Here is a 144,179-nt window from a genome sequence, read left to right as displayed (position 1 = left end):
GATCTCGTGGCCAATGCCCAGTACAAAAAAGACTGAGCATTTGCTCCAGGTAGCCATCAAACTCACATTGTCCTGCAAGTCGCCTTAGCTCGGCGACGTAGCTCGCCACTTCCTGACCTCAGATTGCTGGCACGTGGAGAACCGATACCTCGCCATCAGCACGCTCTCCCTCGGGTTAAGATGCTCCCGAACCAGTGTACACAGCTCCTCATACGACTTATCTGTGGGTTTCACCGAAGCCAGAAGATTCTTCATGAGACTGTAGGTCGGTGCCCCGCAGACTGTGAGGAGGACCGCTCTCCTTTTTGCAGTGCTTCCTTCTCCGTCCAGCTCGTTGGCTACAAAGTACTGGTCTAGCCGTTCGACATAGGCTTCCCAGTCCTCACACTCCGAGAACTTCTCCAGGATGCCCACAGTTTGCTGCATCTTTGCGTTGGATGCGTATTCTCATTGCCAGTTATTGTGTTCCTAACACAGATGAGGCTGCACACAGGGAGGTTAAAGTAACAGTGACCTCAGTCTTTAATAAGACACTCCAGAATGAGGAACAGACCTTAGGGGCCGGCTTATATACAGTGCTCCCAAGAAATGCTGGGATCCCTTGGGACTTCAGGGGATGAGCTCCCTGGTGGCGGAACATGGGAGTGCATGCTTTACAGATACACAACACTTCAGACCTGGCAGACTTCAAGATCCGCACACCAGTTTTCGTTAACCTGGTTCTACCGAACATCAACCAAGACAGCATCGCAAACGACCAGGACACCAAGCACACCGCGGCAGCAAGAGGCTCACGAAACAACCACCAAGATATTGCCAGCAACCAAATTGGTAATACTGAGCCACCACGACCAACGATTTCCAAACCGAAGTCAACTCGATGAAAACCCGAAGATTCGCAAGCTATTTCCACTCGACAAGCTATCCCTGAGCTACCAACAGGTAAAACATTACCTAAAAGATCTTTAAAACCTACTGCTGAAGGAAGAAAGTAGGTAATTACCCCATAAATCCAATACACACCCTGCCGCATCAGCAGACACCACCCAACTGAGGAATATGCAGCAAGAAGTCCTCTCCTACATTCGGGGTACGGCAAGCAGAATCGACAAAATCCAACGCACCCCGAAACCGTGACCCATTACCGACTGTCAAGGAAGGATTGGTGAGCATAGTCCCTGAAGCCCCAGGGCCTAACCTCGTCAGATAGGGGGAATTGGGATGTGGGAGGTGTTGTATTGCTGTGTAAAGGATTCCCCATTAGAGTGATACATTTTCTCTCATCTAAAGTGATAAGTTTTCTCAGTTTTAATAAAAGGTGTATTCATTCTTCTTGAATAAAAAACATACATTTCTTTGTACAAAACAGTTGTTTGCTGTACTTTATCACATCCTGATTAATAAATCCAGACTCGAGAACCAGGGAGTGGGAGCGACTCGCAACCACTCTGGGTCAGGGAAGGCCTGTTTTAGTTTTCCCTCAGAGTGGAAATATCCTCTCTGTATCCACCTTGTCCAGCCCCCTCATTATCTTATATGTTTCAATAAGATCACCTGTCATTCTTCTGAATTCCAATGTGTATAGGCCCAACCTTCTCAACCTATCCTCATAATTCAACCCCCTCATCTCTGGAATCAGCCTAGTGAACCTTCTCTGAACAGCTTCCAATACAAGTATATCCTTCCTTAAATACGGAGACCAAAATTATACACAGTACTCCAGGTGTGGCCTCACCAATACCCTGTATAGTTTGTAGCAGGACTTCTCTGCTTTTATACTCTATCCCCCTTGCAATAAAGGTTAACATTCCATTTGCCTTCCTAATTACTTGCTGTACCTGCATACTAACTTTTTGTGTTTCATGTACAAGGACCTCCAGATGTCTCCGTCCTGCAGTACTTTGCAATTTTTCTCAATTTAAATTATAATTTGCTTTTCTATTATTTCTGCCAAAGTGGATAACCTCACATTTTCCCACATTATTCTCCATTTGTCAAATTTTTGCCCACTCACTTAGCCTTCTATATCCCTTTACAAATTTGTGTGTCCTTCTCACAATTAGCTTTCCCACCTATAGGGTGGGAAAGTGGAATTGAGGTAGAAGATCAGCTATAATCTTATTGAATGGCGGAGCAGGTTCGAGGGGTCATGTGTCCTACTCCTCCTCCTCTTTCTTAAATTCATTGGTGTAGCACAATCTCTATTTTTTAGAAAGCATACTGGATTATTCCTTTAAAGCACAATGCATATGTGTAATAAAGCTCCCATTTCATAAGCTTGTTTAAAGATTGCCTGACTTTGAGTAGGTAACTTTTCTATCCTGAAAAGGATGTCTTTATCCTTTTTGAGAAGTTCATTTCGGAACAGCCAGGACTAATCTGCTCCAATAAATTTCCATATTGTGACTGAAGGGAAAGTGACATCTGATGCAGCATAAACTACCAGCATATAATTGTATACATTACAGCCTTCCTGATCTGTCAAGGAAGATCATGGATACCTCTGCTGTGACTCCCGATGTTTATGGCAAACTTCCTGACTGCACTGCTGCATTGTCCACTTTAGGCGGTTTTCCCACAACATTGGGAGTTGGCAGCAGGCATAGATGATGTGCAATCTTTCTGATGGGCTTGTAACATATAGAATAACTTTACAGGGGTAATTTTATCAGTTTCTTTTGTAAAATAGATATGTTTGATAATCACATCATCACATTACCAATAGTGTCACTACACATCTCATTGTTACAAATCTGTAATCATTTCACTGCCTGTTTACATGGTATCATAAAATCATCTACAATATTTCAAGGAGTTGAAAATGTAACCTCTGATATTTACAATAATTATGTTCAGTTCTGTTTAAGGCGCTTAACTTGTATGAGGGCTATTTGTATCCAATTTTCCACTGGAGTAGATGCAAAGCAAGCAAGCAGCACACAGAATGACACTTTGTTACATTTGTGCCCCAAAAAGTCCCTCACATTTTTACACACATTGGAGCCGACATTCAGCACTGCCAGAAACCTGGTGCACCTACCTTTTTCAAAGTGTTTTTACCGCTGTTTCAGATGAGGTCGCCGCTTTCCAAAATTCAGTTCTTTGTCTTTTTTTGGAAGCGGCCAGGAAGTTGGTCATAATGGGAGTGGAAGTGCGGCAGTAAGTGCTGTTGAGGGGTGGAAATGGAAGCGGGATTCTCCGCCGCTGTCAGTCAGCAGCGGAGCGGTGACGAACATCATTGCCCGTCGGCGTCACCACGTGTCTTCCCTTAACTTAAAGGGGAGAGAATCGGCGAATATTTAGGATCGGCCACCGGGCCACCAAGGAGGGCTTTGGCCGGGCCAGCGGCCTGGCACCCAGGAGGGGTGCCAGGCTGCCTGCTGGCAGCCTGGCCGAACCCGGGGGCATAATAGTCCGGCCAACATGGAAGTCAGCCGGCAAAAAAAATTAAATGGCGGCCACAGCAGTGGGCCTTTGCCATGGCTCTCAGACAGAATGCAAGGTGCATTGACAGAAAAAGTGTCGGGGGCACCGCTCAGCGGGCATTAGATTTTTGGGCCTGAATTTTGTTGGAGATGGGCATTCCCTGCGGTGCGCAAATTGATGACGCACTTAAAGTCGCTTGGCAGTGGTGGGGCGGAAGTGGGGACTGCCAGAATAACCCCCGTGCTGAATTTTGCTGGCAACGGCCATTTGACCACAAATCGGCGGCCATTCGATTCTACCGCCTGGCCGCCACATTCCGGCGGTAACAGGCCTTATTAAAGAGCTGAATTTCAGCCCCAGTGGGTTCCCACTCTATTTGATGCAAAAACATTTTTACTTATATTCAGATCTAACATCATACCTTGTAGAACTGAGTTATTATTTCAAGCTCTTCACTTAGCGACATGGTGGTTCCAGGAAAAGGATTTTAGCTATCAATTCCTAGTTCTCCAGTTTAAATCAGACTTTAATTCATATGTAAATATCTCAGAGGGAGACTTTCAACAGCTCTTGGCCAGGCTGCTGGAGAAAGCACTTTGTAGTTGCAGAATGCTCAGTGTCAGGGGAAAAACAACAAGCTGGGTGGACCAGTCTTACCAAACAGAAGGGCATGTCTAATCCATCAGTCATGGAACTATGTAAATGTTGTCTGCAGAGCCTTCCATCACACAAATAGTCCTGTCTGACCTGCAAGAGGAGGAAGCATGAATGTAAATAGCATTGAGAGCCATGCAGATCCAAAGGGAAAATGAGAATATATAAATATTTTTTTTAAATATTTCTTTAAATGTCCAATTAAACACAGACCATAGACAATCCATGTTGGCAATGTTGTAAAGTGGTTCCTTGTACCCCGTGGGATATCTGCTGTAGCCTTCAGTGCCAGCTGCCAGCACAGCTGGGTAACCTACTGTTCAGGAGGAGTGGCAGCCAATGTCACTGATTACAGCTGTCGCTACATCTCTGCACCCTACTGATTTGACTGATCCCTTGATATCTCAAGGTTGTGAGTCAAACTAAATTTGAATATAAAGGGTACAACACCAGCTCAGACAATGAATCACAGCTCAGATAGATGTTTAAATTAATGGTTCATATACAATTTTTGAAAAAAGGGCATTTTAAAAATTAAAGGGTAGCAATGTATTATACATGAGTCTGTGATAATCAAAACTGCAGTTTTCCTTTGATTTGTTTTGTTCCAGCATTTGTTTTTCTTTTTATTCTTATTATTTGATTGGCTGCCACTTGTATTTAGAAATGCACTTTAAGGGCTAGAATTTCCACATTTAAGAATAGCACCGATTTTTGGCGTTATTTGCAATTAACAGACATTTTTTTATGCCGAAGTAACACCAAAAAAAGGCTTAAATTTCGCTATGCGAACCGTTAAAATACCACCGTTTTTTAAGGATGGAGATACATTTTTTCCAGTTAAAAATAGCGCCTGTTTTGCGCATGGACAATAAAAGAAAAAAAAATGTTTTTCATGTGATGGTGAGCCCGTGCATGCGCAATACACTTCCTGGTCTGGATGAGCCATTTTTAAAGACCATTGAGTTTCAGAAGATTTGTGAGTACTTCCACACAGGAGCGGCAAAACAAAAAATGGAGTGTGATTTGGAAAGGAAAAGGGCCAGGAAGTTTAACCAAGATACCAATGAGGCACTAGATTGACAAGAAGGATCCTGGTAAACTTAAAGCAGCAGCAATAGCTCAAGCTTGGCAATGCGTTGCAGAACAGGTTTCCTCAGTGGGGTCCATCGAGAGGACCGGCCAGCAATGCCAGAAGAAGTTGCAGGACCTTAGCCAAGTAGTTCGAGTAAGTAATATTTTTATGTACTAGAATTACTTGAACTGTAAATGTGACTATCATTGTGTGCCATGACAGTAGAAGGCCCCTCTCTTAAAAATTTATATTGCCATCTTTGCAGAAGAAGTTCTCCGACAACCGCCGAGAGCAGCCGAAAACTGGTGGAGGTCCGACAAAACTGCGCCCACTAACAGCCTTGGAAATGAGGGTCGCAGGTATTATTGGTGAGTCCCAAAGATCAACCACCCATGCAGATGCTGGGTCCAGGTTGCAGAGAGAGGGTAAGTCCTGAAAAATCCTCTCTGGGTTGGTACAAGTGGGCTACGCTTTGGTTTATGCGATGTACTATCATTCATCGTGGTCCTTCAAATGAGCCTGCACTATGTGAGCCTACTCATCGCACCCTGCCCCCTCCCCTGCTGTTAACCATTTGTCTGTTCTTTTATATTTTTCAGATGTTTCACAGACATCCAATAATGAATGAGAAGACCCCACCACCTTGCCACAAGCAGAAGTGGATGAACCCGACGACCTCGGCCATACTGAACAAGTTCCACAGGGCGACCAGGAGGAGGATGAGGAGGAGAATGAGGAGGAGCAGGAGGCCGACAAAGTTTTCATGAGGAGGGGGAGAGGAGAAGGATGATCAGACGGTGCTATTGCAATTGAAGGAGGTGCAGGTCACGGATGTACCAAGTTTTTTCAACACTCTACACACAAGGGGCCAGTTCTGGGTTGTCCACCCTACGAGGTTGCAGGTTCCAGTGGGTTGCAGGAAAGCACACCCAGGACAGCAGCAGGCCTGTCTGTACTGAGGAGAAGACGACCTGAACAGCGCTCTCCTGAAATGCAGGCTCTACGGGAGGTGGTAGAGCTCATGGGAGTGTTCAGCTTACAAAATCACTTCTTGAGGCCATTGGTGGGATCAAGGGAGAAATAGTATCACTATCTGGTGACATTAGGGAGGGCATGTCGGGAGGAATAGTAGCACGATCGACAGGCATGTTAGTTGCTACAATGTGGGAACACACCCAGGCTGTTATTGCCCAGCAGCAAGTGATGCCACTCCCACTCCAATCCCCAGACCAACCTTAACAATCAGCGTGCAGGTTGATCCACGGGCTGAAGAGTCCGAAGCCGGGCGTTCCGCAGCCAGAGGTTTTCAAGGGCTTCCATTGCTGTCACCTGGATCTGTCCCCCAACAAGCGGGGCGCCTTACCCGAGACACTAACAAAAACCTTGGGCTCACCGGGAAATAGCCTAAGGCTAAGGAAATGGCCAAGGCTAGTAGCAAGTCCAAGAAGGGCACGCGGCGTGGCGGTTTTTAAATAAGGGGGGGGTGGGGGGAGGGGGGGAGCGATGGCTGCAGCTGAAGTTTGATAGCTGTGGTTGTTCTGTTATTCAAGTGATGTTAATTTAAAAATTTAAAGTTTAATATAAAATGTTTTATTAAAGTTAAGTACAAATGTACAAATGTTTAATAAACTGCAAATTATTTTTTCAACTAAGCCAAACTTATGTAGTGTCTCATTCGCAGAACAAGTGGAAATAGTCAACACGGTGGGATACAATGATGAAACGTGCCATTCAGCCTTCATGCAAAGCGGTGAAGTTTCAGCTGCTGACGCAAGGCTCTTGCAATGACGTAACGTCCATGAGGCCTCCTCCCCTGTCATCCTGTGGGTTATAGTGGATTAGGCTGGATAGCTCTTTTTCGGCTGGCACAGACACAATAGGCCGAATGGCCTCTTTCTGTGCTATAAATTTCTATCATTCTATGATTTTCAGCCCTGATATGACCAATTCAGATGAAACATTAATGTATCTTTACTTTTTGGATACTGGTGAATATGATTCTGCATAAAACCATGCAAAATGTGATTAGGCCATTAAAGATGATAACATTTCACATATAACTCTCACAAACTAGCAGTTTTTGTTCTTATCCCGAAACATTTTTGCGGGTTTGGGTTGAACAATTAACGAGCGGTGTCCCACATTGTGTAACAATCAATGCCACACATCACTGAGTTAACTTTAGCATATAATACTATACTTTCAATCTACATGAACTCCACAGACTGAAAATATCAAAATGGTCTCACTATGCTAAAACAATTGTTATATCTTCAAAACAGTTAGTACAAACAGCCAATCCTGTTGTCAGCAACATTTAATAACAACTTTCTTTCTCTATTAGTCACCGCGAATCACATTTGGATTTGGAGTGAGTGTATTCCCACTTACACTGAACCTGCGCTTGATCTGAAAGATTAATTTCACAATAAAATAATTTCATCAGCTCACTGTCAGTGCCTATTGAGAATTATCGGTGCTTCCTGATGTCTTGTGTGTAGATATTTGGTGAGGACAGGATGAACCATAGTTGTGATAGCCCTGCAGTCAACTGACTAGTTGACACTCAATGTGCCGATGATTTCAGGAGGGGAGGGCAAAAAATTAGAGAACCAAAAAGCTATTTAGCAAAGTAGAGATTGGCGCCAAAATTAGACCACATCGCAACCATTTCTTGGGCACAGAACAGAGGCAAAAAGAACCAATATTGCAAGGTTATGTCCAATGCCGGAAAGTAATTTGAAAGATGTCTGACACCATATTGGCTCAGGCTGTCACAAACAGGCATTAGCCTCATTGTTAATAAGTGATAGAGAATTCAAACAGGCTGCATTCAGACAGGCTGTGAAAATTCACAGACCCCAAGTCAAAGCTGCTACGTGCAACTCAGCATGTTGCATTAAGTCATCAATCAACTTGACATTTTAGGACCTTGGGTAGCGAGCCAATTAAAGGTTAACAGACTATCAAATGAGCCAATAAGGTCAAAGAAGGCGAGTTCTTTTCTGTAAATTGAACCAGGTATATAAGTACAGCCATTTTGGCCATGTGGTCTCAGAAGGACAAAGGCCTGGCTGAAAGCCAGAAGCTTGTTGCTGCTGCCAGAATAAAGTTACATTAAAACTACAACCGGAGTTCGTATTTCATTGGGAATTAAGAGATCTAACAATTTTGGCGTCGCAAACAGGATCGCTGAGGAAAGAAACTGAATTTTGGACATCGGACCTACATACTGAGGTAAGGACTCCTCTTTATAAAAGTCCTCGGTCAAAAGTCTAAATTCGCCTCTCCTTCTACACGATTCCGAAAGCCTCCGGTTTGCGAACCCTCCGGTTGGTATCGGCTCGAGGTACCATAGATGTCTAACTTCGGCGGTGTGTTAGTTAATTAATCACCGACCCACTGATCGGCTGGAAAGCCTACGACTCGAGACCCCAGTAAAGAAATCAGTATTATGGCAGCAGGAGATAAGAGCAAATAATTGCCTACAAATGTAAAAGTTGGGCAGGCACCACCTGAGGTTTCAATAGATGAAATCCTCCAACAGTTGAAAGAATACATAGAGCAACAATTCGACTTATCTAAAACCTGTATTAAGATCAAACAAAAGTACGGAACCTCCAAAGGTCAATGGTCCTTGGACGAGATTAAAAGGGTCTGGGGAAAAACTACCTGTATGAAAAATAAAGAGCGAACTAGATGGTCCCTAGCCATTATGGGACTGATCCGAAAGTGGAATGAAATTATAATGCGTTCCCAACATGATCGAGAACTGACCAGTACAAAGGACCAATTGCAAGCTGTTTGTGCACAACTGCGACAGAAAAGATTTGAACTTGAAAAGTCGGAAGCTGAAGTTAAAGATCTTAAAGGTGAAATGAAAGAATGGAAAAAATCATTAGGTCAAGAGACAGTAATGGGAAAAGGAAAATGTATCGGTCAATTCCCCGGGTACCCATGTTTGGATAAATTAAAAGCGCAAACCCGAAGACACGACTAAGGAATAGATACGGATTCTGAATCCTCTGACGATACAGGGTCGGAGGATGAAGAATTAGGGGTGCGCTTTGCCCCGTTTAAAAAAGATGAGTTGTAGTCAAATCAGAAGAGACTGCGGATGAGGGCGGAACCAAAAAAACGAGGAAAGGGTGTATGCAGAATACTTAGTTCATGATTCGGCAGACCCAGAGAAAATTGATAATCCAAAGAAAGGGGGAGTAAAAACGTGGGACCAATTGGACTGCTTAAGAAATATATATCAACTTCATCCCTGGGACGGAATGCAAATTTTGACCATAATGGTGTCAAAAACACAAGAAAATTGCACGACAAGGTAGAAGAAGCTTTGGGGCAGGATGAGCAAGAATTAAACACAGGATGGGAGGCGATTAAACACTGGCTGCAAGCCTTCAGTCCAGCTAAGACAGTCTTGGGAAAAATTGCAGCCTGCCAACAGAAGGGAACAGAGGAGGTCCTGGAGTATGACGAGCGGTTTAGATGCACGTGGCTAGAACATTCGGGTATGAATAATACGGATGAGGAAATGGATGAACAAGTGTTTGGACCCCTGAAAGCAGCTTTCGTGGCAGGTCTAAAGCCAGAACTGTCCAAAATGCTTAAGATAGTGTTACCGGACTGGGAAGGGAGAGGAACTACCTTTGCAGCATTGGTGGATCGATGTAACCAATTAGATCGGGATATGGGAGCTAAAGTCTGAGCCCTGCAGGCTGTCAGATGGAAATCCCAGGATTCTGATAAACAATTAGGAAAATTACCCGGAAAATGTCATGATTGTGGGAAAGAAGGTCACTGGGCCAAGACGTGCAGGGCAAAACAGCAAGGTCGTGGCCGGGGAAGAGGACGCAGCCAGGGATACAATTCAGCCAACAAACCAGGCTTGTCACAAGATACTGACCTCATAGAAGCATTTAAGCGACTGACAATACAACAACAGAAGGAGTTACTTGGGATAGCAAAAAACGATGAGAGCCCACCCTGGTCCACCTCCTCGCACTAATACAACAGAGGGAAGATGGACTATATATAACTGTGAGGGTGGGTGATAAGGATATGGATTGTCTTTTAGACACAGGGGCAGAATTAACATGCTTACCCCTACAATATGGAGACTTTTTGCCATTGGATGGTAGGGCACGTACAGCCTATGGAGTTGTGGGTCATAAAATGGAAATTAAAAGGACAACACCGGTACTTATAGGGCTGGGTCCACATGAACTAACCACGCCGGTCTGGATAGGCCCAGTGGATCAACCCCTTTTGGGAATGGACGTTCTAATCCAAGTAGATTCATCGTTGCATTTCGAGGATGGTTGGGTGACATGGTCAATTAGAACTTTGAAGAAAGAAGAATTGAAAGAACACCCGATATGGGCTAAAGATAAGAATGATTGTGGCCTACTCCAGATGGAGCCTGCGTCATTTACCGGGACCAAGCCTCCATGCACTAAACAGTATCCCATCAGTCCAATTGCCATCGCGGGAATCTTACCGGTTATTCAGCAATTGGAGAAACAAGGGGTGCTTATTAAAACGCATAGCTCCTCCAATAGCCCCGTGTGGCCGGTACAGAAATCTAATGAGACTTGGTGTTTGACTGTCGATTATAGGAAAGCTAACCAGTGTATTGATCAAAAAGCTCCTTTGGTCGCAGATCCCTCCACCATTTTTAATGCCCTCAAATCGGAACATAAATATTTCTCGGTTATAGATATGGCCAACGGATTTTGGTCGGTGCCTCTGGCACCGGAGGTTCGACAGTGGTTTGCTTTCACTGTCTAAGGACAACAGTATACTTGGACCCGGTCACCACAACAGCCCTACGGTATTCCACATGGCTTTACAAAGCCATTTGCGAGAATTACCTCCCCTGTCATCCACAGTCATCCAATATGTAGACGATATCCTGCGAGCTTCAAACATGGAAGAACAGCATGAACAAGATTTACGAGCTTTGCTGGACCACCTTTGGCTGAAAGGACATAAAGCCAGCATCGACAAAGCACAAGTATCTCAAGAAGAGGTTGTATACCTGGGACAAAAGATTTCACAAGGAAAGAGAGAACTTACCCAGGATAGAACTGCAGCCATTCGGGCTGCTAAAAAACCCACTACTATTCAGGAACTAAGGTCTTTTTTGGGATTGCGTAACTTTAACAGAAATTGGATTGACTCCTTCACACAGCTTGCTCAGCTATTGAATGATATCTTAAAGGGGAAACGAGCCTTTAAAGAAGCCATCACCCTCACTAAGGAACAGCAAGAGGCCTTCCTGAGTTTGAAAAAGGCTTTGTGTTCGGCACCGGCTCTGGGAATCCCCGACAGTGGTAAACCATTTAACCTGTTTGTCCATGAGAAAGAAGGATTCATGACAGCTATACTGACACAAGAACATGGGGATCGACAAAGACCTATTGGCTATTATTCGGCAAAACTGGATGCGGTAGCCCTTGGATGGGGAAGTTGCCTAAGGGCCATGGAAGCTACATGTCAAGCGGTAATGATCACTGCGGGTCTAGTCCTCAACCAAAAGCTGATTGTCAAGTGTCCCCACACCGTACATGCTTTGCTGTCTATGAATAGAATGTCTCAGGTGACGGCAGCTAGATGGACCCGCTGGACAGCAGTTTTGGAAGCTCCTAATCTCCATATCGTCCGGGCCAGCCCGGTTAATCCCGCAACTATGCTCCCGATGTCAGAATCGAGGGAGCAAGAGGGGGGAGAATGTGAAGAGCATGACTGCGTGGAGATTTTAAAAGAAACAGAAGCAGCCGCCTTAGCAGCAGCGGAGCCTCTGCACAACCCAGACCTCATCCTGTTTACAGATGGTTCCTCCTTTGTTGACAATGGTACCAGAAAAGCAGGATGGGCAGTTACAACCTTACATGAGGTAGTGGCAAAAGGATGTTTACCCTCAGGAACGTCAGCACAACAGGCCGAGTTACGGGCCCAGTCAGCAGCATGTCGAATAGCAGAGGACAGACAGTTAATGTCGACACAGATTCGTGTTATGTTTTTGGAGTCGCTCATGACTTTGGTTTGTTATGGCGGAAAAGAGGATTCCTCACTGCTGCTGGTACACCTATCCGAAATGGAAAAGAAGTCCGAGACTTACTGGAGGCCATACAATTACCTCAGGAAGTGTCCATCCTGAAGTGTAAGTCCTATACCAAGGAAAATACCACAGAAGCACAGGGAAATGCCCTAGCCGACCAGGCAGCTAAAGATGCCGCCTCACAGGGCGTTCCCCCAGAAGAACCAACACAGATGTGCAGATTGAAAGCACTCAGGACTCTGACACGAGACCTTCAAACAATGCAAGGCGAGTGCTCCAGAGAGGAAAAATGGACATGGATTGAGGCAGGAATTAAGCTATGTGAAGATGGTGTCTGGAGACAAAGTTACCGACAAGCCAGTCGCGCCACAAGTGCTTATGCCTTTTTTTAGCCCAACAGATCCACTCGTGGGGACATTTGGCCTCACAACAGATGACGGCACGGTTCCAGAAAAGCTGGTGGGGTCGAGGATTTAAAAAACATGCCCAGCTGGTAGCAGACCGCTGTGTGGTCTGGCAGAAAAATAATTCTGGACCCATCACGGTAATGCCCCAACTGAGGCCCCCTGCCCCTGTCGGACCATTCCAGCATCTGCAGGTTGATTATATATCTCTTCCTTCATGCCAAGGATACACTAACATTCTTGTCATGGTCGCCAGATTCTCTAGATGGGTAGAAGCTGTCCCAACTAAAAGAGCCACAGCTAATCACACTGCAAAGGTCTTGTGTAAGGATTACATTCCCCGATGGGGAGTCCCGAGTAGCATTGACTCAGATCAGGGAACACACTTCACAGGTGCTGTCTGCCAAGAAGTCTGTAGGTTACTGAACATTACGTGGGATTTACACTGTCCTTATCATCCACAATCATCAGGACAAGTAGAGCGAATGAATCGAACTCTGAAACAACAGCTTGCCAAATATCACCAAGAAGGAACACCCTGGCCCCAGGCACTACCAATAGTGCTATGTAGCATTAGGGCAACCCCAAACAGAACTACAAGTCTAAGCCCATTTGAAATAATAACAGGAAGACCCATGTCGCTGCCAGGAACTATTGATTTAAGGAAAGCTGATGTTCACTTAATGAGTGACACTTTGTTATCATACTGTCAGAACCTAACCAATGCTATTAGTTCTGTTTCCCGACAGGTATCAGCAGCTTGGGGTAATTCACCCGAAGGAGGACACGACATCATCCCGGGAGCCTGGGTGTATGTGAAAAAGTTGCATAAAGAACCTTTGGGTGCCAAGTGGGAGGGACCTTTTCAAGTGTTATTGACCACCCAGGCAGCTGTTAAAGTCCAAGGAAAGAAAGCCTGGATCCACGCTTCACATGTTAAACGAGCACGCATAACTGAAGCTGAAATCTAATAAGGACAATTACTTTTTGCCAAAATGTATAAATTTACTGTATTACTGATTGTAGGTATTCTAGGCATAGGCCTACTTCTTACTAGCCGATCCTCTGCACCAAAGGGAAATAGTAGAATACCAAGGGAATTACATGTAAATACCTTTTTATATATGTCATACATTTATGCCAAACAAGGTAACATTTCTAGTTGTTGGGTATGTGCGCATATTCCTATTCACTCAAAGGGAGGGATTCTCTTGAAACCAGTTCCCTTGAATATCTCGGAAATGGCTGAGTGGATAATTAATCAAAACAAAACAGGCAATGCGTTTCAGGATACGGAAAACTGGGCACGTAAATGGAAGTCAGCAGGTTACAATCTGACTACCTTTGAAGGGGGATACCAACCGTGCTGCAATAATTCCAAACGGCCCCCATTTTTTATTATCACTAATACAACGGGAATAGGAAGACCGGGGGAAATCGGTCTGTCTGATTAGAAACATCAAAGGAGGCCAAAATATGGGGTATAGTAACTGCTCCCAGAATTATAATATAATCAAGCCACGGAACCGTCCGAACTGGGCCGCTGTGGGAATTTTTAACGAAACGGGGATTCTGAATAAAACAGATGAAAAAGCCTGGACAGGCCCTGGAGTGTTGCTGACAAAGAAACAGCTAACCTTCATTGCCTTTAATGACACCTATTGGGTGTGTGGCCACAAGACCTACCCTTGGCTGCCCCAGAATTGGACGGGATCCTGCTATTTAACCTACATTGTGCCATATATGTATCATATAAAGTCACTGTTGGAACATTTACACCGTCCTAAGAGAGCTATCACAGAAACAGAGAGGTTCTTTTCCATTCTGATCCCCAGGTATGGGACCGCCAGACTGGCAAGGGAATCCATTAACATGGATTCCTTTGTGGAACGGGTAGCCAATGATACCTCAGAGGCACTAGTTAAAATCAATGCAGAAATGGTAGCAATCCGCACAGTAGCCCTACAGAATAGACTGGCCCTTGATTACATCCTGGCTGAAAAGGGAGGTACTTGCGCCCTACTCGGAACTGAGTGTTGCATGTATATCCCAGATAGCTCCGAAGAAATTACCCACTTAGCGGAGCATATTCAAAAGCAGGTAGAAAAACTGAAGCAACCCCCATCATTCACTTTGTGGCGCGGAGCCACTGAATGGCTAGGTTCAATAGGAACTTCATTGGTGGAAGGTTTAATTCTATTCGTTGTAATTGTTTTACTTTTATATTGTTTGTTTATGTTGATTAAATGTTGTTGCAACCAGGCGGCTGTAGCTGCTGTCCCGCATGTGAGACACCTTGCAGGTCCCAGCAGATCGTCTGTACGTGGCACAGGGGTATGTTATGCTTTAGGGAAGGTTGTTTACAGGTTGAATTAAGATATTGATTTGGACTAAATTGGAATAAGGTTAATTAACCTACTAAAACCAGACTTCCATTGTGGCCACGATGGAACTCGGGTTGGTGTAAATTTGTGTGAAAGCTACTAGTTCAGACATGTGGCGACACACATCAACAAATTTTGGAAAGAAACTCTATTAACATGTATGAAATTATTTTGTTGAATGTTTAACCAGTGATACCTGATGTTTTATGATTCAGTTTGTGAAAGAATCAAAGGGGGGATTGATAGAGAATTCAAACAGGCTGCATTCAGACAGGCTGTGAAAATTCACAGACCCCCCAAGTCAAAGCTGCTACGTGCAACTCAGCATGTTGCATTAAGTCATCAATCAACTTGACATTTTAGGACCTTGGCTAGCGAGCCAATTAAAGGTTAACAGACTATCAAATGAGCCAATAAGGTCAAAGAAGGCGAGTTCTTTTCTGTAAAGGTATAAGTACAGCCATTTTGGCCATGTGGTCTCAGAAGGACAAAGGCCTGGCTTAAAGCCAGAAGCTTTCTGCTGCCAGAATAAAGTTACATTAAAACTACAACCGGAGTTTGTATTTCATTAGGAATTAAGAGATCTAACAATAAGGGTCCAAGGAGGAAAAATTGGGTGCATATGCGCCTCCCATTAACACACCCGGGGAGTGGGCGGGGGGGAGGTGGGCTGACATCGACTCCCGCCATATTAGGCAGGAGTTTAGCGGTGGCGCTATGGCATTGCACTCCGATCACCTGCGGTCGGAGATCGTGACGTCATCGCCGTGTGCATTGCCCCATTAGTGCCCCGGACCTAAAATTCATTTTCGCCCATGCAGCAATGCCAGACGGAAACACCAAAAGTTGCAGCAGACGTGAATCAGGCAGCCAGCCGTTACCAGGGTGATGATTAAAGATGAGGTGGCTGAGATAGATAAAAATAAACTTACCTTTGTTGTTGCCATTTTCTTCGAAGGTTCCTTCTCACGATCGTTCAGTCCAGCACTCAAGCGTTTTGCCGCTCCTTTGATGGCCCAGATAGGTACTTTTAAATTGCAGAGCCTCCAGCAATGGCCCTTCCCTTTAAGAGAGAGAAAGGCCCTTTGAATGTGGAAGTGCTGCACGGCCCAGTGTGCAGCGCTACTGGGGTTTCCACTCTGCCTGTGTCATTTTTCGCTGCAAAAAGGAAGTGGACGCTTGATTTAGCACTCCACTTCCTTTCTGGAGCACTAAAGCCAATTTTTTAAAGCTGGGAAACATTAGGGCGCTATGTTTCACAGCTTTCAAAGGTTACCACCCCCAAATGGGCCGATAATGAATTTTGCCCACCCCCCCCTCCTCCACAACAATGTCTGTTTCATGACCCCAATCTGAAATTCGGCAGGACAGAGCAGAGCATGCACTGGGTATGCCCAACTCAGGTTTTCTGGTTCTTCTGTGAATTCTGCCGAACAAATAGGTAAGTTTTTACATTTTTTAAATTTACTTTACTGTGGATCTAGGAGTGCTCATTATGGCTCCACAGTACTATTGTTGGCCACTGCCAGCCTGCGTTCGACACCCTCCCCCACCCAACAACAACCCCCCCCCCCCCCGTTCTCATCCCCCATCCCCATCCCGGATCTACTTGAGGATTGCTGTCAATATCACAACCGGCTCAAATTGATGTGCTCTAAATTGGAAAACTGCATCGGGATGCCTAATTAGCAGCTACAGCTCATTGAAATTATGTTGATGGGGCCCAAGCGCCCATTTCAGATGGACCTTGGGCCTGCAACTTCCGGTGTGTCCTCTGAGCATCCCCAACATTCTGTGTCCGAAAACAGGCTAAAACAAATTTCTCCCCCACTGCTTCTTTTCTCAAAAAAGGTATGAGACTGGACTGCATCATCCAGTCATGTACCAAAATCAGACCAACCACTCGTCACATTTATTGAATACGCAGTGCTGCTTCCTATTATATGTTATTTTTTAAAAACATTTTTTAAAAGCAAAGTTAAGTGTTGGTTCTATAATGAAGAGAATATTGCACAATGTGAAAGAGCCTTATTTATTCAGTTCACCAAATAGGACTGCAACACTTGATGGTCCTTCCCCTGGGGAAATTAAACACAGATTTATATATTATTGATGACTGCTCTTTTCCTTACACGTGTTCATTTAATTGTGTTAATATAGCCATTATTGTCAAATAATTAGAGGATCACAGTTTGGGTAGATTACAAAAATGCCCAGTCAAATCAAATTAAGTCTTTTACAACTATGAGGTGTATAGTATGTAGTTTGAGAGAGTTGCATGTGAAATGTTATCATCTTTAAGGGCTTTAATTACATTTTGCATAGTTTTACTCAAAATCACACCACAAAGCCAACATCATTTACAGCCTGGTCTGTAGGAATAATCTAATTTATTGACTCTCTACTCTTACATCATTCAGGAAGTAGGAAAGACATACTGACATGTGCATACTATAAAAAGTAACAAGACATACAGGTTGATATTTCAAGAAGTATCAATGGGCATTTCAATTGCACATATACAGGGTCACCCTTATACCATATGAAATTGTCATTTTCAGCAACGTTGTGCCAATTTTTAAAATCAGTAAGTGTGCACCATCTCCATGCAAATGAAACAAAGATAGAAACACATTTCACAATCTCAGGGCATTCCAAAGTGCTTTAGAACAAATGGATTACTTTTGAAGTGCAATTACTAATGTTACGTAGTCAAACATGGTAGCCAATTTGTGCTCAGTAAGGTTCAATAAACAAAATGTGAATGAGTAACTAGGTTATCTATTTTTCATGGCGCAGATTGAAAGAGGAATGTTGGCCAGAAATTTAAAGATGGTCATTACATGATGGATGTTACTTCCATTACTGGAATAAAATACATTTTATGGCTCATACCTGCCCATCAAGCCACTGCACATATGCCTGTGTGGTAAGCAGAGGAATTTAAAATCATTGTCTACCATCTCCATCAAGCCCCAACCCACATTTCTCCATAGACATCTTCCCTCCTTTCCTCATGCAGCCTCTGCGCTAAGTCCTCATACTTGGTGATTTCAATCCCAATCTCAGTTCCCCTTGTCCTCCATTCTCATTAAACTTCTTTCTCCATATAACCTCCCTAACTTGTATCTATGGCCACGCTCTCCAACTTGCCATCTTCTGTGGCCTCTCTGGTCCATGGTCTCGATCACCTACAAGGCCATCTCAGACTTTTACTTATATCCCTTTTACCTTACTCCCTTGCAATACCACTTCCTTCTGTGATTGCTCTTGGAAAAACTTCCCAAGTTACTTACAACTGCATTTTTAAACTCATAACTACCTAGACTTTAGTCTTCCATTCACCACAATAGTTTGCATCCATCAATTTGCTCAACAGTCCCTTTCATTCAGAAGTAAACAGTACAAAGAGTTTTCATAGTTAGAAGCATTGAGCTCCTCCTATGTTTACAGACTATCATTGAAAGTTTCAGCTCTTCCAGAACTCTTTTCTCTGTTATATCCCTTTCTGCCTCTGCTACTATGCTTTCTCATCTCAACTGAGAGAATGGTGATCAATTAGTCTGTAGCCATTTTCACAGATCTGTCAGTGGATGAAGTCCACCTCTGTAGCTGCCTACTGATTATCTTTCCTAAGACAGAGAGCTTTGGTATTGAGGTGTGATCCAGCTTAGTTATTGGAACCATGCTACAAAAGTCATGTTCTGAGATTCAAACTAATCAGGCTAGAAATTCTGGGAGTTAGTGTCGGCTAAAAAGGCCCGTTTTGAAGAAAAAAATGCCGGCCAACTCACTTCCACCCACTTGTGGCAGGTCCTGCGATAGCTGCCACTTTGGGAAGGTTGGCAGCGTTACCATTGCCAGCGTTGCTGCAGAAATGGAAATGAGGCTATTTAGAGGGATGATCAACAACTTGCAGCTGACATGGTTTTTCAATTCTATTGGCTCTTTCTACGTTCTGCAACTCTTGGAGCTTTCTAAACTTGATAAAAGTTGCTGAGGTCACAGAAAAGAAAGGCTTGGATTAATATAGCGCCTTTCACAATCACCGGACATGCCAAAGCGCTTTACAGCCAATGAAGTACTTTTGGAGTGTAGTCACTGTTGTATTGTAGGAAATGGAGCAGCTAATTTGCATACACACATTGCTGTTTGTGGGAGCGTGCGTTAATGACAAGATAATCTATTTTCTGTTATGCTGATTGAGGGATAAATATTGGCCAGGACACCAGGGATAACTTTCCTACTCTTCTTTAAAAATAGTACCATGGGATCTTTTACATCCACTTGAGAGGGCAGACAGGGCCTCGGTTTAACATCTCATCCGAAAGACGGCATCTCCGACAGTGCAGCACTCCCTCAGCCTAGATTTTCATGCTCAAGTCCCTGGAGTGGGATTTGAAACCACAACCCTCTGACCCAGAGATGAGAATGAGAGATGGGGATAGTGTACTGACATGGATTGAGAACTGGTTGTCAGACAGGAAGCAAAGAGTAGGAGTAAATGGGTACTTTTCAGAATGGCAGGCAGTGACTAGTAGGGTACCGCAAGGTTCTGTGCTGGGGCCCCAGCTGTTTACACTGTACATTAATGATTTAGATGAGGGGATTAAATGTAGTATCTCCAAATTTGCGGATGACACTAAGTTGGGTGGCAGTGTGAGCTGCAAGGAGGATGCTGTGAGGCTGCAGAGCGACTTGGATAGGTTAGGTGAGTGGGCAAATGCATGGCAGATGAAGTATAATGTGGATAAATGTGAGGTTATCCACTTTGGTGGTAAAAACAGAGAGACAGACTATTATCTGAATGGTGACAGATTAGGAAAAGGGGAGGTGCAAAGAGACCTGGGTGTCATGGTACATCAGTCATTGAAGGTTGGCATGCAGGTGCAGCAGGCGGTTAAGAAAGCAAATGGCATGTTGGCCTTCATAGCAAGGGGATTTGAGTACAGGGGCAGGGAGGTGTTGCTACAGTTGTACAGGGCATTGGTGAGGCCACACCTGGAATATTGTGTACAGTTTTGGTCTCCTAACCTGAGGAAGAACATTCTTGCTATTGAGGGAGTGCAGCGAAGGTTCACCAGACTGATTCCCGGGATGGCGGGACTGACCTATCAAGAAAGACTGGATCAACTGGGCTTGTATTCACTGGAGTTCAGAAGAATGAGAGGGAACCTCATAGAAACATTTAAAATTCTGACGGGGTTAGACAGGTTAGATGCAGGAAGAATGTTCCCAATGTTGGGGAAGTCCAGAACCAGAGGTCACAGTCTAAGGATAAGGGGTAAGCTATTTAGGACCGAGATGCGGAGGAACTTCTTCACCCAGAGAGTGGTGAACCTGTGGAATTCTCTACCACAGAAAGTTGTTGAGGCCAATTCACTAAATATATTCAAAAAGGAGTTAGATGAGGTCCTTACTACTAGGGGGATCAACGGCTATGGCGAGAAAGCAGGAAGGGGGTACTGAAGTTGAATGTTCAGCCATGAACTCATTGAATGGCGGTGCAGGCTAGAAGGGCCGAATGGCCTACTCCTGCACCTATTTTCTATGTTTCTATGTTTCACTCTGAGCCACAGCTGACACAGGGAGTGTTACTGCTAGTGGAGAATGCCTTGCTTTTCATTTAAAGGCTTCTGCTCACACCACTTGCTCACAGTGATGAAGGCTGTACTTGCAATCCTCCTCGCACTCGAATATCATAGAGAGATGGAGTGGAGGCAGCGAAGAAGAGGACAAGATACTCAGAGGGAGGAAGAGGGCCAGGAGGGCTCTCAGCCAGAGGCCTTACCCACCTAGAGTCTTCAGGGAGTACTTCTCCTACCTGCACATAAGCCAGGAGCAATGTATTCGCAGACTCAGCTTCACCGAGGTGGTGGTGACAGAACTCTGCCAGACCTGCAACCTCAGAGCAGGGGGCCAACAGCTCTACCAGTGGCCCTCAAGGTCACCATGGCCCTCAATTTTTTTTTCCAGCAGATGCTTCCCGTCTGGAGCAGGAGACATATCTAACATCTGCCAGTTCACCGTTCACTGCTGTATTCGGGAGCACAGAGGCTGTCTACTTCAGAGAGAAGCAGGACGAGCATACATGTGGCTTTACCAGGATATTGGGCTTCCCCATGATGCAGGGTACAATCGACTGCACACGTGACTTTGCGGCCACCGTATACAAATCCTGAGAGTTTCCATAACTGTAAAGGCTTCCACTCACTTACTGTATAGTTGTGGTACGATCACGCCCAGCACATCATGATCAATGCCCACTATCCTGGCAGCAGTCATGATGCTTCATCCTGCGCCAGTCCGATATGCCAGCAATCTTCCAGCCACCTCGTCACATCCGAGGGTGGCTGCTCGGAGACGAGGGCTATCGGCTCTACACCTGATTGATGATGCCCTTCCGCAACCCCACCACTTGTGGCCAGCACTCATACTGACAGCCATGCTGTCACAAGGAATGTCATCGAGCAGACATCAGGGCACTCAAGCAATAGTTCCACTGCCTTGACTGCTTGGGAGGAGCCCTCCAATACACGCTGGAGCATGGCGGTCTGTTGCATGCTCCACAACCTGGCTATCATGAGGGGGCAGCCCCTGCCACAAGGGTTCTGGGACCATCTCAGGAGGAGGAGGAGGAAGAGGAAGATAGAGGAGGAGGAAGAGGAAGATAAAGAGAAGGAGTAGGAAGGGAGGAGGAAGGCAGCAAATCCCCATTCCGGACAGGCAGTGAGCGCATCTCATCAGACTCCAATTCAACTGAATGATCCCCATTGCTCACCACTTCCCCATTGCTCACCCCTTCCCCCACCCTTACTATCCCTCTGTCATGGAACAGCACTGTAATTATTTGATTCATGGGTTCTTTGCTGAAGAATTCATAGCAACACATTGCTTGAAGAACTAATTGATTTATTAAAGGTTTAACAATCACACTTCACATTAACAGTTCATCCACTAGGCTCACAACTACATACCTCATCGCGGATGGCCTAGATCCAACTCACTGGGGTTTTATTGAGTCTTGTGAACATCACGTGACTGACTAAGCCACTCACAATGCAACAGCTCTACAAACCTGTGAGCAAACTCACGGGTGCATACATTACACAGCTTCCCCTTTTTTTAGAAGCAAGGTATTTATACAATATTTCAAATGATTACTTATGATTACAATTTTTCAAATTCGACTGCTGAGCCTGAGTATTGTGTCGGAAGCTTTTAGCTTCCTCCTGCTCTGACCTCCATTTCTTTGCAATTGGCTGGCTATGCTCATTTTCTATATTCTTATTTGACTCAAGTCTTGGGGAATTTCTGTTTTCAGGGTGTATAACCCAAGATTCCTGACCTCTATTTTCCTGTGTCATTTTCAGTTTCCTTGAAACCCTTACATCAGGCCTAGTGTTAGCATTCTCCCTAAGATCTTGATATTCCCAGTTATCAATATCCTGTCTAATCGGTTTGCGTTGTCTCATTGAACTCCAACTCCACCTCCCCCCTCGGAAGATACAGAGTCTCTGTGAGAAGGTCCCATACCGACAGAACAGCCTTCAGTCGGTTGCATATGGACATTGTGACTGTTGTGTTCGCTGAAGTACTGGGACCTGCCAACTCACTCTGATCATTATCCAAGTCAGACTCAATCATCTACTCATGGTACTGATGATGCATCGCTTGCTAGAAAGGTTTGATCCACACAAACCTTCCTGATGTATTCACCAATTTTGACCACATACTGCTTGGGTGCCACATACTCGAATAATTGTACCAAAGCCCCATTTGTGGGGACAGACTGAGAACTCTGACCTGATCACCCTTCTGAAAGCACCACACTTAAATACCTGAAGAACATAAGAAGAAATAGGAGGAGTAGGCCATTTTGGCCCCTCGATTCTGCTATGCCATTTAATAAGATCATGGCTGATCTGATCATGGACTCAGCTCCACTTTCCTAACCGCTCCCCATAACTCTTTATTCCCTTATCGCTCAAAAATTCTGTCTATCTCCGCCTTAAATATATTCAATGACCCAGCCTCCACAGCCTTGTGGGGCAGAGAATTCCACAGATTTACAACCCTCTGAGAAAAAAAAATCCTCATCAGTTTTAAATGGGCAGCCCCTTATTCTGAGACTATGTCCCCTAGATTAATTTTCCCTGAGTGGAAATATCCTCTCTGTATCCACCTTGTCGAGGCCCCCTCATTATCTTACATGTTTCGATAAAATCACTTCTCATTCTTCTGAACACCAATGAGTATAGGCCCAAACTTACTCAACCTATCTTCATAAGTCAACCCCCTCATCTCCGGAATCAACCTAGTGAACCTCCTCTGAACAGCCTCCAATGCAAGTATCCTTTCTTAAATATGGAGAGCAAAACTGCATGCAGTACTCTAGGTGTGGCTTCACCAATAACATTACAGTTGTAGCAGGACTTCTCTACTTTTATACTCTATCCCCTTTGCAATAAAGGCCAATATTCCATTTGCCTTCCTGATTAATTGCTATACCTGCATATTAACTTTTTGTGTTTCATGCACAAGGACTCCCAGGTCCCTCAGTACTGCAGCACTTTGCAAATTTTCTCCATTTAAATTATAATTTGCTTTTCAATTTTTGCTGCCAAAGAGGATAACCTCACATTTTCCCACATTACACTCCATCTGCAAATTATTGACCACTCACATAGCCTGTCTCTCTCACTTTGCAGAATTGTTGTGTCCTCACAATTTGCTTTCCCACCCATCTTTGTATCATCAGCAAACTTGTCTACATTACACTTGGTCCCTTCATCCAAGTCATTAATATAGATTGTAAATAGTTGAGGCCCCAGCACTGATCTCTGCGGCACCCCAGTAGTTATAGTTTGCCAAACGGAAAATTACCCATTTATCTGACTCTCTGTTTTCTGTCAGTTAGCCAATCTTTTATCCAAGCTAATATATTACCCCCAACCCCGTGAACTTTTATCTTGTGCAGCAACCTTTTATGTGGCACCTTATCAAATGCCTTCTGGAAATCCAAATACACCACATCCACTGGTTCCCCCTTATCCACCCTGCTCGTTATATCCTCAAAGAATTCCAGGAAATTTGTCAAACATTTCCCTTTCATAAAACCATGCTGACTCTGCTCGATTGAATTTTCCAAATGTCCTGCTATTGCTTCCTTAATAATGGACTCCAGCATTTTCCCAATGACAGATGTTAGGCTAACTGGTTTATAGTTTCCTGCTTTTTGTCTGCCTCCTTTAAATAGGGGCGTTACATTTGCAGTTTTCCAATCTGCTCCGACCTCCCCAGAACCCAGGGAATTTTGGTAGGTTACAACCAACATTTACTTTAGCTACTCTTTTCCTTTATATGTACCTGTAGAAACTCTTACTATCTGTTTTTATATTTTGTGCTAGTTTACTTTCACAATCTGTCTTCCTTCTCTTTATTCATTTTTTAGTCATTCTTTGCTGGCTTTTAAAAGTTTCCCAATCCTCTGGTCTCCAACTAATCTTGGCCACATTGTGTGCCCTTGTTTTCAATTTGATACCATCCCTTATTTCCTTAGTTAGCTTTGGATGGTTATCCCTTTTCTTAGTCTTTCCTTCTCATTGGGATATATTTATGTTGCGAGTTATGAAATATCTCCTTAAATGTCTGCCACTGCTCATCAACTGTCCCACACTTTAATCTATTTTCCCAGTCCACATTAGCCAACTCTGCCTTCATACCTTTGTAGTCTCCTTTATTTATGCTTAGGACACTGGTTTGACATCCAACTTTCTCACCCTCCAAAGGAATTTTAAATTCAACCATGTTATGTTCACTCATTTCTAGAGGATCCTTTACAAGGAGATCTGCACCAATTGTAGTTTCTCTACCTTATCAGACAAGTTCGGTTGCAGTAAACTGAGGCACGTCCTCTGCCTACACTTCATCAATAATTCAGCAGGTGTGTACCCTGTTGTAGAATTGGGCATAATTCTGTATTTGAAAAGAATATTCACCAACATATGCTTCATGCTCACAGATGATCCAGTCTGTAAAACTTGTTTCCGCAAATCCTCCTTGACAATCCTGACCAATCTTTCAGCTGCACTATTAGAAGCAGGATGATATGGTGCTACTAATGTGTATTTGATATCGTTGTGTCTGGCAAAATTCGCAAATTGCCTGGACTGAAATTGCAGCCCATTATCTGACACCATTTCTTCAGGCAGGCCATGGCATGCAAAAATATCCCGTAATTCATCCAATGTATGCTCTGTAGTCGTAGTACTTCCAGCCATTTCGAATGGCTATCAATTAGAACCAGAAAATTATCACTGCCCCGCTCGCAAAAATCAATATGTATTCATTAGAGTGGTCTCATTGGCCAAGTCCATGTTTGCAGTGGCATTTTAGCTGGCATGGCCCTGCAGTCTTGACAGATAGTACGCTTACTTACTAATAATTCTCCGTCTTTATCCAACCCAGGCCAATAAACAAAATTTCAGGCCAAGGGTTTCATGCCTACGATGCCAGGATGCTTACTGTGAAGTTTCGGCAAGACTTTGGCCCATAGTGCACTGGGAGTGACTACTTTCAGGCCCATTTTAGAAATCCCTGTTCCCATGATAATTCATGCCGACAATGATACAGGGGCTTTAACTCCTTGTCTAAATGCATCTGATCTTCAGATCAGCATCACGGTGTGCTCATATGCCACATTACAGCTGGCCTCTTTCTGTTCTTTGCTCTGCAATAACAGAAGTGGTGACCGGAAAGTCCTCATAAATGATATTTAGAGTGAAGATTGACTGTTCGCAGCCAATTTCAGAAACTTCATGAGGCAAACTTGAAAGGGCATCCACCACTGCATCCTGCTTAAACTTGCGATACTCGATTTTGTAATCATACTGAGACAATAATATAGCCTATCTTTGCACCCTGGAAGCCGCTTGAGATGGAATTGCCACATTTGGGCCTAGGATAGCTAGTAACAGGTTGTGATCGGTTACTGGCGTGAATTCGCATCCCAAAAGAAACTGGTGAAACTTTTTAATACCAAATATAATTGCCAAAGCCTCTTTCTCAATCTGGGCATAATTTTGCTCACTTTTGTTGAGCATGCATACACGATGCAAAGACAATTGGTTTGTCCTGTCCATCATTCATAACGTGACTGATCACTGCTCCCACAGCATACCCAGATGCATCATATACTAGTCTTAGTTCATGAATCAGATTATAAATGGACGAGAATAGCATGACTGCTCAAGCATCGCTTACATGTGTCGTATGCAATTTGTTGCTCTTTATCCCATATCCAATGCACACCTTTCGTTAATAAATAATGGAGTGCTGCGAGCACTGTTGCTAGTCCAGGAAGGAAATGAGCATCATAATGGACAAGTCCTAAAAAGGATCATGATTCAGTAACACTTAGCGATTCTGGAGCAATCTTGATGGCTTGCAATTGCACCTTAACTGGTTGGAGACCATTTTCATCTACCTGCACTCCTAGATAAACCACGTCACATTGTATGAATGCACATTTATTTCTCTTCGGCTTCAGATTATGGTCACTGAACTGTCTGAATACTTAGTCTCAGATTTTCAAGTTTTCCTTCTCTGTGCCAGTGGCTATCAACACATCATCTTTGTTATATATCCTACAATCCCTTGGGGGCACCTGTACTTAAGGAGGCCTCACAGACTGGAGAGGCACTCTGGAGACCTGCAATAAAACACTAAGGTCACACTTTACTTTGAGCTCACAGTATCTAGTCAGACTCTTTATTCATACATAACTGGTGACGAGATACAGATGATGAACCCATCGATGCAGAGAACAGTGGGCATCCTGAAGAAATTTTAGGAGGGAGATGATTGGGTAACCTTCATGGAGCGACTCGAACAATACTTCATGGCCAACGAGCTGGAAGGAGAAGCAAACGCTGCCAAACGAAGGGCAATTCTCCTCACTGACTCGGGGCGCCCTTGTATGGCCTCATGAAAAATCTGCTTGCTCCACCAAAACCCACAGAGAAATCATATGATAATTTGTGCACTGATCCGGGAGCATCTGAACCCGAAGGAAAGCTTCTGACAGCGAGGTACCGGTTCTACAACTATAAAAAGGTCTATGTCACCGAGCTGAGACGCCTTGTAGGACATTGCGAATTTGAAGGACATTTGGAGCACATGCTCAGGGACTTCTTCCTACTTGGCATTGGCCATGAAGTGATACTTCGCAAACTTTTGACTGTAGAGACCCCAACCTTGAGTAAAGCCATAGCGATAGCCCAGGCGTTAATTGCCACCAGTGACAATACTAAGCAAATCTCTCAGCACATGATTGCTGCTACAAGTACTATGAACAAAGTGATGTTTTCAAATCGCAACATACAGGGCAAGCGCCACATGCCTGCAGCTGCACGTCTCCAGATGTCTCAGAGTCCACCATCAAGGGTGATGAATGCAAGGCCATTAATACCTTGTTGGAGCTGCAGGGATGATGATCATTTCCATTCATGCCACTCAAAGGGTACGATTGCAAGGGCTGTGGAACAATAGGACACCTCCAATGTATGTGCAGGAGAGCTGCAAACACCGCTAATCCTAAAAACCACCATGTTGCAGAGGACAGATCCATGGCGGATCACGATGAACCAGAGCCTCAGACCGAGGAGGCAGAGGTATATGGAGTGCACACATTTTCCACAAAGTGTCCCCCGATAATGCTGAAGGTTGAATTAAATGGACTCCTAGTGTCAATAGAGTTGGACACGGATGCGAGCCAGTCCATTATGAGCCAAAAGACATTCGATAAATTGTGGTGCAGCAAGGCCTCAAGGCCAGTCCTGACCCCCATTCGCACTAAACTGAGAATGTACACAAAAAGGAACTGATTGCCGTAAATCAGCATTGCTAGTGTAAAGGTCTCCTGCGATGGAGCGGTACACAAGCTACCACTCTGGGTGATACCAGGCGATGGTCCCACGCTGCTCGGCAGGAGCTGGCTGGGAAAAGATACGCTGGAACTGGGACGACATCTGAGCGCTCTCGTCCGTTGATGACACTTCGTGTGCCCATGTCTTAAACAAGTTCCCCTCGCTGTTCAAACCAGGCATCGGGAAAGTTCCAAGGAGCAAAAGTGCAGATCCTTCTAATTCCGGAGGCGCGACCCATCCATCAGAAGGCGAGAGCAGTACCATACATGAGAGGGAGGGTGGAAATCAAGCTGAACCGACTGCAACGAGAGGGCATCATTTCGCCGATCGAATTCAATGAGTGGGCCAGTCCGATTGTTCCAGTCCTCAAGGGAGAAGGCATCGTCAGTTACTTTGTAATCACCACAGATTCTATCAATTGTTTTTCCCTGCAGGATCAATACCCACTCACCTTTTTGTGATGCTGGCGGGAGGAAAGAAGTTTACGAAGCTGGACTTGACCTCGACCTACATGACGCAGGAGCTGGAGGAATCATCAAAGGGCCTCACCTGCATCAACATGCACAAAGGTCTCTTCATTTACAACAGATGCCCGTTTGGGATACGATCAGCCATGGCTATATTCTAGAGAAACATGGAAAGCTTACTGAAGTCAGTCCTGCGCACAGTAGTCTTCCAGGATGATACCTTGGTTATAGGTCAGGACACAATCGGACATCTGCAGAACCTGGAAGAGGTTCTTAGTTGACTCAACCGCATGGGGCTCAGGTTAAAATGCTCGAAGTGTGTTTTCCTGGTGTCTGAAGTGGAGTTCCTGGGGAGAAGAATCACGGCAGACGGCATCAGGCCCACCGATTCGAAGTCGGAGGCAATCAAGAATGCACAGAACGTGACGGAGCTGCGGTCGTTTCTAGGACTCCTGTACTACTTCGGTAACTTCTTACCAGGTCTCAGCACACTGTTAGAACCACTGCACGCCTTACTGTGTAAATGAGATGAATGGGTCTGGGGTAAAAGCCACAGAAATGCCTTTGTAAAAGCTAGAAAATTGTTATGCTCAAACAAATTGCTTGTGTTGTATGATCCATGTAAGCGTTTGGTACTAGCATGTGATGCATCGTCGTACGGGGTCGGGTGTGTATTGCAACAAGCTAATCAATCTGGGAAACTGCAACCAGTTGCTTATGCATCCAGAAGTCTGTCTAAGGCTGAGAGCGCCTACAGCATAATTGAAAAAGAAGCGTTAGCATGTGTTTATGGGGTAAAGAAAATGCATCAATATCTGTTTGGGTTCAAATTTGAATTGGAAACTAACCATAAGCCACGGATATCCCTTTTTTCCGAAAGTAAGGGGATAAATACGAATGCATCGGCCCGCATCCAGAGATGGGTGCTCACGTTGTCCGCATACAACTACGCCATCCGCTACAGATCAGGCACAGAAAACTGTGCCGATGCTCTCAGTAGGCTGCCATTGCCCACCACGGGGGTTGAAATGACACAACCTGCAGATTTATTCATGGCAATGGAAGCATTCGAGAGTGAGCAATCACCCGTCACATTAGAACCTGGATGAGCCAGGACCCCTTACTGTCACTAGTAAAAAATTGTGCTCTTCATGGGAGCTGGTCCAGTGTCCCATTGGAAATGCAGGAAGAGATAAAGCCATACCAGCAGTGCAATGAAATGTCTATACAGGCAGACTGCCTTCTGTGGGGTAATCAGACAGTGGTCCCCAAGAAGGGCAGGGACACTTTCATCAGTGATCTCCACAGTACTCACCCAGGCATTGTAATGATGAAAGCGATAGCCAGATCCCACGTATGGTGGCTCGGTATCGATGCAGACTTAAAGTCCTGCGTGCACAAAGGTAACATGCTCGCAGTTAAGCAATGCACTTCGATTCAGGGTAATTTTATAATCCTCAGAGCCATACCATTTTGTCTGCCTTTGGAAGTACAACTAACGGTGGCCCAGTCACTCCTATCAGTCTTCACAAAAACTCAGCTTTTCTCCAACTTATCAAGCTCTTGCTCAAACTGTGATTTTAATGCATATGGCACCAGCCTTGATGTAAAAAAACATAGGTTTGACATCCAACCTAATCCGAATATGTGCATTGCATCCCTTGATGCCCTCGTATGAGTCCTCAAAATGTTACCATATTTCCCCAGCAGAGTATCTAGCTGAGACTTAACCATTTCTGCACTGCAGATGCTGTACCAATCCAAAGGAAGCTCTTAGCCAATCTTTGCCCATAAGTGTCAGTCGATTGAAGTATTTCACTATAATATGTAATCTTGCTTGTGCCCCTAGTATTGTACTATACCCTCCATTTATCCAAGTGTCTGCAGTTTTTCCGCTGGATACATTTTCAGCTTTGCTGAGCTCACCTTTAGAGCTATGTCCCTGAAATTCTTGTAGTACACATTTTGTCATATCAATCCATCAATTATTAATTAGTACTAATGTTCTGAAATCCTGACATGAGGAATGCTCTTCACTGCATATACACCAAAATCTACACTGTTCTGATTGGTTTCCACCCAGTGAAGTCTTTGATTATCATTGGGCCTGTCCTTGAATTTACATGTGGCTGCAATGTGTTCCCTTAATTGATACCAGTAGCATCTTGCCCACTTGAACTGACACTGTGGTGCGGTATGGTTGCCATTATACCTAGAACATCTATTCTTCTTGGTATCTTAACTGTCCCACCAAAGTTCACATTCTTCTGCCTTTCTAAGCCCTGTGGCTATGAACTGCTACTACTGTCTGTAATGGGTGAAATTCCTTAATATTTTTTTCTGCAATTTCCAGGGAGGTGGCTATCTTGCAAGCTCTCTCAAAAGAGAGATCATCCATACCGAAAAATTTTGACTGGATGTGTTCATCCATTAATTCACACACAAATTTATCTCGAAGAGCCCTGTTTCAGAATCCTCCAGGATTGCAATGCAGAGACAATTTTCTTATGGCAACAATGTACTCACTGAAGGTTTCACCAGGCCTTTGATTGTTTATTGCAAATTTATAGCTCTCTGCTATTTCTAAAGGCTGTGGATCAAAATTATTCTCCAATATCAGTAGTAGGTCGGAGAATGGAGCATCCTTAACCTTTCTCGGGGTTAACAAGTTCACAAAGATGCTATATTCTCTGCTCCAATCACGACTGACAAAATAGATTTAATCTTCTCCTGAACTGCTTGATTCCTTAATTGCAAAACTGATACACCTGCTGGGACATCATTGACATCTTTAGCTCTAAAAGAACATTTGCAATCTCTCCCTGTAGGATATAAACAATTTCTTATTCATGTCAAAAGCTCCCAAATTACTGGCATAACTCGTTGTCACATCCATGTTGCCTTCTTAGCTTAATAGCCGTTAATCACGCAATAATCTTAAATTGCTTTTCAGTGACTAAATAGCTTTCCAAAAGCTCTTTTTGTCAGTTCCACACTGTTCACTAAATAAAATGGTACTGCCAGACTCTCATTTGCGAACCATGCTGTCGAACTATGATATCTTCTTGCTGTGCTCTACTTGCATTTGCCTTCAAACAGAAATTCCACCAAAATTTCTTCATGAAGAAACACCCATTCTCATTGCCATTTTGTAATGTATTTGCTTCATGAGTTCTTTGCTTAAGAATTCATAGCAACGCATTGCTATTAAGAACTAATACAAAAACAAAATACTGCAGATGCTGGAATCTGAAATAAAAACAGAAAATGCTGGAAATCTCAGCTGCTATTAAGAATCAGTTGGTTTATTAACAAAGGTTTAACAAAAACACTACACATTACCAGTTTTTCCACTAGGTGCATAACTCATCATGGATGACCTAGACCCAACTGACTGGGGTATTATTGAGTCTTGTGAATATCACATGACTGGCTAAGCCACTCACAATGCAACAGCTCTACAACTATTTTAATTAAGCGATAAAGCCGAGTGCCCCCCTATTAAAGGGGCACTAGAACCCACAAATTAATAATAAAACTTTAAACTTAGCAGATCAAATTAAAATTTGGTTGCCAGCGGTGATGATACACTCCAGTCCCTCCAGTGCCCACCTCTCACGGAAGGCCACAAGCATGCCGGTGGACACCGCATGTTCCATCTCCACGGACATCCTGATGTGAACATGGCCGCGGAAAGGAGGCAATAGTTGGGCTGAACACTCTTCTCGACCGCCTTGCTGCCTGGACCTGTTAATGGCAAACATGGCCAGGCCCAGGAGCAGCCCTACAAGGAGGCCCTCCGACCCGCCTGCTCCCCTCCGCACCGGGTGCCCAAAGATCAGGAGCGTGGGACTGAAGTGCAGCCATAAATCGAGGAACAGCCCCTTCAAATAATGAAAGAGGGGCTGTAACTTCACACATTTTATATAAACATGAAACACACAGACTGCAGAAAATGCAGGCGGCCTGGGTGTCTGTGAACCGACCTAAAAACTTATTGCACGGGATTATCCCTCCAGGACATGTCCCCAACAGATAATGGGAGAACTCCTGCATAGAGAGCCCTCCATTGGGGACCCCCACTTCTTCCAGATGGCAAGATAGTGCACCATGGTGTGCCCGGATGGCAGATGAGCATGGCAAAATGGAAGTTGTGCAAGAGCTGCCCGTACAGGAAACCGCTCCACAAAGGCAACAGCTCTACAAATCTGTGAGCAAACTCACAGGTCCATACATTACAAACATAGTGTTCTCTTGGGCACAAAGCTGAAATGAGTGCCACCACAAACTAAACATTCCAAACAAAATTCATAAATTTATCAAATTCAACTATCAACTATTCACATTTGTGCATTTCCTTAGTATCTGTCTTTCATGTGACTTTTCCTACTCTAATGCTCCTACACAATGCTCCCCCAGTGGCTGCAGCTTAGCTGGTGGAAGGCTGCTGACTTTCTGTGGGGGGACTACAGATGGCCTTGCAAGATGATTTTGAACAGCTCTGAACCTTGCATCTGCTCGGCATGGGCAGCAGCAGTTTGGGCTGACTGACTGATAGGCAGCAACAAGGGCAATGGTCAAGTGGTAATGGTGGGAGTAGGAATGCTGTCACCCTGAGAGAGGACAGCAGATTCTTGCTCCACAGATCCACTGCAACTCCCCCAGGGCAGCGCCTCAGCTTTCTTAGCAATGTGTTTGAGCACAGATTGCTGGACTGTTGGGACACCCTGCAAGCCATTTTCTACACTTGTAAACCCAGCCACGATGGCAGTAGTCTGAGTTTGCTGAACTTCCACTGCAGCATTCAGATGTTGAGTCGCTTCCGCCTGTACTGCAATGGAAGCTGCGAGATTGTCCATCCCACTCAGTATCCATGTGTCCACAAGGTCTCTCCTGGAATTGTCCATCAGTTCCATCCTGGAAATCATGGGCTCCAAGCTCTGCGCAAACCCCGTGCAATGTTGCCACTGAAACTTTCATCTTGAAGCTGAATGTCACTAATGCTCTGCTGATTGGCTTCCCCAGCTCTATCTTACACAAACTCCAACTCTGAAGCCACACCTAATTTCATACAACCTCCAGGTAACTATCACTCATGTTCTCTTTGATCTCCACTATTTCTCTGTCTCCCAGTATACAGATTTTGAAAATCATCATTCTCATCTTCAAATCCCTTTGTTCCACCCTACCTGTGCAATATTTTCCAGCCCTCTGTCTCTGTGCACACTCTTTATTTTCAGTCTATTATTTGTCCCCTTCCTTCCATTTCATTATCAGAGGCAGACCCTTTGGTCATCACACCCTGCACTCCGGAATTCGTTTCATCAATGTTTTCACTAACTGTCCCATCTTCAAAAGCCTCTTCAAACTTATAAATTTGACCCTTTTTTTGGCCACCTCTCTTAATTTCTACTTCCTGCTCAATAACAACTGCTATTCATGTAACGTTTTGTTTTATGAAAGATGTTATATAAATAAGCTGCTTATATAAAGTGCTTATTGGTGACATCGCATGCTAGGAACATTCCGTTCGCTCAGAGGAAATTCAGTTAAAGTCATATATACTCTTAAATTATATTAACACGCAGCCACTGTAATATTTTATCCATTAATATTGATTGTCAAACAATGCTCTCAAATGAAATATATTAGTAGTATATCATAGTTAAAGGCTTTAGATTCTGAAAGAGCTCCCTCTGTATTTGTGTTCACCAATATTATACTGTACTGTGATAATACTCTTTTGCAGGTGGAATTATTTTGATGCTTTGTTCTGTAGCTCTCTAATTTGATCTTTGTTTCTGGGGCAGATGCATCAATTAACTTGTGCTGATTTGAAATGGTATCAAAGTTCAAGGTGTGCATTGGAGAATGATTGTCATATGGCTTGAGGGGAAATAGAACAATCTAGAGGGAGATAGAATTTTATTCTGCTATGTCCTAGGAGATACACACAGATAGAGGAGGCTGAGTAGACAATTCTACATACACTACCATTTCTGACACTGTAATTTACATATCATTAAGAATTCACTGCAGACCTAGAACATAATTTACTTAATGTAATGTATGATAATTAATTCTAATGATATTGAAATGAGCCTCACTTTCTTGCACCATTTCGAACTCACAACTGTAGCTGGAGAATGTAAAAATAACTGACTTTCCCAGTGCTTATTCCATTACAATCAACGAAGTAGTCACAGTGACTCATCTTTAAACCCATTACTACAAAATCTTTATAGAGAGGAAAAGATCGCAATTAATCTATTCCAATATTTAAAAAGAAATGGCTAACTAACATTGTAACCTTTTATGTGATTCTACAGAAGATTAGAGTGCTGAACATACTCCGATTACAATGAAAGTACTCCTTGTGTAGTAAGCCATCTTTTGTGTACACTTTAAAGACATTTTTTAACAAAACATATCTGTTTCTGTATATAGAAAATATTATTTATATATCACCATATTAACACTCCAGCAGTACATTAAAACAAATCCAAAGTGTCAGAAAAAAATAGTCCAAATCACTTAATGAATAGATAATCCTTCAATTTTTAGCTTTTGAAATGTCAGTAAAAAGCAAAAGCCATAAAAATCTATCTGCACTGTTTGACATTGTACATAAATGTTACTTAATGTAGAAATCAATATCGAAAGAAGCAGCAGCAGTTTAAAAAAATGAGCTTTTCCAGTTAGCATCAAGGGTACTCACACATATTTTGAAGACATTTAAATGCATTCTGTGAAGAAAATCAATCCCTGCAAGAAGTGATTGCCAAACACTTTAAAGGTGGAACAGCCTTTTTTCTGTTGACCTACATAGTCTGATTTTAATATTATAAAAGGTACTATATATAGTATCCTCTGTATCCAGTAGCCATCCTGCAGCTATTGAAGCACCTCAGACAATTTAAACCCTGCATGTGACATATCCATAATGAGTTGGAAAAACATTGATATTAATGGGTACTGAACAAAATACTGATAGATAGATAAATTATATTTCCCAATCCCCCAAAATGAACAAACAAAACCATTAGAAACATAGAAAATAGGTGCAGGAGTAGGCCATTCAGCCCTTCTAGCCTGCATCGCCATTCAATGAGTTCATGGCTGAACATGCAACTTCAGTACCCGATTCCTGCTTTCTCGCCATACCCCTTGATCCCCCGAGTAGTAAGGACTTCATCTAACTCCTTTTTGAATATATTTAGTGAATTGGCCTCAACAACTTTCTGTGGTAGAGAATTCCACAGGTTCACCACTCTCTGGGTGAAGAAGTTTCTCCTCATCTCGGTCCTAAATGGCTTACCCCTTATCCTTAGACTGTGTCCCCTGGTTCTGGACTTCCCCAAAATTGGGAACATTCTTCCTGCATCTAACCTGTCTAACCCCGTCAGAATTTTAAATGTTTCTATGAGGTCCCCTCTCATTCTTCTGAACTCCAGTGAATACAAGCCCAGTTGATCCAGTCTTTCTTGATAGGTCAGTCCCGCCATCTCGGGAATCAGTCTGGTGAACCTTCGCTCCACTCCCTCGATAGCAAGAATGTCCTTCCTCAGGTTAGGAGACCAAAACTGGACACAATACTCCAGGTGTGGCCTCACCAAGGCCCTGTACAACTGTAGCAACACCTCCCTGCCCCTGTACTCAAATCCCCTCGCTATGAAGGCCAATATGCCATTTGCTTTCTTAACCGCCTGCTGTACCTGCATGCCAACCTTCAATGACTGATGTACCATGACACCCAAGTCTTGTTGCACCTCCCCTTTTCCTAATCTGTCACCATTCAGATAATAGTCTGTCTCTCTGTTTTTACCACCAAAGTGGATAACCTCACATTTATCCACATTATACTTCACCTGCCATGCATTTGCCCACTCACCTAACCTATCCAAGTCGCTCTGTAGCCTCATAGCATCCTCCTCGCAGCTCACACTGCCACCCAACTTAGTGTCATCCGCAAAGCTGGAGATACTACATTTAATCCCCTCATCTAAATTATTAATGTACAGTGTAAACAGCTGGGGCCCCAGCACAGAACCTTGCGGTACCCCACTAGTCACTGCCTGCCATTCTGAAAAGTCCCCATTTACTCATACTCTTTGCTTCCTGTCTGACAACCAGTTCTCAATCCATGTCAGCACACTACCCCCAATCCCATGTGCTTTAACTTTGCACATTAATCTCTTGTGTGGGACCTTGTCGAAAGCCTTCTGAAAGTCCAAATATACCACATCAGCTGGTTCTCCCTTGTCCACTCTACTGGAAACATCCTCAAAAAATTCCAGAAGATTTGTCAAGCATGATTTCCCTTTCACAAATCCATGCTGACTTGGACCTATCATGTCACCTCTTTCCAAATGCACTGCTATGACATCCTTAATAATTGATTCCATCATTTTACCCACTACTGATGTCAGGCTGACCGGTCTATAATTTCCTGTTTTCTCTCTCCCTCCTTTTTTAAAAAGTGGGGTTACATTGGCTACCCTCCACTCGATAGGAACTGATCCAGAGTCAATGGAATGTTGGAAAATGACTGTCAATGCATCCGCTATTTCCAAGGCCACCTCCTTAAGTACTCTGGGATGCAGTCCATCAGGCCCTGGGGATTTATCGGCCTTCAATCCCATCAATTTCCCCAACACAATTTCCCGACTAATAAGGATTTCCCTCAGTTCCTCCTCCTTACACAGCCACCAATGGTGGAGCGATTAAAATTAGGGGTGCACAAGAGGTCAGAATTGGAAAAGTAAAAGATGGCCATGGCCGAAAGTCTCAGAAACTAGAAATTCTACCAGAGCGTCGAAGTTGTGCTATAGGTGCCTGGGGCAACACATTGCTCAAAGTTGTCCATACGTGAAGGCAGAGTGTTTCTTCTGCAGGAAGACTGGGCATCTTGCGAAGGCATGCCGACTGAAGTGTAAACCAGTTTTTAAAGCTATGAGTCCAGCGTTCAAAGCTATGAGTCGAAATCCAAAGAGACTTCATAGCATGGAAGAACAACAACAGGACGAGGTGATGTTAGAGTTACACGTCATCAGGAGCACGAGGTTAACGGACAGTGTTTCGGAAAGCATCAAAATCCACATAGATGTTGTGGGATACAAGACACCAATGGAAATTGACACGGGTGCCTCCGTGAGTGTAGTACCGGAGTCACTGTACCGTGACAAATTGCGGGATTTCCAACTGGAGAAATCCAACATAGAGCTGCAAGGCTACTCGGGAGAGAAAATTCCTGTAGTCGGCCATATCACCATACCGGTGAAATATAAAGATCAATTTCAGAACTTGCCTCTAATAGTAGTGAAAGGAGACAAGTCTGCCTTACTAGGAAGAAATTGGTTGAGCTCACTAAAGCTGGATTGGAGTAAGATTTTCTCTGTGGAAGCGAGATTTTCATCAATGAAAAGAGTCTGTTCTGTTTAATGATTAACGATACAGTTGCAGTACACAATACGTCCACATCCACAGTGTGGAGCTACAAGCATTACAAGCTTACAGACATTACACTTCTCCCTCCTTTCATGGAGGTCTCTGAATAATTTGGACCTGAATCTAGTTGGTATAACCACTCTTGCAGCCACATGATACAATCTTTATCTATTATAATTCATTCCTACGAATGCAGAATGGATGTGTATCTTTGTCTGTTACCTGGTTTGGCCATCCATTTGCAATATACTCATACACCTTTGACATCACTGGGTCACATTTAGTTGCTCTACCAATCTCTTCAGCTGTGACTGGCAGTTCATCAATGTAAGAAAAATAAAACACTTCTTCCCTATCGGGTGTAACTTGTGACGGGGAAGGCAATCTAGACATTGCATCAGCATTACTGTGATCAGCTGATCACCTGTATTCAATATCATATGTATATGCTGACAAAATCAAAGCCCATCTCTGCATTCGGGCTGCAGCTAATGTTGGAACTGGGGACTTTGGTTGGAGGATTGCTGTTAGGGGCTTATGGTCCGAAATGATGGTAAATTTATGACCATACAAGTATTTGTGAAACTTCTTGACCCCAACAATTAATGCCAAAGCTTCCCTTTCAATTTGAGCATAATTTCTCTCACTGGCACTGAGAGTGCGTGAAGCAAAAGCAATTGGTCTCTCCTCCCCACTACTTAATACATGAGAGATTACTGCCCCAACTCCATATGGAGAGGCATCACATGCTAGTTTAATCTCCTTAGATATGTCATAGTGAACTAACATGGTGCTCTCTACCAATTTGTTTTTACACTCCTTGAATGCTGTTTTGCATTCTTTTGACCACTTCCACTGGACCTGTTTTTTCAAAAGTTCATTCAGTGGATGTAATACTTTCGCCAAATTTGGTAGGAACTTCCCATAATAGTTCAAAAGACCCAAAAATGAACGAAGTTCAGTGACATTCCTGCGAGTGGGTGCATTTCTAATTGCATCCAATTTTTCCATGGTTGGATATAAACCATCTTTGTCTACTCTGTACACTTATGAGCAGACACTCGTACTCTGTGCTTCTCTAGCCATTTGAGGACTTCATTCAAAATGTTATTATGAATTTGCCTATTTGGTGCTGAAATTAGTATGAGATCCAAATAACATACTACCCCTTCAATACCTTGCAAAATCTTGTTCATCACCCCTTGGAATATGGCAGGGGCAGAAGACACTCCAAACGGTAGCCGATTAAATTGATATAGGCCGAGATGAGTATTTATAGTCAAACATGACTTGGACTCCTCATCTAGTTCAAGCTGTAAGTAGGCATTCGTAAGATCCAGTTTTGAGAAGATCTGACCACTTGTCAGTGTTGTGAACAAATCTTCTCTATTCGGCAATGTATTGGGGACATTACTCTCTAGAACCTGGTTTATGGTCACCTTATAATCACCACACAATCTTGGGCTACACCCATTGTTGTTGTACCTAAGTCTGAGTTCGAGTCAAGGATACAAAGAGCCTTAAGTTAGTGAGTGCAAATGAAAATCAAGGAAATTCCATGGAGGAAAATGTTCCTCAGGATGAGCCTCAAATGAGTGTGAAATCAACACCATGTTTGGAAGGTTCTGTTCGAGAGCGAAGGTATCCTCTTCGAAACAGAAAACAAGTGGTAAAGTTAAATTTGTAAATATGTATAAAAATGAAAGTTATTTATGATGTTTGTTATGATGGTTTTTTCATTAAGGAGGTAGAAGTGTAATGTCTGTAAGCTTGTAATGCTTGTAGAGCCACACTGTGGATGTGGACGTATTGTGTACTGAAACTGCATAGTTAATCATTAAACAGAACAGGCTCTTTCCAGAGAGTTCTGAGAGAGCTGCCTGCATGTTAGGAAGCTGTGTGTGCTGTGCTCTGTGAAGATATCGCAGCTGGAGCTGGAGATATTTGCAACATCTCACAGTTTGCCATCCACTGTTGTGTAAGGGAAGTCACTGAGGCTCTCTATTCATTCTCCTTTGTCCGAGACAAACAAGTGGACATGTCTTCACGAGGATTGCAGGCTTCCTTCCCCATGATGCAGGGTGCCACTGACTGCATAGAAACATAGAAAATAGGAGCAGTAGTCCATTCAGCCCTTCGAGCCTGCAGCACCATTCAATATGCTCATGGCTGATCCTCTATTTCAACACCATATTCCGACTTTCTCCTCATAACTCTTAATGCCTTTTGCGTCTAGAAATCTATCTATCTCCTTAAATATATTCAGTGATTTGGCCTCCACAGCCTTCTATGGTTGAGAATTCCACAGGTTCACCACTCTCTGAGTGAAGAAATTTCTCCTCATCTCAATTCTAAATTTCCTACCCCGTATCCTGAGACTGTGACCCCTTGTTCTAGACTTCCCAGCCAGGGGAAATATCCTCCCCACATCCAGTCTGTCGAACTCAATCAGAATGTTATACATTTCAATGAGATCCCATCTCATTCTTCTAAACTCTAGTGAATACAGGTCTAGTCGTCCCAATCTCTCCTCTTGCATATCGTTTTGCAGGCACCGCATGTCAACTCTGCCCTATCCCAGAACTGAAAGGAATTCCACTCCCTCAACTTCCAGTTGGTGTTCGACCAGAAACAGCGAATCATGCAGGTCAATACCCAGTATCCTGGCAGCAGTAATGATGCCTGCAGCAGTCTGCTGTACCAGCTGCATTTCAGCCACCACAGCAAATCCATGGGTGGCTACTCAGCAACAAGGGCTAGCCGTTGGCTTATGATGCCAGTGCACAACCCATGCACATGTGCATGTCATGCATACAATGAAAGCCATGTTGCCACATGAAATGTAATAGAGCAAATCCTTGGCATGCTAAAACAATGTTTCCACTGCCTGGACTGTTCTTGTGGAGCTCTGCAGTTATGGTTATGGTCTGCTGTATGCTCCAGAAGCTCGCCATCATGATGGCACAGCCCTTGCCACCAACTATACGCCGATTATCTGAGGAACATGGGCACGAGAAGGAGGAGAAGGAAGAGGAAGGGAAGAGGTGACCTAAACAGCCCCTTTCTGTTCAGGCTGTCCGTGAAGAACACATCCGAGTGCAATTCTAGTAAACACAACCTGAATTCCCCATTCACCAACGGTCCCACACCTTAACTTCCCTCTGTCACTGACCATCACATCGTCCACTTGGCCACAATGCATAAATAAAAACCATCACAAAATAATCATTCAAAACCAAATTTATAATTGAAATCAAAAGCCCCTTTCTGGCTGGGAATTCCGAGATGGAATCAGCCGCTCGCGGTACCAGTGAACAAAACCCCAATTCCCCATTCAACATTAGCCCCACATCTTGCTTTCCCTCTGTTACTGACCATCACAGCGTCCTCTTGACCACAATGTTGAAATAAAAGCCAGCACAAAGCAAACTTTCCAATCCAACTTTGTATATCTATCAATCCAATATGACATCAAAAAATCACCTCATCGCCCTTGTGCATTCTCTTAGTCACTATCCTGTGTATGCCTTTGCCTCATCATCATAGGCAGTCCCTCGAAATCGAAGAAGACTTGCTTCCGCTCTAAAAATGAGTTCTTAGGTGATTGAACAGTCCAATATAGGAATTACATTCTCTGTCACAGGTGGGACAGACAATCTTTGAAGGAAAGGGTGGGTGGGACTGGTTTGTTGTATTCTCCTTCCGCTGCCTGCGCTTGGTTTCTGCATGCTATCGTTGAAGAGATTCGAGGTGCTCAGCGCCCTCCCGGATGCACTTCCTCCATTTAGGCCGGTCTTTGGCTAGGGACTCCTAGGTGTCAGTGGGGATGTTGTACTTTATCAAGAAGGCTTTGAGGGTGTCCTTGAAACATTTCCTCTGTCCACCTTTGGCTTGTTTGCCATGCAGGAGTTCTGAGTAGAGTGCTTGCTTTAGGAATCTTGTGTCAGGCATGTGAACAATGTGGCCCGCTCAGCGGAGCTGGTTGAGTGTGGTCAGTGCTTCGATGCTGGGGATGTTGGCCTGGTCGAGGACACTAACGCTGGTGCGTCTGTCTTCCCAGGGAATTTGCAGGATCTTGCAGAGACATCATTGGTGGTTTTTCTCCAGCAATTTGAGGTGTCTATTGTATATGGTCCATGTCTCTGAGCCATACAAGAGGGCGGGTATCACTACAGCCCGATAGACCATGAACTTGGTGGCAGATTTGAGGACCTGATCTTTGAACATTCTTTTCCTCAGGTGGCCGAAGGCTGCACTGATGCAATGGAGGTGTTGTTGAATCTTATCGTCGATGTCTGCCCTTGTTGATAATAGACTTCTGAGGCATGGAAAGTGGTCCACGTTGTCCAGGGCCTCGCCGTGGATCTTGATGACTGCGGGGTAGTGCTGTGTGGCGGGGTCAGGCTGGTGGAGGACCTTTGTCTTACGGATGTTTAATGTAAGGCCCATGCTTTCGTACACCTCAGTGAAGATGTTGACTATGACTTGAAGTTCAGACTGAATATGCGCAGACGTATGCGTCGTCCACATACTGTAGTTTGCCTTTGCCTATCCTAGTGATGTCACACAGAGCTACTCCAGTGGCCGCAGCATGGCTGGTGGAATGCTGCTAACTTTCAGTGAGGCAAACTGCAAATGACCTTGCTGGTGGACCTTGAGAAGCTTGTGACTGGGAGTGTCAAATCAATCTTCTTCTTCACACTCCTCTCTGTCTTCTTGGACAACCACTGGCTAGGTCGGCTCCAGTGTGTGAAATGAGAAATGGCACAAGTGTGGAGTTGTGGTGAGGGGCGGGCGGGAAAGCAAGAGGTGCATGAAAGAAGGAGGATAACATGTGAAGATACCAGCATATTTTTTCCTTCAGCCCCGCCGCTAGCCAAGGGCTCAGCCATGCCCCTGCCAAGAAAGGCCTGCATGATCTCTTTCAAGGGTGTGAGGTGAGACTGGGAATGAGAGATGTGCCTCGTGATTGGTGCAGATTGTTGGTAGGTGAGGGATTGGGGGTCAGGGTCATAGATTGAGCAGTGTGTGAGACTAGTGGTGCAGTTGTGAGAAGATGGCTTTTGAGGATGCATTCACTGACCTTGACCAGTGATCTGAGGTCATGAAACTTATTTGGGCACTGGAGCCAGGCGGTAGGAGAGACACTGCTGGCAGTGACAGCCTTAGTTATGTGCTCCCACATTGTTCTTTCTAGTGGGTCTCCTGGCCTCATGGGTAGAGGGCCACTCTTGTAGTGTTGACTCACTGCACAAAGCTGGAGTGCTGCATGTGAGACCCTCAGTGCCCCTTTTCTGGCTTATTGAGGCAGTTTTCTCATTTGTTGAGGTTAGGAAGGTAATTCAGCTTTAACAGCTGAATAGTAACATTTGGAACTTCTTTTAAATATTGAATATTTCTTAAAAGGTAGAAAGGGATGAAAAATGTATTGATTCATTGCATTTTATTTTGTATTGCTTCCGTGTGCATGGCACCTTTAATTCTCAGACCTCTTCGTTATCCACAATTTCTCTCACAGAGTCTGTGGGAAGCTGCAGCACCGGACTTGGTCTGAAGCTTCGTCACGGATCCCTCCAGCAACCCCACCAGGATGGCATTGCATAGAAGATGAGCACTGTGCCCCCTATCACCATGCTCCAAAATCAATTTCACTCGGTTAGCAATGTGGCCATTTTCAGGTAACCGGCAACTTTGCTGATGAACATAAATTTTTTCCCCTTCGTGTTTCGCTTACTTCTGCTTCAGCTTGGAAAGTTATATTACATAAGAACATAAGAAATGGGAGCAGGAGTAGGCCATACGACTCTTTGAACCTGCTCCGCCATTCAGTAAGATCATGGCTGATCTTCTACCTCAAATCCACTTTCCCACCCTATCCCCATATCCCTTGATTCCCTTAGAGTTCAAAATCTATCGATCTCAGTCTTGAACATACTCAACGACTGAGCATCCACAGCCCTCTGGGGTAAAGAATTCCAAAGATTCACAACTCTCTGAGTGAAGAACTCAGTCCTGAATGGCTGACCCTGTATCCTGAGACTATGACCCCTAGTTCTAGACTCTCCAGCTAGGAAAACAGATTCTCAGCATCTATGCTATCAAGCCCTTTATGAATTTTATATATTTTAATGAGATCCTCTCTCATTATCCAAAACATCAGAGAATAAAGGCCATTCCAGTCAATCCCTCCTCATAGGACAACCTTCTCATCCCAGGAAACAATCTAATGAACCTCTGTTGCAGCCCCTCTAAGGCAAGTATATCCTTCCTTAGGTAAGGAGACCAATACTGTACATAGTACTTAAGGTGCAGTCTCATCAAAGCCTTATGTAATTGCAGCAAGACTACCTTACTCTTCTGCTCCAACCGCCTTGCACTAAAGGCTAACATACCATTTGCTTTTTTAATTGCTTGCTGTACCTGCATCTTAACTTTCTGTGATTTATGTACAAGGGCATCCAAATCCCTCTGAATATCAGTCTATCCACTTTCACTGCTCGTGGGTCAAAGATGGACCCGAACTTCAGCCAGGGAACACACAGTAAAACTTAATTCAATTGATCAATTCGCAACAGTAATTCGCCCTGGCCCAATCTTAAAAAGATCCATTCCACGTAGGTCCCTTGCAGTCGGATTCAGGTGAATTTATTATGGGGAACAAAGAAATGGCAGACCAATTGAACAAATACTTCAGTTCTGTCTTCACGAAGGAAGACACAAATAACCTTCCGAATGTACTAGGGGACAGTGGATCTAGTGAGAAGGAGGAACTGAAGGATATCCTTATTAGGTGCGAAATTGTGTTAGGGAAATTGATGGGATTGAAGGCCGATAAATCCCCGGGGCCTGATAGTCTGCATCCCAGAGTACTTAAAGAAGTGGCCCTAGAAATAGTGGATGCATTGGTGATCATTTTCCAACAGTCTATCGAATCTGGATCAGTTCCTATGGACTTGAGAGTAGATAATGTAACACCACTTTTTAAAAAAGGAGGGAGGGAGAAAACGGGTAATTATAGACCGGTTAGCCTGATATCAGTAGTGGGGAAAATGTTGGAATCAATCATTCAGGATGAAATAGCAGCGCAGAGGGTTGTGAATCTGTGGAATTCTCTGCCCAAGGAAGCAGTTGAGGCTAGCTCATTGAATGTATTCAAATCACAGATAGATAGATTTTTAACTAATAAGGGAATTAAGGGTTATGGGGAGCGGGCAGGTAAGTGGAGCTGAGTCCACGGCCAGATCAGCCATGATCTTGTTGAATGGTGGAGCAGGCTCGAGGGGCTAGATGGCCTACTCCTGTTCCTAATTCTTATGTTCTTATGTTCATTTGGAAAGCAGTGACAGGATCGGTCCAAGTCAGCATGGATTTATGAAAGGGAAATCATGCTTGACGAATCTCTGGAATTTTTTGAGGTTGTAACTAGCAGAGTGGACAAGGGAGAACCAGTGGATGTGGTGTATTTGAACTTTCAAAAGGCTTTTGACAAGGTCCCGCACAAGAGATTGGTGTGCCAAATCAAAACGCATGGTATTGGGGGTAATGTACTGATGTGGAGAGAGAACTGGTTGGCAGAAAGGAAGCAGAGAGTCGGGATAAACGGGTCCTTTTCAGAATGGCAGGCAGTGACGAGTGGCGTGCCGCAGGGCTCAGTGCTGGGTCCCCAGCTCTTTACAATATACATTAACGATTTAGATGAAGGAATTAAGTGTAATATCTCCAAGTTTGCGGATGACACTAAACTGGGTGGTGGTGTGAGCTGTGAGGAGGATACTAAGAGGTTGCAGGGTGACTTGGACAGGTTAGGTGAGTGGGCAAATGCATGGCAGCTGCAGTATAATGTGGATAAATGTGAGGTTATCCATTTTGGGGGCAAAAACACGAAGGCAGAATATTATCTGAATGGCAGCAGATTAGGAAAAGGGGAGGTGCAACGAGACCTGGGTGTCATGGTTCATCAGTCACTGAAAGTGGGCATGCAGGTACAGCAGGCGGTGAAGAAGGCAAATGGTATGTTGGCCTTCATAGCTAGGGGATTTGAGTATAGGAGCAGGGAGGTCTTACTGCAGTTGTACAGTTCCTTAGTGAGGCCTCACCTGGAATATTGTGTTCAGTTTTGGTCTCCTAATCTGAGGAAGGACGTTCTTGCTATTGAGGGAGTGCAGCGAAGGTTCACCAGACTGATTCCAGGGATGGCTGGACTGTCATATGAGGAGAGACTAGATCAACTGGGCCTTTATTCACTGGAGTTTAGAAGGATGAGAGGGGATCTCATAGAAACGTATAAGATTCTGACGGGACTGGACAGGTTAGATGCAGGAAAAATGTTCCTGATTTTGGGGAAGTCCAGAACCAGGGGACATAGTCTTAGGATAAGGGGTCGGCCATTTAGGACTGAGATGAGGAGAAACTTCTTCACTCAGAGAGTTGTTAACCTATGGAATTCCCTGCCGCAGAGAGTTGTTGATGCCAGTTCATTGGATGTATTCAACAGGGAGTTAGATATGGCCCTTACGGCTCAGGGGATCAAGGGGTATGGAGAGAAAGCAGGAAAGGGGAACTGAGGGAATGATCAGCCATGATCTTATTGAAGGGCCGAATGGCCTACTCCTGTACCTATTTTCTATGTTTCTATGTTTCTATGATCCTGCGTCCCAATGGTGGATGTTCATACCCAGAATGCACTGCGTACTCGAATATGGCCTATCCATTTTAGAGTCGAGTCATGGCTGCTCATTTCGATGACTCTTTTACTGAAGTAAGAGACTAGCGCAGCATCTTTCCTCTCTCAGTACCTAGAGTACGACGGCAGGGGGGAAGGTTCTCATCACCATCTTCAACACGAGAGTGGACATGGATCCTCAGGCTCCCGTGCTCAGCACCTCTTGCGTTGGAGGCCCGTAGACTTGAGCCACTCTAACAAACCAGCCACATAGACTTTCACTACAACATATAATCGATCGATTACTTCATTTAGTAACGGAAGATTTTACTATTTTACATTACATTTTGTGTAGTTAACATAGCATCTGACTACGCACTGAATTTATGTTTATAAATTATTGGGAGGCTAGAATTGGGAGTGATGATCAACATTATGGGAGGAAATTCGATACCATCCATTTTGAGATATTAACCCAGGCAGAGCAGTAATTTTAACGACTTGAAAAAGTTTGCGCCTCCCACCGAGACATTTGCTGGAATCAGACCAAGAGCTGAAGGGGGCGCTAAATCACCTGGCGGGGCGGGGGGCAGCTAAAGAACTTGTTGGGGCTAAATTTTGTCAACCTTTGTGCATGCTCCAATGTCCGATTCACAACCTGGGAACCAGATGACATAGAACCTCTTCCAGGTTGTGCAGGTGTTCGGCAGTGTCACGACCTATGACCAGAATGTCATCTTGGAACACCACTGTTCTAGGGACGGACTTCAGTAAACTTTCCATGCTTTTCTGAAATACGGCTGCAGCCGACCGAATTCCGAAAGGACACCTTTTGTAAATGAACAGCCCTTTATGTGTATTGATGCACGTAAGTTTCTTCAACGATTCCACAAGCTTCTGTGTCATATAGGCCGACATCAGATCCAATTTGGTGAACGACTTTCCCCCGGCTAGCGTTGCAAACAGGTCATCAGCCTTTGGTAACGGGTACTGATCCTGTTTCGAAACTCGGTTGATCGTAACCTTGTAGTCTCCACAAATCCTGACAGTGCCATCACTCTTCAGCACTGGAACAATGGGACTAGCCCATTCATTAAATTTGACCAGTGAAATGACCCCTTCACATTGGAGTCTGTCCAGTTCGATTTCGACCTTCTCCCTCATCATGTACGGGACCGCCCAGGCTTTGTGATGGATGGGTCTTGCATCTGAGTCCAGGTGGATCTGCATTTTGGCTCCTGTGAAGTTGCCGATGCCCAGTTCAAACAGTGAGGGAAATTTGCTCAGCACTTGAGCACACGAAGCGCCATCCACCGATGACAAAGCTTTAATATCGTTCCAGTTCCACTTTATTTTTTTGAACCAACTCCTGCCGAACAGCTTGGACCATTGCCTAGAACGATCCACAGCAATAGATTATGAACCACCCCATCATACGACACCTTGACTACTGCACTGCCAATCACTGGTATGAGCTCTTTGATGTAAGTACGCAATTTTGCATTTACTGGACTCAGCTTGGGTTTCACGGCCTTGGTGACCCACAGCTTTTCGAAAGTCCTCTGTCTCATAATTGACTGACTCACACCTGTGTCTAATTCCATAGATACCGGCACGACGTTCAATTTTACTTCAATCATTATCGGTTGGTTCTTTGTCAGGAGCGAATGTACACTATACACATCCTCCTTGGGTATCTCGGGTTTCATTGCCAGATCCGCTCCGGATTGGTCATCATCATCCACGTGGTGTGTCGCAGCACACTTGCTGAGCTGCGGACACATCCGCTGAAGGTGCCCCATTTTCGTACAGCCTCTACAAATATACTGTCTGAAACGGCACTGATGAGGCCGATGAATGCCCCCACAACGCCAACAGGGTGAAATCGGATTTGTGCCCAATGGCGGACTTCAAGCAGCTACAAGTTTCGCAAACGCAGTTGGGTAGGTCCTGCCAGGTGCAGCTCTGCCAACCGACGACACAATCTGGTGCACAGTACTTGCCGTGGAGTTCCGACTCTGCGAGGATATCTGCTTTGTACTATCGACCGTGGTCAGGCAAGCCTGGGCGATCGTGATAGCCTTGCTCAGATCCAGCGTCTCCGCAGCCAGCAGTTTCCGCAGAATCATCTCGTGGTTTATGCCTATTACAAAGACATTGCACAGCATGTCTTCCAATGTAATTCCAAACGTACACGACCCAGTGAGACATCTCAGGTCAGCAACAAATTCTGCCATGTCCTGGCCCTCAGAACGAACATGCTTGTAAAAGTGATATTTCGAGATAATGATGCCTTCTTTAGGTTTGAGATGGTCCCGAATCAGAGCACACAATTTCTCATAGGTCTTTTCCATTGGACATGCAGGTGAGAGCAGATTCTTTATGAGGCCATAGATTTTTGGACCACAAACCGTGAGGAAAACTGCCCTGCGCCTAACTGCGTCAGCATCTTCATCCATTTTGTTGGCCACGAAGTACTGGTCGAGGCGATCTGTAAAATCCTCCCAGTCTTCTCTCTCCACGAATTGCTCCAGGATTCATTTTTATTTGTATGTGTGCAAGTTCGTATTGTGCCTCGTCACCAAATGTTGCGCATGCATTAACTCAAAAGGCTTAGTACCGTGAAATCAATCAGATACGACCTGACTCTACTGTATTAGCTCTCAAAATGAGGATTAAATATGGAGGCTTTCTTTATATACAAGGGCTGCATGTGTGTGTCTGTGGCCCAATGACCTCCGACGTCGCTCCCCCTGGTGGCAGGTAAACCCAGGCATACATACATTACAGTTCTGAATGATAATATATTTTGTCAGCTATGGCTCAGTGGGTTGCACACTCACCTCTGAGTCAGATGGTTGTGGGTTCAAATCCCACTCCAAGAGCTTAAGCACATAAATCTAGGCTGACACTCCAGTGTTGAGGGAGTGCTGCACTGTTGAAGGTGCCATCTTTCAGATGAGACATTAAACCGAAGCCCCGTCTGCTCTCTCAGGTGGACGTAAAAGATCCCATGGTACTATTTTTAAAGAAGAGCAGGAAAGTCATCCCCGGTGTCCTGGTCAATATTTATCCCTCAATCAACATAACAAAAACAGATTAGCTGGTCATTATCGCATTGCAGTTTGTGGGAGTTTGCTGTGTGCAAATTGGCTGCTGCATGTCTCACATTACAACAGTGACTACACTTCAAAAGTACTTCATTGGCTGTAAAGCGCTTTGAGACGTCCGATGGTCGTGAAAGGTACTATATAAATGCAAGTATTTCTTTCTTTCTTTCTTTTGTGTCCTTGGAAGAGGCGGCAGCTCCAGTTTTTATTATTTGCGGGTATGGGGTTTTTGGGGTTGTTTGAGGGATATAAATAAATAAAATGTTACTTTGACTGTCTCCTTCAGCCTTTGCTCTATGACTGTTCACCCTCCTGTCGAGGAGGCGGGAGCTCGGAGCAGCGCGAGTCCGGGGTCGGCGAGAGGCCTATAAAGGCCAGCGGGAGCTCGGAGCAGTCAGTCGAGGAGGCGGGAGCTCGGAGCAGCGCGAGTCCGGGGTCGGCGAGAGGCCTATAAAGGCCAGCGGGAGCTCGGAGCAGTCAGTCGAGGAGGCGGGAGCTCGGAGCAGCGTGAGTCCGGGGTCGGCGAGAGGCCTATAAAGGCCAGCGGGAGCTCGGAGCAGCGCGAGTCCGGGGTCGGCGAGAGGCCTATAAAGGCCAGCGGGAGCTCGGAGCAGTCAGTCGAGGAGGCGGGAGCTCGGAGCAGCGCGAGTCCGGGGTCGGTGAGAGGCCTATAAAGGCCAGCGGGAGCTCGGAGCAGCGCGAGTCCGGGGTCGGCGAGAGGCGTACCGGTGCAGCTACAGGGAGAAGGCAAAAAAACAAAGGTGACGTCACAGCCTAGGGGGTAAGTGATTGGCTGGTGATTGGTGAGTAGTTTTTCTTTTTCTTCTTATATTGGTCAGTAACTTTTAACATTGTTATTACCAGTTTAAGTGTATCTAAGGGTTAAGACATGGCAGGAGAGCTCGGTCGGGTGTTATGCTCCTCCTGTACCATGTGGGAACTCAGGGACGCTTCCGGTGTCCCTGACGACTATGTGTGCGGGAAGTGTATCCGCCTCCAGCTCCTGACGGTCCGCGTTACGGAATTGGAGCTGAAGGTGGATTCACTCTGGAGCATCCACGATGCTGAGAATGACGTGAGTATCACGTGTAGTGAGTTGGTCTTACCACAGGGAAAGGGTCCACAGCCAGATAGGGAATGGAAGACCAACAGGAAGAGTAGAGCAAGGAAGGTAGTGCAGGGGTCCCCTGCGGTCATCCCCCTGCAAAACAGATACACCGCTTTGGGTACTGTTGAGGGGAATGACTCATCAGGGGAGGGCAGCAGCAGCCAAGTTCATGGCACCGTGGCTGGCTCTGCTGCACAGGAGGGCAAGAAAAAGAGTGGGAGAGCGATAGTGATAGGGGATTCAATTGTGAGGGGAATAGATAGGCGTTTCTGCGGCCACAACCGAGACTCCAGGATGGTATGTTGCCTCCCTGGTGCAAGGGTCAAGGATGTCTCGGAGCGGGTGCAGGACATTCTGAAATGGGAGGGAGAACAGCCAGTTGTCGTGGTGCACATTGGTACCAACGACATAGGCAAAAAAAGGGATGAGGTCCTACGAAACGAATTTAAGGAGCTAGGAGCTAAATTAAAAAGTAGGACCTCAAAAGTAGTAATCTCGGGATTGCTACCAGTGCCACGTGATAGTCAGAGTAGGAATCGCAGGATAGCGCAGATGAATACGTGGCTTGAGCAGTGGTGCAGCAGGGAGGGATTCAAATTCCTGGGGCATTGGGACCGGTTCTGGGGGAGGTGGGACCAGTACAAACCGGACGGTCTGCACCTGGGCAGGACTGGAACCAATGTCCTCGGGGGAGTGTTTGCTAGTGCTGTTGGGGAGGATTTAAACTAATATGGCAGGGGGATGGGAACCAATGCAGGGAGACAGAGGGAAACAAAAAGGAGCCAAAAGCAAAAGACAGAAAGGAGATGAGGAAAAGTGTAGGGCAGAGAAACCCAAGGCAAAGAACAAAAAGGGCCACTGTACAGCAAAATTCTAAAAGGACAAAGGGTGTTAATAAAACAAGCCTGAAGGCTTTGTGTCTTAATGCAAGGAGTATCCGCAATAAGGTGGATGAATTAATTGTGCAAATAGATGTTAACAAATATGATGTGATTGGGATTACGGAGACGTGGCTCCAGGATGATCAGGGCTGGGAACTCAACATTCAGGGGTATTCAACATTCAGGAAGGATAGAATAAAAGGAAAAGGAGGTGGGGTAGCATTGCTGGTTAAAGAGGAGATTAATGCAATAGTTAGGAAAGACATTAGCTTGGATGATGTGGAATCTATATGGGTAGAGCTGCAGAACACCAAAGGGCAAAAAACGTTAGTAGGAGTTGTGTACAGACCTCCAAACAGTAATAGGGATGTTGGGGAGGGCATCAAACAGGAAATTAGGGGTGCATGCAATAAAGGTGTAGCAGTTATAATGGGTGACTTTAATATGCACATAGATTGGGCTAGCCAAACTGGAAGCAATACGGTGGAGGAGGATTTCCTGGAGTGCATAAGGGATGGTTTTCTAGACCAATATGTTGAGGAACCAACTAGGGGGGAGGCCATCTTGGACTGGGTGTTGTGTAATGAGAGAGGATTAATTAGCAATCTCATTGTGCGAGGCCCCTTGGGGAAGAGTGACCATAATATGGTGGAATTCTGCATTAGGATGGAGAATGAAACAGTAAATTCAGAGACCATGGTCCAGAACTTAAAGAAGGGTAACTTTGAAGGTATGAGGCGAGAATTGGCTAGGATAGATTGGCGAATGATACTTAGGGGGTTGACTGTGGATGGGCAATGGCAGACATTTAGAGACCGCATGGATGAAGTACAACAATTGTACATTCCTGTCTGGCGTAAAAATAAAAAGGGGAAGGTGGCTCAACCGTGGCTATCTAGGGAAATCAGGGATAGTATTAAAGCCAAGGAAGTGGCATACAAATTGGCCAGAAATAGCAGCGAACCTGGGGACTGGGAGAAATTTAGAACTCAGCAGAGGAGGACAAAGGGTTTGATTAGGACAGGGAAAATGGAGTACGAGAAGAAGCTTGCAGGGAACATTAAGGCGGATTGCAAAAGTTTCTATAGGTATGTAAAGAGAAAAAGGTTGGTGAAGACAAACGTAGGTCCCCTGCAGTCAGAATCAGGGGAAGTCATAACGGGGAACAAAGAAATGGCGGATCAATTGAACAAGTACTTTGGTTCGGTATTCACTAAGGAGGATACAAACAACCTTCCGGATATAAAAGGGGTCAGAGGGTCTAGTAAGGAAGAGGAACTGAGGGAAATCTTTATTAGTCGGGAAATTGTGTTGGGGAAATTGATGGGATTGAAGGCAGATAAATCCCCAGGGCCTGATGGCCTGCATCCTAGAGTACTTAAGGAGGTGGCCTTGGAAATAGCGGATGCATTGACAGTCATTTTCCAACATTCCATTGACTCTGGATCAGTTCCTATGGAGTGGAGGGTAGCCAATGTAACCCCACTTTTTAAAAAAGGAGGGAGAGAGAAAACAGGGAATTATAGACCGGTCAGCCTGACCTCAGTAGTGGGTAAAATGATGGAATCAATTATTAAGGATGTCATAGCAGTGCATCTGGAAAATGGTGACATGATAGGTCCAAGTCAGCATGGATTTGTGAAAGGGAAATCATGCTTGACAAATCTTCTGGAATTTTTTGAGGATGTTTCCAGTAAAGTGGACAAAGGAGAACCAGTTGATGTGGTATATTTGGACTTTCAGAAGGCTTTCGACAAGGTCCCACACAAGAGATTAATGTGCAAAGTTAAAGCACATGGGATTGGGGGTAGTGTGCTGACGTGGATTGAGAACTGGTTGTCAGACAGGAAGCAAAGAGTAGGAGTAAACGGGTACTTTTCAGAATGGCAGGCAGTGACTAGTGGAGTGCCGCAAGGTTCTGTGCTGGGGCCCCAGCTGTTTACATTGTACATTAATGATTTAGACGAGGGGATTAAATGCAGTATCTCCAAATTTGCGGATGATACTAAGTTGGGTGGCAGTGTGAGCTGCGAGGAGGATGCTATTAGGCTGCAGAGTGACTTGGATAGGTTAGGTGAGTGGGCAAATGCATGGCAGATGAAGTATAATGTGGATAAATGTGAGGTTATCCACTTTGGTGGTAAAAACAGAGAGACAGACTATTATCTGAATGGTGACAGATTAGGAAAAGGGAAGGTGCAACGAGACCTGGGTGTCATGGTACATCAGTCATTGAAGGTTGGCATGCAGGTACAGCAGGCGGTTAAGAAAGCAAATGGCATGTTGGCCTTCATAGCGAGGGGATTTGAATACAGGGGCAGGGAGGTGTTGCTACAGTTGTACAGGGCCTTGGTGAGGCCACACCTGGAGTATTGTGTACAGTTTTGGTCTCCTAACTTGAGGAAGGACATTCTTGCTATTGAGGGAGTGCAGCGAAGGTTCACCAGACTGATTCCCGGGATGGCGGGACTGACCTATCAAGAAAGATTGGATCAATTGGGCTTGTATTCACTGGAGTTCAGAAGAATGAGAGGGGACCTCATAGAAACGTTTAAAATTCTGACGGGTTTAGACAGGTTAGATGCAGAAAGAATGTTCCCAATGTTGGGGAAGTCCAGAACCAGGGGTCACAGTCTGAGGATAAGGGGTAAGCCATTTAGGACCGAGATGAGGAGAAACTTCTTCACCCAGAGAGTGGTGAACCTGTGGAATTCTCTACCACAGAAAGTAGTTGAGGCCAATTCACTAAATATATTCAAAAGGGAGTTAGATGAAGTCCTTACTACTCGGGGGATCAAGGGTTATGGCGAGAAAGCAGGAAGGGGGTACTGAAGTTTCATGTTCAGCCATGAACTCATTGAATGGCGGTGCAGGCTAGAAGGGCTGAATGGCCTGCTCCTGCACCTATTTTCTATGTTTCTATGACTGTGGACTTGTGATGGAGACGTGGCATTATTGTGGCTCGGTCATTATTCCTCATGCATTCCTCAGCTCCCTCCATCTCAGCAAACCGATACCTTATGAGCCACCGCCGAATAGCCCTGGTGCCGCCAACATTGGCACGCTGCCTCCTCAATGGCTGCTGCTGGTCCTCGTCATCTTGCTGGACATTCAGGGCATCGCCAGGCTCCTATTCCTCTTGCTCCTCCTCCTCCTCCCCCTCCTCTTCCCCCTCCTCCTCATCTTGAGGTGGGCCTGCGATCCGATTTGGCAAGGCCTGGGCCCTCATGATGGCCAAGTTGTACAGCATGCAGCACACCACAATGAATAGGGAAACCTGGTGAGGGGAGTATTGAAGGCTGCCTCCAGAGCGGTCCAGGCATCGGAATAGTTGCTTCAGCATCCGTATTGTCTGCTCTATGATGTTGTGGGCGACAGCATGGCTCTCATTGTAGTGTTCTTCTGGCTCTGTGGTGGGATTGGGGAGGTGGGTCATTAGCCAGGTGGCCAGGCCGTATCCCTTGTCCCCGAGCAGCCAGCCTCGGCCTTCCTGTGGTGGCTGAAACAGTCATGGCACAGTGCTCTCCTGCAGGATAAAAGCATCATGTGCGCTTCCAGGATAGCGAGCATTGATGTGAGGATGCACTCATGTGGTCACACACCAGCTGCAGATTTATGGACTGGTATCCTTTTCTGTTTTTGAAGACCTCTGCATTCTGGAATGGTGCTAGACAGGCCATGTGCTTGCAGTCAATTGCTCCTTGAACTCTCAGGAAACCCGCTATCTTGGCAATCGCACATGCGCGCTCATTCTGTTTCTCCCTGGTCATCGGGAAGTTAATGAAGTTCATTCTGCATGTCTGGAGAGCTTGTATGACATCACGGATGCAGCGACGTGCTATGAATTGTCAGACGCTGCATTTGTCCCCTGATGCAGCCTGGAAGTAGCCGGAGGCAGAGAAGGTGAGTGCCACCATAACCTTCACTGCGACAGGTAGCGCAGTCCTGCTGCCAATGTGAGGCTGCAGGTCTGCCTGCAGGACATGGCATATCTCTATAACTATCTCCTTTTGGAAGTGCAGCCTTCTGACACACTGCTCCTCGGACAGGTCCAGGTATGAACGTTGCCGCCGGTAAAGCCGTGGGGGTTAAGATCTCCTGCCCCGACGTCTAGGGACTCTTCCTTTGGCTGTCAACTTGGCCAACAGCCCTTCTCTCTTGATGCTGCCTTGCTAGAGCATGTAGAGTGTGATGCTGGTGGCATACTAATGCACCCATTAAAGTTTTCAACTTCACTTGTTACCAAGCTGTACTGTTAGGTCTGTCAGCCGCTTGAAACTCAGAGGCTCATGCACTGTGCTCTGTGTAAATGTTTCACTGACTGTGACCTCTGAGGGAGCGCTTCCGCATCCTTTTAAGTAGCCACCAGTTAATGACTCTGGAAGCCTATACCAACTGTTTTTTCAGACGTGATTAGTGACAGTCGCTAAATGAGGCAGCCACACCTAATTTAGTGAGTGGGCGCAAGTGTAGTGGTTGCACCAGGACTGACGTTATAATCGGACTGATGGGCAGCAGCCCGGCACTAATGTTTTGCTCTGCCAGTAAAACGTAACTACACTTCCTGGCGGGGCACTACCAGCTGCGTGCCTAATCAGGAAGCTATTACGCTCGCATTAACGCTAACTGGGGCACTAGACAACCAAATTTCCACCCCTATGATTTAGCCTGTTTCAAATTTACCAATTTAACACAGTTCTCTCACTAATGACTGTTAGTGGGGTTATTAATCCTTGCACAATTATTCACTCGTTTTAATTTTATATCATTTAATTAGCATAGTGGAGGCATAACTAAATGCGCCCAGGTATATTGGACACTGCATTCACTGTTTTTAATTTAAGCCCTTTTCCCCATACATGAACAATTTAAGTTTATTGTGTTAACTGGAAGAGGATTCTAGAGATTTATGTTGTTGGCCAGTACCAGTAATAAATAGCACTCGGGGAAGAAATGTGTATTAAAATGGTGTATTATTTGTGCCCATTCTCAAGTGAAAGTTTACAAACTCTATAGGTATCTGGGCTTTTCTCAGGAGTGATGGCACATTGACAATGACCAAGCATAACTGGATGGCTGATCTGGGGCACAATATAAATCAGTTTACGAATCACCGTCCACCTCCTTGTCCTCCTCTTCCTCTCTCTGCTGAGGTAGACTGTCAGACTCTTCTGGCAATTCTTGTCTGCTCCTGATAGCCAAGTTGTGCAACATGGAGCACACCACCACGAATTGAGCTACCTGCTCAAGGTGGTATTGGAGCTCGCCTCCTGAGTGGTCCAGGCATCTAAAGCACTGCTTAAGCACTCCAATGGTTTTCTCCATGATATTGCGAGTGGCTTTGTGGCTCTCGTTGTATCACTTCTCGGCTTTGGTGTGGGTATCACGCCGGGGGGGTCATCAGCCAGGTGGCAAGGCCATATCCTTTGTCACCAAACATCCAGCATTGAACTTGTGGCTGATTGTTAAACATGTCAGATACAGCACTCTCACGCAGGATGTGAGCATCATGCTGCCTGGAAATTTAGCATTTATTGCCATAATAATTTGCTGGTGGTCGACATCGAGTTGCACATTCAGGGAGTGGAATCCCTTGCGGCTCCTGAAAACCTCTGCATCTTGAAAAGGTGCCCGCATCACGATGTGCGCACAGTATATTGCTCCCTGCCCCTTGGGGAAGTTAGCAATTCGGTAGAATCCTAAAGCCCTCTCAGTCTGAGCCTCCCTGGTCATAGGGAAGCCGATCAAGTCCATCCTGCGTGCGTACAGGATTTCAGTGATCTGTCTAATGCAGCAATGTGTGACATGCTGAGACAGACTGCAAATGTCGCCAACTGAGGCTTGAAAAGAACCCGACGCGTAGAACGACAGTGCCGCGGTGACTTTGATCTCGACGGACAGTGCAGTACTGATGGAGCTGGCAGGCTGCTGATCTCCCCTTATGAGCTAGCATACCTCAGTGATAATCTCTTTGTGTGGAAGTGCAGTCTCCGAAGGCAGGTGGTGTCAAGCAAGTTGAGGTAAGACTTGCGGGGGGTGTAACATCTGATCCTCCTCATCAGTCTGGCACAATTTACATTGGGCACATAATGCTGTGGAGCGTACCTTATGCCATCTCGAGTCTACAGCATGTAATTGGTCATCAAGAGAGGGTGAGAAAGGACAGGCCCCATTCCAATAGCAATCTGTTTTCCACCGATGGGTCACAAAGTATGAATGTCCCGACAAAGGCACCTGTTAAATTCCAATTGTTCACAATATGATAAAGATATTTGTTCAGATGTTCACATCACCTCCAAAGACCTCCAGATTACAGCCGAACTCCCCCGAGGTTGAAGCAGAGCAGCCTTTTAAATGATGCAACATGTGATTTGGAACATGTTGTCCATAACACTGTGAGTAGTTCCGGTTAGTTCCACTTTTTCCCGGCATTTTTTTGGGCGAGCGATGTTGTGGGCGAAAGTGACTCTAGGCGATCTCCTGGGCATTAGTTTCGGCAAATGTAATCTTTCCGTCAAAAAAAACGGGCGGTCAGTATTAATGAATCTCGCCGTTAATTATGTGCGTAAAGTAACGCTGGGCGATATTATGGGCGTTGGTTTTGCCCATTCTGATGATTCAGCCCCAAAAAAGTGGGTGAGCAGTATTATTTTTTCCCAGCGTTACACACATGGGGAAAGTAATGCTCGGTGATAAGTGACAAAAAATGGGTGTCAGTTTCCATTTTGTGGCTAAATGGGCGATATCTAGGCGTTATACGTCATTTCTGCAGTAAAATGGACGCTAAGTGGGTGTAATGCATGCAAAAAAAGTGGAAAATCTAGCCCTATAACATTCGCGAACATCTCCACTACCAACACCTACCCCTTTACCCTCTACCACTCTCTTCCCCCACTTGATGTGAGGCCCATCGTCCTCTTCTTTGCCCTGCCTTCAAGACGGGGTCCCGCACCCCTTCCTCTCCCTGCCTCTACTTGAACAGGTTGTGCAGGAGGGCAGCCGGATCTCTGTAGATGTGTCCGTCTTGGCGAGAAGGTAGGGGACGTGACTGAAGGCACTGGCATCTCCAGCTCCTCGGGATCTGTCTACCTTGAGGGTGTGGGGTCAGGGGCTTGCACGACCTGGCCAGAAGCCATCGCTTGCTTCATCGCCTCAACAGACTGGGTGTAGCGTTCCACTGCACTAAGGAGCTGGTCCATGTTGTCAGTATGGTGCTGAGGGTAACGATGCTGGCAGAAATCCCAGTCATGGTCTTCAGCAGATCTCGACCTAGGTCGATGCTCATCCTCGATAGCTGGACCACCTCATGAATAGCTGTGAACCATCATGCATCCTCAGCAACTTGTTGGGTTCCTGTGGGTTCATGCGCCTTGGTTGGTTCAGCTCCATGGTGTCTGCGCCTGGCACGCTTGCACATGTTGCATCCAATTCAAAGCCAAGAATTCAGAGCCCGACACGGAGGTTCTCCGGACAGGTGGCACACATGGCAGGAGGCTGGTGTCATCCTCTTCCAGTTCCTTGACGTCAAGGGGTTCAAACACGGGCCTTTTTCCCTCCTCACTCTTCTGTTTTTCGTGACTCTGGGTGGTGGAGTTGGGTGCGGTGGATATGGGTGATCTTGGCGCGGGGTAGGGGTGGGGAGCTTGGAGGAAGGAGCACTGTCTTGGGCGGGGGACAACGTTGGGGTGGGAGATGCTGGGGTCACACTCCTTCTTTGAGTGCCAGAGGTAGATGGTGTGTATTGATCGGTGCTGTCTGTCATGTATGTACATGCTGTTTGTAGCCACCTGATGATGTCAATGTTGGAAGCCACTGAGCAGCACGCACATGGTGCTGCTCAGGTATAAAAGGCCAGCCATTTTGAGAGTCAGGCACTTTGGGCCTAAATAAAGCAGAGCCAAGGTTGTACTTGCTTAATTAAACAGTACTCAGTTTGAACCTTTATTGCATACATAACATTTGGCAACAAGAATACGAGAACCTTTGTTTGCTAAATGAGCACAATTGGATTTTTAGAGCGATTCGTGAAAGAAGAAAATTGGGCAGACTTTGTGAGCCATTTGAACCAATACGTCGTAGCCAACAAAATGAAGGGGGTCAACAATGCAGATTGGCACCAGGCCGAGTTCCTCACTGTATGCGGTTCAAAGATCTGCGGTCTGATAAAGAATCTACTCATGCCTAGTGATCCAACAGAGTAAACATACAAGGAGTTGTGTACATTTGTACGGGAGCACCTCAAGCCAGACGATTTCATCATCATCTTGAGATACAGGTTTTATACACCCGTTCGATCGGAGGGCCAGAGCGCAGCGGAATTCATTGCAGACCTGAGACGTCTAGCGGGACCGTGAAAGTTCGGGACGGTGTTGGCAGACATGCTGCAGAACGTCTTTGTTATCAGTATCAACCACGAGGTGATCCTGCGCAAACTTCTGGCGGTGGAGGAGTTGATTTAAAAAGGACCATCCAGATCGCTCAATCATGTATGATGACAGACAGGAGACTAAATCAAATAGCGGTGAAGAAACAAACCTCGGCAAGTACTGTAAATGCGATTGATTCAGCGTTCGGCAGAGCGGCACAAGGCAGGGCCTATCCGGCTGCGTTCATGAAACCTGTGGCTGCCCAAAGTCCGCGAGTGGGAATGTATCTGACTTCTCCGTGTTGGCGTTGTGGGGGAAATCATCGGCACCAGCAGTGCCGATTTAAGCAATACAGTTGCAAAGGCTGTCTGAGAGTGGGGCATCTACAGCATAAGTGTCCGCAGATGAGCAAGCGAGCTGCGACACACCACGTGGAAGATGAGAGTCAGACTAGCGCAGATCTGGATATGCAATCCGAGATGCTAGAGGAGGAAATGTATGGACTGTACTCCTTCATAACCAATAGTAAACTAATTTTGATTAATGTGAAGTTTAACGTGATACCAGTATCGATGGAATGGGACACGGAGGTGAGTCAATCGATCATGAACAAGAGGGCATTTAATAAGCTGTGGGATAGTAAGACTGTGAGGCCCAGGCTGAGCACCGTTAACGCCAAGCTGCGCACGTACACCAAAGAACTGATAAAGGTGATTGGCAGTGCACAAATTAACGTGTCATATAACGGTGCGGTTCATGAGTTACCGCTGTGGATTGTTCCAGGCAATGGCCCAACGCTGCTCGGCAGGAGCTGGTTGGAGAAAATCAGATGCGATTGGAATGACATAAAGGCGTTGTCATCGGAGGAAGATACATGTGCCCAAGTATTGAGCAAGTTCCCCTCACTGTTCGAACCGGGTATAGGCAACTTCACAGGAGTCAAGGTGCAGATCCACGTGGACTCAGATGCAAGACCCGTCCATCATAAAACTCAGCCAGTGCCATATATGATGAGGGAGAAGGTCGAAATTGAACTGGACAGACTCCAGCGTGATTTAATGAATGGGCCAGCCCCATTGTTCCTGTGCTGAAAAGTGGTAGCACAGTCAAAATCTGTGGAGACTACAAGGCTACGACCAACAGGTTTTCGAAACAAGATCATTCACAAAACTGCACTTGACGTCGGCCTATATGACACAGGAGTTGGTCGAGATGTCGACGAGACTTACATGCATTAACACGCACAAAGGACTGTTTATTTACCACAGGTGCCCTTTCGGAATTCGCTCGGCTGCAGCAATATTCCAGAGGAATATGGAAAGTCTACTGAAGTCCGTTCCCAGAACCGTCATGGTCCAAGATGACATCCTGATCACCGGTCATGACTCCAAGGAACATCTGAACAATCTGGAAGAGGTTCTCCTGCGTTTGGATAGAGTGGGACTCAGACTGAAACGCTCAAAGTGCGTCTTCATGGCATTGGAGGTCGAATTCCTGACATGGCCACTGCCACCCCCAACAATCAGTCATCCAGCCATCAGCCACAACAGACCCCGCACTTACCCAAGGCTGGAATCGAACTGAGACGGTCCAACCCAGGAGTGCAAAGCACCGGACTGTGATAAGATCTCAGAGGGGGGTATTGTCATGTATGTACATTCTGTTTGTAGCCACCAGATGACGTCATTGTTGGAGGCCACTGAGCAGCACACACATGGTGCTGCTGAGGTATAAAAGGCCAGCTATTTTGAGAGTCAGGCACTTTGGGCCTAAATAAAGCAGAACCAAAGTTGTACCTTGCTTAGTTAAACACTACTCAGTTTGTACCTTTATTGCATACATAACACTGTCCAACTCACCATCTGCAAGTAGAGGACAACATTTCAGTGTATAAGGGGAAGGGGGTGGGGTGGGTTGGTCAAGCTGACATGTGAGCTGTCCCATCTCACATTATGCCATCAAGGAGTTCCATTTCTACATGGGCACAACATAAATGGCCGACAAACTGTGCGTTAAAATGCATTTGCCTTGACATTAAATGACCTTTCATGCCATGAGCGTTACGCACACCGGAGATTATTATAACCTTACCATGCTGTAGCACGGGATCTGCATCACCCTTTGTGGTTGCATGGTGGTGGTCTCCCACCAATGCCAAGGCATGCTCCTCCAGGCTGCTCAACTCTATCACCTCTGCTGGGCCCCCTCCCGTGGCAGTGTGGCTTGCTGCCTTTGATGTATTTTTCTTCTGCAGAAAAAAACGTTGCAGCCTTTACCCCCTTTGCTCATGCCCCACACACACACTCCCACACACACACATCTGGGGCATAACCTTTTGGAGTTGTACGGGAGGGAGCCATAAATGTTTACTCACTCTTGCTGACGCGACCACATGGTTCCAATGTTTCCTACAATTGTCTCCATCCTGCTCAAATTTGCCCTGTCAGGACATGGCTTCACCAATCTCCCTCCAAATGCGTTTGTATTGGGGTGGTGGAGGTTTGCCACGACCATCCCGGGTGAGGTCTTTATACCTGCGCTACACCTCTGATACAAGCTCCTCCAGTTCCTCATCATTAAACCAGGGAGCTCTGGGTCTGGTTTTCACAGTCTTCTTTGATGCTTTTTTTCCACTCGTGTTAAATCACTTAAGGAATGGCTTATGAAAAGTTTGCAGCTCTGTATGTCCAACAACTCTTTTGATATTTTTTTTTTCTTTATCTTAAAGAATTTATAAACCATAACATGATCCAACATGTCACATCTGCCCCATTTAAACCAGCGTCCGATTGTCAGGCAGAGAGAGCAGTGCAAACCATCAAGCAAGGCTTGAAGAGGGTAACTGAAGGCTCACTGCAGACTCGCCTATCCCGTGTCCTGCTTAGCTACCACACGAGACCCCACTCACTCACTGGGATCCCACCTGCTGAACTGCCTGTATGTCCAACAACTCTTTTGAGGAAAACATAATAAATTAAATCAAGTACCCCCCCGATCTGGGGAACACTCCAAACACTTTTCATGTGCCCTTTTATTTTTTTTTTGGGCACTAAAATCCTGTATGTCCAACATTCTCCCCTCTACAACTGGCAGGTGCAAGAGAATGATTACATTTAAGCGCATGCACAGATGTCCCAGCAGCCTCAATCGTGGCAAAACTGAGGTCAGGTTGATAATAGAACTACAAAAAAAAACCTAATATCACGCATGTGTGGTGCAGGGCCTCCGAAGTTTTCTGATTCAGGAGGCCTACACCTCACACCTACTGATGCTCGCTCCTGCCCGCCGACTCCCATTGCCTGCCGCTGTTGCCCACATTACCGCGGCAAAAATGGCTCCCGACTGGACCCAGCAGCAGCGGCCGCTAAAAAGGTAGGTGCCGCCCGGGGACCGTCGATAAATGGGCGGCCCTTACAGTTCACCAATTTTGGGCCCTAAAGTTGGCCAAAGATGATTTTTATAGAATCAAGATGAGAGAGCCGACATGATATTAGAGGATTCCAATTTTGGGGAGATAAACTCAAAATAAGAAATAATATCATATCAGTGTTCATAAAATTAAATTAATGTGAATCCTCAATTCAACGATGCACAATAAAATCCTTCAAATCACATGTGTATAACTGTGTGCTGTGCTTCAAAAAAATAAATTATTTATTGATTCTCTGGGGGAATTTTCTGAGTTTGCGTTGCCAGCGGGCAGTTTCACTTCCCAGATGCGTATATTGGGTAAACACGACACATTATTAAGTATCTTCTTCCCGTAACATCTTTTGCAACCATTATTGTAAAAATCTGCTATTTATGCAAAGCTCAAAATCAATTTAAAAAAACATTTCTTTCACCTCTACACTGATGAATTTTCCACATAAAATTCCTTAGAGTAACAACCAAAACCTATGACATTATTGTGGATGAATAATTGACATCATGGCTTTGATAGAAATGTGGCTCATGGGTAGTGACACCTTGCCCCTTACTATAGCCTCTCCACCTTTATACTTTCCACCATCTGCCCTGTCCAAACCACCATGGTGGTGGTATGGCCCTTGTCACTAAATACCCCAACTCCTCTGGTACCTTTTCTTTCAAGAACCTCGCCTTGTTCCATCCCTCGCCTCTCCTTTAAAATCTTCATTCTATACTGTCCCTCCAAGATCCACTTCCAAGTACCTTACCAAGATATCCTTCCTCCTTTTCTCTTTCAGCCTCTGTATTGTGTGACTCCTCATACTTAGTACATTCCTCAGGCAGAATCGGTTTCTCCACTATCTCTGGCCACAGGAATTTCTGGGCCTGAGTGTCTTTCAGCACAGACAAAGATACACATCAACTACAATTAAGAAGAGCTGGGAATTTTTGACCCTCATCATGTGCTGAGCGCTAACTAATATGACCAAACATGAAATGCGCATGGTACCATGCAATCTGGTTTCATTTAGAGCCAAAGCGATACGACAATATTTCATTAGAATTTGCAAGTTGACTGGGTGCAATGAACGAAGCAAGTTGGCTGTACAGTTAGTTAATCTCTCAAGCGCATTGATCAGCACCTGAGCTTCATGCAGCTGAGGGATGATGCTATTAGAACTCTCTCAAGTACTCTGAAGGTTAGTTTACAGGATTGTACAAGCAGCAACAATTTCCACAGTAGCTGATGCACCATTACATCCAGAGTGAGATCCAAAGAGGAATCTTTGAGTGATTAGTTCTAAAGTTCCTCAGAGTTCACTGCGAACTCGGTAGATAGAGAAAAAAAGTTCATAGTTTTAGAACAAGAGCCACAATATTGTACATTATTCAAAAATTGACCGAGGTTCTCATGTGGAATTGTGGCATTGTAATGGTGCATCTATGTCATAGGGACCCTTGAGCATTTCAAATTTGAGAGGAAATTATGGAGTAAGTGACTTATGCCATTAATTATGCCATTCCATATTTTCCTGCGACATTTGCACTGCTCCACTGTTACCTTTGCCGACAATAGAAGGTAATATCATAGCTTCACCGCCCCACCAACAACCACCCCCCCTGCCCCCCCCCCCCCATTGAAATCAATGGAGATCGCCATTTTTCAGCATTTAAGAAAGTTTTCAAGCCACTTAGACTTTAAAAAAATGTTGCTGGTGGCCTGGATATTGACTTTATAATGCAGTCATTGAATCAGGCTTTTACTTTGAAATGATGCTGAAAATAATTTTGAGCTCCTAAAGGCTTTGTTTCCTTTCAGAGTACAAATAACAAAAGCACAGCAAAGTAAGATGTTTCAGCAAAATACGTGAAGCTCTATCATCAAAATTATGTTGTTCTGGATGAAAATGAACATCCATAAAACACCAGAGGGCCCATTTCATCAACTGGAGAACATTCACCAATCCTTTTAGTGTTCAAATTGTAACTAGCTTCAGAGAACATAATTTAATGGTCATTCAGTGTAAGCTTTCTTTTAAAAAAAACAGAGATGTCAATGGACATTACAGCTCAAATGAAACACAAAATTACTCAATGCAAATAAGACCGAAGAGGAAATGCAGCACGAGCAAGCCTCAACATTCTGACTTTTATATTTTTTGCTGTAATTGTCAAAAATGAAGCAGTTTAATAAAAATTACAATCCAAAGTTGCTTTTATAAAAAATATAACCTGGTGGTCAATTTGTTCAGCTGCCAATGTAAACCTATAGATTCAGGTTCTGCTTCAATATAATTCTGTAAACATGATTTTTTAAGAGCAATTAAGTCCATATGAAGGAAAATGAAAATAGCCTTTATTGGCTCTCTTCCGGTAAAACAAAATCCTTTTATTGGCCATTGGCTGTGCCGCTTATGATTTGCTACCATACTCTCTGTGGTGGATTTAAATTAGTTTTCCAATAAACGTTGGCACCATTTTGCCACTGAAAAAGTGGGGTGCACAACAGTCTAACTTATGGCATTCGTCGGCAAAAACGCTCATGCTGGAAAATTGGGAGCCATCATTCTATTTTTGATTTCATCATTAGCTTTGTATATAAGTATACGGTATTCACAAAATTGCTTGGTATATTTTTACATTTATGCTATTTTTGAAAGTGATGTAACAAACTACACTTGTTGCATCTTAAACTATGGGAGAGAAATTGGGCTACTTTGCGCCTCCCGTTAGCATCCCTGGGAGGCACTAACAGGGCACAAATGAGTTTGCAACTGGGCTCAGCGAGAACAATGCCTCAGGCTAAATTCTGTAGGGGCTTTGCGGCGGCGGTAACACGTAGCGCCCTGCTCTGCTGCACCTGGCGGTGCTGACAACACCACCATGCGCAACATCCCGGTAGCACCTCGGAACAAAAATTGTCTCTTGTCCTCTGGTTTAGCGCCTGGCGTGACAACGACAGCATCAGCAGTTGGGTTTCAGTCGGATGTCGGCTGAAGGAATGCTATTTAAAGATGCCAGCACCAGGTTAACTTTTAGTCGGCCAATAATGGTTCCTTCTTAGTTTCACATTGGCAGACAGGCATTTTGACCGATTTGCAGTTGAAGGGGTGTTCTAGCTCATAAAGATTCATGCCTTTCATTGAGCGCAGATTTGAAAATCCAACATTTATATCATTTCATGGGGGTTGTGCTGGCACTGGATCTCGCGCTCTGGCATCACCATCAGAGGCAATTGAGGCACAGAGAAAGACAGCAAAATGTGCCCAGAGGGAGGAGGGCCAACAGAGCTCTCAACAGGGGGCATTACCATCTCAGGGTATTTTGGCAGCAGTTCTTCAACATGAATTTCACTGAGGAACAGTGTGTTCAAAGGCTGCGCTTCAGCAAGGACATGGTCACAAAGCTCTGCCACCTCATGCAACCAGACCTCGAGCCTCAGACCAGGATGAGGACGACTCTTTCAGTGGCAGTTAAGGACACCACCGTGCTCAATTTCTATGCCAGCGGATCCTTCCAGTGGGCAACAGGATACAGCTCCAATATCTCCCAGTTTGTTGTCCATTGCTGCATCTGCGAGGTCACAAGTGCTCTCTACAGAAGGAGGAGGGACTGCATTTCCTTCCCCGTGACCAAAGCGAAGCAACAGGACCGTGCACGTGGCTTTGCCAGGATAGCAGGCTTCCCCATGGTGCAGGATGCCATTGACTGCACCCACATCATTTTGCGGGCACTGCATCACAATCCTGAGGTATTCCATAACCACAAAGGCTACCACTCACTTAATGTGTGGTTGGTATGCATCAGACTTCGGTTCCAATGAATTGAAGGCCACTTCCTCATTCCTCTGCGTCCCAATCAATTTTTCCTTCCAGACCACAGACGCAAAACTTAAATGAGAGACACCACCAAATATGCAACATTCTATCGCAAAACATTAACCACAAATATAAACAACAATTAAATTTACTATTCGCCCTTGTGCAAAACCTGAAATCACTCCTTAAGACTGCCTTTAACTATTCGACTGTTCATATGTAGTGTGTCTCCACAGTGGTTGCAGCAGGACTGCTGGAAGGCTGTTGAGTGTCAGGGCCAGAAACTACAGATGGCCTTGCAGGATGCCTTCGATCAGCTCTGGGCCTGGATGGCCTGGCTGTAGACTGCATCACCTCAGGCTGGGTGGCAGCAGTCTGGGCTAGCTGAATGACAGGTAGCAACAAGTGCAATGGCAGAGTGGCAGTGGTGGGATCAGGAATGCTGTCATCAACAGAGAGGATAGCAGGTTCCTGCTCCACTTACCCATGGTCACTCCCCCGGGGCAGCCCCTCAACACCCCTGTCAATCTGCTGGAGATTGGTGGCCTGCTGCGACACTGTGAGATTCCCGGTGAACTATGGTGGACCCAATGACAATGGCAGCAGTCAGAGCTTACAGCTGAGACTGCATGAGAGCAATCTGAGCTTTGATGCCAGCAATCATTGTCCGCATCATGGCACTAAACCGTTGTGTTGCTTCCGCCTATGCTGTGATGGAAACTACCACATCACCCATGACATGCATCATGAGGTCTGGTCCCCCACGGTCTGGGAGTCCACCATTGTCTGCAGAAAGGAAATAATGAGCTCCATGTTGTGCACAGAGCTTTGTGCAATGTTGGAGATGGACATCTCCATGCTCCTTACCATTGCCGAGAGGCTCTCAGGCATCCTTGCCATTGTACCTAGCTTCTCGGAGTGCATGGCCATCACCCTTCTTGTGAATGCCTCCCCATTGAGGTCCTCGTCTGAGTCCTATGCAGCAGAACTTTCATGCAAACTCTCCCTCCAGGGAGCTGGCTTCCAAGCTACCCTTTCCCCTTCACCTTGTTGCAGCCCACTTGTCCCTGGTACATCATCCAGTGCAGGCTCCTTTGCTAAGCTTGCCTCTCACAAACGTGTAGTGCCAGTCTCTGAGCTGGTGCCTGCGGGTGAGAGATGCAGTGATGCAGTATTTGGGTCCTCCGCCTCTTCTCCTTTGTCACTCTCATTAGGGTGCTCAGGGATAGGCTGCTCATTTGCTTTCTGATTATCTGAAAGCACATGACTCGCATTAGGGTGAGGGCAGGAGGCAGGAATGGAACAAGGAATGCTGGAACTGAAAAGTGATCAAAAAAACCTTCTGGTGTGAGGGGGAACTGGGATGTAAGAAGGAGAGAGGATGAAGATACCGTTGTTGCCTCCAAGGGGATTGTGTCGCCAATGGCCATCGCGCCCACCATGTGGTGCCCAATGAGTCGCAGCACTCGCTCCTCCAGGACTGAGAGCTGCTGCAACTGGGGTTCACCCTGCCTATACTCTGCTGCTCCTTCCTATTGTGTGCCATCATGGCCTGCAAAAGAAAGGAATGTGTGTGAGTCAGAATCCAGCTATGTGTCTGGGAAATACGCCTGTCATCATTGAATAGCTGTGAATGTAGGCAAAACGTGAGATAAGGATGTGAGTTTGAGTAGGTGCAGATGTTTGGTGGGTGAGTGGTGGGGGAGTGGTGCTTTGCGCAGTGTGCACAAACAGAGGTTCGAATGCTGCTATGTAGGACCTGTTGATGTATGTACTCACCTTGACCATCCGACTGAGGTTGTTGAACTTCTTACCTCACTCTGTCAGGCTGCATTGTATGACACTACTGGCTGAGACCACCTGGGCCACTTCCCTCCACATTGCACTGAAGACCTGGGGCAATGGCCTCGTTCCACTGGCCGGGCACAGCACTGCCCTCCTTCATTCCACTGCCCACACCAATGTCTCCAATACAATGTCATTGAACCGATGAGCGCTCTCCCTTTGATTTGGATTGGGTTCACCCATAGCCATGAGGTGTTTCAGTTGCTGCCAGGTCAACTTCAGTTCCAGGAATGCTGAAAATGTGCAGCTGCACATTGATCCAACCTCCTCTTTAAGAGCTGGAATGAGGCATTGTGAAGGATTGAAGGATGATTGCTGAATGCAAGTCACCTGAAATTCAGTAGTGCTCTAGTGGTAGTGTCCCTGTAGCGCCCCACTGAGGTCATTAGCATTTGATTTACCACCCCCATTACTTCCTGGGGAGCTAAAGCCCAATTCAGAAGAACTTCAGAATCCTCTGCGCTTGGCACTAAATTTTCAAAATCTAAAAAGTTAACGCCCCAAACGGGGCACTACCAAATTTCTCCCCCTATATATTTTATTTGCTTATGAGAAATGAGATTTGATCACTTCATTAAATGCTTTCATTTTATCACTTCTTTTCCCAGTGCTTTTTTGTCTCTTCCATGCCACCCCACAAGATAAATACAGATGATGAAAGCCATTCTGCCTATATTAGCTTATCATCTAGAAAAGCCTTTAGTCGATCCATCGCAGCATCTAACTGCTTCCACTACCCTGGAAGTCCATTCTGTATGTTGATCATTCTTTGCGTGAAGAAGAGCATCATGATATCAGTCCTAAACTTGCTTTCACTATATTGAACTTGCACCCCTGTTGTTCGAGTGCTGCAGATGTACATTTTCTATATAATGTTTATTATCTTATATATTACTATAAAGCACCTTCTCAAATGACTGCTTCCAAGGCTGAAGAATAACATTTTACAAGTCTTTCTTCATAACTTCTCTATTCTTAATTTATTTTCTGGTTAAGAGCCGACAGCAAGTTGCCTGTTTATCCTCCTTGGCACAACATTTTCGGCTTCTTCAATTTTCTTTCATATGTAGTGGTCTTGTACCCTGTAGGTCCTCCTTTCATTCATATATGCATGCAGAAGGTGGATTGCTTTTGCTAATTAAAACATATTTTATTTTTTCCAGGGAAATGTTAAATGGCAATTTTTTCACATTTCAATTCAGAACATTACAATTTAACACAAATAGGTTTGTAGTGTTAAAAACATTCATTAGTTTATCTTCATGATGAATCATAATAATGCATCAATCAGATGCATATAAATGAAAACATAATGGCCCAAAAATTGTTGTCAAAATAATGGAGTCCAATAGTGCTCGCCGCTATTTAAGTACAAATGCCGCTGCAACTTCTGACGAGGGAAAATGTGCGATTAAATGTGGAAATCAAGAAGTTGCTGCCGGAGATGCATCTCGCATTCCAGCAACTTCCAACGCAAAATATCATGGTGATTAAATGGACAAGAGCTCACTAAGGGCCAACGCCCTTTGTGGATGGGCAAGAGCAAGTCTCACTGACGGCCGGCGCCCTTTGTGGACGGGTTACAGATATTTTTACGCCAATACTATTCTATACCTGTCAGTGGAAAGGAAACCCAGCCCAATTGTGACTTATAGCGTGAGTAGTTTATGGGGTTTGAAATATTAAAACATCCAAGTCTAGAAATTCGCGGATACCACAAAAGTTGACGGTGTCATCGTGGTCTCAGGTTAACTGTTGCTGAAAATGGTCATGGCGGGAGAATTCATGCTGGGGACTAAAGACTTTCGCCCAGTGCTAAACTCACCATGTAACGCCCTCCTGCTGGCATTAGTGCAGGCATCGATAACGAAGTTGCCATCTAAAAGCGGCATTCCATTTTCTAACAGCGTCTGGAAGTGAGGCACTCAGTTCACTTGGCATTGTGAGACATTAAAAGGGCAATGCATTAAAATGGCAATGCCATCTGAAATGATAAAAATAAAAAAGCAGTAAAACGTGCAGCTTTCAGCCCTTACTGCTTTTTTAAAAACAAATTAACATTAAAAAGAAATTCCAAATGGCAGTTTTCAGCTCATAAAGCTGAATCCCCTTTCGAATCTCAAAAAATGGTAAAAGTTCTTCAGCACTAACACAAGTGGTTCAGCAAGACAGGGAAGGGGCACCCAGTGTCTCACATGCAACACTCCAGCTTTGTGCAGGGGGTCAACACTGCCAGAGAGGTCCTCTACCCACAGGGGCCAGGAGGCTATCCAGAAAGAACGAGGTGGGAGCACATCACCGAGGTCATCATTGCCAGCAGTGTTACCTCCACCACTTGGTTCCAGTGTCCAAAGAAGCTTCATGACCTCAGACCACGGTCAACGTCAATGAATGCATTGTCAAAAGGCATCACCTACCAACTGCACCACGAACCTCACACACTTCTCAATGTACGACTCCAGCCCCTGACCCCCAATCACACACCTACCGACAATTTGTACCAATCACAAGGCACACCTCCCATTCCTAACTTCACCTAATCCCATTTGGATGAGATGGTGCAAGCCATTCTTGGCAGGGGCATGGCCAGCGTGGGGCAGGAAGAATATAAGATTCTGGTATCGTGATACATTATCCTCCTTCTCGCGTGCATCTCTTGCTTTCCCGCCCTCCGCTCAGCACAACTCCACCGTATGCCTTCCTCATTTCATGAAATACAGGCTACCTATCCAGTGGTTGACAAAGAGCGAGAGGAGAGAAAAAGTAGAGAAAGGAGGGGGAAAAGGAGGAGTAGGAGGAGAAGGAGAAGGGGGAGGAGAAGGAGGAAGAGGAAAAGTAGGAGGAGAAGGAGAAGGGGGAGGAGAAGGAGGAAGAGGAAGAGTAGGAGGAGAAGGAGGAAAAGAGAAGGAGAAGAAGAAGAAGAAGAAGAAGAAGAAGAAGAAGAAGAAGAAGAAGAAGGAGAAGAAGAAACATTGTCACTTGATTCCACACTTCCAGGCACCAGTTCCTCAGTTATGACCAGCAAGGCTATTTACAGAGTCCCCCACTGAAAGTCAGCTGCCTTCCACCAGACATGCTGCAGCCACTAGAGTTGCACTGTGTGATATCAGTAGGATAGGCAAAGGCACACACAAGACCATCACTAGAGAATACATAGAAAATAGGTGCAGGAGTAGGCCATTCGGCCCTTCTAGCCTGCACCGCCATTCAATGAGTTCATGGCTGAACATTCAACTTCAGTACCCCATTCCTGCTTTCTCGCCATACCCCTTGATCCCCCTAGCAGTAAGGACCTCATCTAACTCCTTTTTGAATATATTTAGTGAATTGGCCTCAACAACTTTCTGTGGTAGAGAATTCCACAGGTTCACCACTCTCTGGGTGAAGAAGTTCCTCCGCATCTCGGTCCTAAATGGCTTACCCCTTATCCTTAGACTGTGACCCCTGGTTCTGGACTTCCCCAACATTGGGAACATTCTTCCTGCATCTAACCTGTCTAAACCCGTCAGAATTTTATACGTTTCTATGAGGTCCCCTCTCATTCTTCTGAACTCCAGTGAATACAAGCCCAGTTGATCCAGTCTTTCTTGATAGGTCAGTCCCGCCATCCCGGGAATCAGTCTGGTGAACCTTCGCTGCACTCCCTCAATAGCAAGAATGTCCTTCCTCAGGTTAGGAGACCAAAACTGTACACAATACTCCAGGTGTGGCCTCACCAATGCCCTGTACAACTGTAGCAACACCTCCCTGCCCCTGTACTCAAATCCCCTTGCTATGAAGGCCAACATGCCATTTGCTTTCTTAACCGCCTGCTGCACCTGCATGCCAACCTTCAATGACTGATGTACCATGACACCCAGGTCTCTTTGCACCTCCCCTTTTCCTAATCTGTCACCATTCAGATAATAGTCTGTCTCTCTGTTTTTACCACCAAAGTGGATAACCTCACATTTATCCACATTATACTTCATCTGCCATGCATTTGCCCACTCACCTAACCTATCCAAGTCGCTCTGCAGCCTCACAGCATCCTCCTCGCAGCTCACACTGCCACCCAACTTAGTGTCATCCGCAAATTTGGAGATACTACATTTAATCCCCTCATCTAAATCATTAATGTACAGTGTAAACAGCTGGGGCCCCAGCACAGAACCTTGCGGTACCCCACTAGTCACTGCCTGCCATTCTGAAAAGTACCCATTTACTCCTACTCTTTGCTTCCTGTCTGACAACCAGTTCTCAATCCATGTCAGTACACTACCCCCAATCCCATGTGCTCTAACTTTGCACATCAATCTCTTGTGTGGGACCTTGTCGATTTCTTGATGTCATATTGGATGGATAGATGTATAAAGTTGGATCAGAAAGTTTGCTTTGTGGTGGCTTTAATTCACCATTGTGGCCAAAAGGACGCTGTGATGGTCAGTACCAGAGGGAAGGTGCATGGTGGGACAAATGTTGAAAGGGAAATTGGGGTTATGGTCACTGTTACCACAGGCAGATGAATCCATCCCAGATATCCTGACCAGAAAGGGGTTGTTTGAATTGCATCCTTCCTACCACTTCCTCCTCTTCTGCTTCTTCCTCTTCTTCGGTTTTTTCCTCTTCGGCTTCTTCCTCTTCCGTGTCTTCCTCTTCCCTCTATGAGTGGATGCTCTAAATCTGAAATGAAAGCATAAAATGCTGGAAATATTCAGCAGGTCAGACAGCTTCTCAACCTGAGACATGAACTCTGTTTCTCTCTCGACAGATCTTGCCTGACCTGCTGAGTATTTGCAGCATTTTCTGTCTTCCTTTAGCATCCGAGGCCTTAAAAGCATCCAGCAGCACATCCTGCATACTTAAAAAACCTTTAACATGTATTGCATAAAGCCACTACTTCAATAAGATCAAACAAATCCAGTTCAATAGCTTAAATGTAAACTTACCTGAAAGATGTGCATGTCCCTTTAAGAGACAGCACCACTGTGAGTCTGCTGAACGCTGGGTTTTCATGATGAGCTCAGTGCTAATATTCAAGTTCGCTGAGGTGACATTAATTTGACATTGCACGGGAGGCGTAAAGCCACTGAATTTTTAGTTCCCAGGGTTACACAAGATAATCAGATACAGCTCCTAATACAGTGCTTGAGTTCAAACTTTTACTGTTGTGCTAAACTTAATTTGAGATGTGCAGAGTGGCACATTGTTAATAGTACCTGTATATTTAGAATCTAATTTTCTGCCTGTTGGTAATTCAGAATAAAATTTAGGTGCAATCAAATGGCCTCCTTTCATGCTGTAAAATTCTGTCATTCTAATATCCATCCTAACAGAGCTAATATATGACAGAATATATTTTATTGTACATTATCATAATGGCAGATGCATGCTCAGACATGCAAGAGAAAATCTAATGGATAATAAATTTATGCTGGTATACTATTATGTAGGGTAAAAAAGAAAATGGGTTCATCTGATTAATAGGACAAAAGCCATCTTCAATTGCCAATTTATTTTTTAAACTGTAATCTTTAATTTGAAAAGTATATGGCACGTCAATTCATCTCTTATGCTGCTCTGAAACTGGTTGTTTCAGAATCTGCCTATAATAATAGTTGCATTTTCATCTTAGTGGCTTATTTTCTTCTGTTTGCTAATTTTAGCAAAGGTTATGTATTTTATACTATTTTTTCACTAAAATAGGCAAATAGAGGAAACTGTAACCTACACTATTTGTCCCAGCCTGCACCATTGCTGTACCAAATGTTAAATTCTGCATTCTGGGGTCATCATCATCAGCAGTCCCTCGAAGCGAGGATGACTTGCTTCCACGCCAAAAAAAAATAAGTTCACAGGTGTTTCAATGAAGGACTTAATATTCCAGGTCCTGAACTACATCCTGAAGGGTGGAAGGTGCCTGTGCGTGGATTTTTTTAATGTATGGCGACCGTTGCACACCAGCCACCACACGGGCTTGACAGAGGTAGGTCTTGGTCCAGTGGCAAGGATTAACCAAGACGACTGGAGACCTGCTCTGCTACATGGACCTATTGCCCACACATATTGCAATGTGGGCTGGCCCATGCTGCCCCTGGGCCCCTGGCCCCAAACTCACGCCCTTCCTGGGCCCCGATCACATCCCTCCACAGTCTCTCATGGCTCCTTCACCCCGATCTCACCACTCCTGCTGTATCTGCCCACGCTACAATCACCGACCTGGACCTTGATGACGTCACTCTTTGCTGCCGTTGCAGCTCTTGCTGCTCCCTGAAGTGGTATGCCTCCACGCTGCTCCCAGGCACTGCATCTCCGCTCCTTTTATGGCCCTGACCTGCCGCTGGTGTTCTCACGCAGGTCAGGGCCTCCACACTGCGGATTCTGCATTCTGGGGTAGTGAAGTGGGGAAGTACAATGTACTTTCACCTCTGTTTCTTGGGTTCAAATCCAGCCCAGGTAGAATGACAACATCCAGTGAATGATGGTCTAATTGGAGTTATATTCTGAAGTATGAATGAGATTTCAGATACTTCAGTGGGGCAGTTAGAAGTGTGTCTGCTCAGTCCCTGCTGGTTTGGTAGGAGGTGGAGTGGCAGGCAATGTTATATTATAATCGATCCAATGTAAATGATCTCTGGTAATGTAGAGGGAGATTTGCAGGTGACCTGGTTGCAGTGAAAGTGGTCCAGTTGCCCAATATGCAAGGTGCAAATCAACTCTTAACCAAACAGAACTATAATCTGGTTCTTCCAAATATATCAAAATTAGTCCTAATTGGTGCAGTTTTACTCCGTGCTCATTTAGAATCAGTTTTATTTGAGGATGAGCCTTCTTTTCTTACAGTACTTTTTCCCCTTTTCTTGCCACTTTCCATGCAGCTGCCATTACTAAATGAGAGGGTAGACTTGTGCTGATGCTGCTGTAAAATCAGGGGCTAAGAAGTACATCCACAGGGCATCCTGAGTAAATTCTCCCTCTTTATATGGTGAAATGGCTGCTTCCACTCTGTACCTTCCCATGGTTCCATGACTGAGGTTGGTAATTCAGTATATAGACGTGAACCCATGTCCTATTATTGTAGGACAAAACAACATCTGGAGCACTACTGCTGTCCCCTAATATTTCTAATTCACTTTTATTACATTAAATATAGGGCCATAAAGTGGGCATTATTCCAATACATACACCGATAAATTGGGTATCTTTCCAATCTTTGTAACTGTATCTGATAAAGTATAATGGACTCTTGGCTTTGGTGCTGGAAGGAATGTTGGACATGATATGATTAACTATAAGAACCCAATGGGAGAAAAAAACTCCCAAACCAATCCAAGAACATGACCTTCATTTTAGCAGAGATAAGCTCCAGTATAAATATTTAATTTCCTGAAAAATAAAGTTGGATCAGAAAAGTTCTTATCAATTTAAAACCCATTTGAAACTTTATATACTCTATGGATTAAAAGCTTGCAGCAGATCTGTGAGTGCACCGGAACATATTACAATGATGGAAAATTAGTTTTAACCATGGATGCTGCAAGGGTAATGTGGAAATAGTAACTATTAGATTAGCTGTTGGGCATTTGATATTCTGTTTGAAATATAAAATCCATTTGTTCGCAAATGCCAATAAGGAGCATAGCTGTGGAAGTAGAATGGACAAAGGAAAAACTAACATATGCAGATCTAAGATAAAAGAATATAATACATAAATAAACTCTTATATTTAAAACAGATGGCAGAAAGAAGTTAAAGCTTTGATAATGGAGTATAGCAGTGAAAAATAAAATGGTCCGGTGGGGATCTGGCCACACGTTGGGCCCAAATTTGCCCAGGAGTTGCTCCGTTTTTTTTGGAGCAACTTGATTTTTCTGGAGTATCTTAAAAATCCCCATTCTGCACATTTAATTTTGCGCCAGTATAAGTGAGTTAGTTAGGATTTTTTTTAGTTTAGTTTCTTTTTCAAAAGGGGGCGTTACCAGCCACCTATGTCTGTTTTGGTCATTTAAGCTAGATTGGACAGCTAATAGTTGCTCCAAACTAACTTAGGCCAGCGTATGTGGCCACTTGTGACCGCACAGAAAACCCTTGCAGAGAGTTAAGAAATCAGTGCAGGTAGCCAGAGATGGGGAGGGCGGGGGGAGGTATGGAGGGAAGCGGAGAGGACCTTGCAAAGCACTAAATACTTTCACAACAACTAATGCAGATCTTGTACTGTAACTTTTGTATTATTTACACATTCCATTATATAAAGCTTCATAAAATATGCACTTTTTAATATCATTTATATCAGAAGATAAAGAGTTTCATAAAACCATTTATGAATGAAATATTTTGCTAGCAGGGCTATATTAATGCAAGTTGTTATCTTGTGTCATCACACCATCAAGAGGTAGTGATCTTGGGCGGTGCAATGATAGGAGTAATACAACTGGCCTTGTTGTCATCGGGTTAGGGAGCAGAAAATCAACCGGGGTTCCAGCTCCTGGTCGCTATCAATTGAGCCTGCTGGAACTGTTCTATGTGTAGAGGTCAGATGAAAAATGGAACAGGCTGTGATGTCCCTCGTGGTCACATAACCTGCCTTTCTCCGATTGTCAAGGCTCGGGCTTACACATGAATGAACGATGGTCACTTGTGCAAGGTACCTGAGGGTGCCCATGCAGTTACTCCCCAATAAGGCACCCATGGGTGCTGATGGAATATTCCCAACAAGTTATATACAGGCATCCATGCAGTTGTTCACTAAGAATTGGTGAGATTTTAAAAAAATGACCTAAGTCATGATTATTACCAAAACAAAAGCCACGACCAGATATTTGCTGGTACTGAGAGACCAAACCTAAGGAAAGTTTTCTCTGGTCATTCTCACTTCTTAACAGTCAGTTGCATTGTACCATTGACAGAGACTTTTTCTAAATCATTGAAAGAAACTCTCCTCCTTCCCACCCCACCCCCCGATCAAAACTCTTCCCCCTGATCAAAAGTCTCTCTGCACCAACCTGTTTCTTGTAGCCCTCAGCGCAGGCAGGCAGCCGCCGGCCTGTGCAGTAGGCCACTCGGCCCGGGATAGAGGCGGGACATGTTGGGTCCCACGCTGCAGGCACGCATCATCACAATCATGGGAGGAGCTACTGTGCATGCGCGAACGCTCTACTGTGCATGTGGACAGCTGCCAGCACTCTTTTAGGCGCAGGGCCCTAGCTCCACCCCCCCAATGGACTCGCCATTCCGCGCCAAGCCCTAGGAGAGTCAGCAGAGGGGCCAGAATATGGGGATATTTTTTTGGCACCGTTTTGAGTGCAGGAAGTTGCCGCACCTTACATAAGTGCACCGATAAAACCGAAGGGCCAAATTTGGGCCCAAGATAACTGTTTTTGTGTCTGCCTGTCATACTGGGGATCAGTAAATCATTCAAGTCTATTTTAAACATATGGAATAAAATATTGGCATTTGGATCAAGAATGTGCAATATTTATTAATACAGTAGTAAATGTACATGAAACATAAGGTGAAGCATAAACATGTAATATTATTAAATAAGAAAATGTTAATTTCCATTACATTAGCAGCCCATTTTCACCCAAATTGACTATTTGGCTATCTTGGGTTGACTGAGTATAATAAATAAAAAACGTGAAATTAAGTTTAGCTCGCAAGTAATGCAATGTTTATTTTGTGCCACTTTCATGTTCAGGTCATGTTGGGACTAAGTTCAGTCCCTGTGTGATGTATGTGAAGAAAATAAGGTAGGATCAGATATCTTCACCTGCCTTTTCATGATATGATAATCAAGGAAGATTTGATGCTGTCTATCAGCTTCGCATTTCAGGTATTACTCAATGGTTTTTACATTGTTAATACATGACAAAATAAATCTGCAATATACAAGGACAGAATAACAGTCAGTTTTGAAGAAATGCATAAGAGTACAAAACATGTGACTTGGATTGTAACAACTTCAGAGCTGAAATTCTATTCCTGATTTCATTGATAAAAAAGTTATATTTTTGCTTCTTTGTGTGTGATTTCAATTTTGCCCTTTTTTATTTATTGATAGGTAACAAAAATATATCAGCCTCAATTTTGAATCTGGCTGGGTTTTGGGCTGGTAGGTAGTGAAGTGAGTTGGAAACTTACCTACTGCAGCAGAAATGAGGGCCAGGCTAATTTAACTTCCAAGCCTCAATGACATGTTATTGAAAGTCAGGGGAAGCGGTGAAAGCTTGCACAGCACAGACGCCACCCACCGACACAAGGTAGGTTGTGAGATTGGGTTCCGGGGTGTCGTGCAGGGGTCTTGTATTTGGGAGGTCGAGGAGGCCTAGGCTTTGCTTGTAGAGGCAAAGGAACATTCCTGCTCCTCCTGGCCCCACAAGAATAGAAAAAAGGTCTGTTTCTCTTCTATCCTGGTTCAGCCTGGTAAGAAAGCTACAGTGGCTTCCCTACTCAGCCCTGAGTTAAAATTGCAATCGTTCTCAGATGACATCATCGCAATGATGGTGGGCTCCTCCTGGCTTTCTGGCAGGTAAGTAACCTGGATGAATTTAGTTGCTCACCTACTTTGTTTCTGTCGGATGGATAGGGTTGAAATCGCCGCCACGATGGATGTAGTGTATTTAGATTTTCAAAAGGCATTCGATAAGGTGCCACACAAAAAGTTACTGCAGAAGATAAAGGTACGCGGAGTCAGAGGAAATGTATTAGCATGGATAGAGAATTGGCTGGCTAACAGAAAGCAGAGAGTCGGGATAAATAGGTCCTTTTCGGGTTGGAAATCAGTGGTTAGTGGTGTGCCACAGGGATTGGTGCTGGGACCACAACTGTTTACAATATACATAGATGACCTGGAAGAGGGGACAGAGTGTATTGTAACAAAATTTGCAGATGACACAAAGATTAGTGGGAAAGTGGGTTGTGTAGAGGACACAGAGAGGCTGCAAAGAGATTTAGATAGGTTAAGCGAATGGGCTAAGGTTTGGCAGATGGAATACAATGTCGGAAAGTGTGAGGTCATCCACCTAGGGAAAAAAAACAGTAAAAGGGAATATTATTTGAATGGGGAGAAATTACAACATGCTGCGGTGCAGAGGGACCTGGGGTCCTTGTGCATGAATCCCAAAAAGTTAGTTTGCAGGTGCAGCAGGTAATCAGGAAGGCAAATGGAATGTTGGCCTTCATTGCGAGAGGAATGGAGTACAAAAGCAGAGAGGTCCTTCTGCAACTGTATAGGGTATTGGTGAGGCCGCACCTGGAGTACTGCATGCAGTTTTGGTCACCTTACTTAAGGAAGGATATACTAGCTTTGGAGGGGGTACAGAGATGATTCACTAGGCTGATTCCGGAGATGAGGGGGTTACCTTATGATGATAGATTGAGTAGACTGGGTCTTTACTTGTTTGAGTTCAGAAGGATGAGGGGTGATCTTATAGAAACATTTAAAATAATGAAAGGGATAGACAAGATAGAGCAGAGAGGTTGTTTCCACTGGTTGGGGAGACTAGAACTAGGGGGCACAGCCTCAAAATACGGGGGAGCCAATTTAAAACTGAGTTGAGAAGGAATTTCTTCTCCCAGAGGATTGTGAATCTGTGGAATTCTCTGCCCAAGGAAGCAGTTGATGCTAGCTCATTGAATGTATTCAAATCACAGATAGATAGATTTTTAACCAATAAGGGAATTAAGGGTTATGGGGAGCGGGCGGGTAAGTGGAGCTGAGTCCACGGCCAGATCAGCCATGATCTTGTTGAATGGCGGAGCAGGCTCGAGGGGCTAGATGGCCTACTCCTGTTCCTAATTCTTATGTTCTTATGTTCACCTCCCCCCATCTTTCTTATACATAATCATATTATCAACACAAATGCAAAGATATAAATCAACCACATTTTCTATTGTACCGTGACAAAAACTGTTGAGTTAAGCCAGTTACAAAATGATACAAGGAATATATCCAGTTCTATTACACTGCTACCCAGATAGATCAGCAGGAGAAGATAGTACTGCACCCTTTCAGGCCTCCTTAAAGAAAAAATTTAATGTTTGACTTTAGAATTCTAAGTGCAGTGGAAGTGCGTTGCATTTACGATCAAATATTATGTGATTCTGCTTTCAATTTTGGGGAATTGACAGGCTGATTTAGAATGACTTAGGCCACGATTTTGCTGGTGCTCAGTGGGCGGGGCTAGGACGGGGCGGCTGGGAAATTGACAAAGATTGACAGTGAGTCAGGACCCCGCTGTCAACCCACCACCAAGCACCTTTCCCAAATGTGGGGTCTGCCTGCGCTGAGCAGACCTGACCGGCAGTGGCAGGGGAGGCAATTGAGCCAATTATTGGCTTGTTTAGAAGCCCTTAACAGTAAATTTTTACTTTCCTTTTATCTTTACCAGGTCTCCCACAGATTTCACGCTGCTCCTGGATCCCATCTGTTCATCTGAGGGGGAAATTGAGTGACCATTGAAGCAGATAATTGGTGACAGCATTCAAACTTGTTTACAACCTGACGGTTTCCACTTGCACACTTTCCAAACCCAGAGACTCTTTGGTTTCTCCCCTTGGAAGACAGATTGTGCTTTATGCAGGCTGCAAGTCTTTGTGGCAAACTCTCCTCATCGCAGCAACTTCTCTCACCTTTGACAGAGTGCTTCTGTCATCTCACCTTCAACTGGTATATACTTCATCAGGATGTTAACCATTTGCACTCTGGCACCTTGGCCCTCAGAATCTGACCACGATGAATTCCAACACCAGCATCACCAGGCACACCAACAATAACACCAATCTTCTCCGCAATCACCTGATGCTGCACAGGATACAGGGAATCAGCACCCAACCACATTGCTGCCCGTGACACCAGGGATGGCCTCACCATGGCCACAATTACTTCACTTAACACTGTACACCCTGGCTGCCACATGAAGTGCCAGGTTGGCATCACCCCATAGCAACAATATAAAACATTCCTACAATGACCAAGTCATTACTTTCACACTCATCACCATTGCGGGGGGTTGGGGGGTAGGGGTGTGTACCGTTATGTCTCACCATTCATTGAAACTCACTAAAGCACTTCCAAAGGTGCACACAAATCTGTCCAAGAATGCAAAGTTTTGAAAATAAAGATTTAAATGTTTGACGACACATTAACAGAAACTTGACATGAACATTGGCAAAAACACCCAAGTGCCTACCCTTGGGTGTTGTTGGTTGGTATGCTTGCTCTAGGATGAGAGTGAGTGCGAGCGGCGGCTAGTGAGATGGGGATGTCATAATGTAGATAGAGAGAGAGGGATGGATGGAAGTGCAAGGTAAGTTGGTGTGAGTAAGGATGTGTAGGGGTAGGGTAGGGAAGGCAGAGTGATGGTGATATGAAGAGTGGCAAAGCAGGATGAGGTTGTGTGTGGCTTTGCAATATCATTTCAAGATCTACTGAGATTATTGAAACATTTGCATCAATGCAGCCAAGTTCTCCTATCAACATCCCTCCTTGTACCCTCCTGTACAATGTGCAACCTGTCTGTGTTGGTCTCCTGGGGAGGTCTCTTCCACCCATTGGAAGGGAAGACAACTTTTCTGTGTACTCTGACTCTTTCCATAAGCATATGGAGTGAGTCATGGTGAGATAACCTGGGTGTAGCCCTGTACCTCTGTGCAGTGCTTGTCAGTGTTTGTAGCACCTCAGTGCTGTAGAACACTGACAGAACAACTGTCAAAATTAATTTGCGCATGGTCCCTTTCAGAAAACTAGCTGATGACGTGTCATCAAGTGATGTCATGAGACATGCTTCTTTTAAATTGGCCAGGAACCTCGCTGTGTAACAAGCCCAATCAGGGGAAAGTCGTGTGGGAGGCCAGGATTGAGACAGCAGCGGGGTTGGGACCCGTCACTGACATTGCCCGCTTTGGACCCGCCTCAGTAGGCGAAATCGCAGCCTAAGTCTTAGAAAAATTATTTACATTAAATAGCACTCATTGCGAATAAGATAATGAGTTAAATTGGTCTAATAATGTCACTTTAATGAAAATTTTAGAGACAAAGCTAAAGGAACTTAAGCAGAAATCTGAACAAAAAAAAAAGTCCCTGTCATGTATGTAGATGCTGTTTGCAGGCACCAGATGGTGTAATTGTTGGAGGCCACTGAGCAGCACGCACATGGTGCTGCTCTGGTATGAAAGGCCAGTCATTTCGTGAGTCAGGCACTTTGGGCCGTAATAAAGCAGAGCCAAGGTTGTACCTTGTTCAGTTAAACAGTACTCAGTTTGTACCTTTATTGCATACATAACATTTGGCGACAAGAATACAAGAACCTTTGTTTGCAAAATGAGCACGATTGCATTTTTTAGAGCGATTCATGGAGGGAGAAGATTGGGAAGACTTTATGAGCCATTTGAACCAGTACTTCGTGGCCAACAAAATGAAGGAGGTCGGCGATGCAGTTCGGCGCCGGGCCGTGTTCCTCACTGTGTGTGCTTCAAAGATCCACAGTCTGATACAGAATCAATCATGCCTAGTGATCTAACAGAGAAAACGTATGAGGAGTTGGATACATTGGTACGGGAGCACCTCAAGCCAGATGACGGTATCATCATCTCGAGGTACAGGTTTTATACACACATTCGATCGGAGGGCCAGAGTGCGGCGGAATTTGTTGCCGACCTGAGACGTCTAGTAAGACCGTGCAAGTTCGGGACAGTGTTGGCAGACTTCCTCATTATCAGTATCAACCACAAGGTGATCCTGCGCAAACTTTTGGCGGTGGAGGAGTTGAATTTAAAAAGGGCCATCCAGATCGCTCAATCATGTATGATGACGGACAGGAGTTTAAAGCAAATATCGATGAAAAACCGAACCTCGGCAAGTACTGTAATTGCGATTGATTCAGTGTTCAGCAGAGCGGCACATGGCAGGGCCTATCCTGCTGCGTTTGCGAAACCTGTGGCTGCCCAAAGTCCGCCAGCGGGAATGTATCCGACTTCTCCGTGGTGGCGTTGTGGGGGAAATCATCGGCACCAGCACTGCCGATTTAAGCAAAATAGTTGCTGAGAGTGGGGCATCTCCAGCGCAAGTGTCCGCAGATGAGCAAGCGAGCTGCGACACACCACGTGGAGGATGAGTGTCAGACTAGCGCTGATCCAGATACGCAATCTGAGGTGCCAGAGGAGGAAATGTATGGACTGTACTCCTTCATAACCAAGAGTAAACCAATTTTGATTAATGTGAAATTTAACGGGATACCAGTATCGATGTAACTGGACACGGGGGCGAGTCAATCCATCATGAATGAGAGGGCATTTAATAAGCTGTGGTATACTAAGACTGTGAGGCCCAGTTGAACCCTGTTAACGCCAAGCTGCGCACATACACCAAAGAACGGATAAAGGTGATTGGCAATGCATAAATTAATGTGTCGTACAATGGTGCGGTTCACGAGTTACCACTGTGGATTGTTCCAGGCAATGGCCCAACGCTGCTCGGCAAGAACTGGTTGGAGAAAATCAGGTGTGACTGGAATGACATAAAGGCGTTGTCGTTGGAGGAAGATACATGTGCCCAAGTATTGAGCAAGTTCCCCTCGCTCTTCGAACTGGGTATCGGTAACTTCACGGGAGCCAAGGTGTAGATCCACATGGACTCAGATGCAAGACCCGTCCATCATAAAGCTCGTGCAGTGATAAGGGAGAAGTTCAAAACTGAACTGGACAGACTCCAACGTGAAGGGGTCATATCACGGGTCGAATTTAATGAATGGGCCAGCCCCATTGTTCCTGTGCTGAAAAGTGATGGTGCAGTCAGAATCTGTGGAGACTACAAGGCTATGATCAACAGGATTTCGAAACAAGATCAGTATCCGTTACCGAAGGCTGATGACTTGTTTGCGACGCTAGCCAGAGGGAAGTCATTCACAAAACTGGACTTGACGTCAGCCTATATGATGCAGGAGTTCGTCGAGACGTCGAAGAGACTTACGTGCATTAACATGCACAATAGACTGTTTATTTACCACAGGTGCCCGTTTGGAATTCGCTTGGCTGCAGCAATATATGGAAAGTCTACTGAAATCCGTTCCCAGAACCATTGTGTCCCAAGATGATATCCTGATCACTGGTCGTGATTCCAAGGAACATCTAAACAACCTGGAAGAGGTTCTACTGCATTTAGACAGAGTGGGACTCAGACTTAAATGCCTGAAGTGCGTCTTCATGGCACCGGAGGTCGAATTCTTCGGGAGGAAAATCGCCGCTGATGGCATCAGACCTACTGATGTGAAAATCAAAGCCATCAAGAATGCACCCAAGCCACAGAACGTGACGGAGCTGCGTTTGTTTCTGGGACTGCTCAAATACTTTGGTAACTTCCTACCTAAATTGAGCACCTTACTTGAACCACTGCACATGCTATTGAGAAAAGGCAACAACTGAGTGTGGGGCGCATTGCAAGATAGAACTTTTGAGAAAGCCACCAATCGGCTTTGCTCGAACAAGCTGCTGCTACGTTATGACCCATGTAAATGTTTAGTTTTGGCCTGTGACGCATCGTCATATGGAATTGGTTGTGTGTTGCAACAAGCCAATGAGTCGGGGAAACTTCAACTTGTCGCGTATGCATCCAAAAGTTTGTCTAAAGCAGAAAGAGCCTGCAGTATGGTGGAAAAAGAAGCTTTAAAAAGATGCATCGATACCTGCTCAGTCTGAAGTTCAAATTAGAGACCCATCATAAGCCGCATATTTTGTTGTTTTCCGAAAGCAAAGGTATCAATACAAACGCTTCATCCATCATCCAAAGGTGGGCACTGACATTATCTGCCTATGATTATGTCATTCACCAAAGACCTGGCACAGAGAATTGTGCCGATGCTTTGAGCCGGTTGCCATTGCCCACACCGGAGATAGAAATGCCACAACCCGCAGATTTAATGTTAATCATGAATGCTTTTGAAAGTGAAGGTACCCCTGTCATGGCTCAACAAGTTAAGACCTGGACCAGCCAGGACCCGATATTATTGGTGGTAAAGGGTTGCATTCTAAAAGGGGAATGGTCTGCCATACCTAAGCAAATGTGCGAGAAGGCCAAAATGTACATTTGTCGCAAGAACGAACTGTCTATTCAAGCAGATTGCATATTGTGGGGCAATCGTGTTGTAATGCCTAAGAAAGGGAGAGAGAAGTTTGTGTGTGAGTTACACAGCACACATCCTCGTATAGTGATGATGAAGGCCATCACCAGGTCCCACATATGCTGGCCAGGAATTGATTCTGAGCTGGAAGCATGCGTGCATCAGTGCAACACTTGCATGCAGTTTAGCAAAGCACCAGCGGAATCGCTGTTGAGTCTGTGGTCATGGCCATTCAAACCTTGGTCCAGGATCCATGTAGATTTTGCAGGTCCCTTCCTGGGCAAGATGTTTTTAGTGGTGATGGATGCTTATTCGAAGTGGATAGAATGCATAATTATGTCATCCAGTACGTCCACGGCAACCATAGAGAATCTCAATGTCATGTTTGCGACACATGGTCTGCCTGACATAGTGGTAAGCGACAATGGTCGTGCTTCACCAGTCAGGAGTTTCAGCAGTTTGTAAAACTTAACAGCATAAAACATGTAAGGTCAGCACTGTTCAAGCCTGTGTCCAACGGGCAAGCAGAACGTGCAGTACAAATTATCAAGCAAAGCATGAGGAGAGTAACCCAAGGTTCACTGTGGCCCCGCTTGTCTTGCATACTGCTGAGTTACAGCACAAGACCCCACACACTCACAGGGGTCTCGCCTGCTTAACTCATGATGAAAAGAGGTCTTAAGACCAAGTTATCTCTTGTACACCCGGATTTAGGTAATCATGTTGAACACAGAAGACAGAGTCAACAAGGGTACCACGATAGCGCAACTGTGTCACGCGAGATTTCTGTTATTGATCCTGTATATGTGTATATGGTCAGGATCCCAAATGGATCGTTGATACGGTCATGGCCAAGGAGGGCAACAGAGTATTTGTTATTAAGCTCAAGAATGGGCAAACTTGCAGGAAACACATGGATCAAACAAAGCTGAGGCTCACAGACGAGCCAGAACATTTGGACGAAGAAACCGTCGACGAACAATCAACCTACCAGCAGCCTTCAGTGGACTCAAGGGTCATCAGTGAACCCGGAATTTCCATCACAGACTTGTTCCTATCGAGTGGAGGGTAGCCAATGTAACCCCACTTTTTAAAAAAGGAGGGAGAGAGAAAACAGGGAATTATAGACCGGTCAGCCTGACCTCAGTAGTGGGTAAGATGATGGAATCAATTATTAAGGATGTCATAGCAGCGCATTTGGAAAATGGTGACATGATAGGTCCAAGTCAGCATGGATTTGTGAAAGGGAAATCATGCTTGACAAATCTTCTGGAATTTTTTGAGGATGTTTCCAGTAAAGTGGACAAAGGAGAACCAGTTGATGTGGTATATTTGGACTTTCAGAAGGCTTTCGACAAGATCCCACACAAGAGATTAATGTGCAAAGTTAAAGCACATGGGATTGGGGGTAGTGTGCTGACGTGGATTGAGAACTGGTTGTCACACAGGAAGCAAAGAGTAGGAGTAAATGGGTACTTTTCAGAATGGCAGGCAGTGACTAGTGGGGTACCGCAAGGTTCTGTGCTGGGGCCCCAGCTGTTTACATTGTACATTAATGATTTGGACAAGGGGATTTAATGTAGTATCTCCAAATTTGCGGATGACACTAAGTTGGGTGGCAGTGTAGGCTGCGAGGAGGATGCTATGAGGCTGCAGAGTGATTTGGATAGGTTAGGTGAGTGGGCAAATGAATGGCAGATGAAGTATAATGTGGATAAATGTGAGGTTATCCACTTTGGTGATAAAAACAGAGAGACAGACTATTATCTGAATGGTGACAGATTAGGAAAAGGGAAGGTGCAATGAGACCTGGGTGTCATGGTACATCAGTCATTGAAGGTTGGCATGCAGGTACAGCAGGCGGTTAAGAAAGCAAATGGCATGTTGGCCTTCATAGCGAGGGGATTTGAGTACAGGGGCAGGGAGGTGTTGCTACAGTTGTACAGGGCCTTGGTGAGGCCACACCTGGAGTATTGTGTACAGTTTTGGTCTCCTAACTTGAGGAAGGACATTCTTGCTATTGAGGGAGTGCAGCGAAGATTCACCAGACTGACTCCCGGGATGGTGGGACTGACCTATCAAGAAAGACTGGATCAACTGGGCTTGTATTCACTGGAGTTCAGAAGAATGAGAGGGGACCTCATAGAAACGTTTAAAATTCTGACGGGTTTAGACAGGTTAGATGCAGGAAGAATGTTCCCAATGTTGGGGAAGTCCAGAACCAGGGGTCACAGTCTAAGGATAAGGGGTAAGCCATTTAGGACCGAGATGAGGAGAAACTTCTTCACCCAGAGAGTGGTGAACCTGTGGAATTCTCTACCGCAGAAAGTAGTTGAGGCCAATTCACTAAATATATTCAAAAGGGAGTTAGATGAAGTCCTTACTACTCGGGGGATCAAGGGGTATGGCGAGAAAGCAGGAAGGGGGTACTGAAGTTTCATGTTCAGCCATGAACTCATTGAATGGCAGTGCAGGCTAGAAGGGCTGAATGGCCTGCTCCTGCACCTATTTTCTATGTTTCTATGTTTCTATGTTCAATAAAAATGGACTTGCAATTCCTCACATGGCCACTGCCACCCCCAATAAGTCAATCATCCAGCCATCAGCCACAACAGACTCCGAACATTTACCCTAGGCCGGAATCGCACTGAGACGGTCAACCCTGGAGCGTAAAACACCAGACCGTTTCAACCTGTGAAAGACTGTGATAAGATCTCAGAGGAGGGTATTGTCATGTATATAGATGCTGTTTGTAGCCACCAGATGGTGTCATTGCTGGAGGCCACTGAGCAGCACACACATGGTGCTGCTCTGGTATAAAAGGCCAGCCATTTTACCCGACTAGCTAGTGATTGCTCACCCAAGGAACTCGTTGTCATGCTGAATGAACTGTGAGTCAGGCACTTTGGGCTGTAATAAAGCAGAGCCAAGAGTGTACCTTGTTCAGTTAAACAGTACTAAGTTTGTACCTTTATTGCAGACATAACAGTCCCCTGGACCTGATGGCTTACATCCTAGAGTCTTAAGAGAAGTGGCTGCAGAGATAGTGGATGCATTGGTTGTAAACTACCAAAATTCCCTGGGTTCTGGAGCGGTCCCAGCAGATTGGAAAACCACAAAAGTAACGCCCCTATTTAAAAAGGGAGGCAGACAAAAAGCAGGAAATATATAGACCAGTTAGCCTAAAATCTGTTGTTGGGAAAATACTGGAGTCCATTATTAAGGAAGCAATAGCGGGACATTTGGAAAAGCATGATTTAATCAAGCAGAGTCAGCATGGTTTTATGAAATGGAAATCATGTTTGACAAATTTGCTTCAGTTCTTTAAGATGTAACGAGCAGGGTGGATAAGGGGGAACCAGTGGATGTGGTGTATTTTGATTTCTAGAAGGCATTCGATAAGGTGCCACATAAGAGGTTACTGCACAAGATAAAAGTTCACGTAGTTGGGGGTAATATGTTAGCATGGATAGAGGGTTAGTTAACTAACAGATAACTGAGAGTCGGGTTAAATGGGTCATTTTCCGGTTGGCAAACAGTGACTAGTGGGGTGCCGCAGGGATCGGTGCTGGGTCCTCAACTATTTACAATTTATATTAATGACTTGGATGAAGGGACTGAGTATAATGTAGCCAAGTTTGTTGATGATACAAAGATGGGTGGGAAAGCAAATTGTGAGGAGGATCCAAAAAATCTACAAAGGGATATAGACAGGCTAAGTGAGTGGGCAAAAATTTGGCAGATGGAGTATAATTTGGGAAAATGTGAGGTTATCCACTTTGGCAGAAATAATAGAAAAGCAAATTATAATTTAAATGGAGAAAAATTGCAAAGTGCTGCAGTAGAGAGTGACCAGGGGGTCCTTGTGCATGAAACACAAAAAGTTAATATGCAGGTACAGCAAATAATCAGGAAGGCAAATGGAATGTTGGCCTTTATTGCAAGGGGGATAGAATATAAAAGCAGAGAAGTCCTGCTACAACCGTACAGGGTATTGGTGAGGCCACACCAGAAGTACTGCGTACAGTTTTGGTCTCCGTATGTAAGGAAGGATATACTTGCATTGGAGACTGTTCAGAGAAGGTTCACTAGGTTGATTCTGGAGATGAGGGGGTTGACTTGTGAGGATAGTTTCAGTAGATTGGGGTCTATACATATTGGAGTTCAGAAGAATGAGAGGTGATCTTATTGAAACATAAGATAATGAGGGGGCTCGACAAGGTGGATGCAGAGAGGATATTTCCACTCATAGGGGAAATTAAAACTAGGGGACATAGTCTTAGAATAAGTGGCCGCCCATTCAAAACTGAGATGAGGAGAAATTTCTTCTCTCAGAGGATTGTAAATTTATGGAATTCTCTGTCCCAGAGAGCTGTGGAGGCTGGGTCATTGAATATATTTAAGGTGGAGATAGACAGATTTTTGAGCTATAACGGAGTAAAGGGTTATGGGGAGCGGGCAGGGAAGTAGAGCTGAGTCCACGATCAGATCAGCCATGATCTTATTGAATGGCGGAGCAGGCTCGAGGGGCCAAATGGCCTTCTCCTGTTCCTATTTCTTATGTTCTTATAAGGGCACCATAATAGTATCTTTTTATCATCATCATCTTTTATAGGTGCGCAATAGGAAGCTAAATCTGACTCCCAAGTCACATTATAGATATTCTTCTTGGACTGAGGCTACAAGAGCCAAAGTCCTGCAGTGGACACTTCTTTACGACATCACAAACACACTGCACACAAAATGGCTCCAAACATCAATGGGCCAAAATTGCCCACTGCCGGAAACGTGGCGCACCGACCACATTGCAACTGTTTTTACGGGCACAGTGGATGCGGTGGCCTCTTGAGCGAAATTCCACTCTTTGGCTTTTTTTTTCGGCATACCGAAAGTCGGTCATAATGCGGGTAGAGGTGCGGTGGTGAGCGGAAGTTCGCACACTAAAGGGGCGTAATTTGGGGGTGGGTGCAGTGTCCACCACTGCCACTCTTCAACGTAGTGCTGATGATGTCATCACGTCATGTCACCACTTCTCTCCCCTTTACTTGGCAATTTTTGAGGTTAGTTGCACTGGGTGCCCAGTGAGGGTTTTGACCAGGCCAGCGGGCATAATTGTCGACCCGACACAGCTGACAAAATAAAAGATGGCGGCCATGGCATTAGGTCCTCCCATTTAATGGCAACCACACTGCCATTTTGCAAGTACTCCAAGCACAGTGCACTGAAAGAAAAAGCTGCCGGTGGCACCGAGCGGCAGGAGCAAGATTTTTTTCGGTTGGGGAGAAACATCGGCGCACTGATGATGCACTTAGGACGGATTGGCAGCAGCGGAGCGTTAGTGCGGGGAGCTGAATATCGCCAGGATACCGCAGGAGTGAAATTTTCAAAATGCTGGCCAGTCCACGAAAAATTGGCGGCCATTGCACTCCGCGTCGTGGGCCGCCGATTTCCGGCAGTAACAGGCCTTAAGGGAAGGGGCAATTTTGGCCTCCATGTGTCTTTTATTGTATTTACAGCAATACTTGCATTACCAGAGTAGTCCGCTAGGTGGAGCTACATTATACTTCTCCCTCCTTAATGAAGAAGTAATCATAACAAATGATCATCATACATAATGTGCATAGTTATACATGACATATTTACAAATCAAACTTAACCACGAGTTTTCTGACTACAAGAGGATACCTTCACTCTCAAACAGAACTTTCTAAATGAGGTGTTGAATTTCAACTCATTCTAGGCTGAGCCTAAGGAGAGTTTTCCTCCAAGGGCAAACCTTGATTTACATTTGAACTCTCTACAACTTCAAACTGTTCATCTGCCTGACACAAACTCAGACTTAAATTCTGATATTCTCTTGGACTTGGTTCTCGTACATCTGATGTAAGATTTGTTAGTGGGACACTACTTGTAACAATACTATCTGACTCATCAGAAATATTCTAATCATTCCAACTTTCAACTCCTTGCACATTTGTAGGTAAAATATGATCAATGTGAACAAACCTATCCTTTCCATGATCAAACACCTTAACCAAATATGTGCAAGGGCCACATACTTTCACTATTCTTCCTGGTAAGCACTTAAACCATTTATAGTGATGATTCTTCACTCTCAACTTCTGATTCAATTTCATACTTCTCTCTCATACGCTACATCTATCATGATTCTCTTTCTGTCTTAATTGTTTCTCTTCTACTGACTGCCAAGTTTGGCTTTAACAACGAAAATCTGGTTCGTGGCTATCATTTGAGAAACAACTCTGCTGGGTTTCTACCAGTACTTGTATGAGCAGTATTACAATACATAATCAGAAAGTTTGCCAATTTGTGATCCAACGACAAATGCCATTTCTTTGGATTTGGATCTAACATTTGTTTGATGAGAGCACATTTTACAATTTGTACTGTGCGCTCTGCTGCACCATTTGAAGCAGGATGGTGCAGTGGAACCTTGGTATGTTTCACATTGATTCTGCTTGTAAACTGTGAAATTCTTCTGAAGAAAATTGCGGCCCCCTTGTCCCGTGACTTTTCTTCAATACTATGTAGTCTCTGGGGATTTCTATTTATAGCATTGAACATCGATTTATACTTCAGTCGGCATGCCTTTGCAAGATGCCCAGTTTTCTTGCAAAAGAAACACTCTGCCTTCACATATAGGACAACTTTGAGCAATGTGTTGTCCCAGGCACTGATAGCATGAATTCACTGTGCTGTTACCTTGGCCAGTTGCTGAAACCTTAAGGCCCAATTGCCTTTTACTTTTAACCTGTAGGTGATTCACCTCGGTTGTCTGACGACTGGAAATAGTGCAAAATTCTCGGGAGTATTAGTCGGCCATATCCATTGACATAACTATCTGACAAGCTAAATCAAAAGTCAAGTTAGGGGTTGTCAACAATTTTCTTCTGATTACTTCATTTTTGATCCCACAAACAAAGCAGTCACACAAATCTCGGTCCTGAAAGTTTCCGAAATGACAGTGAATGGACAGCTTTTTTAAAGCTACAATATACTCATTGATACTCTCATCAGTTAATTGATTTTGTATTCCAAAACAATAACTTTCAGCAATTTCTAGGGTCTTAGGACTGTAGTGCTGTGAATCTCTGTCGGTGGCATGTCCTTTGGCTTGACGGGAATAAGTAAATTTTTCAGGGTTTCACATACCTCATCAGTCAAGAAAGTAGCCTGTTTCCTTTCTAACACCACCCAGTTACAGTTTTCATCATCGGGGACTTCAGCGATGCTATTTGCAATGAAAAACATTTCTAGTTGCTCCACATATGCTCCGAAAGTCTCTCGGTCACAATGGAACTCACCCAAGTGCCCTATTATTCCCATAGGCGCGGCCATCTGCACTCTGACAGTTCAGCTAAGTGTGCTTGTCATTTACCTTAGATTTTTTGCTGTTCTGCAAAACAAGGTACCTCTCCAAATCTCTCTGTTGTTTTGCAGGAACAATCCACCAACAAAAATTTCAGCTCGGGAATCCAGAAATCCTATCCTCATTCACCAATGTAATATATTTTTTATGACATCACAAACATACTACACACAAAATGGTTCCAAACATCATGAGGTAGAAATTGCCCCCCGTCTGAAACGGGACACTCCCACCCCACTTCAATGGTTTTTACTGCAGCTGCAGTTCAGGTCGACTCCTTCGCAAAATTCAGCTCTTTGTTTTTTGTTGTTTGGATCCAGGAGTCGGTGTAAATGGGGAAGGTGACTGTTGTGTCCTTGGATGCTCTAATAATGACTCCATGAGGCAATGTGTTGCATTTGAACTGTAGTGACCATAGTACTTTATTTGTTAGCTCCAGAGTGAGGATCACACCTGGTGGCCTGCCTTTTATACTAGGCCAGGCACACCTGTACAGGTAAACTACAAGTCTCCCACTGTTGTGCCCTCTGGTGGTACACCTTGTGATAGAACCAACAGTAGCCATGTAGGATACATGACATCACTATCCCCTGAGCCTTTAGTGCAAATTGCCTCTGCATTGATTGTGCTCTGGGCTTAGCTCTATCTGGGCTCTAACTGGTTGTCACTTGGCAGGTCATTTCAATCTTGGGTGACTGGTTGGTGCAGTAGAGTGCTGGGGGTTGCTGTTTGTGTGTATCCATGACCACTCCATTCTCCCCCTGCCCCCCACCCCGCCCCCACATATAGATTATGCTGGAGACTCATTGCATTCATATACATTCAAGTTCAGAAAAACAAGTTTGCGTTACATTTGTGGTTCCGTTGTGAGACAAGTACGTTAGACTGGTGAGATACATTATCGATGTGGTGACCGGTGCATAAGGACAAACTAGTTCCGGAACTGCTGGATGGTGTCCCTGCAGTCTGGTGGTGACGCGGTGCCCCAGTGCTGGCAGTGGGAACCCAGTTGGCTCAAGTTGCCTGCTCTTGGGGATGTAGCTGTGGTTCCTAGCGTCAGGCAGGTTCACAGATCTCCCTGTCCTTTCTTTTTGCCCTGGGTCGCTGCTGCTCCCTGAGGAGCTGTCATCTAGCAGTGCACAGGGAACTACTGACTCGCTAGCCTGGGCGTTGTTTGGTTTGGGATCCTGGCTGGTCCTGGTCCCCTTTGGGGAGGCTGTAGCGGGTGACCCTTCGTTTCCGGATATGGCCTTGGTGGCGATGGGGTCTGGGGACTGCGCCTTAGCACAATTTGCTCTTTCAGGCTCATGGCAATTGGTGCCATTGGGTTCCTGAGAGGTGGAGCCGATCAGGGGCAGGGTATCGATACCGGTGCCGTTGCCCTCCTGAGATCGCTTGCTCTGCAGCTCGTGTGTATTGGCTACTTGTGGCCACACTCCCTGGTGCATAACTCTGGTCCCAGGGACGCAGGCTACAGCATTGGGTAGCTCGCTGGACCTGTGCGCTCCCGATGGGTGTCTGCCTGCTGCATTGGCAGTGTGCAGTTGAAATCCTACATCGCACAACTTTTCATTACTTGTTATGGATACTCTGTAGCTCCGATCGTGATCGTGCAACTTTTCCTCGCTGGTTGCATGTACACAATTGTGATCATCAATTACACATTTTACATGATCGCAATCGCGCGACTTTTCTTTGCTTATTGCATGTACACAACTCTAATCGTCAGTGACACATTTTATCTGTAACATACAGTTGCTATTGCTTGAGTGAGTGGAACTGTCCCTTTAAGTGTGATGGGTTGCAGGCCTCCTTTAAGAGAGCTTTGCTTTCTTTACCCCAATCCACTTCTCCGTTTGGTGCCACGTGTTGCTCCATCAGCACTGCACCTTGTGGTTCAGCCACCGCCATCTTTTTCTTCAGCGCCTCACCTCGTCGTTTGGGCGCCATCTTTCCTCCATCCATGATGTTGACTGCGGTGATCCTCTTCTCCCCGGGTTCTGCCCCCGAAGCTGGGAAGACCCCTTTGGATCCGATTTTCTTCCTCCGGAGTCCTGCCACTGGAGCCTGGAGGGTGCGTTTGGGTCTCCTCAGCTGGATCATCTCCACGCAGTCGTGCCGAGCGGTCTGTGCCTCGGGTGCTGTGCTAGTCTGCTCTCTGGTGCTGGGTCCACCCTCAAGTGAGGGCTTAGAAACATAGAAACATAGAAAATAGGAGCAGGAGTAGGCCATTCGGCCCTTCGAGCCTGCACCACCATTCAATATGATCATGGCTGATCGTTTTTGCAACTTTAGTACCCCATTCCTGCTTTCTCTCCATACCCCTTGATCCCTTTAACTGTAAGGGCCACATCTAACTCCCTTTTGAATATATCTAATGAACTGGCCTCAACAACTTTCTGTGGTAGAGAATTCCACAGGTTCACAATTCTCTGAGTGAAGAAGTTTCTCCTCATCTCCATCCTAAAAGGCTTACCCCTCACCCTTAGACTGTGACCCCTGGTTCCCTGTGCCTCCGAACGTGGAGGACGTCAATCGCTGGAGGAGTGAAGTCTTCCCACTTCCAATGGATCTTCTCCATCCACTTTCTGCCGAGCAGCATTGGTCCATCACCTGCAACAATCCACAGAGGTAACTTGTGCACCGCGCCATCATGGAGTACCTTTACATTTGCACTACCAATGACTGGGATAAGCTCATCGGTGTAGGTGCGCTGCTTTGCCTGAACCGGGACCAACTTGGGTCGTCCAGTTTGGTTGTCCCATAGCCTCTCAAAGGCTTCTTGATTCATCACTGACTGGCTCGCCCCCGTGTCCACTTCCACGAATCCTGGAACGCCATCTATCTCGACTTCCATCCTCAATGGGGAACACTCAGTGGTGCAGGTAAACATGCTGTATACCTCATCGTGGGGCTGAGTTGCCTCTCTGCCTATCGTTTCATTATCCGCGCTGGATTCATGGCCATCTGCAGATTTCTCATCGACACAGTGAGTCATATTTCTCTTACACATTCGCTGGAGGTGGCCCTTTGTGCTGCAGCCCTTGCATACATAGTCTTTAAAGCGGCACTGGTGAGCCCTGTGATTCCCTCCACAACGCCAGCATGGAGCTACTCGATTAGCCCCCCTCGGCGGACTCTGAGTTCAGGGACTCGGGGGCCTGTTCTCTTTTCACTGAGAGGGGTGGCGTTATACAGTCCAGCCTCTAAAAGGCACCACTCAGTGCACAGTACTTGCTGGGTTTGAGTCCTGAGGATGAGTCATCTGCATAGAACAGCAGGTCGAGGTCATGAATGTCTGGATCACAGAGATGGCTTCTGCAGTGTGACTGTGGTATCCACCGACAGTAGCTTATGAAGAAGGCCCTCATGGCCGATTCCAATGACAAAAATGTCCCGCAGCACTTTGTTGAGGTGGTTGCTGAAATCACACGGTGCCGCCAGCCTCCTGAGGTCTGCGGCGTATTTCGCGATTTCCTGACCTTCGGGCCGTCGGTAGGTGTAGAACCGGTGTTTGGCTGTGAGGATGCTCTCCTTGGGCTTGAGTTGCTCATGGATCAGGGTTACGAGCTCCTCATACGTCTTGGTCGTTGTCTTCGCTGGTGTCAGCAAGTCCCTGACGAAGCCATAGACGGTGGGCCCACAACTGGTTAGCAGGATAGCTCTGCTTTTATCAGCCAGTGTGTCCTGCCAGGTCATTTACTGTGAAGAAGTGGTCGAGCCTCTCAACAAAGGCATCCCAATCATCACCATCGGCGAACTGCTGCAACGTACCAAGGGTAGCCATTTTCACGTGAAAGTCCGTAATCTCATCGCCAATTGTTGTGTCTTTGGATGCTCGAATAATGACTCCAAGAGGCAATGTGTTGTACTTGAGCTGTAGTGACCTTAGTCCTTTATTTGTTAACTCCAGAGTGAGGAGTTAACAAATAAAGGTGGCCTGCCTTTTATACTAGGCCAGGCACACCTGTACAGATAGCCTACAAGTCTCCCACTGCTGTGCCCTCTGGTGGCACACTTTGTGATAGAACCAACAGTAGCCATGTAGGATACATGACAGTGACTGTACCTGAGGGGCGGATACTGAAGAGATCGCAAAGAATGTTTAAAGAATGGACCCAGTCGAGAATATTTTGTGGACTTTATGGGTTTTTTTTCTCTGAGGGTACTTTCCCTGTGATGGGGTCACCCTGCGCAGATACGTGAAAAGGCTGATTTGCTAAAACTCCAGAGACCGCATGGCAGTTGGCTGTGACAAAGACCTGTCAGTCATCCAAAAGGAAAGGGGCTCAGATATCTGAGGCATGCATAAACTATTGGAAAACCACTTTAATATGCAAAGGCACTTCTCATCTCCATATCAGAAGAGAAGCAGAACAATGGACCCACTAGCCTGTCCAGACCAAGAGGGGCCAGTTCTTCCCTACACAAAAGCCGAGAGATGTCCCAGACCCAGGGCCATCAGTCCAATACACATGGGTCTGATGGCCCCTCACTGACTAAGCAAAAAGATTTCAAAGATTGGCGGGAGAGATAAAGGCAGCAGGACTCCTTTAAAGATAGACTCTTTTCCACCATTGTCTAATGTTCTGCAGCGTTCTCCAGCGAGCGAGCGATCCCCCCTCTCTCTCTCGCTCCACCAAGACCGATGTAACAAGAAGAAGGACCAGCTGAGCGATCGAGACCAACTGGTGAGCATGGTCGCGGGTGTCCCAAGCAGGAAACCAGAGAACCAGGCGAGCTGTGTGGGGTGTAAAGGGCTCAGAGTTTTCTTGGAAGTGAAGCTTTTTCGGGCTATTCTGGGGAGGGAGCTTCACGTGACTGCGTAACTCGCTGGTAGGGGGGAGTTAGACTCCACCATAGCAACAAGGAAATTACTGCATGTCACCGGTTCCCAGTGTTGTACTGTATGTTGTTTTAACTGGATCTTATTCTCCACAGAGACAGTGATTTCATTTAGTAGTGCATGTTTTAGTCAGTGTATGATCGACCAAATAAATAAGTGCAATTTTTCACCAAAGCATTCCTGTCCGTGGCTTATTCCATTTACACTCTGAATAATAATCCCGGGTATAGATTTCTCGTAAGGCGGGGGCGTTTTGAACCGTCCATCTAGTCATTGGGCTAGGATCAAAACCGCTTACAATACGGGCGGTGACAGCAACTGAGGGGCGGAGGTTGGGGCGGTTCGGAGTCACCACCGTGATGGCATCATCACGGCACCGCGTCACCACAGCTCTCCCCGTCACTTAAAGGGGATAGCCTTCACAATTTTTAAACCGGTCCACTGGGCCACCAGGGAGGGTTTCGGCCGGCCCAGCAGCCTGGCAGTCGGCCGACCAGAAAAAAAAATGGCGGCAGCGGCAGTGAGCCCTCCCCTTTAAGGGAAGCTGCACCGCCACTGCAAAAGGCCACAGCATCACTGGGCCACTGGGAAAAAGGTTGTTTTGGTGCCGCCGGGTGGGCCGAAGTTTTTTGGAAGGGAATGTCGCGGTCGGGGGATTAGATCGGCGGTGTGCATGGTGATGACGTACTTAATTATAGTGGGTAATTATAGTCAGGTTAGCCTGACATCAGTAGTGGGGAAAATGTTGGAATCTATTATTAAGGATGAAATAGCAGCGCATTTGGAAAGCGGTGACAGGATCGGTCCAAGTCAGCATGGATTTATGAAAGGGAAATCATGCTTGACAAATCTTCTGGAATTTTTTGAGGGTGTAACTAGTAGAGTGGACAAGGGAGAACCAGTGGATGTGGTATATTTGGACTTTCAAAAGGCCTTTGACAAGGTACCACATAAGAAATTGGTGTGCAAGATCAAAGCACATGGTATTGGGGGTAATGTACTGACATGGATAGAGAACTGGTTGGCAGACAGGAGGCAGAGTGTCGGGATAAACGGGTCCTTTTCGGAATGGGAGGCAGTAACTAGTGGAGTACCGCAGGGCTCAGTGCTGGGACCCCAGCTCTTCACAATATACATTAATGATTTGGATGAAGGAATTGAGGGTAATATCTCCAAGTTTGCAGATGACACTAAACTGGGTGGCAATGTGAGCTGTGAGGAGGATACTAAGAGGCTGCAAGGTGATTTGGACAGGTTAGGAGAGTGGGCAAATGCATGGCAGATGCAGTATAATGTGGATAAATGTAAGGTTATCCACTTTGGTGGCAAAAAACACGAAGGCAGAATATTATCTGAATGGTGGCAGATTAGGAAAAGGGGAGTGCAACGAGACCTGGGTGTCATGGTTCATCAGTCATTGAAAGTTGGCATGCAGGTACAGCAGGCAGTGAAGAAGGCAAATGGCATGTTGGCCTTCATAGCTAGGGAATTTGAGTATAGGAGCAGGGAGGTATTACTACAATTGTACAGGGCCTTGGTGAGGCCTCAACTGGAATATTGTGTTCAGTTTTGGTCTCCTAATCTGAGGAAGGACGTTCTTGCTATTGAGGGAGTGCAGCGAAGTTTCACCAGACTGATTCCCGTGATGGCTAGACTGACATATGAGGAGAGACTGGATCAACTGGGCCTTTATACACTGGAGTTTAGAAGGATGAGAGGGGATCTCATAGAAACGTATAAGATTCTGACGGGATGGGACAGGTTAGATGCAGGAAGAATGTTCCCGATGTTGGGGAAGTCCAGAACCAGGGGACACAGTTTTAGGATAAGGGGTAGGCCATTTAGGACTGAGATGAGGAGAAACTTCTTCACTCAGAGTTGTTAACCTGTGGAATTCCCTGCCGCAGAGAGTCGTTGATGCCAGTTCATTGGATATATTCAAGCGGGAGTTAGATGTGGCCCTTACGGCTAAAGGGATCAAGGGGTATGGAGAGAAAGCGGGAAAGGGGTACTGAGGTGAATGATCAGCCATGATCAGATTGAATGGTGGTGCAGGCTCGAAAGGCCGAATGGCCTACTCCTGCACCTATTTTCTATGTTTCTATGTTTCTATGTTAATACCAATCGGCAGCAGCGGAGCAGTAAGAGGATGATCGGGACACCGCCAGGAAAATCTGGCAGGGCAATTGGGCTAGCAGCGGCTATTCCACCAAAAGTCAGTGGCCACTCCACTCCACAGCATGGCTGCCGATTTGCGGTGGTAACAGGCCTTAATGAAAGGGGCAATTTCAGCCCCCATGTGTCTTGTATTGTATTTACAGCAGTACTTGCATTACCACAGTATTCCACTAGGTGGAGCAGTAATCCACTAGGTGGAACTATATTACAGACAAGATATTGCTTCTTGGCAGAAAACCAATCTCGGCTAGAATGGACATTCATCATTACCTGAATAATATCAAGATCTGCATAGCAAATTATAGAAGGTATCCCATTGGTAACCTAAAGCCTGTTCATTCCTTAGAGTCCACAGAAGGTTGATTCAGCAATAGCTTCTTCGAGTTCACAGTCTGAATCATTTTAAAATAACAAAGCCCTTCAAAATATCTGAGGGTATTTAGGGAGTAGAATAATAACCTGAACTTAGAAATATAGGTCGGTTCAGGTCATTGACGTGTGCTCCACTTGCTTGGTGCCTTGGTGCAAGTGAAGATCAGGAAAATTAGCCATATAGTCCCAGCCTTTGTAAAAATTGGAAACATAACAGAATAATTGTTGTTTGTGATATAATGGTTCCCATTTACAATATCATTTACTACATGAAAGTAAACAATATGTCCTCCTGCCTCAAGCTGAGTTCTGGGAAATGTGTGAATGTGTGAACATAAACCCTGTGCAACCATGTTAAATCAGCCTGATTTCGATCCTGTTACGCATTGTATTGGGAATGAATAAATTGATGGAATGACATAAGCAAATATGTTTATTCTTGTGTTATCTTACACCAAATTGGAGGCTACAGCAGCCAGTCAGGAGAATGTACTCTGTTATGGCAATAACCAGCATTGTATACCTGAATGTTTAGGAGCATGTTCCCCCCAGCCATCCCTCCCCCGATGTTTACTTATCAAATAAAATTCCACTTTTGTTTGAGTTCATCTTTCTGTCTAAAAGTGCAGTCAAGCCGAGCGATGAAGAGGGAAACCGGCAAAAGCAGGCATGAAGTTGAGCCATGTGTCGAATGCTCCTTAGTCTCGGGGAAGTGAAAACAACTCCAATACATACATAAAAGCAGTGATTCAAGAATTATTCTCAAAACTTCCGTGACTTTTCATGGATTTATGTTGTATGCAAGATTCGTAAGACTTAGATTTGTGAAGTTTATTTCACAAAATATTAATTTTAACAGTCAGAGCTGTGGAGCAGCACAATCTGTGAATTCCTGTAGTTGGCTTGTAGAGCGGGAAGCTTGGTTAATTTCAATCCGCTGCCACTCTGCAGTTCCGTGACTCAGAAAAGTTCCCTGGCAGCAGTTTAATTGTGCTGTAAAGGCTGTTACTTGCCTGATTTTTGACATTGTTACCATCGATATTACTAACATCTTTCCGTAGGGGTCTCTGGTGGTACAGTACCTTGCCCAGGGTGTGCAAGGTGATTACCAAAAAATATATAGCTTTTAGGTTCACATTGTCTGCAACTCAAAAAACAATTCTACACCTCTTCTCCACACAAAGGCATTGACACATAATTTAAACTGAATATTTTCTGACTTGTGTTGTTCTATAAGTCCTAAAGACAATGCAAAACACTTAAGAGCAAATTAAGTATTTGAAATGTAGTAAATATTGGGTCTGAATTTGCGATCGGGGGTTTCCCGTGGGCGGATGCCTCTGACCGGCAAAAAATCTACGAGTTTATCTTCTGCCTCAGGATCCACGGATACCTGTGCTCCTGGTCCTCTATGCGTAAACCTGCGAAGAGGTCCACGTATCCCAGGGGCGCATGCGGTTTGCAAGCATCCCTGGGATAACATGGGCTGGCCCAACCAAAGAAGGGGATCCCCATTTATGCTTATGGAGATTCCGTACGGAAACTCCATAAGCATGAAAGAGGGGGTCAGATAAAAAAAAAACACTTTTAACATAACAAGTAAATAAAAAAATTACATATTTCAAATTAATTAAGATAAAATGGGCCTGAATTTGCGCTCGCCATGGGCACTTACAAGGTACGCACCCACAAGTTCCGGGTTTAGGTATGCAAAGCGTATGCGTCTCAACCCGGAACTTGCGATCTGTCAAGAATTCTCTTCACAGATCCATCACATCCAAAGCTGAAGAGCCTCTGCGGGCGGAGAATTTGGCTATTTGCCCAAACCCTGCCTAGCGAATGTCCTTCAAATTCTTACGACTGATAAATGCAAATGTAAGACCTGCTTTTATCAGTGTAAGACTTTTAAAGTACTGAAAAAAACATTTAAAAAAATAATTTAAACTTTTAAAATCCTGTTAAATAAGGAGAGTTCATTTTTAGACCCTTTAAAATAAGTACATTTATTTTTCAAAAATTTAAATTTTTGTTTTAAATAATTAATTACATAAAATTTTTATTAATTTGAAAGATGTGATTTTTTTTCCCCATTATTTTCAGTGTCTCTGTGTTTTTGGGGGTATTCCATTCATACTTATGTCACATAAAACTCTTTGATTGGTTGGGCTGGCCCACATGTTCCCAGTGATGTGTACGAAGCCCATACGCTCCTAGGATACTTGTGCATCTACGAAGGCCTTCGCTTAAAAGCCCAGGATCTCAAGTCTCCGAACCTCCGAGACCACCAGGTACTTTCATAGAAATGTTTACAGTCGGAGCTGGAGCCGAGAAGCCTCCGACCGCAAATTCTGGGCCATTATAATCAAACATTTAAAACAAAAATTTATTTTTTTGAAAAATAAATGAAAATGTTTTAAAGGGGCTATAACATTACCTTTACATGTGTTTTAATGTTTAAATGAATTAAAAACTTTATTTTTATGTTTTTTAAAACTCTTATGCTGATAAAAGCAAGCTTTATGCCTGCTTTTACCAAGCATAAGAATTTCACGGGCATTCCCTGGGCAGAAGTTGGTCAAATAGTCCAACTTTCCGTTCGCGGATGCCCTTTCCCTGGGAATGCAGATGATCTGTGAAGAGGATTCTTGACAGATCGCAAGTTCTGGGTTTTAGCGTATGTGCAGTGCATGCCTAAACCCAGAACTTGCGTGGGCCCTACGAGTGCATGCGCATCTCATACACGCCCGTAGAGGCTGCAAATTACGGCCCAATGTAATGCTGGCAAATATGGCAGCCAATTTGTGAAAAGCAAGGTCCCACAAATGGCAAAGTGATAAACGACGAGATAGCATGTGTTAGTGGCATTTGTTGAGGGATAAATGTGTACCAAGTCACCAAGAGAACTCCTGTGCTCTTTTTCAAATAGTGTCAAGGGATCTTTTATGTCCAAATGTGCATGTAGACAGGTTGCAATTTAACATCTCATTCAGAAAACTGCAGTAAATTTATCATGCAAAGAGGAATTGTGCTTTTATTAAGTACTTTGGAATATGCTTCAAATATCTGGGCTGTAAAATACAAGATAAAATCAATATTTCAATCATTATAAAACATAATCAAATAGACAAAAGTGATGAGTTTTGCAGGTTTTAGGCCTGATTATTAAAATTCAGTTTACTGTGTGTCAGTGCCAAATGTAGAATTGATTGCTGTAGATGTTTTGTTATTATTCGCAACACAGCAAAGTATAAACACTGTAACAGGATTTATTGGGTTCAATTTTCCCCAGTGATTTGCGCCGTTTTTTGGCACGTGCCGCTTTTTTTCACCTAAATTTAAAAATCCAAGAAAGGTTGTGCACCAACGAAAGTCAGTTAGCCCTTTATAATGCCAAAAAGGTTAGTTTTTTTTGCATTATAAGGGGCGTAACCTGATGTTTGCGTCAGTTTTTCACAATTATGCAAGTTTGGCCAACTTACATTTCTCCTAGGACGGTCTATGTGACCACTCCTGAAAAACCTTCTGGGCACTTAAGAAAATCCAGCGCACATCAAAAAATTGGTGCAGATAGACGCCATTGTTTTTAGGTGAAGTTTTGGAGGGAGTCAAGAACACATAAATATGCACCATCAAGCTTAAATGTTTCACACCTCAAAGGCAGAAAATGGAAGTTTCATGGAATTCTTTAAGTTTTGAATTTTTTAAGAGCCACATCACAACCAAAAGTCTTCAAACCAGGCTCGAGGGTCTGAGCGTCGACCGACAGAATCGATCCCTCATCTGGACACAGGGACTTGGGGCTCGGCTTGAAAAGAATCCTGGTGGGGGCGGTGCGGAAAGCGAACAAAAGGCATGAGAAGCCTCACACTATACCATTATGCATCAAATGACGCCATGGAAGGGGCCGGGGAGGGGGGAGGTGGTGTTTCCCAATCATTGCACATGCTCAGACCTGGGTGTGGTCCATACTAGGGCGTCGACCTTGGGGGGAGAGAGAACAAAGATAATTGTCCTGCCTGCCGTTTGAGCTTCTTGCAAAGGTACAATTTAATCATGGGAGCAATATTGACAATGCCGTACCTCGTGCAAGCCTTCTGCATGATGATGCTGCGGAGGAGACAATTGATTCGACGTCATCGCAAGAGGATCCTCAGAGCACGTAGGATGATGTGCAGGAGACCATACCCATCTCGGATATATCAAGACAGGCGTTCGTCCCTGCACCTGAGTGATGCAGACCGTGAGAAGGCTGCGTTTCTGCAAAGAAGCTATAACTGAGATCTGTGAGTTAGTAAAAGCAGACCTGCAACCTAGAAGCATCAGGAGGACTGTTTTGTCAGTTGAAGTGAAGTTTACAGCTGCACTTTCATTCTATGCAGCTGGATTGTTCCAGGCCACAACTGGGGATGCGTGCGCCATTTCTCAACATGCAACACATATCTGCATTCGGCAGGTGACTGCTGCACTATATGCCCGGAGGAATAACTACATAAAGTTCCCCATGACCATCCAGGCAATGTGTGAAAGGGCTGTGAGCTTTTCCAGGATTGCTGGCTTCCCAAATGTACAGGGCTGCATTGATTGTACCCACATTGCTTTGCGAGCACCTTTGGAAGATTCCGAGATGTACAGGAACAGAAAAGGCTTCCACTCCGTTAATGTGAAACTCGTGTGTGATGACATGCATCATATCATGTCAATTGATGCAAGATACCCTGGGAGCACCCAAGCTACATTCATTCTATGCGAGAGCACTATATCTGCCATGTTTCAGCAGCAGCAGCCAGAAGGGCAAAGCTAGCTACTGCGAGACAAAGGGTATGGCCTTGCCACCTGGCTCATGACGCCCCTACGCATAACCCAGATGGAAGCTGACCGGGAATACAACATGTCGCACATTGCGATGTGCAGCATAATAGAGAGGACTATTGGCATCTTGAAACAGCGTTTCCGATGCCTGGACCATTCCGGAGGCTACTTGCAATACTCCCCTGAGATTGTCGGTCAGTTCACTGTTGTGCACTGCATGCTGCATAACTTAGCCATTATAAGGCAGCAGCATCTGGTAGTAGAAGACCCACCTGAGGTGAGAGTGGCTGATGATGAGGAAGGTACAGATGATGAGGAGGAGGAAGACGAGGATGAGGAAGCCATGCAACTACCTGAACCCGGAGCTCGATGGCGGAGGAGGGAGGCCCCTTTAACGATTGCTCGAGCCTTGCGCCAGCAGCTCATCTGTGAACGCTTTGCTGCCTGAAGGCTCAGCAGCAACTATTCCAAATGGACCATGTTTGTTGTTTGGACCTGTTCCATAATGTTGTGTTGTTAATGGAACAAATGATGGAAATTATTCTTGTTTACTTCAAAATTTGTGTTAATAATGGAACAAATAATGGAAATGATTCAGTTATAATGTAAAATATATTTTATTCAAAAGTTTAACAGACATTTGTACTTAATTTTAATAAAAATATTCTTGTATCAAACTTTAAATTTTTCAGTTAAGATCACTTAAAAATTATAAGATCACTTACAAACTTTTAAACTTGTAAATTTACATAACTTACAAAAAACTTAATTTGCGAACAGTTACAACAGTAACAACGATAATAAAAACAACAGCAGCAGCAAAGGCTGCACCCATTTCTCCTCCACCTTATTCTAAGAGCGCCTGCTACACTTGTTCTTGGTGAATCCACCCCTGCCCGCAGGCGGTGGTGCAGCGTTTCTCGGTACCAAGCTTATTCTTTTGAACATCTTGGTAATGCGCACTTCTTGATGGTGGGGGTGCAGATGGTAATGTGGTGGACCCGGCTTGGGCCTCTTCAGAGGATGGATTGGGATTGGAATGGGAGTGGCAGTTGATTCTGTTAATGGATGCGGGGCCTGGTGTGTTCCCTTATTGCAGCAGCTAACTCTAACATTCCCTCCCTCATGTTTGCCGACAGTGTCTACCTGTGATATGCCCTCCATCATGTTGAGCAACAGTGTGTCAACTACTTACAACATTCCCTCCCTCACGTTCATCGACAGTGTTTCAACTACCTGAAACATTCCCTCCCTCATGTTCACTGATAGTGTATTAGTTACCTGCATCATTCCCTCCCTCAGTGCACCAACATTGTATCTGCTGCCTGAGACATTCCCTTCCTCATGTTTCGGAGAGTGTTCCCACTTCTCGTGCGAGTGTTGTTACTTCTCTCGACAGTCCCGATACCTCATCACCCACCCCACTGATGGTGTCCAGGAGTGATCGTGTAAGATCAATGCTCTCCGCATTCATTGCCATCAACTGAACCACATCTGTTAGAGTTGCACCTTAAGAGAGGGCTGTTGAGCTCTCATTCCCCTCCTCACCCTGGGTGTGGCTCATTGCATCCCACTGGGACCCACATCCTCGGATGGTGGGGCCCTGGGTGTGCCTTGCTACACCCCATTAGGACCCACAGCCTCGGACAGTGGGGCCCTAGGTGTGCCTCACTGCACCCGATTGGAATCCCCAGCCTTGGACTGTGGGAAACCGTGGAATGTCCCAGCAACACTCGTACCACTTAGGAAAGGGGCTGGCACCTCAATTGGCGGCTTCATCCATCCCCTCACCCTCCTCCTCACCCCTATGCTCTTGCTCTGGGATTGCAAGATGTTCTCCTCTTCAGGCTCGTCCACGTCTGAATCTTCTTCTGTATCGTCAGGGTTGGCCTCAAGTTCTGCAAAATACAACAGAACAGATAAATGGTTAGCAGCAGAGGAGGGGGCAGGGAGGATGGCATGAGTAGGCTCACACAGCGTAGGCAGCAGGCTGATTTGAAGGACCACGATAAATGATAGCACATTGCATCAACCGAAGCGTAGCTGATGGAGACATACCCATGAACCGAAGCATGGCTAGCCCGTGCAGTACTTAACATTTAGCAAAGTCAGACTGTGGAATTGGCAGGACTTACCCGCTGCCTCGCGTGTGGGCCCAGCTTGTGCAGTGGTGGTTGCTTTTCTCCAGGTAGGACCTATCAAAGCAGCAACCCTCTCTTCCAGGGGTGTCAGTGGCTGCAGATTTGCAGGGCCTCCACCTGTTCGAGTTCTTTCTCATTCGTTGTGTGTACTCCAGACCTCGGGTTGGTCACTATTGCACAGAAGTTGGTTCCAGCGTCTCTTCATTTCTTTTGGTGAAACTTTTATGTAACCTTTGCTGGTGTCCAGCTCATGCCATCTGGCCTCAATCACAGTAACTAATGCCTCCAATTCATCCTGTAAGAAATTGTTGACCTTGAGCCGTGTTGCATATTGTATTGCAGCTCCGATTTTTCCAATGAGAATTAAAGTTCTCACACACAACAGGCTCTTTAAAAATGGCCGAATGCAGACCGGGAGCTGTACTGGGCATGTGTGCCCATAGCAATCACGTCAAAAACGTTCTTTTTTTTTTGTGCATGCGCAGAAGGGGGGGGGGGCATCGTTTTTTCAGCGCAGACATTGGGATCCACCCACCCCCCTGAGACTATAGGACAGGCTGCACGGGGCCAAATTGAAAAAATAAATGGGGAAACTTGCTACTTAATTTTTTGGAGTAGTTGGGGCAAAGAATAACGGGCGTAACTCTGGCAATACGCCAAAAAGCAGCATTGGGGAAACTTGAGCCCAATTATTGTCTTGTTTTTAACTGACAGCCAAGGTTGGTATTACGCAGCTGCCACAGAATAATTTACCTTTAATGCATGCTATTGTAAAGAATAGATTGTGATTGAATTACTACTTCCAAAGAATAAGTTGACTTTGAATTGTTATGTTTAACGTATATTGATATTAGGGATAAGTTTCTGACTTTGTGCCTTGTTCGCCAGAACTGCATTCTAAAAACTAAGCCACAATTTTCCAACCATTTCAAATAAATGGTTGACTGCATTAAGTGTGAATCTCACTAGTGTTGTGTTAGAAGAAATCTGAAATCACAAGCATTACCAGTCAGTATACTCAAATTCAAATAATCTGGGGTTGGAAATGTATCATGTTTATTTCCTTTAGTTGGTAGAAGCTTTTTCATTTATTTCAAAAAGACCTGTATTGCCTGTGATGAGGATATAAAAAGACTTTTGAATGTGTACATGGCTGATTTCATTTAAATACTCCTTGTTTTTGTACATACAAAACAATGCAAATGTTCTGAATGAAATTAAACAAAACTGAAATCAAGAAAAGGTCAACTTTTCTTCTACAAAGGCAATGAACTACGAAATAGATTTATAGTAAGAATCATGGAAAGATCATTGAATATGCCAACAAATTACACTGTAGAAATGGTTAACATGTTGGTACAACATTCCTTTGTCTACCAATTCAGTGCAAGGAATAAATAGGTTGGTATTGTCAATAAACTAATATCCAGATAGCTTCATTTTAAGGCTTGTGCATTATCCCATGTTAATTACTTTTACAGAGAAGGGTACAATTAGTGAATTGCATCTGTTTAACTATCAGGGCAAAAACCTGTAACCCTTCCAGTGCACTCTCACCACAACTCCAGCAGGTGCATGCCAGAAGCACTGGGATTTAGGCAAGAATCCAGATATACCAGTTCCTGGCCTTGTGAGGGCAGAACTTCCACCATCCCCTACAAGGCCAGTGGCTTAAAGGTCATGGACTCCTTGGATGTGAGGACAGAATCAACAGCTAACACACAAGGATGCATGTCAATCCCATCTGACGTCCAGGTTGGGATTGTGGCTTAGACCACTAAAGAATCAAGGTGGCTATTTTTTTTTAATTAAAAGAAAGAACTTGCATTTATATTGTGCCTTTCATGATCTTGGGACATTCCAAAGTGCTTTACAGTCAATTAAGTACTTTTGAGGTGTAGTCACTTTTATAATGTAGGAAACATGCCAGCAAATTTGCACATTGCAAGGCCCCAAAAATAGCAATGAGATAAATTACTAGATCATCTGTTTTAGTGATGATGGTTGCAGGATAAATATCAGCCAGGACACCGGGAGAACACCCCTGCTCTTCAAATAGTGCCATGGGATCTTTTACGTCAACCTGAGAGTGCAGATGTGGCCTCAGTACTGCACAGCAGTGTCAGCCTAGATTATGTGCTCAAGTATCTGGAGCGGGTCTTGAACCCACAACCTTCGGAATCACGTGAGAGAGCTACCACTGAGCCATGGCTGAAATTGCACTGAGAGAAAACCACAGCGGTGGTTGTGGGCCCCATCTGGGGATCCAGGCCTGGGTCTTAGCCTGAACCTAAGAAGAGTCAGACTACGAGACCACAAATCTACCCCAAATCGTCCCAGTAACAAGATTTCTGGGGTTTTTGCTGCTTGGTCCCTTTAAAAAGGTGAGCTTCCTCCCGTGCCTACCCCCAATTGTCTAAAATGCACCTCTTGTGATGCAGGTGCCCACCGGAAATATATAAATTGAGGAACATTCCCAGCTCCTGCACGGACAGCAACATAGATTCCCAGCAGCCAATTCCAGCAGTGGCCTGTGGTAATTTAGAGCCTTTGGAGGAAATTTTAACCCCCTAGAATGGGCGGGTTGGGGGGGCGTGTGTGTAACCTGCTCTCGGGACGCAGGTCAGTCACTTAAATATGCTAATGAAGCTGAATACCTCAGATTTTAGCAGCCTTTCAGATTTAACGGCAGTGGGTCGGGTATTCCAGGGCTCGGGAAACCCGGCAGCTGAAGGGAGGCGAGAATCGCCGGATCCAGCAAGTGCATTTTAGAGCATTGCTTGTGGGCCAGGATGAGGAAGAGGGCTTTCATCTTGCCCCCCAAGCTAATCTGCCACCCTCCCCACAATCCGCCAACTTACCCGGGATCCGATAACGCCCCTGCGATCCGCTGCTCCATCTGGCAATCTTTCCCTCTCTCCCACTTCTGCGGTCCTTGGCTGCAGCCTTCTAGTGCAGGCCTTAGAACATAAGAAATAGGAGCAGGAGTAGGCCATTTGACCCCTCGGAGCCTGCTCCGCCATTCATGGTTGATCTGATCATGGACTCAGCTCCACTTCCCTGCCCACTCCCCATAACCCCTTACTCATTTATCACTCAAAAATCTGTCTATCTCCGCCTTAAATATATTCAATGACCCAGCCTCCACAGCTCTCTGGGGCAGAGAATTCCACAGATTTACAATCCTCTGAGAGAAGAAATTTCTCTTCATCACACTTATAAATGGGCGGCCCTTTATTCTGAGATTATGCCCCCTAGAAATATCCTCTCTACATCCACCTTTTCGAGCCCACTCATTATCTTATATGCTTTGATAAGATCACCTCTCATTCTTCTGAACTCCAATGCGTATAGGCTCAACCTATCTTCATAAGTCAACCCCCTCATGTCCAGAATAAACCTAATGAACCTTCTCTGAACAGCCTCCACTGCAAGTATACCCTTCCTTAAATACGGAGACCAAAACTGTATGCAGTACTCTAGGTGTGGCCTCACCAATACCCTGTACAGTTGTAGCAGGACATCTCTGCTTTTATACTCTATGCTGCTTGCAATAAAGGCCAACATTCCATTTGCCTTCCTGATTACTTGCTGTATCTGCATACTAACTTTTTGTGTTTCCTCCCCATCCGCCAGCCAGCCAGCCTCTCAATCTGGCTGGATGCCAGCCAGGAAATGGAGAAAAAAATTCAAATGAGGTCCTGCTGTTAAATTTATCTGGATCACCACGTTACCCACATTTATAGGTTTCTAACCCACTACCCGTTCACCCCCCACCAGCAATACCACCACCCCCCCCCCCCCCCTGCCTCATTGTTGTTAGCTGACCCTTTGAGTCTTATTTAGAATGCAAGAAAAAGCAAACTTTGTGCCAATAAAGAAATGGAAGAAATTCAGGTATGCCAGAAAGCTGGTGCACTTATGACTTTTTACTCGGTTTTACCACTGGGATCCATGAGGCGGCCTTCCGGTCGATTTTCAGGATGTCGGAAGTCGGTCATAGTGGGGATGGGAGATCGACAGAAAGGCAGGCTGAGCTATCACTCAGCGGTGGAGCAGTGGTGACATCACAGCGCATGTGCGTCACCACACTTTCTACCTTCCGTTAAAGGGGAGAGAATCAGTCATTTTAAATCTTCGGCCACTGGGCCACCAGGGAGGGTTTCAGCTGGGCCAGCAGCCTGGCACCCAAGAGGGGGTGCCAGGCTGCCAATTTAGCAGCCCGGTCGAACCTGTGGATACTATCTTGCTGGCTGATCAGGAAGTTGGCGGGCAAAAAGAAATATATGGCGGCCGCGGCAGTGGGCCCTCCCCTTGAAGGACTTCCATGCTGCCGGGCCGCATATACTCCGGATAAGGTGCACCGACAAAAAAGCTGTCAGTGGCACCGCATGGCAGGGCATCGATTTTGTGAGGTGCATTTCTGTTGGTATCTTTTTCAGGTGAGGGAGAGTGGCAGTGCGTGTTCTGATGACGTGCTTGCGGCAGTCACCAGCATTTGGGTGGAATCGGGTCCATGTTGAAAAAGCCTCGACTTGAATTTGGGTCGGGGCGGCCATTTGACCACAAAGCGGCGGCCACGGGATTCCGTCGCATTGCCGCTGCAAACAGGCAGTAACGGGTCTAACTGAGACCCTGAATTTCAGTCGCAGTCTTTTGACGGTTCAAAGGAAATGTTTTTTACAAAACATAGGTTAGAAATTAGAAACTATATTATGCCTTATTAATACCTTTATGGGTTAATATTTCTGTTAAAATAACAGACTGAGGAATTTGATACAAAGCATTCATACACCAATGTTGCACAGCGTCACTTCCAGGATGCTTTTTTAGTGTCAGTGCTGCAATGTGTTGTAAACTGAAGATATGCATCAGTTCAATTCAATGAATGAATTTTTTGGGGCTGTTGTTTGGAGCAAAGTTGATGTAAGCACTTTATGCTAACAGAAATCAAACGGTATTTTAAAGCCTTCAAATTTAAATGAAATGCTGCAAAAAAATCAATCTTTGCATTGATGCACAATGTTTGAATTCAAATCCAGAATTGAAGTTATTCATGTTATTCTGCATATTCATTCTTTTGTATGTTTTTCTACATGCACTGAATTTAAATTTTTTTAATTCAATTTTTTTTCAAGTGGCACAGTATGCTTTGAACCTTGGATTTAACCAAAGCCCCCTTTACTTGTAACACCTACTAAGTAATTTGGTCTGATAGCTGGCCCAAGGTTTAAATGAAAAATAATAATATATCTGGGATTGCATAGTGTTGCTGTGTGTTCAGTACAATAGCTGTGCAAGCCCAGTGAGATCCCAATCACAATAATCATCAAGAACTGGTGCAGAACGGGAGTTGGATACTTTCATCCAGGAAGAAAGGGAACACTAGGGAGAGTTGTTAGACACTTTGGCTGCTTTCACATGTGTGATGTCTTGAGACACATTTAACACAGAGACCTGCACAACATGGCTTCTAGGTAGAACTGTGCTGAGCACATGGCTTTATTGTTATTACATCAGTAGTCCTCTAGGTAGCTCTACAACACTTCTCTCTCTTTATTGAAGAAGTTTAATCATTGCAAATAATCATTGTACATGACTTGCATGGCATACACAACTCTTAGTAAACATTTCTCAAATGGAACCCATTTTATGTTTCCAAATTCTACTATAGAATTCTGTAACACAAAGAAATGAAATGAACTCAATTTCCATATATATAGATTAAATTTAACAACTGTTTTTCTGTTTCAAAGAGGATACCTCTTACTTGAATAGAACTTCTAATCTTGTTGTCGGACTATGGCTCATTCTAGGCTGAGCCTGAGGAAAATGTTTCTCCAAGGGCTGACCTTGATTTACCTTTGGACTCTCTACTCTTTCAGACTGTATTACTGCCTGACTCGGACTCAGACTTAAATTCTGAGTCCGAGTCAGGCAGATTGTTTCTGGTTTATCTGATGTAGGATTTGCTACTGGTACTCTACTTATAACAAGACTATCTGATTCATCAGAATAAATTGAATCATCCCACCTTTCAACTCCTTCCACATCTGTAGGTAAGATATGATCAATGTGAACAAACCTACTCTTTCCATGATCAAACATCTTGACCAAATATGTGCAAGGGCCACATATCTTCACTATTCTTCCTGGTAACTACTTTAACCATTTATGCTGAAGGTTCTTCACTCTAACCTTCTGATTCAACTTCACACTTCTCTATTCTACTCTACCTTTATCATGACTCTCTTTCTGCTTGATTGTTTCTCTTCTACTGACTGTGTCAAGTTTGGCTTTGCCAACGAGAATCTGGTTCGTAGTTGTCATTTGAGAAACAACTCTGCTGGTTTTCCACCAACAGTTGTACAAGGAGTATTCCAATAATTAATCAGAACATTTGCCAGTTTCTGCTCATGACCTGTGTGAACACTACTGAAGAAAATTGCGGCCCATTTTCAGATACAATTTCTGCTGGGAGTCCGTGTGAAGAAAATAATCTTCACAAATTGTCCGTTATTTTGCTTGTTGTTATTTTCCGCATCAAAAATACTTCTACCCTCTACCCACTTCGAATGATTATCTAATGCTATGAAGAATTGCTGTCCTTCTAGCTCACCAAAAACTATATGTAACCTTTGCCACACCCTGGGAGGTAATTTCCATGGCTGTAATGGTACTGATGGTGGTTTTTTGCACACCGATTGACATGTTGTACACTGACTGACGATGTACTCTATTCAACCAGTGCAAGAACACACCAGACCAGCGAGGATGAAAGAGTGTGAGAACCGACCAGCAGCCTGACCGGAGCAGCGACAACAGACCCATGAGGGGAGAGAAGTAAAAAGAAATCAAAGTGTGACATCACCAGAAAGCACATAAATGATTGGTTGGTCAGTATTTCTCTCTTTTTCTCAACTTGGGCATTGCTTTAAATTAAGAGTTGGGATTAAAAACTAAGCATAGATAATTGAAATTTCCCAACTTGAAAACTTAAATAATTAACTAAAATATGTTAGAGATAGCAGTGTGAGTGATGTGTTGCAGCTACAGGATGTGAGAGTGGTGGACCAGTGTGATCCACAGTGACCACATCTGCAGTAAGTGTTGGCTGCTCGAGGAACTTCAGCTCCGAGTTGATAAGCTGGAGTCCAAGATTCAGACACTGCGATATATCAGGGAGGGGGAGAGTTACCTGTGTTCCAGTAGAGAGTCACACCGCTAAGGTTAAATAATTAAAATTTGGTCTGTGGTCAGGGACACGAGGGTGAGGCAGGTATGGGAACCCAGGATGTAGTGATGGAGGAGCCTCTACCCTTGCTCTTGTCCAATTGAGGTTCTTACTCAATGTGTGGACGAGAGCAAGGACTGCAGGGAGGATGAGCAAACTGACCACAGCACCGAGGTACAGGGGGCCATTCAAGTTAGGAGATGTAGTGGTAGGAAACAATATAGTTAGGGGAATAGATACAGTTTTCTGCTGCCGAGAACCTGAATCTCAAAGTCTGTATTGCCGGCTAGGTGCCAGGGTTAAGGATATTTCCTCTGGGCTGGAGAGGAACTTGGAGTGGGTAGGACAAAGAAAGAGGTTCTGCTGAGGGAGTATGAGCAGCTAGGGGCTAAATTCAAAAGCATAACCACAAAGGTAATAATCTCTGGATTACTACCTGAGCCACGTGCAAATTTGCATTGGGTAAATAAGATCAGAGAGATGAATGCGTGGTACAAAGATTGGTGTGGGAAAAATGGGTTCCGATTCATGGGGCACTAACTCCAGTACTGGGGAAAGAGGGAACTGTCCAGTAGGATGGGCTTCAATTAAACCAGGCTGGGACCAGTATCCTGGCGAATCGAATAACTATGGCTGTAGCTAGGGCTTTAAATAGAATAGTGAGGGGGAGGGATCAGGCGAGCGGAAATTTAAAAACTCAAAAAGAAAGGAGAAGGCAATAGTGCAGGGTAGCGATAGGGGTAATGATAACCATAGTGTGAAAGGAAGGGACAGAGCATATAAATAGAAGAGTGAATCAGAAAGTGGGGTCAGAGTAGGGAAAAACAGTACAAAGACAACATTAAAAGTTCTATAATCTGAATGCATGCAGCATTCATAAGATAGATGAGTTGACAGCACAAATAGAAATAAATGGAAATGATCTGATAGCCATTACAGAGACATGCTTACAAGGTGACCAAGATTGGGAACTGAATATTCAGGGGTATTTGCCATTTCGGAAGGATAGGCAGAAAGGAAAAGGAGGTAGGGTAGCTCTGTTAATAAAGGATGAGATCAGTGTAGTAGTGAGAAATGATATTGGCTCAGAAGATCAACATATAGAATCAGTTTGGGTGGAGATAAGAAATAATAAGGTAAAGAAGTCACTGGTGGGAGTAGTCTATAGGCCCCCTAACAGTAGCTACACTTTAGCACAGCATATAAATCAAGAAATAATGGAGGCTTGTAAGAAAGGAACAGCAATAATCATGGATGATTTTAATTTTCATATTGATTGGACAAATCAAATTGGTAGACCTCAAGGAAGAGTTCATAGAGTGTATTTGGGATGGTTTCTTAGAACAATACATTGTGGAACCAACCAGCAAGCAGACTATTTTAGATCTGGTAATGTGTAATGAGACTGGATTCATTAATGATCTCATCATAAAGGATCCTCTTGGGAAGAGTGATCATAGCATGGTAGAATTTCAAATTAAGTATGAAGGTGAGATAGCTAGGTCTCAAACTAGTGTCCTGAACTTAAATAAAGGCAATTGCAAAGGTATAAACGCAGAGCTGGCTAAAGTGGACTAGGAAAATAGATTATAGAGTAAGCCGGTAGATGAGCAGTGGCAAACATTTAAGGAGATATTTCATAACTCTCAGCAAAGATATATTCCAGTGAGAAAGAAAGACACACGGAGAAGGATGAACCATCCATGGCTAACTAAGGAAGCAAAGGATGGTATCAAATTGAAAACAAAGGCATACAATGTTGCGAAGAATAGTGGAAGGCCAGAGGATTGGGAAATGTTTACAAAGCAGCAAAGGATGATTAAAAACATAATAGAGAGAGAAGGTAGATTATAAGAGTAAACTAGCAAGAAATATAAAAACAGACAGTAAGAGCTTCTACAGGTATATAAAAAGGAAGAGAGTAGCTAAAGTAAACATTGGTCCCATAGAGGATGAGACTGGAGAATTAATAATGTGAAACAGGGAAATGGCAGAGACTTTGAACAAATATTTTTATTGATCTTCACGGTAGAAGACACTAAAAGCATCCCAATAATTGATAATAAAGGGGCTATTCGTAGGGGGAACTTAAAACAATAACTATCCCTAGGGAAAAAGTACTAGGCAAACTAATGGAACTAAAGGAGGACAAGTTCCCTGCACCTGATGGCCTGTATCCTAGGGTCTTAAAAGAAGTGTCTGAAGAGATAGTGGATGCATTGGTTGTAATCTACCAAAATTCCCTGGATTGGAAAATCGCAAATATAATGCCCCTATTTAAGAAAGGAGGGAGACAGTAAGCAGGAAACTATAGACTAGTCAGCCTAACTTCAGTCATTGCGAAAATGCTGGAGTCCATTATTAAGGAAGTAGTAGCATCACATTTAGAATATCATAATACAGTCAAGCAGAGTCAGCATGGTTTAATGAAAGGGAAATCATGTTTGACAAATTTTCTGGAGTTCTTTGAGGATGTAACGAGCAGAGTGGATAAAGGGGATCCAGTAGATGTCATGTATCTGGATTTCCAGAAGGCATTCGATAAAAGGTTACTGCAAAAAGTAACAGCCCACGGGGTTAGGGATAATATATTAGCATGCATAGAGGATAGGATAACTAACAGAAAACAGACAATCGGGATAAATGGGTCATTTTCAGGTTGGCAAACGTTAACTAGTGGGGTGCCACAGCGATCAGTGCTAGGGCCTCAACTATTTATAATCTATGTTAGTGACTTGGATGATGGGACCAAGTGTAATGTAAACAAATTTGTTGATGATAGAAAGATAGGTGAGCAAGCAAGTTGTAAGGAGGACACAAATAATCTGCAATGGGATATAGATAGGCTAAGTGAGCGGGCAAACATTTGGCAGATGGAGTATAATGTAGGAAAATGTGAGGTTATCCACTTTGGTAGGAAAAATAAAAAAAGGGACTTATTATTTAAATGGGGAGAGATTACAAAATGCTGAGGTACAGAGGGATCTGGTGGTCCTTGTACATGAAACACAAAATATTAGCATGCAGGTACAGCAAGTAATTAGGAAGGCAAATGGATTGTTGGCTTTTATTGCAATGGGGATGGAGTATAACAGTAGGGAATACCTGCTGCAACTGTACAGGGCATTAGTGAGACCACACCTGGAGTACTGCGTACAGTTTTGGTCTCCTTATTTAAGGAGTGATATGTTTGCATTGGAGGCAGTTCTGAGAAGGTTCACGAGGTTGATTCCTGAATAGAAGGGGTTGTCTTATGAAGAAAAGTTGAACAGGTTGAGCCTATACTCAGAGTTTAGAAGAATGAGAGGTGATCTTATTGAAATGTTTAAGTGGCTTGACAGGTAGATGCAGTGAGGATGTTTCCCCTCATGGGGGAATCTAGAACTAGGGGGCATAATTTGAGAATAAGGGGTTGCCCATTTAAAATGGAAACGAGGAGGAATTTCTTCTCTCAGAGGATCGTGAATCTTTGGAATTCTCTACCACAGAGAGCTGTAGTGGCTGGGTCATTCAGTATATTTAAGGTAGAGATAGACATAGTTTTGATTGAGAAGTGAGTCAAGGGTTATGGGGCGTGGGCAGGGAAGTCGAGTTTAGGCCAAAATCAGATCAACCATGATATTATTGAATGGCGGAGCAGGCTCGAGGGTCCAAATGGTCTACTCCTGCTCCTATTTCTTATGTTATCTCTTTATCTAAACCTGGCCACCATAAGTAACTGTGTGCAAAACCCGTGGTCAAGCAAATTCCTAGGTGTTGGTTATGTAGGTCTCCTAATAATTTGGACCTGAACCTATTTGAGATAACCACTGTTGCTCCCCACATGATACAATCTTTATCCACTGACAATTCATTCCTATGAAGAAAATATGGATGAATATCTTCCTCAGATATCTGGTTTGGCCATCCATTTGCTATGTAATCATATACCTTTGACATAATTGGGTCAGGTTTGGTTGCCCTACCAATCTTTTCAGCTGTGACTGGCAGCTCATTAATGTATGAGAAATAGAACACTTCTTCCCTATTGTGTATAACTTGTGATGGCGATGGCAACCTGGACATAGCATCAGCATTACTGTGATTAGCTGATCGTCTGTATTCAATGTCATATGTATATGCTGATAAAATCAAAGCCCATCTCTGCCTTCGGGTTGCAGCTAAGGTTGGAACTGGGAACTTTGGATGGAGGATTACTATCAGGGGCTTGTGGTTAGTAACTATAGTAAATTTAGGACCAAACAAGTATTTGTGAAACTTCTTGACCCCAAAAATCAATGCCAACGTTTCTCTTTTGATCTGCGCATAATTACGCTCACTGGCACTGAGAGTGCGTGAAGTTAAACAATTGGTCTCTCCTCCCCACTATGTAGTACATGAGAGATCACTGCCCCAACTCCATATGGAGAGGCGTCACATGCAAGCTTGATCTTCTTAGATACATTATTTTCCAAGGGATCTGTTTTTTCGACAGCTCATTCAGTGGATATAACACTGTAGCCAAATTTGGGTGAAACTTTCCGTAATAATTCAAAAGACCCCAAAATTATTGAAGTTCAGAGACATTCTTGGGAGCGGGTGCATTTCTGATTGCATCCACCATTCCCTTGTTTGGATCTAAACCATCTTTGTCTACTCTGTGCCCTAAGTACTCCACTGACATTTGAAACATCTCACACTTGTGAGTAGTCACTCGTGCTCTGTGCTTCTCTAGCCGTTTCAGCACTTCATTCGACACCTTATCATGAATTTGTCTGTTTGGCGATGAAATGAGTATGTCATCTAAATAATACATTTCCCCTTCAATCCCTTGCAAAACTTGGTTCATCACCGCATGGAATATGTTGGGGCAGAAAACACTACAGATGGTAGCCTATTGAACTGATAAAGCTCTAGGTGAGTATTTATAGTAAAACATGACTTGGACTCTTCATCCAACTCAAGTTATAGGTAGGCATTTGTTAGATCTAACTTTGAAAAGATCTGACCACCTGTCAGCGTTGAGAACAAATCTTCCATATTTGGCAACATATTACACTCTAGAACCTGGTTTACGGTTATCTTATAATCACCACACAACCTTACCTTACCATCTGACTTAGGTACAACAACAATGAGTGTAGCCCAATTACTCAAATCTAGCTTAGAAATGATGTTGTCAGTTTCTAGTCTTTTGAGTTCTTGCGATGGAACTCACCCAAGCGACCTGTTATTCGCATAGGCGTGGCCATCTAGACTCTGGCAATGTCGACAGTTCAGCCACGTATGCTTGAAATTTACCTTGGATTTTTAAGTTTTTCTGCAATTGAAGAACCATCTAACAGGCCCTCTGTCAGTTGGCAGGAATATCCTCCAACAAAAATTTCAGCTAGGGAATCTGAAGATCGCATCCTCATTGCCAATCTGTGATATCATGAGACACAGTAAACACAGAGACCTGCACAAAATGGCTGCCGGGCAGAACTGTGCAGAACACGTGGCTTTATTGTTATTAAATCAGTAGTCCACCAGGTGGCTCTACACTGGTTGCAATGCAGCATTGGCAAAGACTGGGAAATAGCTTCCCTGCCCATTGTTTTCAATGGTATATTAAGAATGACATACAGAAATCCAAAGAGGACCATGGGAGAATATGAATAATTTGATTTCTTGCTAAAAAGAACTTTCTGAAAGATTTTCTTTCAAATTTGAATATAATCTATGTTGCTCGAAAAAAGTGCAGTGTCTCAGTGAACTCCTGTTTTCTGAGATCTAATTGGCCCATGTTAAACACATCGGTATTGATCTGATTAGTCCATGCTATCACCAGGAGTCATTCTGATCTCAGACATGCAATCGGCTCCCAGCAGAGCAAAAGATTAAACAATCACTTTGGTTTCTATCACTAGCCTTGGGTCCTATTACTGGTCTCCCATTCCCTGGCCTCTTCCTTATTACCCTAAACATCTGCTTTGACATCTGCTACCTTTTTAGACCTCTTTTTGGAAACACAAGTGTAGTACTGCATGAAATTCTTTTATGTAAAAACAGAAAAATTAAATATTAGTTTGCAGAGAACTCCAAGTGCACATCCATAGCACATAAAGCACATAGGATTGGGGGTAATGTATTGACATAGATTGAAAATTGTTAACTGACAGGAAACAGAGTAGGAATAAACGGGTCTTTTACAGGGTGGTGGGCAGTGACTCGTGGGGTACCATACGGATCAGTGCTTGGACCCCAGCTATTCACAATATATATAAATGATTTGGATGAGGGAAGCAAATGTAATATTTCCAAGTTTGCTGACGACACAAAACGAGGAGGGATTGTGAGTTGTGAGGAGGATGCAAAGACGCTGCAAGGCGATTTAGATAGGCTGAGTGAGTGGGCAAACACATGGCAGATGCAATATAACGTGCATAAATGTGAAGTTATCCACTTTGGTAGGAAAAACATGAGGACAAAGTATTATTTAAAGGATGATGGCTTGGGAAGTGTCGATGTACAGAGAGACCTGGGTGTCCTTGTACACCAGTCATTGAAAGCAAAAATGCAGGTACAGCAAGCAGTTAGGAAGGCAAATGGTATGTTGGCCTTCATTGCAAGAGGATTTGAGTACAGGAGCAAGGATGTCTTACTACAGTTATACAGGGCCTTGGTGAGACCGCACCTGGAGTATTGTGTGCAGTTTTAGTCTCCTTACCTAAGGAAGGATATACTTGCTATAGAGGGAGTGCAGCGAAGGTTCACCAGACTGATTCCTGGGATGGCAGGACTGTTGTATGAGGAGAGATTGGGTCGACTAGGCCTGTATTCACAAGAGTTTAGAAGAATGAGAAGGGATCTCATTGAAACGTATAAAATTCTGACTGGGTTGGATAGACTGGATGTGGGGAGAATGTTTCCCCTGGCTGGGAAGTCTAGAACAAGGGGTCACATTCTCAGGATACGGGATAGGAAATTTAGGACCGAGATAAGGAGAAATGTATTCAGTCAGAGGGTGGTGAAGCTGTGGAATTCTGTACCACAGAAGGCTGTGGAAGCCAAGTCACTGAATATATTTAAGAGGGAGATAGATACATTTCTAGAAATAAAGGGCATCAAGGGTTATGGGGAAAAAGCGGGAATATGGGCCCCAAGTTTCGACATGATTTGCTCCTGATTTTTAGGAGCAACTGGTGTAGAACGGAGTATCTTAGAAATCGGAATTCTCACCATTTAGTTTGCTCCAGTTCTAGTCAGTTAGAACAGTTTCACTTTGGAACAGAATTTTTTTTTCAAAAGGGGGCGTGTCCAGCCACTTACGCCTGTTTTCAAAGATTCGTCAGTGAAAACTTACTCCAAACTAACTTAGAATGGAGTAAGTGAAGATTTTTGTACACTCGAAAAACGTTGTCTACACGTTAGAAAATCAGGCGTAGGTTACAAATTAGGCGTAGGGAACGAGGTGGGGGGGGAGGGAGGGAAGGGAAGTCATTAAATTCTACAATCAATCCTTAGTTATACTTATACAAATATTATACAAATAAATCAAACCTGAATAAAAATGTATAAGCAAAGAAAATATTAAATAAACCATCTTCCTACCTGTGTGAAACAGCAGCAGCATTCGAGCTGCTGTGCTTCAGGCAGGCCTTTCATGTTGGAGACAGGCAGGGGTGTGGCGTCAGTGTCTTGACGGCAGCGGTAGGCGGGAAGCAGCCTTCGAGCTGAACTGCGGTGCTTGAGGCAGGCCTTCATTCCCCGCAAAGATGCAGCACCCGGACGGACTTGAGGCCATTCGGTCATGGGATTGCAGCAGCGTCAGTGGCTAGCCGGGAGCCGAAGAAAGAACACAGGACACACGCAGCTGATTTAAGATTCTTTAGGCCGTTCGGCCACGCTTATGGGGCGGCGTCAGTGGCTCGAAGGCAGCCGAAGAATCAGGAGCGGAAGGACGGACGTGAGGCCATTCGGCCATGAGATAGCAGCGGCGTCAGTGGCTGGCCGGGAGCCGAAGAAAGAACACAGGACACACGCAGCTGATTAAGATTCTTTAGGCCGTTCGGCCACGCTTATGGGGCGGCGTCAGTGGGTCCAAGAAACAAATCTTCACTTTTTCTGCAGTCCTTTTAAAAATGGCCGAGTGCCAATGTTTGTTTGAGACTGCGCATGCGCGCACACTCCAATGCACACGCGCAGGATTGCCGGCACCACGAAGGCTAATTTAAATTGTACCTGCCCCCTGCTACTTAGAAAATCGGCGTGAGTGTTAGGCTCCGCCCCTTGCTGTGAAGAGCGCGCCGCGCCAAGCAGATATCGAGCTCCAAGGAGCTCGAGAATATCGGACTTTTTTTTAAGTGTAGTTTTCGGCGCGAAAAACAGGCGCCCAGCTCGGAGGTGCGCCGTTTTCGCCGCGGGACGAAACTTGGGGCCCTAGTGTTGAGATAGAGGATCAGCCATGATCATATTGCATGGCAGTTCAAACTCGAGGGGCCAAATGGCCTACTACTGCTCTTATTTTCTATGTTTCTATGTTTCCATGAAGAGTCCAAGAGACAAAAAACTGCTTGGTAAGGTTGGAAGAACCAAGGTTGAGGGAGTCCAGCAGCTCGAGACTGAAGAGGGTGTGCATAATCTCTGGGAAAGGAGAAAAAGAGAGAAGACAAAAAGCCCCAAAATTGTCCCTCGCCCTTCTGGGGCCTTCCAGGCCGGTACTTCCTGTGCCCGGTCCGGAAGTCCCGCTCTTGATGCGGAATTGGCCGTGCGCCCCTGAAAGGAAGCAGAGCGCTCTCTTTGAGGGACACTTCTGGGACGGCAGAGTGGTGCTTACAAGCTACAAAGTCCCTTCCCTTCAATTAATTATGTCAAAGGTGTATGATAACGTAGCAAATGGATGGCCAAACCAGGTATCCGAGGAAGATATTCATCTATAGGAAGCCATTGTCAGTGGATAAAGATTGTATCATGTGGTGTGCAAGAGTAGTTATCCCAAATAAATTCAGGTCCAAATTGCCAGGAGATGTTCATGACCAGCACCTGAGAAAGTGCTTGACCAAGAGCTTTGCACGCAGTTACTTATGGTGGCCAGGTCTAGATAAAGAAATAACATAATAAATGGGAGCAAGAGTAGGCCATTTGGCCCCTCGAGCCTGCTCCACCATTCAATAAGATCATGGCTGATCTGATCCTGGCCTCAACCCCACTTCCCTGCCTGCTCCCCATAACACTTGACACCCTTATCATTCAAAAGTCTGTCTATCTCCACCTTAAATATATTCAAAGACCCGGCCTCCACACCTCTCTTGGGTAGAGAATTCCAAAGATTCCGAGAGAAAAAATTCCTCCTCATTTCTATTTTAAATGGGCGACCCCTCATTTTGAAACTATGTCTTCTAGTCTAGATTCCCCCATGAGGGGAAACATCCTCTCTGCATCTACCCTGTCAAGCCCCCTCAGAATCTTATATTTCAGTAAGATCACCTCTCATTCTTCTAAAATCCAATGAGTATAGGCCCAACCTGCTCAACCGTTCTTCATATGACAACCCCTTCATCTCAAGAATCAACTTCGTGAACCTTCTCTGAACTGCCTCCAATGCAAGTATATCCTTCCTTAAATAAGGAGACCAAAACTGTATGCAGTACTCCAGATGTGGTCTTACCAACGCCCTGTACAGTTGGAGCGGTACTTCCCTACTTTTATACTCCATCCCCCTTCCAATAAAGGGCAACATTCCATTTGCATTCCTGATTACTTCCTGTACCGTATACTAATTTTTTGCATTTCATGTACAAGAACCCCCAGATCCCTGTGCACTGCAGCATTTTGTAATCTTTCCCCATTTAAATAATAATTTGTTTTTTTATTTTTCCTACCAAAGTGGATAATCTCACATTTTCCCACATTATAGGGAAACATCTGCCAAATTTTTGCCCACTCACTGAGCCTATCGATATCCTTTGCAGATTATTTGCGCCCTTATCACAACTTGCTTTCCCACCTATCTTTGTATCATCAGCAAATTTGGCTACATTACAAACTCGGTCCCTTCATCCAAGTCATGAATATAAATTGTAAATGGATGAGGCCCCATCACTGATCCCTGTGACACCACACTAGTTACTGTTTGCCACCCTGAAAATGACCTATTTATCCCGATTCTCTGTTTTCTGTTAGTTAGCTAATTCTTTATCCATGCCAATATATTACTCCCAACTCCATGAGCTCTTATCTTGTGCAGTAATCTTTTATGTGGCACCTTATCGAGTGCTATCTGTAAATCCAAATACACGACATCTACTGGTTCACCTTTATTCACTCTGCTCGTTACATCCTCAAAGAACTCCAGAAAATTTGTCAAACATGATTTCCCTTTCATAAAACCATGCTGACTCTGCTTGACTGCATTATGATTTTCTAAATGTCCCGCTACTACTTCCTTAATGATGGACTCCAGCATTTTCCCAATGACAAATGTTAGGCTAACTGGTCGATAGTTTCCAGCTTTCTGTCTCCCTCCTTTCTTAAATAGGTATTACATTTGCGGTTTTCCAGTCCGCTGGGACCTTTCCAGAATCCAGGGAATTTTGGTAGATTACAACCAATGCCTCCACTATCTCTGCAGCACTTCTTTTAAGACCCTAGGCCACCTTTAGTCCAATTAGTTTGTGTAGTACTTTATCTCTAGTGATAGTTATTGTTTTAATTCCCGCCCCCCCGCAATAATTCCTTGATTATCAATTATCGGGATGCTTTAGTGTCTTCTATCATGAAGACCAATCCAAAATATTTGTTCAAAGTATCTTCTATTTCCCTGTTTCCCATTATTTATTCTCCAGTCTCATCCTCTAAAAGACCAATGTTTACTTTAGCTACTCAATTTCTTTTTATATACCTGTAGAAGCTCTTACTGTCTGTTTTTATATTTCTTGCTAGTTTACTCTCATAAGCTATCTTCTCTCTCTTTATCATTTTTTTTGTCGTCCTTTGCTGGTTTCTAAAAATTTCCTAATCCTCTGGCCTTCTACTGTTGTAAGAATAAAAGTGTTTATTAATGAATAAAATTGATTCGGTGTATGTATAAATGTTAAAAGTGTAGATTATACGGAAAGGCCTGTTTGTATTGAAACAAAATGAAAGCCCACAGAGCTGCCGCATTGCTTTTGTGTATTGGAAAGGCATTTAATCGAATCAAGAGATGGTTGAGCCAGGCCAGACAGCCACATGTGTGAGGAGAGCCAATAAGGAATTCCCTGGAACCAAGACCCAATCCTGAGGTTTTCGGAGGGACAATGGCTTTTCTCTCTCTCCTGAACCAGCAAGCCAAAGGGAAGTAACATATATCACTCTTCATTATAACCTCATTGTATCTGTTGTAACTAAGGTGGATGTGCATGTGTGTGTTTTTAATAAACTATTCCAATTGTTTTAAAGGAATTGTCTCACTGTCAAATTTAATGCCAGAGACTTAGAAATCTTACAATTGGTGGAGAATGCGGGCACCTGGTGAGACAGCTTTTTGATGAATCTTTTGAACAATTGGAAATCTCGGGAGTTGTGATTCTAATCTGTGTTGCGGATTATAAGCTAGAAACGATTAAACGAATTGGGAGAAATTAAGTCTTAAGGAGCGGTCGTCTCGATAGTTGGAACTGTTTAAGTCGATGCTCCTGACCCAACTCCACCCTTTGGTTAAAACCACCCTGGGAATAGCCATGAGGCCCACCAATCAGTGGACAGATACAGAGACCAATGCTCAAAGAGTCTGGGAGATGGTAAAAGACCAGTTAAAGGTGAAGTCACCACCCACTGCAAATAAACCAGTGTCAATGGTGGAGGGATCTCAAAACTACTCCTTTAAGGGACAATGCTTTAATTGTAAGAAGGTAGGCCACCTAGCAAAAGAGTGCAGCAGACCCAGACCAGCATCGAACCATGTTGCAATGCATAGATATCTCCAGAGGGACGAATCCAAGCCCTCTGGAACAGATCAACGATTGGATCAATTGATAACCCTCATACAAATCCAAATTGCCATAGGGAGGATGCAAAATCATTTAACGGTGCACATAATCGCCGATGCACACTCATTAGAGGGACCCATTCCAGGATCGACCCTATGACAGGGTTCAGCCCCCAAAGATTGGTCAGAAGTGGGGTTCCGACTTGATGGTAGCAGGAGACCAGTAGTTCTTGTTGTCTTAAAAGGGGGCAGGCAACAGATTATGCTTCCCGATTCCGTCTCAGCTATTACCATCATCCATACCCCATACCCTGAACGCCATGCAGCAGTGGGCAAGGGTTGTATGACCCTTAAAGGGTTTAACGGTGATACAACCACCTCATATACAGGGAAGGCCACTGAACTTCAGTTGGGAGGCCTCACCTGTAAGGTCCCAGCACCTATGCTGATGACCACCCCTGACGGAAGGGAAATTTTAGGGACTGATATGTTGGATCAGTATGGTGCGGTGATAGATTATAATCAGGACTATGTTTGGATGGGATTGAGAGATAAGACAGGAGTGATAGAAATTTCAGATGCTCAATTGGTTTTTGCTGTTAAAAAGCCATCTGAGTATGACCCTCCGGGGAGCGAAAATGAAGCTGTGGCAAACTAATTTAGAAACACCTAGCGGTATTTGCCACATGCAAGCATGACTGTGGAAAAATGGCAGGTGAGGAATCTATTGAGGGACGCTCCCCCTCATTCACTATACAGTACCCCGTCACAAGGGAGATTCACCCTTACATCTGAGAAACCATAAAATCCCTAGTCGAGCAGGGTGTTCTTAGGACAGGCACCTTCATGACTAATTCACCCGCATGGCCGGTTAAAAAGCCTAATAGCAGCTGGCGACTCAATATTGATTACAGAAAGTTAAATTCTGTAACACCAGCCTGCTCACCGGTAGTAAGAGAAACTCCCACCATATTATCTCAAATTCCTGTTGGTTCCAAGTACTTCTCGACCCTCGACATCGCCAATGGATTCTGGAGTATCCCTGTTAAAGGGGAAGATGAGTACAAATTTGTATTCACATTTGAGGACCAGAGCTACACCTGGACATGCTTGCCTCAGGGGTTTGACAAAGCCCCATGATATTCCACAAAAGAATGGCTGCAATTTTAAAAGACTTTTCCCGCCCTACCTGCATGCTGCAGTACGTAGACGACCTACTGCTGGCAACCGATAGCATGGAGGAGCATCTGTCCCACGAAATTTTGACATTGTTGGCTCAGGCGGGATTAAAGGTGAATCCCCGTAAGGCTCAATTATTAAAAGAATGGGTCACCTTTCTAGGAGTGTCCATTTCTCTAGCGGGATCATCCCCCGACTCTCACAAGGTGGAGATAATACAGCGACTGCCATTACCCACTTCCAAAACAGCCCTACGATCATTCTGTTGTAACTAAGGTGGATGTGCATGTGTGTGTGTTTTTTTAATAAACTGTTCCAATTGTTTTAAAGGAATTGTCTCACTGTCAGATTTAATGCCAGAGATTTGCAATGTTCTTTGCAACATTGTATGCCTTTGTTTTCAATTTGATACCATCCTTTATTTCCTTAGTTAGCCGGGATGGTTCATACTTCTCTTAGCGTCTTTTTTCTCACTGGAATACATCTTTGCTGAGAGTTACGAAATAGCTCCTTAAATGTTTGCCACTGCTTTTCAACAGTCTTACCCTTTAATATATTTTCTCTGTCCACTTTAACCAACTCTGACTTCATACCTTTGTAATTACCTTTATTTAAATTCAGGACACTAGTTTGAGACCTAGCTTTCTTACCCTCAAACTTAATTTGAAATTCTACCATGCTTTGATCACTCTTCCCAAGAGGATCCTTCACTACAAGATCATTAATTAATCCAGACTCGTTACACATTACCAGATCTAAAATAGTCTGCTCCCTGGTTGGTTCCACAATGTGTTGTTCCAAGAAACCATCCCAGATACACTCTATGAACTCTTTCTCAAGTTTACCTTTGCCAATTTGATTTGTCCAATCAATATTAAGATTAAAATCGGCCACGATTACAATTTGGGGGCATATAGACTACTCTCACCAGTGACTTCTTCCCCTTATTATTTCTTATCTCCACCCAAACTGATTCTACATGTTGATCTTCTGAGCCATTATCATTTCTCACTACTGCATTGATCTCATCCTTTATTAACAGAACTACCCCATCTCTGGTTTCCTTTCTGCCTATCCTTATGAAATGGAAAACACTTCTGGATATTTAGTTTCCAGCCTTGGTGACCTTGCAACCATGTTTCTGAAATGGCTATTGTCATGTATTTCACCATCTTGCAATGACTATAAGTATGTAACTGTAACTCATGCATACCCTTGTAATGCACACCCTGACCACAGGGAGTGAGCTCCTCACCTGGGCTTCCAGGTATAAAAAGGGAGGTCCCACCCAGGATCAGCACTCTTTAGTCCTGGGAATAAAGTGAAGGTCACAGAGTGACCGTGTCTGATATATCCATGCCTCGTGTGAGTTTGTAACAAAGTGCAGAGACACAACAGCTATCAGATCATATCTATTTATTTCTATTTGTGCCGCTAACTCATCTATCTTGTTATGAATGCTTTGTGCGTTCAGATAGAAAGCTTTTAATTTTGTCTTATGTGTATATGCTCTGTCGCTTCCTGTCACACTCTGGTTATCATTACCCCTATCGCTATCCTGCACTTTTGCCTTTCTCTTTCTCTTTGACTTTTTAAATTTTCACTCACCAGATCCTTTCCCCACCCCACTATTTAGTTTAAAGCCCTATCTACAGACCTAGTTATTCGATTCACCAGGACATTGGCCCCAGCCTGCTTCATGTGAAGTTCGTCCCAACGGAACAGCTCCCTCCTATTCCAGTACTGGTGCCGGTGCCCTCTGAATTGAAACCCATTCCACCCACACCAATTTTTGAGCCACACCTTCATCTCTCTGATCCTATTTACCCTTTGAAAATTTGTTCGTGGCTCAGGTAGTAATCCTGTGATTATTACCTTTGTGGTTCTGCTCTTTAATTTAGTCGCTAGCTGCTCATACTCCCTTAGCAGAATCTCTTTGTTCTATTTATGTCGTTGGTACCTACGTGGACCACGACAATTGGATCTTTCCCCTCCCACTCCAAGTTCCTCTCCAGCCCAGAGGAGATGTCGTTAATCCTGGCACCGGGCAGGCAACACAGCCTTTGGGACTCATGCTCTCGGCTGCAGAGAACAGTATATATCCCCTTACTATACTGTCCCTTACCACTACCACATTTCTTTTTACTCCTCCCAATTGAATGGCCCCCTGTACCATGGTGCTGTGGTCAGTTTGCTCAACTTCCCTGCAGTCCCTGCTCTCGTCCACACAGAGAGTAAGAATCTCGTACTTGTTGGACAAGAGCAAGGGCTGAGGCACCTCCATCATCCTGGGTCCCCATACCTGCCTCACTCGTAGTCTCACCCTCCTGTTCCTGACCACGGACCAAATTTGAATTAATTAATCTAAGGGGTGTGACTTCTTCCTGGAACACAGGGTCCAGGTAACTCTCCACCTCCCTGATGCATCGCAGTGTCCGCAGCCCGGATTCCAGCTCATCAACATGGAGCTGAATTTCCTTGAGCTGCAGACATTTACTGCAGATGTGGTCACCGTGTACCTCAATGGTGTCCACCAAATCCCACATGCAGCAGCAGTAACACATCACCTGTCCTGCCATCCCTAATGTACTTAATTAATTAAGTTTTCAGGTTTTGAAAGTTTAGATTTTTAATCCCAGCTCTTAATTTAAACCAATGTCAAAGAAAAAGAGAAATACTGACCAACCAATCACTTCCCTGCTTTCCTGTGACACCACACTTTGAATGTTTTTACTTCTTACCCTCCCAGGTCAGTTGGTGCTGGTTGGGCCGCACTGTTTTATCTCCTGATCGGCTTGTGTGTTCTCATGTTGGTTGTGCTGGCTCTCGCTGCCTTTATCTCCCGATCGGCTGGTGTGTTCTCCTACAGCAGACCAGCTACTCACTGGTGAGCGCATGCAGTCACAAACACAGGCCTCAAATTGGAGTGCTAAAAACACTGATGTTGAGAATCGGAGACCAAAATTCTTTAATAGCAGAAGTGCTGTGACTTTAAATAGTGTGAGATAACAATATGGGGCCTGTGGAAATCTAAAGCAAGTCTCTTTAGTGACAAAAACACAATTGTCTCTTGCAGTCGGCAGCCGGTTCTTTTCTGCATCCCCATCAAACGGCTGCTGCTCTTCTGTCTGATTCTTTTGAGTACCTTCCTGCTCCAGGCACTTCATGGTGAGGCCTCTTTGTCGGGCAAAAGTATGCACCAAACACAATCCCTGAAACCTTTGGTTGGCTATATTGTATGGAATTCCAGACTGATTTTAGCATCTGAAAATGCCTTCCACAAGCCAAGTATTCTATCTCTGCTGACTGCATGGACCTCATTGTACCATGTTCAGATTGTGTCCTGGAATGGCACACAGGTAATTTCAAGATGTCTGCCCTGATTGCCCAGGAGCTACTCCAAGACTTGCCTTTCAGAGGGAACGAGTGCATTGGATTGTTTAAAAATGAACACATCATAGCATCTGCCAGGGAAGCATTCACATGCATGAAGCAGTGCTGTTGGTCACAAATTGGTAATTTAGCCTCTGAAGCCTATTCGGCCTTTCAATTAGATCATGGCTGATCTGTTCATCAATTCAATTTAGCTGCCTTTAATCCCTTTCTCTTGATATCCTTACCTAATACATATTTATCGATTTTAGTGTTGAAAATTTCAATTGACCTAGTATACATAGTCTTTTGGGAGAGAGAATTCTACATTTTCACTATGAAAGAATGGGTGGCCAAATATAACAAATCTCCAGCACATTTCCCATCCCCACTCACCCAAACACTGCCCCAAAATTAAATGTTATAGCAAGAGTTTCCTCTGTGACCCAGGGAAGGTGAAATTGTTGAGAAGAGAAAATCAGGAGGTGCCTTTAGCTCTGAATATTGGTATCTTTAAGGGGTCCTGGTGTTAGCGATTAAAATCAAGACTCAATAAAGGAATCCATCTTGTATGAAAATAATTCATTTCTATTAAGTTCTATCTTATATTAAGTTCTGTAGTTAAATCTTTGAATTAAAGAACTGCAAAAGTGGATGACAGTAGGGGCTGAATTTTCAGTGGTGGTAATGGCACGATCAATGGCGAGTCAGGTGGGAAAGTCATTTTTTTGACAATGTGTCGGGAACCCGCTGTCTACTCGCTCCCACGCACTTTTCCCACAGGGGCATCTGTCAGCGTGGAGCCGACCCGACCTGCAGCGGCGGGGGGCCCAATTGAAATCAATATGAGTTACTTTACATGCACTTAACAGCCTTTTTTGCCTCTATTTTTTAATTTCCCTGCATAACCACTGGATTCACACATCTTAGGAATCATGTCAACCTGAGGCGTGAATTTCGTGGCCATTGCCCCAGCTGATTACTTGACAGCATCGAAAACAAGCCAAAATAAAAAAAATGTTGATTACATCAGCTAACAGGTTGATGGAGATTATGTTCTACTTGGAAAGCTACTTGTAAATTTTAATTTTTTACTGGGCATTCTCGACTGTTGCCTTCCAACAGAACAGTAATTGCAGTGAATTGATCTGCACTCTAACAAATGACATATACCATTTAAATACATTTTTGTGTTGTTTCTGGTCAGGTTTTTCTCAAGGTATACTGTGATTGTCCAGTTACACATTAAATCAAGTCATCAACTGTAACAATTTTATTCTTATCACTCATTCCATTGGTTCAATTTGCTTTCAGTCCCTGAAAATAACTAATGTAATGTTTTAGTCTGAGACTTTGGGGGTTCTCTCACTTGTCCATTGTTAAGTTCAACAGTAGAACTGCAGAAATCCCAGAAACACATCGTAAGCACCACTTATACTGTTTGTCAGGGATTCCACAGCTCTTCCGCTGAACTTGCATTAGATTGTAAATCCACCCCTTTACAATTACATTTAAAATCTGTTAAATTTTATGCATTACCTATACACACACATCTTTTATTTGTACCAGTTACTGACACAAAATTCTATAGATTTGTGACTAACGCACCAATATCTTCCTAATTAATGTACTTCTTTGATTATGTTCTTGATCGTATTTGTAAATGGAGTTATATTACTGAATGATAATTTTATTTAAATATTTCTTTGTCACTCATATATAACTTTTATTATATTATTGTAGAGTAATGATTCAACACCCACTATGTTAGATTAAACTTAAAATGTAATGTGGCCAGGGTTCCTTTAAGTAAACCGGCTTAAGACATGTCATGATGATGTCACCAGACCCACTCCATCTAATTAACCTGGGTAATGTGCTGGGCAGGCTCAATAGGCCCCATTAAGGAAGTTAATTTTCTACAGCGGGATGGAGCTAGCAGCAAGATTGCGACCCGCCATGGACATCAGCCGCAACGGACCCGCCCAGGTAAGGAAAATTCTGGGCCTATGTCTATAAAAAGATTAACTATAGCCTTCTTTGCTTGTATTTAGATTAACTTTTTCACTCCAAACTGGTGACTCAATTTTGGTAATAATTCTGCTTGCTGTTGCCATTTACACCTCCTCTAAATCCATCTTTAGTTTTTTTAGTTGTCCAATACAATCCCCTTATGCTTTGCACCATCTGTACTTGCTTAAACCTATTACATCTCTAACTTTTTCCAGTTCTGATGAAAGGTCATCGACCTGAAACGTTAACTTTTGTTTCTCCCTCCAAGATACTGCCTGACCTGCTGAGTATTTTCAGCATTTCCTGTTTTTATTTCAAATTTCCAACACTTACGTATTTTGCTTTTGTGTGGACTCAATATCATTGTTTTAGTAATATGGCTCCTTTTTATGTTTTGCTAACCCTAAAACACCATTTTTTTTCTGTATAACTCATGACCATAAGAATAGGGTCAAATATTTTATATTTCTAGATCATCATCATAGAGACTTAGGGGGGAATAAGCATATGGAGGGAGTGACGGGAGGGCCTGGGTGCAGCCCTGTACCTCTGTGCAGTGATTGTCAGTGTTTGCAGCACCTGAGTGCTGTAGAACACTGACAGCATAAATGCCAAAGTAAATTTGCGCATGGTCCCTTTAAGGAAACTGGCTGATGACACTATCAGACCCGCTTCCCTGAATTGGCTGGGCGGGCTTAATAAGCTCCATCAGAGGAAAGTCACGTTGGAGGCCGGGATGGAGTCAGCAGCCACTGACATCGCATGCCACGGACCAGCCGAGGTAGGGAAAATCGTGGCCTTAGTAGTGGAAATATGAGTGAAGGGTTATGGATACCTATAGCCTATAGATTAGTGCAGCCTAGAAACAGTAGAAATGGAGTGAGATTATAACCTCAGGTAGGAAGAAATTAGAAGGAGTAAGTTGAGCTCAACTTGCTGTAACAGGTTGTTTTTCTACGGTGGCATCTTATGTAATTTGGTATTGGCCGTGAGGGATGTTGGTTCATTTAACCTTTAATAAACCTCCAAGGATTTTTGACACTATGTTTTGAACTCATTAATAATACAGGAACAGGACTGCAGCCTTTGTCCACATATTAAACAAAAGTATATTCCTGATATTGGGTTTGTACCCAGGTACAATGGATCATACAGGTACAGTAAATATTGGTAAAACAAGTGGAGCAGAGTGCATGACTGTAAAGGAACCCACTTAATTTCCTTTCCCTTTAAATGAATGAAGGGAAATCAGGCGGGCTCCTTGACAGGATTGTGATCTGAGCGAAATGCCTTTATGATATTTGCTGTACCAGGCGATCCAGTTCACCTTGGCACAGAACCAGGAATTACTTCCCTTTATTTTTAAAGTACAAAACACATCACTAATAAATGAAATTAATGTGGGAAGTTTGAGAATGTCTTTAATCTACATCAAAAATGGCTTGCACTATTTATCATTAAAGCTACCACCCAAGATCTACTTTTATTTGTTTCATTTCATAGACTTTCTGGAATTTTCTGCATGCATTGACAGAGCTCTAATTGATGTTATTACAGAGAATGTGATGTGTTATGTTAAATCTTCGAACAAAGTTGCTGCCAGGCTCAACACCAAATCAAACCACCCAAGTGTTTTATCTTAGCATGAAATGGGCAGCAGCGCTCCTGAAGACATCGGCCTGAGGCTTGTTTGAAATTGGGCCATGGCTTCATCTGCATAAAGCATCCCAATGCAGCTTGCTGGCAGGGACAGCAATTTCATCCAGCTCCCAACTCAAAACCAGCCTGAAAGGTAGGTCCGAGGAGGGGGGCGGTGAGGCAAAGCACAGGGTATCGCCACCCAAAATTCATCACTCCAACCTACATTTTTTGGCAAAACAAGGTTGAATTTCTCCCCATAACATTTTGGAAGTTGACACTGTAATGATGTGCACCTGTAACACTGATCAGACACAAGTCACTTGAGGTTTGATGCGACTCCGCTGTACATAGTGCATCATAATCAGCTGAAAAAACATCAGTAGTAAGAAGGCTGTGCATCAAGCATGCACTCAGCAAGGCCCTGAACATTATGTCAATGATTTGATGGTCCCATAATGCATTCTCAGTGGCAGGAAAGCACTGCAATTCTCTGCATCCATTTCAAACTGCTGCTGAATGATAGGCCCAGCAGTCAGCTATGTTTGGTTTTCCTTCTAAAAGTGGAATCTGCTTGGTAGCTGCAACAAATAGTTGCATTTCAACCCAGCCATTTCTCTGCCTTATTTGCAATTAATTTTCTCCTCTCAATATGAATGCTATGCACATCTTAAAGTGCAACCTCCTCCCATCTGTGGATATTTGCTAAGGGAACGACAATTGCACAGAGCTTACATTACATAATATGGATCTCCCTCTGGCCTTCCTTCTATCTATCCTCAGGTTCTGGAGGGGGAAAAGAAGTATCAGACAAGGTGTTCAAGGCAGATACCTTTATATTTAGGATCAGGATGAAATTCAATTTTGGAGAGAGCGCGAAACGTGCGGTACCAAGGCTCATTATACACCCCACCAGATTTTAACAACAAGAAGTTCTTGTATTTGTATATTGCCTTTAGCATAGTAAAACTTTCCAAGGCACTTTAGAGGTGTAATTAAGTGGCACCAAATTTAATATTCCTTGACCTCCATACTTTTCCAGCACTTCATGCACTTTATGCAAGGGGGGGTGGTCTCAGTGTATCTGCATCTAGACCACAGTATCAGCCTGTTAATTCCTAGATAAAAACAACTTTTAGTCAGGACTCTCGAGCCGTCCTTGTGAAGAGGATGGACAGCAGTCAATAAAGGGGAGGAAAAATAAATGCATAATTTGCAATAAAAATACAAAAAAAATGGTCTATGAAAATGCTGGGAGGCACCTTTGGCCATTTGTGGAAATTATTGGATACAAATGATCCATTTCCAAGATGACTCATTTTTGTGTTTCTTATACATGAAAATTAATCAGTCAACAGTGAATCAAGACCTTAAAGCCATGGCTCAACCAATATCTAAATTTGTACTATTTTCTGAATATGTTACATTAATATGCAATAAAGCACTGATGGCCACAACATTCAATGGAATAAACAATACATTATTTATAATTATGATCAATAATTCCTAATGAGATATAATTATTGTTTCAGCTGAATATTTCTGGAATTTATTCCATGCAAATGAGGTGATAGCTTAACTAGAACTAATCGCCAAGGAATCGCTGGCAGATGCAAAAAAAACATTCAAACAGATGTGCATCAATACTCAGTAACGGTGTCAGTACCAAGTGTAATCATTGCAACTCATACCTAACAACAGCTTCAATTTTTCTGTGGTGTCAGTATAACAAACAAAGCATGTTCACATAGTACAGTTGACACTTGGGAATGACCAAGCACCCTCACACTGGCTTTCAGTATCAACAAAATGTCACCACTGCAAATTAAGCGCTACTGTTGTTGTCTGTGAGAAGAAAAGACTTCTATATCGGTTAACACTCCATTCCTATAAAATAAGTTTGTTTTTTCTCTTTCTTTTTCACCAATTTGCTTCCCACCCCTATCTCTCTCCTGAAAGTATTAACTCTTTGCTGGTGTACAGTTCTATGGGCACTAGTAACCCCCCAATACCTCTGTCAATTGGCCATTCGCTAGAAATTCGGTATCGCTCATTTTGTGGCATTAATCCTGTCGGGGCGGTACCTGTAGCGCCGCCTGAAAGTTTGCGTCGCCTACCACAAAATTAGGTTTCTGCGCTGAAAGAGGGGAAAAGAGCACTAAATCAGTCTTTGCACAATTCTCTTGGGGCGGTGGAACTGAAAATCTCAGCGGTAAATTTCCAGAAAGAATGCTCATGCTGCGAGGGTCGCTATACATCCTGTGGACAGATGATTCTTAAAGGCGTGGTAAGATAAGTATGTGCAGCGGGAAAATGGAGGAGGAAGCAGATCGTCAGTGTGCTCACCGCTTCTCGCCCAAGGCCGTTGAGGCATTAGTTGAGGCAGTGGAGCAGCAGTGGAATGTGCTGCAACCTTCCAGTGGAGGGCGGCCTGCTCCTAGAGTCTTTAGACGGCAATGGACGGAAGTGGTCCGGCACATCTCCACCAGGAGCATGGTGGCCAGAACTGCGACACAATATCGCAAGAAGTTCAATGACCTCAATAGGGTCGTCAGGGTGGGTACGATTTCTATTAACGTTGCAATGCCATAATGTGAACCTCACTGTCTCACACAATGTCAAGTCTTTGCAATACCTGCTCCTTCACTATGCCTACCAGGTCATGGTCTTCGTTGGTGAAGGCACCATAAAAGTTCAGGGTCAGTTCAGCAGCCATGCCCTGCCATCCAATCGTCAATGGCCTTCTTGTTCCCTATTCAGCCTGACCCCTCCTCGCACTACCATTTTACTCTTGATATGCGTTCGCAAAACTTCAGCCTCATCCTTCATCTTGGGTGGTTGTCACCTAATCCCACCGTTCACACAGCCACTCTGCACACTTTCATACAGTAGCAGCTATTCAACTATGGAAGGCACATGTGGCACACGATGAGCTGCACACTCACTCACACCTTGTGTTTGTTATTGCAGTTGAAATTGGAACTCAACAGGCGCGAGCAGAGGCACACCTGAGGAGATGAGCCTGACATCCAGGACCTCACAGAGGTGGAGGAGCAAGTGTCCGCCCTCATGGACACACCAGTTGGTGCATTAGCGGTCGGCGAAGCCGAGCTTCCTGGTGACAGTGACGGTATGTTAATGCCCTTTGTGTTTTATGTGAGACCCTTTACCCTTTATACCACATGCTTTACCCCCTTTACTTATAAATATCCAATGCCATCTCCTTCTTCCCTTCCTGCCCCTGCTGCTAACCACAGTTCTATTACTTTGTGCTTATAGAAGATGAGCCAGAAGCACCGAAGCCTGCCCGTGAGCCCTCCACATTGAACGACAGGGGAGACGAAAAAGAAGGGGATGAAAGTGTTGTGACAGAGCGTGACCTTCCATCAGCTGCATTGAGTGGGGACACCACATTCCTGGGCTTTGACTAGCCTGAGGCTCCTGGCCCCAGTGGCCTACAGCAACGCCCAGTGCGAGGGGAAGCTCGGGGCTAGCTTCTTGGAGGGGGAGTCAGCCCATGAATCCTGCTCAGAGACACTCAGATGTGGTCCTGGACTTGAGGGCTATGTCGAGAGAATCAATGGGAATGCACCACGAGCTTATGGGTGCATTGGAATGGGTCATAAGAACATAAGAACATAAGAAATAGGAGCAGGAGTAGGCCATTTGGCCCCTTGAGCATGCTGTGCCATTCAATAAGATCATGGGTGACTGATCATAGACTCAGCTCCACTTCCCTGCCTGCTCCCCATAACCCTTTACTCCCTTATTGCTTAAAAATCTATCTATCTCCACCTTAAATATATTCAAAGACCCAGCCTCCACAGCTCTCTGGGGCAGAGAATTCCACAGATTTACAACTCTCAGAGAGAAGAAATTCCTCCTAATCTCAGTATTAAATGGGTGGCACCTTATTCTTTGTCCCCTAGTTTTAGTTTTCTCTATGAGTGGAAATATCCTCTCTGCATCCATCTTGTTAAACCTCCTCATTATCATAAGTTTCAATAAGATCAACTCTCATTCTTCTGAACTCCAATGTGTATAGGCCCAACCTACTCAATCTATCCTCATAATTCAACCCCCTCATCTCCGGAATTAATCTAGTAAACCTTCTCTGAACCGCCTCCAATGCAAATACGCCAACCAAAACGGTACGCAGTACTCCAGGTGTGGCCTCACCAATACCCTGTACAGTTGTAGCAGGACGTCTCTGTTTTAATACTCTATCTCCCTTGCAATAAAGGCCAACATTCCATTTGCCTTTCTGATTACTTGCTGTACCTGCATTCTAACTTTTTGTGTTTCATGCACAAGGACCCCCTTTGCACTTTGCAATTTTTCTCCATTTAAATTATAATTTGCTTTTCTATTATTTCTGCCAAAGTGGATAATCTCACACTTTCCCATATTATACTCCATCCGCCAAATTCTTGACCACTCAATTAGCCTGTCTATATCGCTTTGTAGATTTTTTGTGTCTTCCTCACACTTTGCTTTCCTACCCATCTTTGTATCATCAGCAAACTTGGCTACATTACATTCGGTCCCTTCATGCAAGTCATTAATGTAGCTAATTGAGGACCCAGCACCGATCCCTGCAGCACCCCACTAGTCATTGTTTGCCAACCGGAAAATGACCCATTTATCTCAGCTCTCTGTTTTCTGTTAGTTAGCCAATCCTCTATCCATGCTAATATATTACCCCCAACCCCGTGAGCTTTTATCTTGTGCAGTACCTCTTATGTGGCAACTTATCGAATGCTTTCTGAAAATCCAAATACACCACATCCACTGGTCCCCCCTTATCCACCCTGTTCGTTACACCCTCAAAGAACTCCAGCAAATTTGTCAAACATGATTTCCCTTTCTTAAAACCATGCTGACTCTGCTTGATTAAATCATGCTTTTCCAAATGTCCCACTACTGCTTCCTTCACAATGGACTCGAGCACTTTCCTTAATGACCGATGTTAGGCTAACTGGTCCATAGTTTCCTGTTTATTTTCTGCCTCCTTTTTTAAATAGGGGCGTTACATTTGCAGTTTTCCAATCTGCTGGGACCACCCCAGAATCCACGGAATTTTGGTAGATTACAACCAATGCATCCACTATCTCTGCAGCCACTTCTCTTAAGACCCTAGGATGTAAGCCATCAGGTCCAGGGAACTTGTCCGCCTTTAGTCCCATTATTTTACCTAGTACTACTTCATTAGTGATAGTGATTGTATTAAGTTCCTCTCTACCTATAGCCCTTGATTATCCACTATTGAGATGTTCTTAGTGTCTTCTACCGTGAAGACCGATACAAAATATTTGTTCAACGTCTCTGCCATTCCCTGTTCTCCATTATTAATTCCCCAGTCTTATCCTCCAGGGGACCAACATTTACTTTAGCCACTCTTTTCCTTTTGATGTACCTGTAGAAACTCTTACTATCTGTTTTTATATTTCATGCTAGTTTACTTTCATAATCTTAATCATTTTTGCAGTTGTTCTCTGCTGGCTTTTAAAAATTCTCCAATTCTCTGACCTCCCACTAGTCTTGGTCATATTGTATGCCATTGTTTTCAGTTTCATACCCTCCCTTATTTCCTTAGTTAACCATGGATGGTTATCCCTTCTCTTACAGTCTTTCCTTCACATTGGGATATATTTTTGTTGCGAGTTATGAAATATCTCCTTAAATATCTGCCACTGCTTATCAACCGTCCCATTTTTTAGTCTATTTTCCCAGTCCACTTTAGCCAACTCTGCCCTCATACCTTTGTAGTCTCCTTTATTTAAGCTTAGGACCCTGGTTTGAGAACCAACTTTCTTACCCTCCAACTGAATTTGAAATTCAACCATATTATGGTCACTCATTCCTAGAGGATCTTTTACAATGAGATCATTTATTAATCCTGCCTCATTACACAGTACTAGATCTAAGATAGCCTGCTCCTTGGTAGGTTCCGCAATGTACTATTCAAGGAAACTATCCCGGGTACACTCTATAAACTCCTCCTCAAGGCTACCCTGGCCAATGTGCTTTGTCCACTCAATATGAAGGTTAAAATCACCCATGATTATTGCCATTCCTTTATTACAAGCCTCCATTATTTCTTGATTTATACTCTGTCCAACAGTGTAGCTACTGTTAGGGGGCCTATAGACTATGCCCACCAGTGACTTTTTTCCCTTATTATTCCTTATCTCCACCCAAACTGATTTAACATCTTGATCTTCTGAGCCAATATCGTTTCTCACTAACGCACTGATCTCATTCTTTCTTAACAGTCCTTTCTGTCTGTCCTTCTGAAATTTCAAATACCCCTGAGTATTTAGTTCCTAGTCCTGGTCACCTTGCAATCACGTCTGTTTAATGTCTATCAGATCATACCCATTTGTATCTATTTGTGCCGTCAACTCATCTATTTTGTTACGAATGCAGAACATGGTGCACTTGCTCTGAAGTTGGCGGTAGCCACCTCAAGCATTGCCCGTGTCTCTCAGCAGCCCTTCCTTGACTGGCTCCAGAGGAAGATGGGCTCAATGAATGACAGTTCCAGATTTGATGGCGCATGCCATGGTTGATGTGGCAGCAGCTATCATATCACAGGCTGAAGCCACGCAAGGGTCTTCACGATGTGATGCAGTTACTGGTTGCTGGCACCAACTCTCCAACTGCTGCGTTTCAGTGTGCTGTGAGTCAGTCTCAGATTAATGCCATGCAAACACTGACTGCTGCCATCCTCTCTGTGTTCCCCACAATCCAATGGGAAAGTAACGGTGCCGAAGCAAGCCAGCAATCTGTGCTCCTACAGATTGCTCTGGATGCTGAGGCTCTGCCCCGGGGGAGTGCCAGCAGCACCAAGCACACCAGCAACACCAAAAACAACACCACCAATCATCTCCTCAACCACCTTATGCTGCACAAGACTGAGGGCATCAGCTCAGGGCTGCACCACGCCTGAGGCGGTACCCCAACACAGGGTGTACAGGCAGTGGATGAGTTTCCTCAACATGACTGACAGCAGTGCCAAAGGAGGCTTAGGCTATCGTGACAGGTCGTTGCAGACATTTGCACATTACTGGAGCAAGACCTGCAGCCCAGAGGAGCAGGTGGACATGCCGTACCAGCGGCTGTCAAAATCACTAGTGCCTTCAACTTCTTTGCCTCAGGCTCTTTTCAGGGATCTGCAGCAGACATTTGCAGCATCTGGCAGTCAGCCGCCCACAGATGCATCACCCAGGTGACCGATGCCCTCTTTGATAAGTCAGACAATTATATCAAATTTGCCACTGATGAAGCCAGTGTTGCTGAGTGGTCGCTGGCCTTTGCCGCTCTGGTTGGCTTCCCACAGGACAGGGCATCATCGACTGCGAACATGTGGCCATCAGGGCATCGCATCATAACCCAGGAATCTCAATCAACCGCAAGTACTTCCATTCCCACCATAGGAAGATCGTCATGCTTTTGTGTACAAAATTCCCTGGCAGCTACCATGACTATTTTGTCCTTCGCCAGTCCACCCTCCCTCAGCTCTTCGCTCCTCCAAACAGATTTTCCGGCTGGCTGCTTGGAGACAACGGCTATCCACTGAAGACATAGCTCATGACACCCTTGAGGAGGCCAAGTACTGAGACCCAGGAGAGATATAATGAAATCCACATTTCCACTAGATAGGTCATAGAGCAGACAATAGGCATGCTCAAAATGCGCTTCAAATGGCTTGACAGATCAGGAGGAACCGTTCGTATGCACCAGCCAGGGTCTCCAGAATTGTCGTGGTGTCATGTTCTCCTGTACCCTGCACAACATAGCGCAGCAGCAAGGATTAGCGCTGCACAAGGAACAATGCACTGAGCGCACAGCCTCTTCTTCTTCAGAGGCGGAGGAGATCAGCTGGAAGATGAGGAGGAGCAGGAGCTGAAAGAACCTGCGGGCCAGATCCCAAGCACACCTGGGACGCCAGGGATGGCCTCATCATGGCCAAATTGCTTAACTTTATGCAGGACACCCACATGGCTGCCACATACTGCGCCAGTTTGGCACCACCCCACATCAACACCATAAAGGATCCCTGCCATTCCATTCACATTGACCACCATTGCTGGAGATACCGTTATGTCTCACCATTCACTGCAACTTACTAAGCCACTTCAAAGCTGCACACAAATTTGTCCAAGACCGGAAAGTGATGAAAATAAAGGGGCTGAAATTGCGCTCTGCTGGAAATGGGGCACACCTACCCTGTTCCTGTTGTTTTTACCAGCACGGTGGAAGCGGTGGCCTCTTGAGTGAAATTCCGCTCGTTGGATTTTTTTTTTCAGCGGACCGGAAGTCATTCATAATGGGGGTGGATTTACTGCGGTAAGCAGAAGTTGGGGTGGTGTAGTCATCAGCGATGTCATCACGGTGCTGCGTCACCACGGCTCTCCGTTCACTTAAAGGGGGGATTCTGCATGATTCTTTAAGTTCGGTCCATTGGGCCACCAGAGAGGGTTTCGGCCAGGCAGCGGCCTGGCACCCAAGAGAGGGTGCCAGGCTCCCTGTTGGCGGCCCGGCTGAACCTGGGGGCATAATTGTTGGGCCGACATTGCAATGGGCCTGCAAAAAAAAAAAGCATGGCGGCAGGTACAGTCGGTGCTTTCCTTTAATGGGAGCTGCACCGTCATTTTAGAAGGACTCCAAGTTCAGTATACCAGCAGAAAAAGCTGTCGGTGGCACTGAGTGGGGGGAGCAAGATTTCTTCTGCAGAATTTCGCCATCGGTGCATGCTCTGGTGCACACTTAGGACGGATCGGCAGCAGCGGAGAGGTAGCAGGGGGAACGGGTCATCGTAGGAGCGGATTTTTCAAAATGCCAATTAATTCACAAAAAAGCGGTGGCCATTGCACTCCGCAGCATGGCTAGGCTTTAAGGGAAGGGGTAATTTTGGCCCAAA

This window comes from Pristiophorus japonicus, chromosome 5 (assembly GCF_044704955.1).
Source record: "Pristiophorus japonicus isolate sPriJap1 chromosome 5, sPriJap1.hap1, whole genome shotgun sequence".
Classification (NCBI taxonomy): Eukaryota; Metazoa; Chordata; class Chondrichthyes; family Pristiophoridae; genus Pristiophorus; species Pristiophorus japonicus.
This window is presented reverse-complemented; position numbering follows the sequence as displayed.